This window comes from Trichosurus vulpecula, chromosome 3, assembly GCF_011100635.1.
Source record: "Trichosurus vulpecula isolate mTriVul1 chromosome 3, mTriVul1.pri, whole genome shotgun sequence".
Classification (NCBI taxonomy): Eukaryota; Metazoa; Chordata; class Mammalia; order Diprotodontia; family Phalangeridae; genus Trichosurus; species Trichosurus vulpecula.
In genome coordinates this window covers 100026011-100170189 of record NC_050575.1, presented here as the reverse complement: position 1 = coordinate 100170189, position 144179 = coordinate 100026011, and the positions used below count along the sequence as shown (strand labels likewise).

General features: G+C 43.3%; 2 protein-coding genes and 1 pseudogene across 2 annotated transcripts; 1 reads left to right on the top strand and 2 right to left on the bottom strand.

The window, feature by feature from the left end:
• Positions 1 to 9327: 9327 nt before the first annotated feature.
• LOC118844610 lies at positions 9328 to 9727 on the bottom strand (annotated as a pseudogene).
• A 64764-nt stretch (positions 9728 to 74491) lies between these two features.
• On the bottom strand, positions 74492 to 135605 carry CHMP4B (charged multivesicular body protein 4B). The gene is made up of 5 exons (XM_036751707.1): positions 135190 to 135605; positions 81735 to 81912; positions 80657 to 80771; positions 78463 to 78589; positions 74492 to 75342 (listed from the first exon to the last, which is right to left on the bottom strand). Exons 1-5 carry the CDS (start codon positions 135380 to 135382, stop codon positions 75278 to 75280), a joined length of 678 nt encoding a protein of 225 aa, XP_036607602.1. The 5' UTR covers positions 135383 to 135605; the 3' UTR covers positions 74492 to 75277.
• Positions 111350 to 114330, top strand: LOC118843918 (motile sperm domain-containing protein 1-like). The gene has a single exon (XM_036751708.1). It carries the CDS (start codon positions 111586 to 111588, stop codon positions 112231 to 112233), a length of 648 nt encoding a protein of 215 aa, XP_036607603.1. The 5' UTR covers positions 111350 to 111585; the 3' UTR covers positions 112234 to 114330.
• Positions 135606 to 144179: the final 8574 nt, after the last annotated feature.

Genomic DNA, 144179 nt, shown 5'->3' with positions numbered 1-144179 from the left:
GGTCCTTGGCACAAGAAGCTTGGGACAGTGCTCCCTCCACCATGGAGCAGAGCTCAACTTTAAAAGTAATAAAATAGGTTGGGAAAAGTGAACAAAAAACAAAAAAAGAAACTGACCACAGAAATCTATTATGGTAACAAGGAAGATCAAAACACAAACTCAGAAAGGGTCAGCAATGTTAAAACACCTACATTCAAAGAAAAATGAGAATTGGCCTGAGGCCCAAAAAGAACTCCTGGAAGAACTCAAAAAGGACTTTAAAAATCAAATAAGAGAGGTGGAAGAAAAACCATGGAAAGAAATGATAATGATGCAAGAATATCATGAAAAAAGAGTCAACAGCTTAATAAAGGAAGCACAAAGAAAGGAAAAAGATGTACAAAAATTTACTGGAAAAAACAACTCCTTAAAAAGAATTGGCCAGATGGAAAACCAAGTAAAAAAATCTAACTGAAGAAAATAACTCCCTAAAAATCAAAACTGGGCAAGTGGAAGTTAATGACTCCATGAGATGTCAAGAATCAATCAAATGAAGTCAAAAGAATGAAGAAATAGAAGAAAATGTAAAATATCTCATTGGAAAAACAACTGGCCTAGAAAACAGATCTAGGAGAGATAATTTAAGAATGATTAGACTACCTAAAAGCCATAATTTTTTTTTTACAAAAAGGGACCTGGACATCATATTTCAAGAAATTATCAAAGAAAACTGCCCTAATATCCTAGAATCAGAGGGTAAAATGGACATTGAAAGAATCCACTGATCACCTCCTAAAAGAGATCCCAAAATGAAAACCCTCAGGAGCATTGTAGCCAAATTCCAGAATTCCCAGATCAAGGGGAAAATATTGCAAGCAACCAGAAAGAAACAATTCAAATATCATGGAGCCGCAGTTAGGATTACACAGGATTTTGCAGTTTCCATGTAAAAGGAGTAGAGGGCTGGGAATATGATATTCCTGAAGGCAAAGGAGTTAGGACTATAACCAAGAATCACCTACCTAATGAAACTGAGCATAATCCCTGGGGGAGGGGGGGCGGGGGGGGGCAGGAAGAAGGGAGAGAATAGCCATTCAGTGAAATAGAGAACTTTTAAATGTTCTTGATGAAAGGACAGAGCTGAACAAAAAATCTGATCTTCAAATACAAGACTCAAGAGAAGCATAAAAAGTTAAAAAGAAAGAGAAAAAACATAGGGGACTCAATAAGGTTATACTGTTTGCATCACTATACAGGAAGATAACACTTGTAACTCTTAAGAACTATATCACTATTTGCACAGTTAGAAGGACTATACATAGAAGATATGGATATAAGGTGATGGGATGATATCCAAAAAAAAAAATTAAGGGGTGAGAAAGAGGATTACATTGGGAGCAGAAAAAAGGGAGAGGTAGAATGGGATAAATTATTTCATAAAAGACCTATTACAGTAGAGGGGAAGATGGGGAAGGGGGGAGTGAGCATCGCTTGAACCTTATTCTCATCAGAATTGGCTCAAAGAGAGGATAACATACACAATCAGTTGGATATAGAAATCTGTCTTACCCTATAGGGAAGTAGAAGGGGAGAGGGTTAAGAAGGGAAGGCGGATTGGGAGAGGCAGTGGTCAGAAGCAAAACACTGTCTATGAGGGAAAGGGTGAAAGGAGAGAGAGGACAAACAGGAAGAAAAGTAGGATGGAGGGAAATACACAGTAATCATAACTGTGAATGTAAATGGGATGAACTCTCCCATGAAACAGAAGTAGATAACAGAGTGGATCAAAAACCAGAATCCTACCATATGTTGTTTACAAGAAACTCACTTGAAGCAGAGAAACACACACAGAGCAAAGGTAAGGGGCTGGAGCAGAATCTATTATGCTTCAGCTGAAGTAAAAAAAAAAAAAGCAGGGGTAGCAATTATGATCTCAGACAAAGCAAAAGCAGAAACAGACCTAATTAAAAGAGATAAGCAGGGAAACAACATCTTGCTAAAAGGTACCCTAGACAATGAAATAATATTAATAGTAAACATATATGCACCAAGGGGTATAGCACCCAAATTCTCAAAGGAGAAGTTAAGTGAGCTTCAGGAGAAAATAGACAAAATGTCATTCCAACTACTTTACAGAAGGAGAAACTGGGGCCCAGAGAGAGGAATTGGCTTGCCTAAAATCATGGTGTTATTGACAGGACCAAGACTAAATCCAAGGTCTTCTGGCTCTCAATACAGGACTTTTTCTCCTGTGCCAATACCACTCTTGCCCTGGTCTCATTCTAGTACAACCTGTATCTGGCTCCTTACTGTTGTGAGTCTAAATAGAGGGATTTCTGACCTAAGCTTGAGTTGTTCCATCTCTGACCTCCTGGCAGTGGACAGAGAAGAAAGAGGCAAGATGGTATCAGGGGGAAGGATCATTAGATTGGGAGACGGGAACCCTGTATTGAATCCTTTAGTAGCTGTGTGACTGCAGGCAAGTCAATTCCCCTCTCTGGGTCTGTTTCATAGTATCGTAGATTTAGAGATGGAATGGACTCTAGAAGTCATCTAGTGTAATCCTGTCATTTGATATATGAGGCCCAGAGAGGTTAAAGTACTTGCCTGAGGTCACACGGGGAATAAATCACAGCTGTGATTCAGTCCCACAGCTGTGTGGGACTGAAATGAACCTTCCCTCTGTGCCATTCATTTAAAGGTGCTTTGTGTGCAAAGTCCCATGCCCAGTGATAAGCAAGATACAAAATTTAGACCATAACAACTCATATTTCTCTAGCCCAATAAGTTTTCCCAAGCACTTTTCCACAACAGCCCTAGGAGGGAGTCAGTAAAAATGTCCTCATTCTTATTTTGCAAATGAGAAAATGGAAGTTCAAAGACATCCAGTGACTCTCCTGGAGTCACCCAGTGAGTATGTGTTCTAACCAGGATATAAATCCAGCCTCGAGGACTTTGGAAAGAACCTAGCTCTTTTTCTACTATACCACAGTCCATGACCTCATGGAGCTAACAGTCTAGGAATAATAGCTAATTGCTAGCATTTGCAGCACGCTTTTAGGTTTGCAAAGCACTTTACAAATGTCCTCTCATTTTAGCCCCATGACACCCCTGGGTGGCAGGTGCTGTTGTTATCCCCCTCGTGCAGATGAGAAAACTGAAGCAGACAGAGATTAAATGATTTGCTCAGAGTCAGACTGAGGCAGTAGGTGGCTGAGGCGGGATTTGAAATCAGTTCTATCCTGCCTCTTGGGCCAATGCTTTACCCACCGCATCACCTAGGTGCCTAGAAAAGGAATATGGTATTAGCAAAGATATCACTTAAGTTTGTACATTATAGCTGTGCACTTCAGAAAGTTGCAAAACAAAGTTCGATGTGGGGTCTGAGCAGACGAATGTCATCAGCGATGGGATTGGGATGGAGGTGGGAGCTGTTCTCAGCATCATCCTCACCACCATCCCCCCATCATAGGATCACAGACCCTAGAGGCCATCTAGTTCCATTCTCTCATTTTACAGACAAAGAAACTGAGGCCCAGAGAGGTTAAGGTACTTGCCCAAGGCTATACAGGTTTCAGAATCTGAATCCAAGTCTTTTGTCTCTAGAGCCAGTGCTCTTTCTGCTGTGCATGCTGTCTCCTTCCCATCACTATATGCTTACGACCGTCATCATCATACGGAAAACCAGCTCCTTAGTAGTGACAAGGCTGGATCTGACCTCCTGAGAAGACTTAGACATACATCTGCAGCCTTCCTTCCTGCCATCCCTGCTCCTGCCCACTCTCATTAGGACACCTTGGATGCTGGGCTCTGAACTCCCAGCCTTGGCCTCTTACAGGCCTGAATAGGGAAACCGGTAACTTCAGAAATTGCTTCCATCTGCAAACAAACAAAACAAAAACTTTCTAAGAATCAGAGCTATCCATAAGGAAAATATGGTACTTTTGGGTGTGGTGAATTCCCTGTCAACAGCGGTGCTCAAGTAGAGATTAGGTAGGGGCTTATTAGGAGTGTAGATAAACCAGGTGTAGGTAGGGGTGAAGGAGGGGCAAGAGGACAAAGGATGGCTATTCCCTTCTCCATAGCAAAACACCCTCTCTCACACACATCAGTCACCCTGTAAGACCTTAGAAACTATTTGAAAGAGATAACCTTGAGTTGTGGGTGGATTCCTGATGACGCTTCAGAACTACAACTCAATTGATATATTCTCTAATGATCAGTACAATAAAGCAATAAAGCTGTCCTTGCAGAATAGGGGGGATTTATTTTTTTTTATCGCTGTGAGGGAATCAATACAACCAGAAACAACAACATACACAGCAAGGTTGTATGCAGGGGCCAGATAGGGTGGGTGGGACTTCTCTGAAGTTATCTAGTGTTGGACTAATTTGTGGAAAGAGGTGGGAGCTTCTCCCCAAGGGCCAACCTGACACCGAGAGCCCTGTATGGTCAAAGCACCCTTCCCAAGCCCAACCACTGAGCCAAAGCCAGGCCTAGATACAGCAACTTCACACCATAACCACAGAGGCAGCGTAGAGTACAGGGAGTGGAGTGAGGAAGACCCAGGTTCAAATCCCATCTCTAATATTGGGGTGATCCTGGATGAGTCACTTAATCTCTAAGTGCCTCAGTGGAGGGAGCTCCCACCACAGAATTTCCCCCTCCTGGTAAAATCATAGATCTTCTTTGTATATACAAAGTCAAAGTGTTAGAGCTGGAAAAGAAGGTAGTAGAAACACAGAATATGAGAGCTGGAAAGGTCCCTCAATACAAACTTTACTTGAATCAGTAATCACCTCTAGAGCCTTCCTGAGAAATGGTCATTCAATATCTACTTGAATACTTCCATTGATGGAGAGCTTACTACTTCTCAAAGCCTAGTGTACTTTTAGGTAGCCCTGACTGTTAGAAATGTTTCCTCATTTTGAGTCAAAGTCTGCCTCCCTCTAACTTCCCACTACTGGCTCCTCATTCACTTCATATAAACCCAGAACTATGCCTTAGCCCAATGGCACTAGTAGGAAGGTTTAAACCACCAAATGGCTTGGGGGAACTGAGTTTCCTGCAGCACCCCACTCTCAGACTGTTGAATTCAAGACCCTTTCAACCTATTGAGAGATGGGGACTAGAAACAGATCTGCCCACCCAGGAAGTCGGGGAAGGTGTTTCTCCTGGGTTCCCATAGCCCACCCCTTCTTGCCCGTGGAAGAACAGTTGCCAGAACACAGAAGCCCTGAGGAATAACAGCTGTAGAACCTGGACTCATAGGGCTTAGTTACCCTAAACCCTGAGGATGACCCCAAACACGGAGTCCCAACAGGAATTTTTGTCATTGAATCCAAGGGGACTAAGGGAGTCTGACCAGAGATCAGAAGGGGAATGAGTCAAGTCAGAATTAACAATATCTGGGTTCACAAAAAAATGTTGGAGCCCAGGCTTACTCTGATGCCTGGGTATGAGCACCACCTGTGCCTGTGGAAGTATATTTTTTCCAGATCCTGGCTTGCCATGTCAGCACCATGGCCAGCGGACTAACTCCTCCATTTGGCAGTTGGTTTGCAGTGACCCAGAAATGGCTTCTGCTCTAGGGTTAGGAGTCTGTAAATCAGGTTTTTCCTAGGACTTCCATTCCCACCTGCCCTCCTGAATAAAGTATTTTTTCATATTTAATGTTCCCTAATATCCCTTTCTGCTCTGATACTCTATGTTCTAAGATGCCTTCTTGCTCTAGTAGTCTATGTTCTGGTTTTGTTTAAATTTTTGAGAGGGGAAGGCAGGGCAATTGGGGTTAGGTGACTGACCCAAGGTCACACAGCTAGTAAGTGTGTCAAGTATCTGAGGCCGAATTTGAACTCAGGTCCTCCTGACTCCAGGGCCGGTGCTCTACTCACTGCGCCATCTAGCTGCCTCTATGTTCTGTGTTTTAAGGTTCCTTCCTGCACTAATATTTTATAGTCTGAGGTCCTTTAAGTTCTGACATTCCATGTTTTGTTTGAAGGTCCCCTCTCACTATGACATCCCATGTTCTGTGGTTTGGAGGCCCCAGCTCTGATATTGTACATTCTGTGTTCTAAGGTGCCTTCTCATTCTAACATTCTCTGTCCCAAGGTCCAGGGGCCTGAGAATGTCAGATATGGGAGGGACTTTAAAATACAGAATTTCTGGCTGTGCATTCTTTGTTCCAAATTCCCTTCCAGTCCTGAAATTCTGTATTTTAAAGTCCCTCCCATATCTGACATTCTCAGGCCCCTGGAAGCTCTGATAGTCTATATTTTAAGATCTTAGATTACTCCTAGCTCTGATATGCTAAATAAAAATGGCTGCTTCTCTGGGGCCACAGAGCACTATAGAATCCTACAGCTTATCTTCTAGGGTGTTTTCTCTCCATTTACTAACAGATAGGTCTAAAGGTGCAGGCTCCTAATTGCTAAGAGATAAAGTAATTGAGTGGTCTCTGGGGCTCGATTCAGTCCCACAAACTTCAATGTGGCTGACAAATGCCGATCCATAGCCCAGGATTAATCGGGCTGCGCATGGCTTCCCTCTTGGCTCTCCTAGCTCCTCAGGGCCAAAGAACACTCTGATTGCTTTGGGAAAACTGACAAAGCTTTGCAGTTAATGAGGCTGCCCAGTCATTTATCACATGGGGCTTGTGTGATTTAATAAGAGAAAACTACCAGCCCAGGGAGCCAGAATAGGAAAGGGAGGTGCCAGGGGGTTGGGATCAGGTCAAGGCAAAACTGGGATCCCTGTCAAGAGGCAAGGGAAGAAGGGATAGCTTTCCATGAGGTCAAAGGTCACACATATCAGTGCAAAGGATGACAAGAAATATAGCTATAGAGTCCTGTCCCGGTTCAGCTATTAACTTACTGTGTTAATGGACCTTAGAAAAGCCCCTTACCTTCTCTGGACCTTAGCTTCCACAATTATAAAATAAGGAGTTTCATCTCGGTAATGTCTCAGGCCCCTTTTGAGCCCTGACAACTCAAGTTTTTTTTTTTAAGTTTAAAAGGAGAGGGGGGAAAGGAGAAGGAGGAGGAAAGGAGAAAGTCAGAGAGAGACAGAGAGAGAGAGAGAGAAAGAGAGAGAGAGAGAGAGAGAGAGAAGAGGAGAGGAGAGGAGAGGAGAGGAGAGGAGAGGAGAGGAGAGGAGAGGAGAGGAGAGGAGAGGAGAGGAGAGGAGAGGAGAGGAGGGGGAAGGGAGGAAAGGAAGAAGACCATTCAGGGAAATGAGTAGGAAACAAGGAAGAATAAGCCCAAGGCTTCCATTCTTCTGGATATCTCTCCCTTTCACTCTGCGCCCCCTCCCCCACATAACCAGTTTCGTGAGCTTAAGTCTTGCTGGTAGAAGACAAATGGAGACCTTGATGCGATTGATCAGATCTCGAGTAGCAGGAAATGATAGTGTGATAACGGCCTAGGTTTTAGGAGGAACCAGGAAAGTATGAAAAAAGGAGGAGGGGAAGGCGCCCAACCTCCAGGCTGCTGCAGCCCAAAGGCCTAGGGTGATATGAAGCCCACCTTTCTGTGGGGCCAGTGAACAAGACTCCTTATGTTGCTAAGGGAGAAGCAGAATGACTTTTACTGGAACATCTGGGAAACTAAAACACAGAGAGGGAAGGACCAGAACAGGCCCCAGGCCAGGAGAAGAGGGTGAGGGTCTCTTATCCCAGCATTACTCGGGGATTCCTTTGTGCCACATCAAAGAATAAAAGCAACAATAATGCACACACACACCGCCCCCCCAGCTGAGCCACCACCCAAATCCCTTCCACATAAAACACCGGCTCCTTGGATCATATCTCCGAGGTGTCTGGTTCCTACCTCTGGAAGCCAGGAGGTGGGCCTGAGGAAAATAGAGGAACCCTATGGAGGGCATGGGATAGATCTGAGGAGATCCTAGGGAGGCCGTGACAGAAAGATCCTAAGGAGGCCGTGAGGCAGGCCCAGGGAGGCCCTGGAAAAGGTCCTTATCAATCCATGCATGCACAGCTGACTATTCCCACATGCCACATGCATTGTTATCTAGCCTCTCATAGGTCTCTGGACCTGTCTCCCAAATCACTAAACACTGCACCAGAAATCAGAATTTTTGTCTTATAGTTCAGGGGAAGCGGAGGTGAGAGGGGGGAGGAGAATGACGAGAATAAAGCTTTAGACGGTTTGCTTTAGACAAAGCTATAGACCAGGTTAGGAATGTCAGTGGGGTAAGGTGAGGCATTGCTCAGGCAATGTGAAGGGCTCTGGGGGAGTGGGGAGCACAAATAGACCCACACACACTCCTATTGGTCCCCAAGGCCCTTCCTCCTGTTCCTCACATGTTCCTTCCTCCCAGAAAAGTCACCCTATAAGGAAAGGAAAGGTCCTTTAGAGACCATGCAATCCAATCTTATCCTCCCATTGAGGGGAGAAAAAACTTGGTGTGGTCTCTTGGCTTTGAGACGTAAGAAAGACAGGCACTAAGAAAGGGTCTTTGTAAGGTATTACTAAGTGATCACCGTTGTTTCTCTTCCATGGGGAAGCTCCGGGAATAAGCTTCTCACTTTGGGGGTTTCTCTCTTGGGGTCGTTGGTGAGCCTGGGTTTGGGTTTGGTTTTTTTTTTTGGACTCCAAGCCAGAAAATGTGGGTTTGTGCACTGGCTCTGGTGCTTATGAGCAGCAGTAGACCCCTTCTCTGAGACTCAGTTTCTTTCTTCTTCATCTGTAAAATGAAGAAAGAAACATTCATGCTACCTGCCTCACAGGGCTGTTGTGAACAAAGAGACGCGTAACGGTGGTTACGGTTGTTGCTATCATTTCTACAGATGAATGCTTAGACATGGGAGGGGGGAGCGGAAGGCACGGAAAGAGCAGGCTCCCGGCCAATGATGGGAAGGTCAAATAGAGTTTCATTGCTGCCCCTCCCCCCAAATCTATTTTTTAATCTTGGAGTAGATGAGGCAGTGAGAGCAGAAGGGGCCTTCGTGGTATTGTGGCCCTGGGCATCACTCTACACTTGGGGACCAGGAATTAGGAGGACCCGGGTTCAATTCAACAAGCATTTATCATCACTTACCACATAAAAGGGAGCCCTTTCCTGCTCCCTAGATTCATACCACGGCATTCCCCTTTCCCCAGCTTTCCCCAAACTCTTCCTTATAACAATCAGTTTACCTCGTACATAGTGGGTGCTTAATATTTGTGGGATTCTTAAAGGCCTTGTATCACAAGATAAGCTTTCATCTTACCTTGCCAAGAGCCAGGCTTCTACTCCCTCCCTGCCCCCTTCCATTTCCTATCCATGCCCCCTCCATTTTTTTTCAGGTTGGGCACTCTGACTCTATTAGCCAAAGGCAGGCCTGGCACCTTAGGTGCTCTTGAGTGGGCGGGTTCTCTTCTTCTTCACCACCACTGGCTGCTGGCTTCAAAGGATGGCACTGGCCTGGCATACAGAGGTCTTTCCAGTATCTGTTCTTGCGGATGATGTGCCAGACCCTGTTAAGTGTGGCCCGGGCATTTTTGTTGATTGTGGTCCTCACGTAGGAAGCGTCAGGCTTCCTCTGACCTGCCCTCCCCTTCAGCACCACCACCATGCCCTTTCCCTCGGCCCGCTCCATGCCCACTGTCCTCTGGGAGATCAGCCCATTGTAGCAGAACAAGTTTTGGGCCTTGAGGTTGCTGGGCTCCGTGTGGTACATCTGCTTGTTGGGCCTGATGAGGATGCTGGAGCAGTTCTGAAGGACCATCCACTGCAGGTGGGCCGACATGGTGGGGGCTGCACTCACTGGACGGCTCCTGGAGGCTGAAAGGGCTGCCCCCTCCATTCTGACTGTCCTCCCTCCTCCCATCAGAACTGAGATGCTGGGCTTTTGTCTTATCTTATCTGGAACCAACCCTCCATGCCACTTCTGACTATTTCCAAACCGTATCACCTGCCAATCCCCATCCCCTGGTCCACTTTCCAGCTCTGGCTCCTCTATATAAGTTATGACAAGTCTGACTAGAACCCAGGTCCCCTGCATCCTTCCCGGTTGAGTGTTCCATCTACCATGTGGTGTTTAAGGTGTTAATAAACCCCAGGCTCCTCCCCTTAGACATCAAGAGGCCTGCCTGCTGGGTAAAAGGGAGGCCTTCCTGTGCTTACGCCTCATGGGACTCACCTATACTAGTTGATTCAGAGAATACTTGTTCATAGTCTGGCACTTCCCTTTCTCTGACAGCTGTCTGCCCTCAGTTGGGCCTGTGGGTCTCATGGAGGGCCCGCTGAAGGAGCCTAGGCAGTCTGTACTAAAGTCTGAGGGGGTATGTTTCCAAGGCCTATTGGCAGAAAAGAAGAAGATGATTCCTCTGGGGGACTTAACTGCCTGAAACTCACTCACCATTGCCAGAGCATATACAGTAATGTGCAAACCCTAGCCATTGTCTGCTCACGTGGATAGAGAGCCAGATGGTTGATTCCCACGGGGAGAACACCCGCAGGCTTCTGGAAAGGACTAAGCTGCAGAAGGAAAAATGCAAAAACTTCTCTGAAGGAGATCACATCAGGCTTCCCCCAAGTCCTCCCTCCTCTCTGAGCCTCAGGACCCTCTTCTCTAAAATAATCAAGCTTATGCTACATATCTCACAGGGACATTAGAGGAGGATTCATTCATTCAACATTCATTCATCTTCTTTTCAGAGACAATCAGGGTTAAGTGACTTGTCCAGGGTCACGCAGGTAGTGTCTGAGGTTGAGATTTGAACTCAGATCTTCCTGACTTCAGGGCTGGTGCTTTATCCACTGCACCACCTAGCTGCCCCCATTGGTTTACTTTCATCAAGGCTATTGACAACAACTGCTACTGTCCTGCCCCAACTTCAACCCCTCCTCCAAAAAAATGGCCCCAGGACTGAGTGTTCCAGGGACTATCCTGTCTTCCCTGGCCTGAGCAAAGATCTGTAGGGTTGGAGGAAATGTAAGGTCTCTTAAGAGGCCTGTGGCCCAGATAATATGGGCAGTAATGGTGCAGAAGAAAAGGAAGAGAAAGAAGAAAGGGAGGCAGGCAGGAAAGCAGGAAGGAAGGCAGGAAGGCAGGAAGGCAGGAAGGAAGGGAGGGAGGGAGGAAGGAAGGGAGGGAGGAAGGAAGGAAAGCAGAAAGGAAGGAAAGAAGGAAGGAGGGAGTGAGGGAAGGAAGAAAGGAAGGTAAGAAGGAAGGAAGAAAAGAAGGGAGGGAGGAAGGAAGGAAGGGAGGGAGGAAGGAAGGAAGGGAGGGAGGAAGAAAAAAAGGAAGGAAGGTGGGAAGGAAGGCAGGAAGGAAGGAAGGATGGAGAGAGGGAGGAAGGAAGGCATGAGGGAAGGAAGGAAGCCAGGAAGGAAGGAAGAAAGGAAGGTAGGAAAGAAGGGAGGGAGGGAGGAAGGAAGGGAGGAAGGGAGGAAGGGAAAAAGGGAGGAAGGAAGGCAGGAAGGAAGGATGGAGAGAAGGAAGGGAGGGAGGATAGGAGGGAGGAAGGGAGGAAGTAAGGAAAGGAGGAAGGAAGGAAGGCAGAAAGGAAAGAAGGAAGGAAAGAAGGAAGGAAGGGAGGAAGGCAGGAAGGAAAGAAGGAAGGAAGGAAGGAGGGAGGGAGTGAGGGAAGGAAGAAAGGAAGGCAGGAAGGAAGGAAAGGAGGAAGGAAGGAAGGAAAGAAAGGAGGAAGGAAAGGAGGGAGGAAGGGAGAAAGGGAGGAAGGGAGGAAAGAAGGAAGGATGGAGAGAAGGAGGGAGGGAGGAGGGAAGGAAGGCAGGAAGGAAGGAAGGCAGGAAGGAAGGAAGGAAGGATGGAGAGAAGGAGGGAGGGAGGAGAGAAGGAAGAAAGAAAGGCAGGAAGAAGAAAGAAAGAAAAAAAAAGAAACAAAGAGAAAGGGAGGTAGGGAACAAGGAAGGAAACATTTGTTAAGTGCCTACTATACCAGGCAGTGTGATAAACACATTACAAATATTATCCCATTTGAGACTCACAATAACTCCAACAGGAAGGTGATATTATTATCCACATTTTATAATCAAGGAAACTGAGGCAGACAGAGGTTAAATGACTTGACCGGGGTCACATAGCTAGTAAGTATCTTAGGCTAGATTTGAACTCAGGTCTTCCTGACCCCAGGCCCGGCACCCTTATCAGTGCACTGCCTAGCTGTCTCTGAGGGTGGGTGACAGGTCCTGGCACATCTCTAGCCTATTCTAAAGGAAATGAAAATTCCAGAAGGGAGAGATTTGCAGTGGCCTCTTCCCATGCTTGTGGTAGTTAGGTATGAATGTGGAGACTGTGGCTTTACTATGCAATTCTCCCTGCTTGGCTGCTCATGCTGGCACCAAAGGCTGCATTTGTCTGTCTGCCTCCCTAGACCATATCCCCTATCCTGACACAGCAGGATGAAAAAAAATTAGAGTCAGCGCTTATATGGTAGATACCTCATTTGAGTCTCATAGCAACCCTCTGAGGTAGGCACTGTATGTATTATTATCCCCATTTTATAGTCAGTCAATAATCACTTATTAAGCACCTATTTGGTGCCAGGCTTTGGGATACAAAGAAAGCCAAAAAATAGTCTCTGCTCTCAAATAGAAATGCGGGAGACAAGATGCAAACTATGTATGAACAAGCAGAAGAGACCGGAAATATTCAAAGAGAGAAGGCACTAGAATTAAGCAGGATTAGTAAAGGCTCCCTGTAGACACTGGGGTTTTAGCCAGGACTTAAAGGAAGCCAGGAGGCAGAGATGAAGAGAGAGAGCATTCAAGGCATGGGGGACAGCCAGAGAAAATGCCCAGAGACAAGAGATAGAGCATGTTGTTTGAAGAACTGTCAGGAGGCCAGTGTCACCATACTGAAGAGTACATGGTGAGGTGTAAGATGTAAGAAGACCGAAAAGGTAGGAGAGGGCCCAGTTGTGAGAAACTTTGAACACAAAATAGAATTTTCTATTTGATCCTAGAGGTGATAGGGAGCCACTGGAAGTTTGTTGAATAGGAAAGGGTGTGACATGGTCAGAGCTAAGCTTTAGAAAGATCACTTTGACAGCTGAGTGAAGGATGGACTGGAGGGTCAGAGCTGTCTTGGGCAGGCTCACTAAGTTCCAGAAATTTGGTTTGAGCCCAGATCTCTCTTGATTCCAAGTCAAGCGTACTTTCCACTATCTTTCATTGCTTCTCCAGGATCACTCATATATATGGCAGTCATCCCCAAGATGCACAATTGTATTAGTTCCAGACAGTCGTGGCCTTCGCCTTTTGTCACTTAGTCTGTAAGATCATCATTGTCATTATCATCATCATTCCAACCCCTCAGGACTGTCAGGTGAGGGAGTAGAAGCAGGGACTATTACCACCATTATACAATAAGGAATTGAGGTCCAGAGTACAAGTGGATTCCCAAAGCTTGTACTTAAAGTAAATAGCAGAGGTGGGATTAGAAGCCTTTACTGATCCCCCTTAATTCTAGTCTAGGTCTACTGACTCAAAGTCTTACCACTACTCCAAAATTTCTCCTATTCCAGAGCCTCCAAATTGGAAAAGACCCCATCGATCTCTGGTCCAATCTTCTATCTCATCCAGAATTTCTTCTACAGCATCCCGAATGAGTCATCATCCATTGTCTGCTTGAAGACTCCTCCCCGTCAGTGACAAAGGATCCCTTTCTTCTATAATAGCTCAGAATCTTTGGGAAATTCTTAATTATAGATCCCAAAGCCTGGTAGATAGGTGCTATTATCCCCATTTTATAAATGAAAAAATTGAGGCAAACAGAGGTTAAGTGACTTGCCCAGGCTCATGCAACTATTGTGTGAGGCTAGTTGTGAACTCAGGTCTTCCTGCTTACAGGTCCAACCCTCCATCCATTGGGCCAAAAAACCACTGTCTTATGGGTATAGGAATTTAGGAACAGGGAGACCAGTATCCCCTTCTCTTGCCACCTCTCTCTGCACTTTGATGCCCCAACCAGCTCACTCCTACATATCCCTCGTATCCTTGTATCCTACATATTTCTTCTCAGTTCTCTCTTTCTATTATGCCTTCTGGGACCCCCCTTCCTGCTCAATCATTAACATATTTCCCTTCATCCTTGATTTTTTTAACACCATCCATCTTTTGCCCTGGTTCTTTCCAGAAGTCACTCCATCTATGGCCATCCTCTCCAGCATTGGTTGATCCTTCTCTCCTATCTCCCAACAAACCAGATCAGAAGGAAGAGTTGACATTTTCCTTGACATACACTGCCCCTTCCTGACCCTTTACCTGCCACTGTTATCCACCGACCTCTCCTCTGAGGTTTTCTCCATTCACCTCTACTAACTAGTCCAGATTTTTGTGGCTGTGAGCCACCATCCTCCCAGTCATTCTCCCTCTTTTCTCAATGGTTTCACTATCAGGATGGCAGTCTTTCTCTGCCGCCCAACTCCTGCCCTTATATGTGAGGCCCCTCTAACATCTGGGCTCCCCATCCCTGAACCTCATCAACTCTCATGACTTACAGCTTCGCTCTACCTCAGCCACCCACAGGGCTAACCAAACCTTACATCTTACCTTTCCTAATGGGGCCATCTCCATGATTTTGAGCTCAAGATTCCCCTCTGTGACACAGCCTTCTGTCCTTCCATCTGTTTACCTCTTCCAATCACTTAGCACAGTGCCATACATACTCTGCACCTAATAAAGTGAGTGAGAGAATGAATTTGGGGTACCAATTTTGGGGAGATATTATGAGAAAGCCAAATCAGATTCTATATATCTGAATGGCACATCTCTGAGCCCTCCTGCTACCCTTAGTCCCTGTACTGGAAAAGAGAGCCCCCTTCTCCTTTCCTCTTCCCCCTCCCTCCCTCCCCCTCCCTGTTCTTCCCCCCTCCCTTGAGACAAGAAAAGGAAGGGCCCACAAGTGGACTCAGAGCTCAGGGTATGAGTGAGTTAGGTGAGTTATGGTGTGACCTAGCAATGAATGTGTGCATCTGAGTTTGTGACATCAGGGAAGGCTTCCTGGAAGAGGTAAGTGCAGAGCCGGCTATGGAACAGAAGTAAACTGTCAGGTGAATTGATGAGAGAGGAGTGGGACCTTCCATTAACCAAGGAAAAGCCCTGGGGGGCTGCCAAATCAGCTTCTCCAATACCTTGAGGTCAGAAGATGAGATTGCTGGCCCCCAGTCTATAGGTACATAGAGTCTTAGAAATGGAAAAGACTTTGGAGTTCAGTGTGATACAATGGGAAAAAATACTGGATTTGGAGTCAGAGGGAGTGGGGTTTAAATTCTGACTCTACTGCTTACTACCTGTGTCATCTTGAGCAAGACACTAACCCCTCTGGATCTTAGTTTCCTAACCTGTACAATGAGAAAGTTAGACTAGATGGTCTCTAAGTTTCCTTCTATTTCTAAGTCTATGATTCTATGACTGACCATCTAGTGAAGTTAAATGGTTTGCCCAAGGCAGCCAGGTGGCTCAGTGGTCAGAATTTTGAGCCTAGAGCAGGAAGACCTGAATTCAAATATAGCCTTATATACTTAGTAGCTGTGTGACCCTGGGCAAGTCACTTAACCTCTGTTTGCCTTAATCCCCTGGGGAAGAAAATGGCAAACCACTCCAGTATCTTTGTCAAGAAAACCCCATGGATGGTATTGGTATGCTATGGTCTATGGGGTCACAAAGAGTAGGATGTAACTAAACGAAAATGGTATTTGAACCCATGTCTTCTGACTTAAAATCCAGCTCTTTTCCAATTATACCACTCATATACTTCCTTGGCCTATGGCCCTCAAGGAATGTGAGCACAGGAAAGGAAAGGAGAGAGCTCACCTCAGTCCTTCAGCTTCTTTCTCAACCTTTACCCCTCAGCAGAGCCCAGAATGTGGCTCCATCCCCCTCCTCCCTGACTCTAGCCTGAATCAGGGCCCTGCTTATTCCCTCCTGATACATACATTAAAGCTGATACATGAATCCCTGTAGCCAGAATGGCCTTTGTTTTCTTTGAATGACTCAGCTTACCTCATTGAGCCTCTGGACACTGTGGCTTGCTCTTCCGGGGCAGGAAGCCCAAAGAGCATTCCAGGAAGCAGACAACTTCCTGTGTGATGAGTCATGGGGCTGGCTGAGGGGAGGTGTTAATGTCTATGCTAGGGGGAGGGGCCAACTCAAGAACCAATCAGCCCTGGTCATTCGGGCGGTGCTTGATGATGTCAAAAACTCTATAAGAGGGGAGAGGACAGCTTGAAGATTCTCTCTTTTTTCCTTTTCCAGTTGGAGCCAGAGACAGTTACAGCGACAGTTACAGCGACAGTTACAGTTACAGTTACAGCCACAGCCACAGCTGAAGCAGGAGCTGCCAGTAGCGGAGCTGACCTACGGGAGGAAGCTGAACAAAGACTTCAGGCCATTACAGCGACAGTTACAGCGACAGTTACAGCTACTGTTACAGCGACAGTTACAGTTACAGCCACAGCTGAAGCAGGAGCTGCCAGTAGCAGAGCTGACCTACGGGAGGAAGCCGAACAAAGACTTCAGGCCAGTGGGTAATCTTATTACCATCGAGGGGGAAGCATGATTTTGCTTTACGCAATCATGCTTCTCTGTAGCCTCCTGGTTACTCTTGCAAGGCGTACTTATTGGGCCTGGAAGCTTTTGATCAACATATCAAAATGGGGTTGCTGGTTCATGGGTTGGTTACTGTGGAGCCTAAATAAATGTTTTGATTCTTCTGCCTTCTACTTTGAGAGTTTCTTATATCCGGCGATTCCGAACGTTTCAGACATGTTTATGATCCTCTTTGAGATTATAAACTCTGCCCTCCTGTTACATTTGGCGACGAGGATGGGATCGCTAGGTATAAGATCTCTATTTAGAAGCAGAACAATTCCAGAGGAAGAGATGAATATCCCAGGATGGGAGGATCCATTTTATTCCTCCCTAGCAAAAGAATTGGCTAAAAAAGCTGGACCCTGTGAAAACTGGGAACCAAGGCTACGGAGAGGAGATCCTAGGGATTTGGAAAAGTGTTTACGAGAAGTTGGGATTCAGTCAGGGGCATCACTATCTAGGCAAAGCTGGATAGTGTTATCAGCCTACCGGCTAGTATACGAAAGATTGAGATTAAGTGAAAGACATGGGGGCACTCCTACCCCACAGGAAGAAGGGGAATCTCAGATAGCAGGAGACCAAACTGACTCAGATGAGAACTTTTCTATTAATGTGGCTAAGAGCAACAGGAGACCAAAAAAGCCCAGAGTGCATTTCAACCCAGCCCAGAAAGAGCCTGACTGCCTGCTTCGTCCTAGCCATGGTGGCAGAGGAAGTGAGTGGGGAGAGAATGAGACAATGTTAGGGGCTGAGGCACAAAACACTACTGGGGTTCAGGATGTGCCTCACACAGAGAATAGGAGATGGTTAAATGATCAGACAAGGGCTCGACCCATACAAAGGAGGAAGACAGAAACCCGAGGTGAAGATTCAGTTACAAGGGAAATTCAGGAAGATTTCTCACCGCAAGAGGTCACAGATATTTTGAGTAGATTCAGCCAAAGAATAGGAGAACCATTGATATCTTGGATGGTAAGACTCAGTGATCAAGGGGCCAGTGGAATATCAGTAGATAGGACAGACTGCATGAGATTCATAGGTATCAGCCATGATCCTCTAGTTCAACAAGCTTTTAGGGAACATCATCAGCAAGGAGATGGTGATAGCAGGACTACTCTGTTGGCATTAGCCGCTGTGGGATGCAATAAGAGATATGCTACTGATTCTATGTGGCCCACTGAGCACAGACCCTGGTATTCACTTAGAGATTGTATCATGAGACTAAAGGAGGAGGTAATGAAGACTGCCATTATGACAGGAACTGCAGACAAATATTACAATGATCCAATGGAACTGCCTCATAGGAATTTAATAATTAGGACAGCTCCCCCTGCTTATAAACAACTAATTTTGAATTTATTACTTGGAGAAGTAGGGAGCCGTCTTACAACAGTGATAAATAAGATTTTACAGTTACATGACTTAGGTGACTGGGGAAGGGATAGATCTCCTCGAGAGAGAAGGGATAGATCTCCTCGAGAGAGAAGGGTGAATAACCAGCAAACTTGGCGCCAAAGGAGAGTAACAAGGAAAGAAATGTTTACTGCTTTATTGAGAGCAGGGGTAGGTTTTGAAATGATAGATGGAATTCCAACCAATGAATTATATAGAATGTACAGAGATAAAGGCCTTGATAACAGGAGAGATAGGGAAATAAGAACTGCTCCTGCAAGCCTACAAGCCACTCAGACTGAAGGTGACCTTGTGTGATTAACGGATGAAAACTTGTACATTTGGGGAAAGGCGGGGAGACCCCAATGGATTTCCAGTCTCCATTTGGCTCTGATGTTGGATCTTTGCATAACTGAAATCTCAACCAAACTTGAGATGATTTTATTTGAAGAATTATAGTCCATACTTGTCTATTCTTTTTGTCCTTTGTTTTGGCTAACCTTGTTGCTAGTTTTGTTTCCTTCAGGCTTAAGCACCCTGCACTTTCCGGTGACTGCCTAAGCATGTAGCATTCTTGGAATTCCTGCCAGCTCGTTAAAGAAATGACCTCTGGAATGGGACTTTTGGGGGCAGGGCCATCTCTACATCCAATTTCAGCATGAAGAAGCTATGGAAAATGAGACCTTCACCCCTCACCCCAAGATTTTGAGCCCCAATCGTTCAAGGGGGGTGGAAATGATGATAGTGTTCTGTTTACTTATTTTGTGTTATCCTTGCTGTGTTGTTTTATTGTTATGATATTATTGATCCTATGTAATGGATACAAGGATTTAGGGGTGGACATTTGAATTATTAATAATTATTTTGGGGATGATTGATTGAAGAGATTATCTTGCTGGGACCTAGGGGTGGATCACATTTGAATCATAAACCAATATTTAGGAATGTCACCAAATGATATGTTTTGCTTTATAATGAATGATATGTTTTAGTTTCCTTTGTAATTGGATCACAATGTATGTTCTAGGATACATGGCTGATTAGATTATGTATCCTATAACAAGGGGTGGAGTGTAGCCAGAATGGCCTTTGTTTTCTTTGAATGACTCAGCTTACCTCATTGAGCCTCTGGACACTGTGGCTTGCTCTTCCGGGGCAGGAAGCCCAAAGAGCATTCCAGGAAGCAGACAACTTCCTGTGTGATGAGTCATGGGGCTGGCTGAGGGGAGGTGTTAATGTCTATGCTAGGGGGAGGGGCCAACTCAAGAACCAATCAGCCCTGGTCATTCGGGCGGTGCTTGATGATGTCAAAAACTCTATAAGAGGGGAGAGGACAGCTTGAAGATTCTCTCTTTTTTCCTTTTCCAGTTGGAGCCAGAGACAGTTACAGCGACAGTTACAGCGACAGTTACAGCGACAGTTACAGTTACAGTTACAGCCACAGCCACAGCTGAAGCAGGAGCTGCCAGTAGCGGAGCTGACCTACGGGAGGAAGCTGAACAAAGACTTCAGGCCATTACAGCGACAGTTACAGCGACAGTTACAGCTACTGTTACAGCGACAGTTACAGTTACAGCCACAGCTGAAGCAGGAGCTGCCAGTAGCAGAGCTGACCTACGGGAGGAAGCCGAACAAAGACTTCAGGCCAGTGGGTAATCTTATTACCATCGAGGGGGAAGCATGATTTTGCTTTACGCAATCATGCTTCTCTGTAGCCTCCTGGTTACTCTTGCAAGGCGTACTTATTGGGCCTGGAAGCTTTTGATCAACATATCAAAATGGGGTTGCTGGTTCATGGGTTGGTTACTGTGGAGCCTAAATAAATGTTTTGATTCTTCTGCCTTCTACTTTGAGAGTTTCTTATATCCGGCGATTCCGAACGTTTCAGACATGTTTATGATCCTCTTTGAGATTATAAACTCTGCCCTCCTGTTACAATCCCTGGCCTTTTTTGTTAGACCTCTGCATCCCTCCTGTTCCCTCCTGGCTACTTGATAGTGAGACACTTCTCCCTTATGATTGGCCTTCTGACCATTACTGTTAGTCTGTATGTTACTTTGGGATCTGCTGGAGCCACGCACCTCACTTCCTCTCGCCTCTGCCTCTCTTGCAGCCACCCACGATCTGGCTCTAACCTGGGCAGCCCCGTGGGAGCTCAGCCTGGCCTGCTCTGGGTAGGATGGCTGAGTATGCGTAGTGGAGGTTGGAGCCTATCAACCTCGGGGAGATGCAGAAGAAACTCCAGGGAAGGCAGAGTGACAGCAGACTTGGTTTTCATGGGGCTCTCTGAGGAAGGGCTGTCATGTAAAAGAAAAATTAGCTCTGTTCTGCTTGGCCTCAGAGGGCAGAGCAGGGAACAGTGGGTTGTGATTGCAGAGGCATGTTTGGGCTCGATGTTGGGAAAAACTTCCCAAGCAACTGTTCTGTACTACAGGGGGATGGGGTGAGCTGCTTGGGAAGTAGTGAGCTCCCTAACCTTTCTGGAAGTGGCCTTTAAGTACAGGTTAGATGCCCATTTGGCAAGGATGCTGTAGAGATTCCTGCTCACATAAGGGTTAATTAGACACCCTCTAAGGTCCTGCCAGCACTGGGCTTCTGGGATTCTGTGAATCCTAATGAGCAGCCAGGGTTTATGGGGAAGGCCACCTCCCATCTAGGCCACAACATCAGGGTAACAGAAAGAGCAGGCCTGGACGAACGCCTTGGAAAGAGCTCCTGCTTGTGTGTTAAAGGACGAGGATAGCAAAGCCTCGAAGAATCGAATCCAAGGCTAGAGTATCCACATTCTTTAGGCCTTCTAGTCTGGTCTCCTGCCTAGTGAACCACAGAGAGGTCAGAGAGCCCTCTCTCCTTGGATGGCTAATCGGGAAGGCCCAAAGATTCCTATTCCTGTACCAGCAATTCAGAGAAGGTTTTGCAGAGTGGGAAGAGTCCCATGGACTTTAAACATATGGACCTACAGTCAGGAAGACCTGAGTTCAAGTTCTGCCTCAGGTACTTATTAGCTATGTGAGCCTGGGCAAATCCCTTAGCCTATCTGGGCCTCGGTTTCCTCATCTATAAAATTAGTGGGTTGGACTTGAATGAAATAACTCTAAATCTGTGATCCTGTTACTCTCCTTACATGACTTTGGGCAAGTTGATTAACCTCTAATGGGCCTCAGTTTCCCCATCTGTAAAATGGGAGAGCGGGGAGTAGACTGGATGGTCTCTAAGATTTCTTCTAGTTCTATATCACTCGGTGTTTTCTGAGTATGAAGAGGCCAGCTCTCCTCCGACTTCTGAAGAAAACTGTATGTTATTGGTGCTTGCATTTTTCTGCAGTAAACCTGCGGGAAAAGGTCCCTTGCCTTTCACTGGTATCACTGAAATCTACGGGAAGCACCCTTCCTCCTCAGCAGAAAACAGTTCCCTCCTGGAAGGCCAGTGGCCTCCGCCCTGCCCATCTTCCTGCTGACGCTGTTGTCCTTTCTGAGCTCTCAGAGAGAGGGGCCCTTCCTATCTGGGCCCCGGCTGCTACTTCTTGGATTTCTAGTTGAAACCTCCCTGATGTTTCAGCCACCTCCCTCACCTTGAGCCTGGGTCTCCCTGGCAGGAAGTATCACCTCCCTGCCATCTCTGTCTCTTCTCCCCAGCTGGAGGCAGAGGCCCTGTACTCTCCTGAAAAATGCCCTGTGTCCCACCCTCCTGCCTACCCTTTGATTGTCCACTCTTGTGGTTCTGTCCTACTTCCCAGCCCCTCCCAGACCACCACCTCATCCAGCTTCCTGTCATCCTCTACTTCTCCTTTCCCGAGGCTTGTGGCCTCACTGTCTCCTGATTCCTCATTCTACCTCTCTCTCTCTCCATCACGTTCCCAATGGCCATCTCCCCCTTCACCTACAAGCTCTCCCCTCCCCCCAGCTGATCCCCTTGCTGCTTTATAATTCCACCCTTACAACTGTGCAAAGAACATCTTGGCTCTGAGGAGCAGTTCGAGGACTGTTGAGCTTAAATCAGGAGAACTGAATTCAGGTTCAGACTCCCACAATTACTGGTTGTGTGACCCTAGGTAAATCATTTCTCCTCTCTTAGCTTCCTCATCTATAGAATGGAGATAATAACCCCTGAGCTACCAGTCTCACTAGATTGTTTAGGAGATGTATTATTTAAGACCTTAAATCCTATAGACATATGAAGTGTCAGGGCAAGGATCCAGGTTGGACAGGACTGAAGAAGTCATCGAGGCTTAAGCTTTTTCTACTTGTGACTCCATATGGGGTCACGACCCACAGTTTGAGAAGCGCTGATCTAGACTAGAAGTGTCCAACTCATGGCCTACAAAACTCTCCATTTCAGCCAGAACCAGATGAAAATGTAATTGAAAGATGTTTAACAAAATAAACAAAAATAGAGTACAGCCTAGATGATGTTAATTTGTGGTTTTCTAAGTCAATAGTGACCTGTAGGGATCCTTATGCAAGGTTTAGTGGCTCCAGTTTCTATTTGACTTTGACACCACCTAAGACCAAAATGCTCATTTTAAAAGTTGACTGGAGCCCAGAGAATGACCTGGAAGCATATAGGTAGAAAGTAGGAGAGTTGAGGCTTCTGAATCCAAATCCAGCCCTTTTGCCTCTGTACCATAGTGTCTACCACGTTTTTTAAAAAGGCCCAATCAATGATTCTCTGGTAGGGGGTGGAGGAAGAAATATATTTGGAAATGAAAAGCGCTATAAAAACAAATAATGTCACTAAACCACTTAAGGCACTGCATTTATAGGTAAACACTCATGCCTCCAGACCCTGTCAGGTATATCTCTGACCAAATATCCAGTCACATTTTGGAGAAAGACAGATTTTTGTCAGGAAAGGCTTAATCAAGACTTCTTTTGAATTGAGCTGACTGTGGCTGAGGAGAAAAACTAGAAATCCCCTCCTCCAGCCTGACCCACTGATGAAGCTGCTTTTTTCCCTGGGGGCTACTCAGGCCCCACTGAGGTGCTGGGAGGGACAAAGTAGAAGAACTCATTAGGAAAGCCTCACTGGTGCCCTAATTCATACCTCTAGAAGCAGTGTGGAAAGCAGGACTACATAGGGACATGCCTCACCAAGGAACCCACCTCACCCCATAGTGACTGGGGCCTTCAGCTTTCATATCCACATGGCCCTTACGGCAGGCAGCTGCTCCTGGCCCGAGAAGCCCAGGCTACTTGGCTCTCAGGCTGGTGGAGTCTTATTAGTCTATATGGTTGTGAGAAATGGAGCCGTGCCTCAGACTAGACAAGGCCAGGATTGTGTCCAGAGATAATGACAGTAACAGCCTCTCTTCTCTACCTGAGTCATCCCCTCCATCCCTCCCAGAACAAAGAATCAGGCTCTACCTGGAACCATGCTGGGCTTTGATAGACCAGCTCTGGCCTTATCTTGCCCCAGTCTAGGCCTAGCCCTTCTGGTTCATCAGTGCTCCATATACTCCCTCAAATACTGCTGCCGCTCCCCCACCCCAGCTTTTCACAGTTAGGATGTAGTCTCCCCGAGGAGAAAGACTGTCTTGCTTGCTTGTGTTTGTATCCCCACCACATAGCCCAGTCCCTAAAACATGGTAAATGTTTAATAAATGCTTCCTTTCCCTGTCTATCTAGCTAGCTGATTTTTAAAAAATGTTTTATCCAAAACAGCCCTAAAAGATATAGATGAGGAAACTGAGGTATACAGCCAAAATGACTTCCCCAAGTCCACACCACTAGGCAGTACTGAATGCTGGAGTGGAAAACGCATCCCCTGACTTTGTCTGTCTCTCTTTTCACGTCAGCACACTCCCAGGCTTGTCAGCCTCTAGATTCCTGTCAAAGACAAAATGTTCTGAGGCTTCCTCCTTACCTGATATGAGAACATCATATGTAGGCAGTTAGGTGATGCAGTGGGCCTGGATTTAAGAAGACCTGAGTTCGAATTTGACCTAAGACACTTACTAGCTATGTGACCCTCGGCAAGTCACTAAACCTCAGTTTCCTCATCTGTTAAAAGATATATACCCTTTGACCCAGCAACACCACTTCTAGGGCTGTATCCCAAAGAGATCATAAAAATGGGAAAAGGACCCACACGTACAAAAATATTTATAGCAGTTCTTTTTGTGGTGGCCAAGAACTGAAAACTGAAAGGATGCCCCTCAGTTGGGGAATGGCTAAACAAATTGTGGTTTATGAATGTAATGGAATACGATTGTGCTATAAGAAATGATGAACAGGCAGACTTCAGAAAAACCTGGAAAGACTTATATGAACTGATGCTGAGTGAAGTGAGCAGAACCAGGAGAACATTGTACACAGTAACAACCACAGTGTGCGATGACTGACTTTGATAGACTTAGCCCTTCTCAGTAATGCAAGGACCCAAAGCAATTCCAAAGGACTCATGATGGAAAATGCCATCCACATCCAGAGAAAGAATTCTGTAGTCTGAATGCAGATGGAAGCAGACTATTTTCTTTTTTATTTTGTTTTTTTCTTTCTCATGGTTCCTCTCACCCATTCTAATTCTTCTATACAACATGACTAATGTGAAAATATGTTTAATAGGAATGTATATGTAGAGCCTATATCAGATGGCACGCCGTCTTGGGGAGGAGAGTGGAAGGAAAAGAGGGGAAGAAAATTTAAAACTTATAGACGTGAATGTTGAAAACTAAAAATAAATAAATTAATTTATTTAAAAAAAATATAATAACAGGGTTATTATATCCCTCCCAGGGTTGTTGTGAAAATCAAAAGAGATAATTAGAAAGTGCTTAGCACAGTGCCTGGCACATAGTAGGGACTATATAAATGTTAGCTAGATACATACATAGTAAATTCTATATAAAAGTTAACTATTGCATGTAACTCGACAGGAAGAGGGAGAAAGCAACGGTGGTCACAAATCTGGCCAGCCTGGGCCTTGCTCTGCTATGTCCAGGAGGTGGAGAGAGTGAGGGGAGCATCGAGGGGAGGGAGGCAGTCTTGATGACCTAACCAGCTCATTCTCTACAAGGGTGAAATGACCTATGTGGAGCCGGTGTCTTTGTGCTGAGATCAGAAGCACAGCAGCACGTTCACAGTCATGCCCTTCCTCACATCCACACTGCTTTTACTCTGCTCTTTCAAGAATGTAAAATTTCCCATTAATTCTCAGGAATACAACATAATGGCCATTAAATCCTAAAAGCTGGGAAGAGATCAGATGAATACTTGAAACTTCTTTCTGCCAGCAGGAAAGTAATAAAAGGTCTTTATGTTTAAATTAGGATGGTTCAAAGTAGAGAATTTCTTCTTTCTTTGCAGTTTGGGAGACGCATTGAGATGCAGTGGATAGAGAGCTAGGCCTTGGAGTCAATCACGTCAGACAATGAGCATATCTTAAGCACCTGCTGCATGCCAGCCTGTGTTACCGGGGGATTTAAAAAACAAAGACAAAAAAGGAACCCAGCCCCCGCACTCAAGGAACTTGTGTATTACTGAAGGAAGCAATGTAAACTCATAAATAGATTGTTTAAAAAGTAAACGCAAGGTAATCAAGGTGTGAGGGAGAAAGCTCTAGGCAAGGGGAGGGGAAAGGCGGGCAGGGTGGACCCTGAATAGCCTCATGTAGGACATAGCACTTGAGCTGAGCCTGGAAGAAGCTAAGGAGCCTAAGCGGCCAAGATGAGGAGGGCATTCTGAACCAGGAGGACCAACCAACTGTGCAAAGGCAAGCAGGGAAGAGGGCACAAGGTAGGCTGTTTGGGCTGGATTACTGAGCGTGCAAAGGGAAATAGTGAGTAATGCCTTGTTGCAGGATGGAGCTAGAGCGTGAGCGATCCACCAGGAGGCCTTGGGCCTCTTTGTCCATGTAGCTGAGCTTGATAGAACCTGGCTGTTCTATCAAGAACCTATTGGATAGAACCTGATGTTGGGATTATTAAGAATGACCACTTCCATTTTCCATGGTACTTTTTTTTTTGGAGGCAGTTGGGGGTGACTTGCCGAGGGTGTGAACTCAGGTCCTCCTGACTCTAGGGCCGGTGCTATATCCACTACATCTCCTATCTGTCCCTCATTTCTATAGCATTTTAAGAATTCTCACAACCCTGTGAGGCTGGTAATGAAAGGATCAATATCGTCATTAGTAATCTATAATAATAATAATACCAGGCATTTATATAGTGCATTAAGATTGCAAAGGGCTTTATATGTATCATCTCATTGTATTTATCTATGCATGTATCCATCCATGTATGTATGAATCTATCCATCTGTCCATGTATCTACCTACCTACATCTCTGTCCATCTGTTTGTCTTCTGTCTATCCATCTATGTACCTACCCTTCTCTCTGTGTGTGTATGTATATATGTATATATATGTATATGTATATACATATATATATACATACATAAACACACACACTATATACATGTGTGTATTTTATATATATATATATATATATATATATATATATATATATATATATATGTTGTGTTATTATTATTGTTTGGTCCCTTCAGTCATGTCTGACTCCTTGTGACCCCATTTTGGGGATTTCTTGGCAAAGATATTGGAGCCATTACCTTCTCAGGCTCATTTTACAGATGAGGAAACTAAGGCAAACAGGGTTAAGTGACTTGCCCAGGGTCACACAGCTAGTATCTGAGGCTGGATTTGAACTCAGGGAGATGAGTCTTCCTGACTCCACTGACTCCAGGCCCAGAGCGCTATCCACGGTGTCTCCTAGCTGTATGTGTGTATGTGTGTGACTGTGTATGTATATACACACATTTACACACACACACAGATATATATATACATATACACACAGATGGATATAGATACACAGATAGCCATCTACATATGTGTATGTGTATATGGATATATGTACGTATTCATCTATATATCGAACTATCCATGTACATCCATCTATGTATGCATGTGTATGTGTATGTATGTGTTTGTCTATCAATCTAGCCCAATCTTGCTATTTCCATGGTGTAAGGAGCTCCCTATCTTGATTTAGATCGACCAGCCCATCTGTAACTTAGGGAGCTGCCCGGGGGCACTGAGCGGTTGAGCAATTTGCCAGTTGTCACATCCCGTTTTATAGAGGGAAAAATAGGACTGCGGCCAGACTCCTCGACTGTGAGAGCTGGGAGGGAGTTTAGAGATTATCGTCCAACTGGGTGATTTACGAGACGAAGAAACTTGAGGCCAAAAGAAGGGCTTGGCCAAAGCTCCACGGGGAGTATGTCAAACCTCGACCTCCTGACTTCGATCCCCTTCTAGTTATTCCCTGTTACCCCACTCAGGTCTGTCTTCGTGCATTTAAATCTCCAAGGCCACTATCTGGACAAACCAGAATTGCAAAATGTTTTTTTTTAAAAGAAATTCAGCTTTAGATAAAGGTTAGAGACATCTAGATAAAACGTTGGACTTGGAGTCAGAAAGACCTGAGTTAAAATCGTGCCTCAGACCCCTGGGCAAGTTACCCTTAACCTCTCTCAACCTCAGTTTCCTTGTCTGCAAAGTGGGGATAATAACTGCATCTATTTCACAAGATAGTTATGGGGACCAAATGACATGATAGATGTAAAGTGCTTTGAAAACCTTAAAATGCAATATGATGTAAGTTATTGTTATTATGAGGAAATAGGAAAAGGTGTTTATGAAATGATGCAAAGTGAAATAGGAAGAATCAGAAGAACAGACACAGTGGTGACAAAAATAGAAAAGAAGAAAAGAAGAACAAGTCCAAAATAGGTGAGTCTCTTGGATTGGGATGGAGGACCAGAGCAAGTGTGTTTTTTGTTTTGTTTCTCTGTTTTTCATTTGTTAGTTTGATTATCTTTGTTCAACTATGCGACACAATGTTGGTGTTTCACTCTATATCTGATTAAGAGGCAAAGGATTCACATCTGGGTGTTGTGGTTAGAGGTTTATTCCTATGGCCCCTTCCCACCTCTCCAGTCTTCAGACGCCTTTCTCTCCTCCCACTCTCTGATCCAGGGACACTGGGTCCTAGCACAAGGCCCTCCAACTCCTGAGTGAGCATTTTCTCGGACTGTCCCTCTGGCCTGGAATTCTCTCCTTCCTCATCTGTGCCTCTTGGCCTCCATGACTTCCTTCATGACCCGACTAAAATTTCCTTTATTGTAAGAAGCTTTTGCTAGATAGACCTCCCTAATCTTGGTGCCTTCCCCGCACCCCACTCTGAGATGATCTCCAAATCGCCCTGTCTATATCTTGTTTGTACATAGTTGTTGGCAAGTAATCTCCCCATTAGACTAGGAACTTCTCAAGAGCAAGGTCTGTCTTTTGTCTTTCTTTGTACCCACAATGCTTGGCACATCATAAGTACTTCATAAATGCTTGTTGACTGACTATTTATTGTTCTAGTCTATTCTAGCCACCCTGGGACTTAAGGAGACTTTCACAGAAAGTCAGATAAGTCAGTAATTACTTAAAGCTTTTTGAAGGCTTTTATTAGAGCATGTTTAACTCACACAAGTGAAAAGTGAAGGCCTAATATGGGACACCCATGAGCAGGGACATGGAGGAAAAGGGGCAAAGGCAGACAAGGTAAAAAATGCCACCAGAAATCAGGTGCTGGAGAGTAAAGGAAAAAACCAGGACTTAGGCTGCAGAGCAAGAGTTGCCAGGCCTCAGGTGAAATGATTGTCAGGCCACATCGAGAGAAAGAAAGTTTCAGTTACGGTCCTTTAAGGGGCTGCCCTTAGATGTGACCCACCCAGGTTCTTCTGAGCTCTCCTCCCTTCTTCTTGTCGATGGCTTAGGATACCTGGGTCCTTTGTCATCTCTTCACCAGGGCTGATCAGTGACGCAGAAGAGGGCTGTAAATTTTACAAGGAGCGTCTCTCTCAGGTATATCTGATTCATTTTACGTTTGTGACATCCCAGGAAGGGAGATGCCAAGCACTGACCGGAGAAAGCTCTGCTTTATAAGTATGGGGCATAAAGGCAAGAGGAGGGAGGGCAGGTCTAGAGCAGAGACAGCCTGCTCAGGAGAAACTCAAGAGGTGTTTTTGTTTGTTTGTTTGTTTACAATCACCGTTGCAAATGTTGTTTGGTGGTGATGATCATTTTTTAATTTCAAAAAAGCTTAGCGTCAATCTGTTGTAGAAGGCACAACTGTTTTCAAGTTTTCTAGACCTTCCTAAAATGGAGAGATAAAAATCAAAATGATATAATGGGAAGAGCCTTAGGGGAGAGGAAGTGAAGTTAGGAATGGGGGACCTATCCCAAAGATGGAAGAAAAGAAAGATCAGCAGCCTGTTTGTTCTAAGACCTCAGCTCTGGTCCTGGCCATGGCACTGACTCGCTAAATAACTTTGGGCAAGTGCCTTCCCCCTTGGTTTCCTCTTCTGTCAAATAAGTTGTGTGTGTTGTTGTTTTTGTGTTGTGGTTTGTCCTTCGTTCTCAAAGAGATCTGTGACATCAGGGAGATGATAACATGACTTGCAGTTGACTTTGATTTGAGTGAGGGAGGGCTGTGCAAGCTCACCAGCCTCACTTTCTCCTCCAGAGCCACCTGAGTCCAGTGACCAGATATTCATCAGGATGACTGGAAATGGCCCAGGATGCAATGGGAGACCTTGGCCCTTTTAGGCTAAGGTCTTTTCGAGTTCTCACTTTGAGTGAGGCAATACCCACTTAGTGAATAGGCCTCTTTAAAAAGTGAGTCAAAGGGTGGCCTCCTTAATAAAAAAAAAAAAATCAAACTCGGAGGGGAAGACCCTCCAGGGTGGCTGGCCAAAAGAGAAACAGTGGGGAAAGTGTGGACTCTGGAGTTAGAGGATCCGGGTTCAAATCTTAATTCTAACACTTACAGCTTATACGATCTTGAGCAAGTTTTGGTTTGGTTTTTGGGACTGGGTCTCCCTGTTTCTCTCAGGATGGAAGTGCAGTCTCCACTCACAAGGCCCGTCCCAATACTGATTGGCCTGGAAGCTCGGACCTGCTGTTTTTCTGACCTGGGTCTGTCTGTCCTTTCTTAGGCAGCCTGGTGGCCCTCTCCTCCCCAAACTTACCATATTTATAACAGATAGTGCATGTATCCCATCGCTTTTAGCCCTTCTGCATCTCAGGTCTCCAGAACTCAAGGGCTCCACCAGCCTCAGCTTCCCCAAGTAGCTGGGATTCCAGGTGGCATCACCTCCCATGGCCTGCCTTGGGCAAATAACCTCCCTGCAACTCAGTCTCCTTAAATGTAAAACAAGGGGGTTGGTCCAGACAACCCCTGAGCTCTCTTCCAGCTCCTAATCTACCATCACTTTCCCTCAGTTTCCTTATTTGCCAGATAAGTAGGGTCAGGGTAGGTGAAGGCTAGAATCAGACGAGGTGCACTCAAACCTTGCCTCTGATTCGTACTATCTGTGCAATTTTAGGCAAATCGCTTAACCTCTCTAGGCCTAGAATTTTCCTGGTCTGTAAAATGGGAGGGGGGAGGGTAGGCCCAGCAAGGTGGTGGGCCTGGAGTCAGGAGGACCTGAGTTCAAATTGGGCTTCAGACACTTACTAGTTATGTAACCCTGGGCAAGTCACATAACCTTATTTGCCTCAGTTTCCTCAACTATAAAATGAGCTAGAGAAGGAAACAGCAAACTGCTCTAGTATCTCTGCCAAGAAAACTCCTAAAAGGGTCACAAAAAGTGGGACACGACCGAACAAAATAAAAAAAAAATGAGCGAGTTGGATGAGACAACCTCTGAGGCCCTTGTAGCTTTAGCTCCAGAATCCTATCTTTAAGGTCCCTTCTAGCTCTGACAGTATAAGATTCAGGCCAAAGCTCCAGCATCTGGGACTGTGCCTTTGGACAGCATCCGCATCTTCCACACACTTCTCAAAGGCAGCATAGCTTAAGAAGATGTGCTTTTTCTTCTTTTTTAGAGCTTTCAGGCTCCCATTAAAAGGCTACAAAATTCAATTTTAAACTGATTTTTTTTCATTTTCATTATTTGCTGTCTCTTTAATGGTATTTGTTGCCCTCCCTCTTCTGCACTGCTGAATGAGCTATGACTCTAGGGACATGTGAGAGTCTCTCTAAATGTTTATGGTTCTAATCATTCCTTCTCCTCCCGGCCCACAGTTTTTGTGGGTTGTCAAATTATCTTCACCAAGAACAGATTAGAAACTTAGAGCCTAGAAGTCCATACTTTAAAGCAGGAGTTGTAAACAGCCATAATTTATAGTGGCTATTATCTCTCAATGAGGTATAAAGGATAGACAGCTAGGCCTTGGAGCCAGGAAGATCAGGGTTCAAATCCTGCCTCTGACACGTACTCATCGTGTGACCCTTCGTGAGTCATGTAAGTGTCCCAGGTGACTCTCTCAAACTCTTGAGTTGCAGAACGAGGGCTGACCTGCATTGGTAGGAGTTTCTTTATTGAGAGTACCCTATACTAATGAAATCATAGATCTAGCATATATGAATATGTCTATACATTCACACGTATCCACAGATGTATACGTATAAAGATTAGTATATATAGTAGAGAAATGAGGGAAGATTTGTCTCCCACATGTAAGGGAAGTTAAGGAAAGGGAAGTTAAGGAAAGGTTCCCACTTGTAGCTTGAATGAGGAGGATGTCCCCCCTTTATATTAGGAAGTACAATGTGGGAGGTGAGAGGAAGGAAATTCAAGCGTACTCCCCAATAAAGGTTCCCATGGAGAGCTCTTCTTTCCTAAAAGCATATGCACACATTGCCAGAGCTAGCTCAGTGTTTGGGAGGCTCCCAAGGAAAGTGTGTGAGAGAAGAGGTATTAGACTGACTACCAAACCGGAAGTCTACGAAGCCATTGTGCTGACCTCATTGTGGCATGCCTGTGAAACCTGGACAGTCTACCAGCGCCATGCCGGGAAACTGAATCACTTCCATTTGAATTGTCTTAGGAAGATTCTGAAGATCATCTGGCAAGATAAGGAACCAAACACTAAGGTCCTTTCTTAACTTAAACTGCCAAGCATTCAAACTACTGCACAGCTTTGATGGGCTGGCCATGTCGCCCGAATGCCAAACATACATTTGTCTAAAAGACTATTTTATGGAGCGCTCACACAAGGCAAACACTCTCATGGAGATCAGAGATACAAGGACACCTTCAAATTCTCTCTGAATAACTCTGGAACTGATCTGGAGACGTGGGAGACACTGGCATAAGACCACCCAGCATGGCGTGCCCACATCAATGAAAGCGCTGTGCTTGATGAGCAAAGCAGAATTGAGACAGCTCAAAGGAAACATGTGATGCACAAATTTGGAGACATCTCCACTCCAAGTGTTCATATGGACTATTGGCGCCTGACCTGTGGTGGAGCCTTCCGAATTCACATTGGCCTGACCAGCCACAGTTGGACACACTGTACCTTGACCCCAATATAGTGATGTCATTTTGGTCTCCTTCAAGAACAAAGCACAACAACCAACCATCTACTAGTCTAGGGGAAATCACTTTGATTTTCATCAGGCTTCTAATCTCTCACCACCAATCACTTCTCTTGCTTATCACTTTGAACCAGCTAAAGAAACTTCATAACAGGGCACAGCTATGATTCCTACCCTATGGACGAGGCACTCATCACTTGGCAGTTTCTCCATTCTATGCACCATGTTCAGTGAGGGATGTAAAATATTATCACCACTTTACAGATGAGGAAACCAAGGCTTTGAGACATTAGATGACTTGCCTAGGGCCACACAGTTAATAAGCATCTGGGCCATTATTCAATTTGGGTCTTCTGGACCCCAAGTCCAATATCATATCCCTTGTGCCAGGATGCCACTGAGGACTTGCTTTCAGACCCTGAAGTCATGATTTTGAAAAAAGTCATCACGAAGGAATAAACAAGAACAACATTTCATATTTCTGTTGTTCTTTAAGGTTTACAAAGCACTTTCCTCACAACAACCTTGAAAGAGAGGCAGAACGAAGATTTGTTTGTTTGGTCGTTTCAGTATTGCCACCTCATTTCGGGGTCTTCTTGGCAAAGATACTGGAGCGGTTCGCCATTTCCTTCTCTCTAGCTCATTTTACAGGCAAGCAGGGTTAAGTGACTTGCCCAGGGTCACACAGCTAGTGTCTGAGGCCAGATTTGAACTCATGAAGATGAGTCTTCCTGGTTCCAAGCTTGGTACTCTATCCACTGCACTATCTGGCTGCCCTGATTTCCCTTTTACCAATGAGAAATGTTGGGTCCAGAGAAGGGAAATAACTTGCCCAAAATGACACGGTATGATCAGTGGCAATATGACAAAACTTGAATGCAGGTTTTCATGGTCGAACTCCAGTCCTACTCACCCCCAGGTAGGGCATTGACATCTCACTTATCCTGTTGTGCTGGTCAGTTTGCCTAATTTTTTTTAACCAGCCAATTGGTCAATTCTGCCCCCTTGTGAGTTCTGGCTCCTTTACTGTGGCCCTAGACTGGCACTGGGGAAGTGTCCCCTCTAGCCCTCACATGGCCATGATTGTAGGTCTCCATGGATCCAGTTCCTCATCTGGAGTGACATATACCATGGAGATATAATATATATGATACAGAAGCATGTATTAAATGCCCTCTATGTGCCAGGCACTGTGCTAAGCACCGGGGATACACATAAGAAAAAGAAAGACAATCCCTGTTCTCAGTCTAAGGGGGAAGACAATATTGAAAGGGAAGATGAGAGTGAGGAAGGGGCACTCAGCAGGGGAGCATGATGAGGGGGGTGGAGTTGAAATGAAGCAGAGCTGCTTTGCCAGTGGCAAATGAAGAAATGGCTAAGATTTTGAGCTCTCGATAAAGGGAGATCATGGGAGGCGTTTTTTTGCTCCACAGTGAAAAGAACGTAATAGTGATAAGACCCGTACAAGTCCCATCTCTATACCAGGGCTCAAGGTTCTCATCTGTAAAATGGGAATAACACCTGCCTCCAAGGAGTGCTAGGAGGAAAATGCTTTGTAAACCTTAAAGCAGCAGAGAAATGTGAGCTGCTATTATCATTAATAATATTAACTGTTTTGGAACTACGCTGCGTATAAGAAATGGAGGATATTTCTTAGCATGCTAATTAATATTCCTATCCACACTTTACTTGTCCATGAATTTGTCACAGGAGAACCACCCAATGAGAGACTTGGGTTGAAGGAGAGCCTTTCAGACAATATTTGGGGGCAGCTAGGTGGCACAATGAATAGCGCACTGGTCCTGGAGTCAGAAGGAACTGAGTTAAAATCCGGCCTCAGACATTTGACTCTTACTAGCTGTGTGACCTCAGGCTCACTTAACCTCAATTGCCTTGCCTTCCCCCCTCCAAAAAAAAAGACAATATTTGAATCAAATGCTTTTTTATGGTCAATTAATAAACACAGTGATTCTCTGCATTTTTTAGTCAGTTGTAGGATGATAAAGATGTGGCTTGCTGTATAATATCACTTGTGACAGCGTGTCTATTCATTTCCAATCTTCTCTTCAAAGGTGCCCATAATCACACGTGTGGATCACTCTCATAAAAATTTTGTATGAATGGGCAAGTTGGCATGTGGATCAAGTGTTGGTCCTGGAGGAGGCAGGAAGCTTTGAGTTCAAATCTTGTTTAAGATACTTACTAGCTGAATCATCCTAGGCAAGTCACTTAATATTTGTTTGCCTCAGTATCCCCAATTGTAAAATAGGGATGATAATAGCACCCACCTCACAGTGCTGCCATCTGGATCAAATCAGATAATATTTGTAAACAGTGCTTAGCACAGAGTGCGGCACATAGTAGGTACTATATAAATACTTATACCCCACCCCCACCCCTCACCTTCTTTAACTTTAGGAAGGTAATAATAAAGTCCAAGACATTTTCCTTGCCTCTTCTATCTTCCCCCGCCCCCTTCAGGCACTTTGAAAACTGATCCCTCAAATACCTTCAAAACTCCAGCACAGACCTCCCTGTGCACATTTGGTCCAGTCCAGCACCTTTTCCCATCTTTTGCTCAGAAGCAACATGTTCTTATGCACCTGCGTTGGCACAACACAGAGTTCTGGGCCTGGAGTCAGGAAGACACAGGTTGAAATCTCGCCTTAGACATATATTAGCTGTGTGTCCCTGGACGGGTCATTTAACCTCTGTTTGCCTCAGTTTTGTCAACTGTTAAAAGGGAAGAGTAATAGTACCTGCCTCCCAGGGGTGTTGGGAGGATCAAATCAGAAAAAAAAAATTGCAAGAAAAAAATAGTTGAGTGCCTAGCTCATAGTAGGCACTTTGTAGATGCTTATTGCCTTTCTTTCTACTCTCTTCCCTTCTCCTTGGTTTTCTTCTGTGCTGTTTCCATTTCCTCTGTAAGCAGATGTAGGACTGTGATATAGGAGTCTAAATGAGGGGTCTTCACTCTCCATGGTGGTAAAGAGTTTTGTCTTTGCTGGTCTTTTCAGTCTCTGCTTTGTTTGTTGTTCTTCCAGTTCCTCCTTAAGTGCCTTCGGGATAACTTTGCTTGTGTCTCTTACCAATCTTTTGTTAAACCGGTTTTTCCCTCTAGTGCTTCTTGTGCTTTCATGGGGTGATAACTGCTCATGATCATCCACCATCCTTCTCCATAAGATTTCACAAACGAGTTTCAGTTTTAAAGTGGCACTGCCTTGGCTGTCAGACCTCTTCGTTTGGCAAGTAAGTCAAGTATTTGCTAACTAAGGTGGTTTTTAGCTCTTCTGGTCTCCTCATTGTGGCACTTAATTTACATGGCTTAACCATGAAAGGATTATAATCTGTGTTGGTATCTTTCCTCCCATCCATCTCTAGGCATCAACGTTGCTGTTGTTTATTAATTTTCAATCATTGCTGAGTCTTCACGACCCCATCTGGAGTTTTCTTGGCAAAGATACTGGAGTGGTTTGCCATTTCCTTCACTAGCTCATTTTACAGATGAGGAAACTGAGGCAAACAGGGATAAGTGACTTGCCTGGGGTCACACAGCTAGTAAGTGTCTGGTTTGAACTGGGGAGGAGAGGCCTTCTTTGCTCCAGGCCAGGTACTCTATCCACTGAGCCACCTAGCTGTCCAATCAGTAACTTTCTTGAATAGGTCATGTTGGAGTAGTTTTAACTGCACCCTAAATATTATTCTCATTATCATTATCTCTTCCGGCTTTGTATTAATGTTGATCTTTACTTCAAGAGGAAAGTAGTACAAGGGAGCTCCAGCCTGGTTAAGCACACAGAGCCTCAGGACCCATAGGAGGATGCTTGGTGATGAATCCTCTGGCTGTAGCAACTGGCTAAACAGAGCAAAATACAAAATGACCCTCAATCTTGTATGGCCTTGTTCTCTTCCTGCAGTGACAGTGGCAGAATATCACCAAAGGGGACATAGAGGGCTAAGGATCATAGTTCTTAGGCCATCTTTAAACATTAACTTGGCTGTTGGTACTCTATACTCTATCTCACTATGTAAGATCCTTGTCAATGAATGGGTGTGCTGATGGAGAAACTAAATTGTATTATCTTCACATTCTCACTATAATTAAAATCAGAAGACAAGGAGGTTGAACCCAATGGAAGCACACTTGCAGGTACCTTGGAGAAACAAAGGGAAAAGTCAGCAGCGAAGGTTTTACTGCATGCCCAAAGGCCAAAAGAAACACAATTTCATGGAACATTTGGTTAACTTGTGTTGTAATGCTCGTGGTAAGTATTTACAAAAAAAAAAAAAAAAACATAATGCAAATGACTGCAGGATGATATCTGTCCTTGAGGATGAAGAGGGAGAGAAATTCTATGAAGAATTTGATAGGACCATCCAGATGAAATCAACATACGTGTTGATATACAGTGACTTTAATGCAAAAGTGGGAATAGATGAGGAAGGTTAAAAAAATACAAAGAAAGAGGATTTTTTTAAGTTTAAGGAGTAAAAATAAGCGGCCAGAGACTTGTAGGCCAGAGAAACTCCATACATGTAGCATCACTATCTTTGAGAAAAGAAGACAAGATTCTAGACATAGCAAACCCTGAGCAACACCACAGAAACTGAAATTAATTATATTTTGACAGACACTTACGTGGGAGTCAATCCTGAATCAGTCGTCTGTGTACAGGCAACCAACGTATTAGCACGAATAATAATAGTTTATATTTACATAACGCTTTAAGATTTGCAAAGAGCTTGATATTCATTAACATATTTGATCCTCACAACAACCCATTATTAAATTATTCTATTAATATATATTATTCTATTTTTATATATTTTATATATAATATATGTGTGAATAGATGATATATTATTAATTTATAATATATGTTCTTTATTATATATAATATTATATATTGTTACATATTATATATTATTATATACAAGGTAGTATATGTTATTATATATAAGATAAATTATTATCTTCATCTTACAGATAAGGAAACTGAGGCATGTACTATTCCACACAAACTGACCTACTTGATGTTCCCTAAACAGGACATTGCACTGTCTGTCCCCCAATTCCTGGCCTATAGGAAGGCTCAGCTCAAATGCTGTCTTCCACAACGAGGCTTTTCCTAATTCCTCTAGCAGTTAGCACTCTGCCCTTGCCAACCAACCCCTCAAATGACCGTGGCTTTTTTGGGGGGGGGGCAGGGCAATTGGTGTTGAGTGACTTCCCCAAGGTCACACAGCTAGTACATGTGTCAAGTGTCTGACTCCAGGGCTGGTGCTCTCTACTCACCGCGCCACCTGGCTGCCCCATGACCATGTTTTCTTGCTCAGTGTGTCTGTTTCGATTTACATGTGTGTGTGTGTTGTTTTTCTCCAGTAGAATATAAGCTCCTTGAGGACAGGGATTGTCTGGTTTTTGACTTTGTATGCCTCGATTTTAGCTTAGTACCTACCACCCAGCAGGTGCTTAACGCGTGCTTGTTGAAATGCCTTGAATTAGGGGTTACAGGATCACAGACCTCGAGCTTGAAAGGACCTGAGAGCCCAACTCCATCCATCCCCTCATTTCATAAACGAGGGTACTGAGGCCCAGGGACAATAAGTAATTTGCCCACAGTTATACAGGTATTAAGTATGTGAGAGGTAGAATTTGAACCCAGGCCTAGAACCTGACTCTAAACTCAGTGTTCTTTCCACTCTACTGTTCCGAACTGAATTGAATTAAGTGGTTTGTCTAAGGTCAGACATCCAATAACATCCTCCGTACAGCTAGCAAAGGGATTTTTCTGAAGCATAGATCTAATTATGTCACTTTCTTTCCATTCACTGAATTCCAGTGGCTCCCTATAAACTCTACTGTCTGTCTTTCTCACACGTGGCACCCATCTCCCTCCTCCATCCCTTTGTCCTGGCTGTGCCTCATGCCTGGGATGTCCTCGTTCCTCACCTCCACCTTATAGAATCCCTCATTTCCTTCAAAATGCCACTTCCCACCAAAGCCTGTCCTCCTTCCCCAGAACTGCTAGTGACCTACCTACTAACTACCATGTATTCAACTACTTTCCATTTACGCTTTTGCTTATCTGTGTATAACTGCTCTGACCAATCTGTATACATTGTTCTCGTATGTATATGTACTGGTCCTTTAGATTATAAGCTTGTTGAGGGCAGAAACTGGCTTTCTATCTATTGCATCCCCGGGGCTTAGCACAGGACCTGGCATGATGTAGGCACTTAATAAATGTTTATTGGATTGCATGTTGTCTCCTTTGATGCAGTGTAAGCTACTGAGAGCAAGGATTGTTTAATTTTTTTTTCTTTGTATTCCCAGGGCCTAGAAAAGTGTCTAATACATGAAAATGGCTTAATAAATATTTTCTAATTGATTGATTGCAAGAATTAGAGGTGGGGCAAACACACAAATACCTACATTCACTCATTCATTCCATAAGCATCTGTATAATACTTATCCTGCTCAAGGCCTTGTGCTGGGGGAGAGATATAACCCTCTACTTGCCTACTTTCTGCTCACAGCCTAAGAAGAGGTAAGACAAGGGACCCAGAACTACAGTCCAGAGCAAGGTATGAATAGGGTCATAAAGGGGAGACAGATATAGGACTGGGAGGGTTCTAAAGAGGGGTGGAGGGAAGGAGGGAGGGAGCACATCCAGCTAGGGGCCTCCGTAGACACAAACCCATTCACAAGCAGGCACTGTGAACACAGAGGCACACACGCATCTGCACTCCCCAAGTCCCGATTCAGGCACACCCCATTCCCCCAGGCACAAGCATCCACACACAGCCACCCACTCGAGCCTGCACAGCCACACAGGGCGTCTCTGTCCTCGTCGCTAATGAGCCAGGCACCAATTCCAAACCACCAACTTGTAACTGAATAAACATGATAAACGGCTCCTTTCCAGATGGCTTTTTATGCAGAACTGTTTATGCAGTGTTGATAGATAGCAAATTTTATGCCAATAAATCCTCATGTTTTAAAACATTTGCCTTCTTAATTGGCCAGTTTACATGTAAAATATGTTTATGTGCATTACTGAGCTTAGGTTAGGCCTCTGGTTGGAGGGAGGCCCTCAGTTCACCCACTCACTGCCCAGCAGTCAGTACAGAGATGGAGGGTGCATTTGCACTGCCAACTCCCCCAGCTCCTGTCCCTTGGGACAACCAATAATGTAACTGAAAGAGGTTTCATGGTGGAAGGAACCAGGAGATTGAAAGTTCAAGTCCTAGCTATTGGGAACGTTTTGTGTGCCTCCACCCTCTCTGGGCCTTGGTTTAACCAACCATACAATGAAGGGTCAGTCAGACCTGATGCTCAATAAGGAAGCTGGAAGCTGTGGCTTTAGGAATCTAGATTACCCACCCCTGGCTCCAGCAAATTTCCCTGGAAGAAAATCTAACAACCTCCTTCTCGGGCTTCCTCTCAATCCTCCCTCCTCCCATGCTAGAGAATGGAGCAAGCTCACGAGTGTGCGAGAGAAGGTATGGTAAGAAGGGTAACCCCTCACCTGAAGTTCATTCAAATGAGACTCTTCTTACTGGTGAAGATGAAGGCCCAGCCCAGACAGAGGGGCTGGGGAGCCTACCAGAGTGGGAGAGCACCAGCCTTCTTCAATCTTCGGGTCTCTTCAAGAGCTTGGTCTCTTCCAGTGCTTCTGTCTTCCACCTTAAAGGAGAGAAGATGCTGAAAGAAAAGGCTCTGGGAAGACTGAGGAAAGCCAGAAGTCTCCAAAATGTCCTCATCCCTTGCTACAATAGAGCCTTCGGGGAGTTTCCCCTTAGCTGAGATCTAGGACTCTGTCTTGGTTGAGCTACCTTATCTCACTCCCGATGGGAGAGCTCTTTCACTCTGTTTTGTCTGGTATATATTCTCCTATGTATACCTTCTCTGATTTCTGTTTTCTATTTGGATAAATGGGTTTCTTTTTTATTATTTATGTGAGCTCGTTGTGGAACTGGTATTTGGTGGGAAAGGGGTCAAGTCTTGGATTTAGAATTTGAGGTCCTCCTTCCCCTCAATAATGATGACAAAGGGATCAGAAGCCAGATCAAACTGATCATATCCCCTAGAAGAACAATATTTGAAGGAGCAGATAGATATAATCCTAATCTGGTACACCTTCTCTCTGAAGAGAACAGAGCTGTAGCCTCTGGCTCCAACTTCCTTCTTCCCCTCCTGGAAGGAATTAAAATCTTCCTTGGAGAAGAATGGGGAGAGAAGAGGCTAGAGATATCTATTCTCCCTCCCTTCAAGTCATACAAGGACAGCCCTCACTACACATTTGGGGCCCACTCTTATTACAGAAGCCACCGTGGTCTTAGGGGCAGAAGGATTACAAGGGGAAGGATTGCAAGGCCATAGGTCCAGAGCTAGAAGCAACCTCAGAGGTCATTTGGTCCAATCCCTTCATTTTACAGGTGAAAAAACTCAGTTTCGGTGGCTTTCTCAAGGTCACACAGGTAATGTCAGTGAAGGGGTCTGAATCCTGGTTTACTGACTCAGGATCAAGGTTCAAGGGGAGTTGGAAAAAGAGCAAGCAGCAGACCAGCATCAAGACTCCCAACAGAGGCAGGTGGCTGTTTAGCAGACTCGGGGGTGGGGAACCTGTGGTCTTGAGGCTGCTGCGGCCTTCTAAGTCCTTGAGTGTGGCCTTTTAACTGAGTTCAAGTTTTACAGGACAAAACCTTTTATTGAGGGGATTTGTTCTGTGAAGTTAGGATTCAATCAAAGGACTGCACTTGAGGACCTAGGGGGCCATCCATGGCCTTGAGGCCCCAGGTTCTCTACCCCTGGTAGCTTGAGGAAAAGAAGATTAAAGAGAACGTCATTGTCATCAAATATCTGAAAGGCTGCCGTGTGAAAAAACAGGATTAAATTCAGGCCAGTTGGTCCCAAGAAGCAGGATTGGAATTTAGGGGGAAATCAGAAATTTCAGACTTCGATTAGAGATTCAGAAAGATATAAGCTCCATGTAAAGAAAAGCATAACAGTCAGAATTGTTCCAAGGGTTGTGTTAATGGGAATTTTCCCATCACTAGTGGTGTTCAAGAAGAGGTTGAATGACCTCTCATCAGGGATGGTAAGAAAGGGATGGCTACATGTGGAAGGGAACTGAACTTGAGGCCAGCTCCTGGAGTCTATGAGAAGGCAATCAGCATTGCAGGTTCAGAGGCATCTCTGATTCCTCCCTCTTCCTTGCCTCCCCTTCCCTTTAGTCTTCTCCTCTTGTTGAATCTTCTCTGCAATGTTTCTCCTCAATCCATCCTTGCTCACACTGTCAGTCATCTTGAACACCACTCATCTCACCTTTTTGAGGCTCCCTATCACCTTATAGACTCAAATCCAGGCTCCTTTTCCCACATTGGGAGGCCCTCCACAGTCTCTAGGGGGTGGAGAACCTGCAGCCTTGAGGCCACACACGGCCCTCTAGGTCCTCAAGTGCAGTCCTTTGACTGAATCCAAAGCCACATACTAGAGGGCCACGTGAGACCTCGAGGCCACAGGTTCCTCACACCTCTAACCCTTAACTCTTTGTCCGGCTTTATTCCATACTGGCCCTTCCCTAGTCCTCCCAACTGCTCCCCAAAACTGGTAGTGCCTTCCCTCTGAAATTACCCTGTATATATATGTATAGACATATATAAATATATGTAGTTATTTATATATTGTCTCCCTCCATTAGACTAAGCACACCTTGAGACCAGGGGCTGTCTTTTGTCTCTCTTTGTATTCTCAGTGTTTAGCACAGTGCCTGGTACGTAGTAGGTGCTTAATAAATGATTATTGCTGCTGGTGATGAAGATGATGATGATGACGATGACCACAAAACATCCCACTTCAGCCAGGCCACTTTTTCCCCTGCTTGCCTCCCTCTCTATGACCAATCCAAGCATGCCGGCTGGGAAGGCCCATGCGTGTTCTTGAAAAAAATGAAAAACACCAGTTTATTTTTTTAAGGTTTTCATCTAAACTGTGCTTAACAACCTGCTATAAAGCCAGGTGGGTATAATCTCTTCCCCACTTTCCTCTTTCCCATTTCACAGCCAAAAGACTAAGTTCTATTTATAAGGCTTTCTACATGGTCAATGAATTTTTGTGGTATCGCTATGGCTTGGTCTGGGCTTGTCTGATGGAGGCAGAAGGAGCCCAGCCTTCTTAGAAAGATTAGGGCTGCCTGGCAGCTCTGGGCTATTACTCTCCTAAAAGTGAGATACAAGACCACTTAACTCCGGGCAGCTTTCATAAAAGGGAATTTATTGCCAAACGAGACTTTCTCCTTTTGCAGTCAGAGGAGAGGAAGTGGCAGTCATTGGGGGCTGGACTCCAGAAGAGCAAGGTTCAAGTCCCGCCCAGCTCTGCCCCTGATTGGCTGTGCAAGCTGGGCCAGGTCGCTTCACTATCTCTACACTTCAATTTCCTCTTGTAAAATGAATGAGTTGGTTTGATCTCTAAGGTCCCAACTCTAATATTCTGTTTTATGATTCATGAATACAATTTTTCAAGGGAAAATTAAAAAACATCCCCATCTCAGATCCACATCCTGGGGCCAAAAGAGAGAAAGGATTTGTTAATAAGTCATGGACAATTCTATTTAAACTTGTTATCTTAGTTATTAGTCAGGAGCAATATTTCTTACTAATAGCCAATTTCAGATGATAAAACCAACACTTTGGGATAATGAAAGCTCTAAGTATTAGTCTCTCACAAGGAACTCGAAGCTGCAACAGCCTTTGTATCACGTCCCAAATACAGTTAGAAATATCCATTGTCTCTATACATTCCACTGAATTTACCCTTTTGGCAAATAAAACATTCTCAATTCACTGACCCTCTTGTATTTAAAACGTTGTTGCTGCTGTTCAGTCATTTCTGACTCTTCATGACCCCATTTAGGGTTTTCTTGTCAAAGATACTGGAGTGGTTTGCCATTTCCTCTACAATGAGGAAACTGAGATAAACAGGGTTAAGTGACTTGCCCAGGGTCTCACAGCTAGTAAGTGTCTGGAGGCCTGATTCGAACTCAGTTTTTTTTGACTCCAGGCCTGGTACTCTATCTTAAGTAACATCTAAAATGTTACTTAAGACTTAATGAATTGTTGGTAATGGAGCGATTAATTGATTCAACTATTCTGGCAAGCAATTTGGAATTGTTCAAGAAAAATCTCTAACTTGTTAATACCCTTTAACTCAGAAAACTCTATTGCCATGTGGTGTGTGACTATAAGGGCATACCTTTGCAATATAAGAAATAATGAGCATAAGGAATTCAGAAAACCAACGGAAGTCTTAGATGAACTAATGCTAAATAAAGCAAAACTCAGAAAAAATATGCATGATGACTACAATGTGAGTGAAACCAGCAACATAAAGACAAATGCTCTATGATTACCATCATGACTCTCAACTCCAAAAAGAGGTGAGAAAATGAACCTCTTTCCTTTAAAAAAATTCTCGATTACATGTAAGAACAATTTTAACATTATTTTTAATACTTTAAGTTTCAAATTCTCTCCCTCTCCTCCCCGCCCCTTTCATCGAGAAGGCAAACAGTTTGATATAGGTTATACGTGTGCAGTCATGCAAAACATATTTCCATACTATCTTATGAAAGAAAACATGAACCAAAAAAACCCAACCTGAAACCCTAAGAAAAATAAAGCAAGTGAAAAATGATATGCTTTGATCTGTATTCAGATTCCATCAGTTCTTTCTCTGGAGATGGATAGCATTTTTCATCAGGAGTCCTTCAGAATTATTTTGGATCATTGTATTGAGAATAGCTAAGTCATTCAAAGTTGACCATCACACACTGTTGCTGCTACTGTGTACACTGTTCTCCTGGTTCTGCTCACTTCACTTTGCATCGGTTCATTTAAGTCTTTCCAGGTTTTTCTGAAAGCATCCTGCTCATCATTTCTTATAGCACAGTGGTATTCCACATCACAGCTTGTTCGGCCATTCCCCGATTGATGGCCATCCCCTTGATTTCCAATGCTTTGCCACCATGGAAAGAGCTGCTACAAATATTTTTGTACATATATGTCCTTTTCCTTTTGTAAAAAAAAAAATCTCTTTGGGACATGTGTTTCCCACACATAAAAATCTATCCCCCAACTCTGCACCTTTGCTCAGGCTTCCAGGTATGCTCTCCCCCTTCCTCTCCCCCTTTTGGAATAGCCCCTTTCAAGATTCAAGAGCCACCTCCTACAAGATGTCTTTCACAGTGGTTCATGATTCCTTCAGCAAACTGCATTGTATTTGCTTTGCATATATTCTGTATTTATATATTTCTGTACATATTTCCCTCTAAAAGAATGTAAACTCTTGGAGAGCAGAGACTATCTTGCTTGTGTATTATTTGCCTCTCTATCAGCTAGCATGGGACAGCTGGGTGGCACAGTAGATAGAGCACCAGGCCTGGATCCAGGAAGACCAGAGTTCAAATCTGGTCTCAGGCACTTACTAGCTATGTGACCCTGGGCGAGTCACTTAACCTTGTTTGCCCCAGTTTCTTCATCTGTAAAATGAGCTGGAGAAGGAAATGTCAAACTGCTCCAGTATCTGTGCCAAGAAAACCCCAAATGGAGTCACGAGGAGTCAGCAGCAAATCAATTAGCACAGTACCTGCCACATAGTAGGCATCTAATAAATGCTCATTAAATTCAATTGTCCTCCAAGATTGTCACCAACATTCCCAAAATTCTATAGCATGACATCTTCTGGATTCAAAAAAGGTACAAGGGATGGCTATCAGTTTGTTTTCTTATCTTAAAGTCAGATTTCTTATCACAACCTGCCAGCTTGTACATTTCCCATTTTATTCCATCTTCTAGCTTCTTTGGCCTGGAACTCATTAACAAGTTTGCACTCTCATCAGGCTCTCCCGTGGGCTGGTTAGGGTAAGAAGCTAGAGATTTGTGTTGGGATGGGGCAGAGCCATTGATCCACCACTCCCCTTGAGCACTAAGTGTCCCCCTCTGAGCAGGATGAAGAGGGCACCTCTCAGATACAGACAGAAGTGGGGAAGGAAAATGGGTAGCAATGGCCAGTGCACATTGCCCCAGGTTTAAGCAACAAAGAGAGTGGTATAGCAAAAAGAATATTGGATTTGGAGTCAAAGAGCCCGGATTTGAATCTTAGATTTTTCCCTTCCTGTCTGTGTGACATGGGTCAAATCCCTTCTCTTCTTTATAAAATGGAGAGTTTGAACAAAACATTCTAAGGACTCTAGTGGTTCTATGACTCTAAATCCTGGTTCTGCTATTAATAACCTCTGCGACTTTACCTACAAGTTAGTGGGTACCTTCTCCCCCTCCAGTCCCCGCCTCCCCCCCACTTTTCAGCTCCCCTTTATGGCCTGTCTTCTCCTATTAGAATGTAAGCTCTTCAAAAGCAGGAACTCTTTCTTCTTGCTTGTATTGTATTTCCAGCGCTTAGCACAGTGCCTGGCACATAGTTAATACCTTAGTTTTCTCCCCTTCAAAGCTAAATTCAAGGTCTGGCCCTCATTGGGCATGCCCATATACACACACTCCTGTAGGAAGCTTCAAATTTAAAGGACTTTTTTAGTCAAAAGGATAGGTTCCCAAAGTGGGCGATACTGCCCCCTGGGGGCTGTTAGAATGATGGGGTCGGGGCATGGTAGTAGGGTGTGCAGTTGAGGGGCGTTGAATAAAAATAAGAAGACAGTGAAAGCATAAGGAAAGAAGAGAAGAAATTTTGAAAAACTGTTTGTACATGTTTTGTCTGTTGTCTAACAAACTTAAAGTCATAGCGATTACATTATTTTCCAAAAAAACACACAAAATTCAAGTTATAACCGATCTGTGGTCAAACGACAGTTCTTAACAAGCAAGTGTTGGTAGGCAAGGCTATCGTGCATTTTCAGAAAGTCCAGCATGCATTTGTAGGAATATGTACATGTAATGACTTGTGTACAATATTATACCATATGGTTACATGACACAATATTGCGTTATCAAAATTTCAATGCGGGAAAAAACCCACAAATTTGCAATAAATTATTAAATTTAAGATGAGTCATTTTAAAAAAATTATATTTTTTGAAATGACACAATTTTTTAAAAAAACCATTTAAGTTTAAAGAAAATAGATTTCCATGGGGCCACTGAGTAATTTTTTTTTTAAAAGGGGGTAGTAGGCCAAATAAGTTTGGGAACTCCTGGCCAAGAGGAAGAGAGGAAGGATGGAAGGGTAGGAAAAGAAAGAGGGAATTGATAAGGTTCAGAGACAGGAAAGGGAAGTGACTAGAAAGATCAAGAGATGAGAGGGAGTTGGAAGGAACTGGGCACACTGGAGGGGTATGGCCTTCACCAAGATGGGCATTATCTGGTCCAGGGCCAGGGCAGCGTGGTTGTAGAGCCTGAATAAATGCTGCCCACTCCGTGAAGATGTTAGAAAGTCCAGGTCAAATTAAGCAGGTCTTGCAGCCACAGTATTCAGTGGTACAGCTCCCAGGGCTGTTCCTGCCATATTTGGGGAAGACTAAGGATAGCCACCACCAGGGCCAGACATGAGCCTGTTGGGACTGGCTAGGTGAGGGGAAGAGGGAAACCCAAACTCTCTGTCTCTAAGTATTTGAAGGCTGTCAGGTGGAAAAGTTAGCATATCTACAGGGTAACAGATTTAAAGCTTGCAAGGATTATAGAGGCAACCTGATCCAAACCATTCATCTTACAAATGAGGAAACTGAGGCCCAGAGAGGTAAAAGTGATTTGTCCAAAGTCACAATTAGTAAGTAATACAGACAAGATTTAGGACTTGAGATCCTCTGATCTCAATGATCTTTCTATACCATTTTGGCTCCTTTATAAAGATGGAATACCAGATTCAGGGAACATCTGTTAGGGCAGTTTGGGAGGAAAACAGGGTGGGGGAAGGAAAATGATATGAAATAAGGCTGGAAAGGTATGCTGGAGCCAGACTGTGGAAGGCTTTAAACACCAGGCTTGGGAGTTTTCTATATCATCTTATCAGAGAAAAGACACCACCAGACCCTGTGATTTAGGGAGGTTATTTTTGCAGCTGTGTGGGGAACCAATAGTAGAGGGAAGAGACAGGAAGCTGGGCAACCAATTAGCAGGCTATCATAGCAGTTGAGATGAAATGTGATGAGAGCCCACACACAGTTGATAGCTATGTGAGTAGATGGAAGGGAGTTGGCGAGAGACGTTGTCAAGATGGAATCTGCTAGAGGAGGAGTTTGTCAGTGAAAGGGAGAAGAGATATAGGATGAGGACTGTCAGGGATGGCAGGATCAAGTGAAGGTTTTATAAAGATAGAGGAGACCTAAACATGCTAGTAGGCGTCCTAGGAGAAAAACAGATTAATCTCTTTGGAATAGATGCCTAGCAGTAGGATCTCTGGGGGCAGCTAGGTGCTACGGTGGATAGAGCTCTCGGCCTGGATTCAGGAAGACTCATCTTCTTGAGTTCAAATGTGGCCCAAGGCAATTCCCAGCTGTGTGACCCTGGCCAAGCCACTTAACCCTATTTGCCTCAGTTTCCTCATCTGTAAAATGAGCTGGAGAAGGAAATGGCAAACCACTCCAATCTTTGCCAAGCAAACCCCAAATAGGGTCATGAAGGGTCATACATGACTGAAATGACTGAACAACAAGTGGAATTTCTGAATCAAAAGGAAAGCAGATGAGACATTCTCCTGATCTCATGGAGTTCACAGTCTAGTAGGGGAATAAGACAAAGGGCATAATTATAATACACGATGTTATATAATAAGTGCACTAGAGAGAAACAAAATACCTGCCGTCCACGTCTGTACCATTTCTCATTCCCTTCCTAAAAATTTTGTATATACCTGATGCTCCTATTTCCTCACTGCCCACAATCTGTCTCCTCAATCCCTTGAAATAAGGCATCCTCTAGATTCTACTGAAACTGCTCTAACATCCCCAGTGACATCCTAATCAAGAAAGCCTTCTCTACCCTTCCCATCACCCCATACCTGCCTCCCCTCTTTGAAGAGGTGAAGAATTGGGGGTATAGAATATTGCAGCCTGTCAGGCATGGTTCATATATTTACTGGTTTTACTGAATGAATTTTGTTTTTCTTTCTTCTTCAATCATGTAAAATTAAAAAAGTTTTCGCACGAACAAAACCAACATAGTTGAAATTAGAAGGGGAAACAAGTAATTGTGAAAAAAAAATTTGCAGCAAGTTTCTCTGATAAAGGTCTCGTATCCAAGATACATAAAGAAATGACTCAAATTTATAAGAATAAGAGTTATTACCTAATAGAAAAATGATAAAAGGATATGAACAGATAGTTTTCAAGGGAGAAATCCAACCTATCATCAACCATATGAAAGAAATGATCCATATCACTGAAAAACAGAGAAATGCAAATTGAATCAAATTAACTCTGAGGTTATCAATTACATCTATCAGATCAGCAAAGATGTAAAAAAAATGACAGTTGTTGGAGTACCAAGGGAAATTGTTTGTGGAGCTGTCAATTAGCCCAGTCATTCTAGAAAACAATTTGGAACCATGCCCCCAAAGTCACTAAACAGTACATGCCCTTTGACTCAATCAAAGGCCTATACAAGGCCTATACCCTAACAGGATCAGAGAAAGAGGGGAAAGACTCCCGTGTACAAAACCATTTGTGGCAGCTCCGTTTGTAGAAGCAAAAAAAAAAAACCCAAAAAACCCAAACTGGAAACTAAGGAGGTGCAATCAAATGGAGAATGGCTGAATAAATCATGGTATATAAATGTAATAGAATAGTATTACAACAAAAGAAATAATGAAAAAGACAGTTTCAGAGGAAAATGGGAAGACCTTTGAGAACTGGTGAAGAAAGAAGTGAGCAAAGCCAGGAGAATAATTGTGGGGTCTACAAATGTCCATTCTATAATAAAAGAAGCTGAGGCAGAACTCTGAGCCAATGGCTGGTTGTTGTCTTTGACATCACGATGTTAGAGTCAAGTTACAGTGTGGCTGACTGTGACTACTCAGACCAATAGGAACTTGGAAGGCTCTACCATAGGTCAGGCACAAAAGGCCTATGTGAACATTTGGGGTGGAATCTCTAAATTTGCTCATCTCGCATTTCTTTTGAGCTACTTCAATTTCTTGTTAATTTAAAAAATAAATGAAAGTTATGCAATACAAAAGACATCAATACCTACAAGATTTAAACAAAAACATTTTAAAAAGTCTTCTTTTCCCAGGCTTTATTTTCCTTTATCTCTGTTGCATTGGAAACAGTTGACTCTGCAAAGTCAACTGCCTTCGTTTTTTGGGATATGTTGTCCTTCCTTGGCTTAAGAGGAATGATTGATTCTCTTCTTTTCCTTCACTGTCTTCTCATCCTCCTCCTTACTCCTTGATGTGGAGATTCCTTCCCCAGGGGTCTGCCCCCGACACTTTTCTATCTACACACTCCCTTGACAAGCTCTTGTGGCTTCAACTATAATCCCTACTCAAGTGATAATAGATGTGTGTGTGTGTGTGTGTGCGCGCGCGTGCACGCATGTGTGTGTGTGTGTCCTGATCTCTCTTCTGAATTCCAAACCTGCATCTCCAGCTGCCTAACAGGAAATCACCTAGATTTCACCCTTATGCTTCATACTCAGAACATCCAAGGTTTATTTTCCCCCCAAACCTGCTCCTCTCTCTGACTTCATTATTTTTGTGACATCATCTTTCTAGTTTTATCTCCTGTTAGTCAGCAGCTTGGTGTCATGGTTGCTAGAGTGCTGGACTGAGAGATAGGAAGCCCTGAATTATCATTCTGCCTCAGACACTTATTGCCTGTGACCATGGGCAAATCACTTAACTTCCCTGTGCCTCGGTTTCCCAATCTGTAAAATGAGGGGTTTGAACTCTATGGCCTCTAAAGACCCTTCTAGCTCTGAATCTATGATGCTTGAGGGCAGGGATTACTTTTTTGTTTTTCTTTGTATCCCCAGCACTGAGTATATTGCCTGGCACATAGAGTAAGTGATTAATAAATGCTTGTTGACTGATTGACACTCTATCACACACTCCAGCCTGGGCCATTCAGCCTCTACCATGACTCAGAAATATGATCTGAGACTAGTATGCCAAGGGACAGGGTATGAAAAGAGAGATCCTTAAGAAACCCAAAGCTGCAAGGCCATCTGACCTCCCGTTCCATCTCCTGGTGAAATAGGGCCAAACCTGCTAGAGACGCCTTTCTATAGAGGTTCCACCAACATTTACTAAGTACTTACTATCGTGTTCAGGACCGTGCACCTCATTCTGTGGTATAAAGTTAAAGAAGATACTGTCCCTGCCCCATGGAGGCTCAGGTTATCAAACAGGGGTGTTACATGAATGCTCCAACAAGGTCTGACCAGGATGATTTTCTCTTTCTCTTTCAAAGCCCTTCGGCTCTCCCTTCTGAGCCTTTCCCCTGGCTATGACCCACCTCCACTCCCTACATCTGGAATGTACTTCCTCCCCCTGCTTCTTAGAATCTCTAGTTTCCTTCACAGCTCAGTTCAGATACCACCTTCAATGTGAGGCTTTTCTGGATTCCTCTAGAGTCTAGTGCCTTCCTCAGCCCACCCTCAAAAATTATTTGTATTTTTTATATATCTGATATGTATTTTTATATGTGCATATCTTCTCTGGCAAACTGTAAACTCTTCAAAGGAAAGATAGTTCCTTTTCAATCTTTGTGTCTGCAGGACTGAGCATAGTGCCTGGCCCATTGTAGTCAATTAATAAATGCTTGTCATTGATTGATTGACTAGTGGCCTCACTGATCAACTAAAAGTAGAGATAATAATCCACCCATGCCTGCCAATTCTATGTGACCCTCCTCCATGTGCCCCTATAAATTCACTGCAGAGGGCCCACCCCAAAGCGCTGGGAGAGGGGATTGTCTTGCTCTAGTTCAAACTACCTTGGAGGGGCAGATCCAACATGGCAGATTAGAGGCAACTCAACTGAAGTCTCCAAATGACTTTAAGATAATGCTTCAAATCAAATTTTGGAGTGGCAGAGCCAACAGAAGGTCAGAAGAAGACATTTCTCTAATCTAAGAAAACTTAGGAGGTTGGCAATAGTTGTACTGGCGTGGAGGCCTTTCTGGAAGCCACACATGTAGCAACAGCAGCAGCCGGGGGAGCTCTCAGCCCAGAGACAGAAAGGGGGTCAGACAACTGGCCGAAAAGAGATTACGGGGGACCCTTTGCTGGCACTGGGTACAGCTGGCATTGACTATCAATTCTATTGCCTATACACAGTTCTTGCCACAGTTCCAGGGTGGAGAGGAGTGCTGGGGAGCAGAGGCCCTGGTTGCTGTTCCAAGGCAAAGAGAGCACTAGTGCTTTATGGCTGCTGGGGACCAGGGGACCTTTCTGGGTAAAGACCAGACCCACCAAGAAGACAAGCAATATTATATCGATTATACATGTGAAATCATGCAAAATATGTTTCCATATTAGCCATATTTTTTATAAAGCAAGAAAAATTTAAAAGTGAGAAAGTTATACTTCAATTTGCACTCAGAGTTTGTCAGTTCTTTCTCTCTCTGGAGATGGAGGACAGTTTTCCATCATGAGTCCTTTGGAATGTTCTTGGATCATTGTATTGATCAGAGTAGCCAACTCTTTCATCATTATTACAACATTGTTACTGTGCATAATGATCTCCTGGTTCTTCTCACTTCACTTTGCATCAGTTAATATAGGTCTTGCCATGTTTTTCTAAAACCACCCCCTTGCTGTTTCCCACAGCACAATAGTACTCCATCGCAATCATAGCTATAACTTGTTCAGCCATTCCCCAATTGATGGGCATCCCTTTGACTTCTAATGCTTTACCACCACAAAAGAGTTGCTATAAATATTTTTGTACATATAGGTCTTTTTTCTTTTTCTTTGATCTCTTTGGGATACAGACCTAGTAGTGATATTGCTAGGTCAAAGGGTATGCACAGTTTAATAGCCCTTTGGGCATAGTTCCAAATTATTCTCCAGAATGGTTAGACCAGTTCACTATTCTACCAACAATTTGTTAGTATATCTATTTTCCTTCGTCTCCTCCAGCATTTGTCATTCCTAATAGGTTTGAGGTATTACCTCAGAATTGTTTTAATTTGCATTTCTCTAATCAATAGTGATTTAAGGCATTTTTTCACATGACTATAGATAGCTTTGATTTCTTCTGCTGAAAACTGCCTGTTTATATCCTTTGACCTTTTATCAACTGGTGAATCGTTCTTATTTTTATAAATTTGACTCAGTTCTATTCACTCAGTATATATTTGAGAAAGAAGGACTTTATCAGAGAAAACTGCTATACATTTTTTAATATTACTTCATTATCTATGACACTTTTTAGTATAATGTAATTTCCCTGATTATCTCTTTCAATTAAGTCTGTTTTTGCTTTTGCTTTTATTTGAGATCATGATTGTTACCCCTGCCTTTTATACTTCAGCTAAAGCATATTAAATTCTGCTCCAGCCTTTTATTTTAACTCTGTGTATGTCTTTCCATTTCAATTATGTCTCTTGTAAACAGCATATTGCTGGTTTCTGGTTTCTAATCCATTCTGCTATCTACTACTACTGTTTTGTGGGTGAGGTCATCCTGTTCAAATTTGCAGTTATGATTACTAACTTTGTAGTAATTCCCTCCATCCCATTTTCTTGTTTCTTCCTTTCTTTCTCTTTTTTATCCTATCCCTCCTCAATCTGCCCTCCCTTTAATCACCCCCTCCTTTCTCTTATACCCTTTTCCTGCTATTTCCATATTGGGTAAGTTACATATCTATACATAATTGAGTGTGTGTGGATATACATATATGTGTGTATGTATGTGAATATGTGTGTATATATAGATATATGTGTGTATATGTGTGTGTGTGTGTGTATACACAGCATTGCCCATACCCTTCATTTTCCCCTCTAGTATAAAAACTCTTCCTTGCATACCTCTTTTATGTAAGAAAATTTTCCCCATTCTACCTCTCCCCCTTTCTCCCAGTGCACCCCTCCTTCTCACCCCTTCATGTTTTTGGAGATTGTTCCCACATAATTGACACACACCCATGCCCTCTGTCTATGTAAACTCCATTATCCTTAATAATCATTATTAAGTTCTTAGGAGTTACATGTATTTAGAAATATACAGGAACATAAACACTTTACTGAGACCCTTATGATTGCTCTTTCATGTTTACCTTTATATGCTTGAGTCTTGTGTTTGAATGTCAAATTCTCTGTTCAGCTCCGATCTTTTCATCAGTAATGCTTGAAAGTCCTCTATTTCATTATATTCAACCATTTTTCCCTTGAAGGATTATACTCAGTTTTGCTGTGTAGATTATTCTTGGTTGTAATCCCAGCTCTTTTGCCTTCGGGAATATCATATTCCAAGCCTTTTGCTCCTTCAGGTGGAAGCTGCTAAATCTTGTGTGATCCTGACTGTGACTCCACAATATTTGAATTTTTCTTTTTGGCTCCTGGAAGTTTTTTCTCTTTGACCTGGGAGCTTTGGAATTTGTCTACAATATTCCTTATTTTGGGATCTCTTTCAGGAGGTGATTGGTGGATTCTTTCAATTTCTATTTTACCCACTGGATTTAAACTATCAGGATGGTTTTACTTGATAATTTCTTGAAAGATGATGTCTGGGCTTTTTTGTGATCATGGTTTTCAGGAAGTTCAATAATTCTTAAATGACCTCTTCTTAATTGTTTTTTCAGGTCAGTTATTTTTCCAATGAGACATTTTACATTTTCTTCTATTTTTTTCATTCCTTTGACTTTTATTGTTTCTTGATATCTCACAGAGTCATTAGCTTCCACTTGCCCAATTCTAACTTTTAAGGAATTATTTTCTTCAGTGAGCTTTTGTACCTCCTTTTCCATTTAGCCTATTCTGCTTTTTAAGCTATTATTTTCTTTAGCATTTTTGTGTCTCTTTTACCATTAATTCTCTTGCATCTCTTTCATTTCTTTTCCCAATTTTTCTTCTATCACTTAGCTCTTTCTTTAACTTTTCCAGGAATTCTTGTGGGGCATGGGTCCAATTAGTATTTTTCTTTGAGGCTTTGATTGTGGCTTTTTTCACATCATTGTCTTCTTTTGAGTATATGTCTTAGAATTCCCTACCACTGTAGTAGCTTTTTATGATCAAGTTCTTGCTTGTTTGCTTGTTTGCTCATTTTTCTGGCCTATTTCTTGACTTTGAACTTTATGTTAAAGTTGGGCTCTGCTTAGCTGGGGGTGGGGAGGCACTGTCCCAAGCTTCAGACTTTTTCATACTGTTCTTTTCAGAGCTACTTCTGAAGGTCTGCAAGTTTTGGGTGCTTCTAAAGTGGTATGATACTGGGAGAGGTACAATCACTGCTCTCCTGTTCTGCACTCTGGTCTTTAACCAGGAAAGATCCCTCATCCCCTGCAGCCACACATATTCATGCTCTCTTTACCAGTATGGCCCCTTCTCCCATGTATCTGATCCCCAGGACTCCTCTTCACCCTGGAACCGTGATGCAGAACTGCATTATGGGCAATAGAATTGCTAGTCAGTGCCTGCTGTACCCACTGTGAACAAGGGATCCTCTGTAATCTCTTTCTGACCAGTTGTCTGATTCCCTTGGTATCTCTGGGCTGAGAGCTCTGGAACTTTCTGCTGCAGTGGCTCTTGTTGCCCTGTGTGTGGGGGCTCTGGACAGGCCTTCACCCCAATATCACAGTCTTCTCCTGCTGACCTCCTAAGTTTTCCTAGGCTGGGAAAATGTCTCACTCTAAGTGAGTGGCTCTGCCACTCCAAAATTTCATTGGAGGCATTATTTTAATGATGTTTAGAGGGAATGTTGAGAAGATTCAGCTGGGTGGCTGCCCCTAATCCATTGTCTGCCCCCTTAATTATATTTTAATTATATATTTAATATAATTTATATTATATATTATGTAACATAACATAATAATATAATATAATATATAATATAATATAATAATATAAATTATATACTTAAAAACACTTTCCTCACAGCAGTACTGAAGGTATTAGGTACTATTAGGTACTGCTATAGCTAGTATATTATTGCCCCCAACTTACCAATGAGGTGCCTGAGGTTCTGAAAGGAAGTAGCTTGACCAGGGCCAACAAAACTAATATCAGAACTGGGATTTTAACTCCTGACTCCAGGTTTAGTGCTCCACTAGACCACACTATAGTACCTATTACATACAGAGCACTGTGCTAGGCACTGGGAGAGAGATGAAATTTAAATAAGACACACTCTGTGCCCTCACAGAGCTTGTAGTCTATTAAGGGGAAATGACACAAAATGCAGACAAGTGCCTGGTACCTGAGGTATGAAGGGGATGGTCAAATATGACCAGGATCATAAAGATGGTACTTGAGGCAGGCTTCGAAGGCTGGGCAGGAATTTAACAGATGGAGGGAGGGCATTTTTGGCTTAGAGAATGGAGCAATTAAAGGCATCAAGCCAATAGGATGCAAATTCTGGAGATAAGGCCTTAGAATGGTTTGACTAGATTATGAGGAAAAGGAGAGTGGTGCCAAATTATGGAAAGCACTGAACGCCAGGAGAATTTTTGTTTTTAACTTTATTGGGTAGGGAATAAGCAGACATGGAAGTTTTTGAGCAGAGGAATGTCATGTCTAAATCTATACGTAGGAAAGATTAAACTGGCAGCCTTGGAGGAAGGGTGTGGAACCCAGAATACCTGACCATAATGGTTCAGGAGCTGGTAATGAGAGCCCAGGCTAGTATGGTGGCAGTGTGTCTACTTTCTCAATTCCATGATACAGTACCTATTATATGCAGAATTTATTCATTATAAAGGAAAGGGTAAAAATCCAGACAGAGAAAATGTTCGGAAGCCAGGTATCTGAGGCCACAAAGGTTGCCAAGGTTCTTCCCTTGATGGGTCAATTCAGTGAAAGCTTCTTGGGCCTGGCTAGGTGCTATCCAGCACCCTCACTCAACATAAGACTCTCTTCAGATTCCCAGCCCTTTGGGCTGAGCTTAATCTCTAGGAGACAGTGCCACCTGCAGGCCTCAAAGCAAATGATGTACACACTGGAATCTCAAGAGTCTTCATAGGCTCTTACTGTGGGGGAGATTCCTACCCCAGGCGAGAGGGATAAGAATGACTAGATGCCCTCTAGCTAGGAGATATCTATGGTTTTGTTCCAGAGGTTCTCAGTATCCTGAACTGGGACTGAACGCTCATGGTAACAAGCACAAATTCTAGACCTGCTATTGTTCTGTCCCTAACCCCAGACCTTCATCCAACCCAGACACCATCCAGGCCTAGTGTTAGTCAAAAAAGCATCATGAAATACTTATAATGTTTTGGGAGCTATGCTAAGCGCCGGGGATACAAAGAAAGGCGAGAGACAGTTCCTGTGCACATTCTGATGGGAGAGAAAACATGTAAATATTTGTTGTTTTCAGTCTTTTCAGTCATGTCTAGCTTTCCGTGACCCCATTTGGGATCTTCTTGGCAAAGATACTGAAGTGGTCTGCCATTTCCTTCTCCAGTTCATTTTACAGATAAGGAAACTGAGGAAAACGGGGTTAAGTAACTTGCCCAGCTAGTAAGTATCTAAGGCCAGATTCTGAACTCATGATGAGTCTTCATGACTCCAGATCTATCTCTATCCACTGAACCACCTAACCGCTCCACAGATAAATAGAGAGATAGATAGATAGAAATGTGTATGTGTCTATAAGTAAATATATACATATATAAGCACATATACTTATAAAAGCATATATTCTATATATAATGTGTATTTACACATATGTAGATATATTATGCCTGTATTTACATATATGTGTGTATATATATGTATATATATAATATATATGTGTATATATATAATATATATGTATATATATATATATAAAATATATATACACTCACACATTTATATGTATATTTGGTGGGGAGAGAGAGACACCGAAAGGCAGAAATAGACAGAGGGAGGGAAGGAGAAAGGAAGGGGGAAAAGAAACAGAAGGCAACCTGAAAAGGGAAACATTTGGTTGCTAGTGGTGGGGAGACCAGAAAAGACCTCCTGTGTAAAGTGCACTTTGAAATGAATCTTGAAAGAAGCCAGGGAAATTAAGAGGTGGAGATAAGGGGTCATCCTGAGCAGGAGGGACGGCCAGGGCCAGTGTGTGTGGTGGTGTTTCTGAGAAGCATCAAGGAGCCTAGCATGGCTGGATCATAAAGGTAATTGAGTGCAGCCAATTGTGAAATGACTAGAAAGGTAGGAAGGGGCTGGGTCATGAAGAGCTTTAAATGCCAAAGCAGTTTACATTTGATGTTGGAGGAACCTTGCTGAGCAGGGAGGTGACATAGTCGGACTGTGCCTTAGAAAAATCACCTCAGCTCTGTGGTGGATAGAATGGAGTGGACAGAGACTTGAGATCAGTTATAGGAGGCTCCGGGTTAGACAAGATGAGAGCCTCAGCTAGAGTTGGGGCTGTTTGAGTAGAGAGAAGGGGGCCAGTCCTTGAGGAAACGACAACATTTAGCTGTGAGTTGAATAGGGGGATGAAAGTGAGGAGTCTGAGGATGATACCAAGGTATCTGGGGATCTGATGGTGCCCTTGACTTTAACAAGGAAATGTATAAGGGGAGAGGGTTTTAGGAGATCATGAGTTGTTCTGGACATGTTGAGTTCAGGATGCCTGCAGGATATCCGGTTTGAGATGTCCAAGAAGCAATTGGGGATGAATGACTAGCTCAGGAGGGACTAAAGCAAGATACACTGCTCTAGGATCCATCTGAATAAAGGATTCATTAAACCCTCCGACAGGAACGAGAAAAGGTCTTTTTCTGTTTCCTACTGTCCGGAGCCCCCACTGCCCCTAAAACCCAGTCATTAGTTGGGGAAGAAATAGTTCTCAAGAGTTAGGAGGAACAACTCTCTCCTAATCATTCATGGACAGGGTCTTAGCCCCTTCCTCCATGGGGAGGTACTCATTTTCTGTGAAGGATTCAGCATTTAGCATTCAGCTAGCCTGCACTGAGGAGAGACATGGATAGTTAAGGCCCTGGCTCTCCAGGGCAGCCACATGGTACAGTGGATAGAGTATCAGTCCTGGAGTCAGGAGGACCTGAGTTCAAATCCAACTTCAGACACTTAGTACCTGTGTGACCCTGGGCAAGTCACTTAATCCCGATTGCCTCCTCCCAAAAAGAGTTGGCTCTCAGTCAGGGAGCCAGGATGACTAGCGCTGAGCACATCAAGGAGAGGAGATGTGGATTACAACATTTTGCCCCATCTCTAGCTACCATTGATCCCACCTGTAGCTCTAATGTTGGAGCCATGGACTGATCTGCCTGCCTCAGAAGGTAGGAGTGTGCTCCAGGGATTGGGAGAGTGAGCATCTCCTCCTTCTTCCAGAGATCATGTCTTCCCTCTTCTGATAAAGCAAGGCCTGGAGAAGTGACCTGCATTTGTCCAGTGTGCTGGCCTGGGTGGGAGGAAGCCTGGGTTTGAGTTCCTTTTGCCTTTGACTTTGGGGGAAGTCCTTTCCTTCTGTGGGCCCCAGTTTCCTCCTCGATGCACTGAGGATTTGAGGTTAGATGATCCCCTCCTAGCTCTGAAATTCTGATCTTGCTATCTAGTACTCAGCTTGACTGAAAACTCCTTGTCAGCAGGATCTTCTGTTTTGGAGACACAGAATAAGTGTCTATAAATTAGAACACCAGAGTTGGAAAGACCATCATAAACCTAGTCCAACCACATGGGATAGTGAATAGAGCACTGACCTGGAATCAGGAAGATCTGGGTTCAAATCTTGACTCAGATACTTACTAAGTATGTAGTCCTGGACAAGTCATATGACTTCTCGGTGCCTCAGTTTCCTCATCTGTAGTGAGTGGGTTGGACTCAGTGATCTTTAAGGTCCCTTCCAGCTCAAAATCTATTATCCTAACTTCATAAATGGGGACACTGAGGCAAGAGTTGTGATAAAGCCAAGATTTGAAGATCTTTCCCACCCACTAATAGGCCATGTGAGGAAATCCAGAGAGAGAGAGAGAGAGAGAGAGAGAGAGAAAGAGAGAGAGAGAGCTGTTATGGCTACTAATGGCTACTAACGGCTGCCCTGGTGATTGTTAGCACTGAACAGGCTGACTTAGCTGAACTGTGAGTTTGTTTTGGGGAAGACCCCAGCAGGGTGTCGGAGAGGTTTTGGGATGGCGAGTCTCCATGTTGTGATATTATGTATTGAATGTTTTGGGTTCCTTGCTGTTATGATGAAGTGGACTGACCGGATAAATAGCTTGTGGGACAGGGTTCTCTGGTGTCTGAATCAATGGTTTATTTCTTCTACCTTCTATGTGGAGAGTCTCGTATACTTTGCCTTGCTGCTACATCCATGCATCCTGACATTCTAGTATACCTAAGTGATAAAGATTTCCATCTAAATTCAGAGCCTTTAGGATGAGGAGAGTGGAGGCATAAAGTCCTTTCTACAACTAGCAACCTTCACCCCACCCTCCCTCAATCTTTACCAAGTCTTGAATACATTAGGGGATCCCAGAAGTCTCTACAGGCAAGTATGGTAGGCCTGTGGGATCCTTCAGCCAGTTCATATTGCAGCCAATGATGAGGTCCCACCAGGATGGAAGTGCTAAGGACTCCTCCGGGAGTTATGTAGAAGGCAGAATTAAATTCAGTTCCCTTTGTGCCTACCCTGCCCTCAAGGAGTTTACATTCTATTGAAGGATAAGTAAATAGCTACTAAAGGTGGTACTTGAGCTGTCTTGAATATAGTTAGGGCTTCCAAGAGGCAGGGTTAAAAAGGGAGAGCATTCCAAGTGCTAGGGTTGGCCCGTGTAGGGAACTGTAGAGGAAAAAGGAGGTGGGAAATGGAACGTCGTCTGACATCTGCCAAGTACTCCAGTTTGGCTGGACCCTAAATGCGTGAGGTGTGTGGTCGCTACCTCCCGGGGTTATCGTCAGGCTCACATGAGATAATGGTCAGAACTGGTTTGTAAACTTGAATGTGCCATAAGCATTACATTGGATGAGAAAGAGTTCTGGCTGAGGAGACAGCAGCCAGATTGTGCATGTGAATGCATGGCGGTAGAGCTTAAATTTTAATTGGTAAGGTATAGGAGGCCATGAAAGGGCTTTGAGCAAATGAATAACATAACCTATGTGTAAAGAAAATGAGCCTGGCAGTGGGATAAAATATAGGTTGGAAGGGGTATGTGTTTGATAGATCTATTAGAAGGCAATTGCAAAAACCCAGTAAGGATGGGGAGCACCTGTGTCAGGGTGATTGGGAATAGAGGGGATAGATGTAAGATACTGAGATCAAATCAGTGACTTGGTAGTTGACTAGATGAGGGTGGGGAAGAATCAAAGAGACCTCTGAAATTTCAAATATGCGAAACTGAATGCTGGTGTCACTATGAGAATGAGAAAAGCAAAAGCTGGTTTGTGGAGTGAAGTGAAATGACTTTTGGAGTTTGGGGGTGCTGGGGGGACATCCAAATGGGCTACATATATTTGGGAGGACTACAAAGCTGGGACATACATTTGGGAGGTACCCCCCTGTGCCTGGGGTAACACTCGGTGAGGGAATAGTGGTAAGGTAGGGGAGACAATGACTAAGAGTAACTCCCTCACAGGCTTGTTGTAAGGATCAAACAAAACAAGATGTATAAAGTGCTTCATTCAATGCCTGGCACATAGAAGATAAAATAAATGCTTGTTTCCTTCTCCATCCTTCCTTTCCCTGCAAGGCTTTTACGGTCTAGGTCAGCCCAGGAAGATATGGACACTAGACCCACTTGTCTTCCTTGGAGCAATAGGACCAAAGTGGAAAATTACCTCTCCCTGGACCGATTCATGGACCTCCTCACCACAAGGGTGTCTCTCTACCCACATTTAGCCTGCCATCTTGTCCCAACAGCCATGATGGAACTCATTCAATCATCTGCTCAGCCAGTCCAGGTAGGTACACTCAGGACCGCCCCAAATCCACTTTTCTGCTTGGGTGTTGAGGACAGGTACAATACGAGTCCCATTTCCTGCTGCCTGGGGACTTTTCATTCATCTTGAAGTGTTTTCCAAAAGGAAGCTTCATTCCAAATGTAGCAATCAGTTCAGTGGCTGAATTTAAAATCCTTTCCATAAAGCATGCCTGAAACTATCTAATTTAAATATTGCTGGGGTTTGTTGTGTGTAAAGTGTCTATTAGGCTAATACTGTGAACTCAAAGTCTGGCCTGTGGTCAATTCTTTACTTCAGGTAGCAGAACAATGGGGCAGAATGGTAGATAAAGCAGTCGATAGAGTGTCAGGTCAGAAAGACTCCTCTTCCTGAGTTCAAATCCAGCCTCGGACACTTACTAACTGTGTGACCCTGAGCAAGTCACTTAACTGTGTTTGCCTCAGTTTCCTCATCTGTAAAATGAGCTGGAGAAGGACCAGGACTGCTCCAGTAACTTGGCCAAGAAAACCCCAAATGGGGTCAGGAAGAGTCAGACATGACTGAAACAACTACAAATACTATGTACAGGTCAGATTGTAGAATCCTTCAAAGCAGCAGAAAGAATACTATCCATGCCGTGGGTAATTTAAACCTCTTTCCTAGTCAATTTCTCCATCGTGTAAATTGCGGCTAACATTGCTTACACCACTTACCTCCCGGTGTTGTTATGAAGAAAGCTCAATGTGGCGCACACACACACCGTCAGTGCAATTTTCCCTTTTAATCCGCTCCATGTGTAGATGGAATTCTCTAAAGCGTTTCTCCCACTTTACAAGGTGGTTTGGAGGAAAGCGACTGTAAAAGGGAATCTTTACTCAAAGTCGTTCCACACGCATTGCTCTTATCCCATTCTCACAATTTCCTAAGTGATCATTTTCCCTCTTTCATAGATGAGAAGTGATGTGACTTAAGAAGCCATCCATCGTAAGCCCCTCTCCCCACTCCCATACCTACAAGGCCCTCTTCTCCGGCCCCTCTTTTGATGAGATAGGCTTTCAGCTCATCAGGGCCAGCGCTTCTATCTGTGCCCTTGGTCCTGTCTCTTTACTCTCATCTTCATTCAGTCCTTGGCTACTGGCTCCTGTGTGTCTGTGAGCACGCCCAGGCATCCCCGCCAAGAGCAAAATCAAAACTTTGTCTGACCCTGGCCCACCCAGACAAGTCTTTCTCAGCCTGGAAGGGGAACTCTGGCCCAGTGCTTGGGAGGTTGGTGTTCCTATGCCGGCTTGGTTCTGGCATCCTACCTGGGGTCCAGAAAGGGGTGGGAGGAACAGATAGTAGGTCTATGTGCAGGTAAAGCATAGCGCAGCGTCTCCCCAGTCTGAGATGGTCACTCCTAGTATTCAAGAACACCTCTTTTATGTCTTTTGGCCATCACACCACCTCTTGCTGGCTTTATTTTCCCTGGTTGCTTAGGTTTAAAGTTCAAACTTCTTGCGTCTTTGTCAACAGTACATACTATTTGAGAGGAGAGATGTCAGCATGCTGCGGATGGCCAGCAGGTGGTGACAGCAGGAATCCAGCTGTGCAGGGAAAGTGTTGGGGATAAAGAGAAGAGGAAGTGAGTGGAACAAGTTGTTGGAAATGGTTGCCCATGTTTGTACGTGCGGTTTTTATCACAGGAGTTGGAGCAGCGGGAGATGAGGACACCTGGCCAGAGTTCAGCTTCTAGAACTGCGCTGGACAGAAAAAGAAACACCAAACAATTTACTGGCCTACATTTCCCTTTCTGTCCTTCCCCTTCTCCCTTGTACTAAGAGACTGGTACATACTAGTGGGTACACGTATGCACATACTAGGTACTGGGTGACTTTACCCCTCACAAACAGGTTCTGGTCCTAGGCCCGTGATCATTCCAAGAAGGCACGTTCATTAATGATTACAACAGCTCACCTGATTGTAGCACGTTTAGATTTTCAAAGCATTTGATATTCACTATATCTCAGGGCCAGACAAACTTGGCACAGCAGCTCCCTGGGGTCACTTTATCTTTGGTGAAAAGTCATTTGCCAAAGAGAATCCTGTCCTAATGCCAGACTCATTCTTCATCTCTGGTTCCTCAAAGTGTGACCGTCTTCCTATCCCCCAAAAAGGATTTACTGCACCTACATACTGTCACCTTGTAAGGAAGGTGAATTTTGGTTTCTTGGTCTCTGAAATAGCCAAGGTGCCTAAGAAAGCGTGTGTGCTTATGGATAAGAGTGAGTCAGAGGGGCCAGTCCTCCAGAGAATGTTTTATATCAGACTGGGTGGAGATTGGATGACTCTATAAACCCTACAGTTTCAAGGAAGTGACGGATGATTTCAAGTCTGGCGTTTCCCTTTATCTCCTCTTTTACGTGTGTGAGTGTGTCTATGTGATATATCTATATCTCCTTTCATGTATATAGGATGGAAGGGCCGCCTGGAATAAGGCTACCAAGCATCCAAGAGGACAAAGACAGTCTTTCACACCTCTGCCTTACCATCTGGACCCCAGGCTCCTGCTTCTATACCCTAGTCAGTGATAGATAGCTTCTGGGCACCGAAGGGCATGGAGTCCCTAGAAAGTAATGCTTCCATACTTTTAAGTAGGGACTTAATTCATTTAGAACCAAAGCCCAGGGAGAACACTCCAAGGCAACTATGCATTTTATTATTTCCAAGTGTACACAGTGGAATGAATTCAATCTTCCTCCACGTCAGCGTATAGAGATATACTTGTGGTGGTTGTTGTTGCTGTTCAATCCTGTCTGACTCTTCGTGACCTCGTTTGGGGTTTTCTTGGCAAAGATACTGGGGTGGTCTGCCATTTCCTCCTCCAGCTCATTTTACAGATAAGAAAACAGGCAGGGGCAGAGCCAAGATGGTGGCTGGAAAGCAGGGTCTTGCTTAAGCTCCCCCCCAGGTCCATCCAAACACCTATAAAAAATGTCTCTGAACAAATTCTAGAACTGCAGAACCCATGAAATAGCAAAGGGAAGCAGGGCTCCAGCCCAGGACAGCCTGGATGGTCGCTGGCAAGGGTCTATAGCACGGTGCTGGGAGCAGAGCGGAGCACAGCCCAGCGTGGGCCACGCCAGGACGAACCAGACCAGGAGCCGGGCGGAACAGGTGTAGAGTCCTGCACCATCAGTGAGCTGCGACAGTTACCAGACTACCAGACTTCTCAACCCACAAACGCCAAAGACAACAGAGAAAGTTAGTGGGAAAAGCTGCTGGGACCAAGTGAAAGGAGTTTGAGGTAGGCCACCGCCCCTGGGGCAGTGGAGGTGGTGCAGCTCTGAGGCTGCTTCCAGAGCCACAGCTGCAGTTGCTCCTGGCCCCAGGCCCACCTGGTGGGAGGAATTAAGCAGCAGATTAGAGGGGGAGTGCAAAGCTTGCTTTGCCCTGCCAGATCTGGGCTACAATCCTAGTTGGAGCTTCTTGGGTAAGAAGGAGTTCTGGTGTGGCAGAGCTGGCTGTATAGAAACAGCTCTGAAATCAACAGCCCATCCCCTCAAGCTTGGGACAAAGTACTCTTTGCTCTACAAGCCCACGTACCCTGATGAAAAGCTCAAGGGTCAAGTAAGTTGGCTGGGAACATGGCCAGGCAGCGAAAACGCACCCAGATTCAGTCTCAGACTTTGGAATCTTTCTTTGGTGACAAAGAAGACCAAAACATACAGCCAGAAGAAGTCAACAAAGTCAAAGAGCCTACATCGAAAGCCTTCAAGAAAAACATGAACTGGTCTCAGGCCATGCAAGAGCTCAAAGAGGATTTGGAAAAGCAAGTAAGAGAAGTAGAGGAAAAATTGGGATGAAAAATGAGAGTGATGCAAGAAAACCATGAAAAACAAGTCAATGACTTGCTAAAGGAGACCCAAGAAAATACTGAAGAAAATAACACCTTAAAAAATAGACTAACTCAAATGGCAAAAGAGCTCCAAAAAACCGATGAGGAGAAGAATGCCTTGAAAGGCAGAATTACCCAAATGGAAAAGGAGGTCCAAAAGACCACTGAAGAAAATACTACCTTAAAAATGAGATTGGAGCAAGTGGAAGCTAGTGACTTTATGAGAAAGCAAGATAATATAAAACAGAACCAAAGGAACGAAAAAGTGGAAGACAATGTGAAATATCTCATTGGAAAAACCACTGACCTGGAAAATAGATCCAGGAGAGATAATTTAAAAATTATTGAACTGCCTGAAAGCCATGATCAAAAAAAGAGCCTAGATATCGTCTTTCAAGGAATTATCAAGGAGAATTGCCCTGATATTCTGGAGCCAGAGGGTAAAATAGAAATTGAAAGAATCCACCAATCGCCTCCTCAAAAAGATCCCAAAAAGAAAACTCCTAGAAATATTGTTGCCAAATTCCAGAGCTCCCAGATCAAGGAGAAAATACTGCAAGCAGCCAGAAAGAAACAATTTGAGTGTTGTGGAAACGCAGTCAGAATAACACAAGATCTAGCAGCTCCTACATTAAGGGATCGAAGGGCTTGGAATATGATATTCTGGAGGTCAGTGGAGCTAGGATTAAAACCAAGAAAAACTGAGCCAGCAAAACTGAGGATTTTCAATAAAATAGAGGACTTTCAAGCTTTCTCAGTGAAAAGACCAGACCTGAATAGAAAATTTGACTTTCAAACACAAGAATCAAGAGAAGCATGAAAAGGTAAACAAAAAAGAGAAATCATAAGGGACTTACTAAAGTGGAACTGTTTTGTTTACATATGTGACCTATGTTGAATTGCTTGCCTTCTTAGGGAGGGTGGGTGGGGAGGGAAGAGGGGAGAGAATTTTGAACTCAAAGTTTTAAAAGCAGATGTTCAAAAAAAAAGTTGTTTTCACATGCAACTAGGCAATGGGGCATAGAAATCTATCTTGCCCTACAAGAAAGTAAGGAAAAAGGGAATGGGGGGGTGGAGTGGGGTGACAGAAGGGAGGGCTGACTGCGGAACAAGGCAATCAGAATATTTGCCATCTTGGAGTGGGAGGGGAGGGTAGAAATGAGGAGAAAATTTGTAATTCAAAATCTTCTGGAAATCAATGCTGAAAACTAAAAATATTAAATAAATAATAAAAAGCAAAAAAACAAAAACAACAACAAAAAAAAGGCAAACAGGGTTAAGTGATTTGCCCAGGATCACATAGCTACTAAGTGTCTGAGGCTGAATTTGAACTACAGATGAGTCTTCCTGACTCCAGGACTGGCACTTTACCCACAGTGCGACCCAGCTGCCCCACAGATACACTTAGCCCCTCCTTAAATTCTAATTTCTAGTTGGGGAATAGGGGAAAGGCAGCAGATAGACCTAGAGCCTTTTTAGTCATCATGAAGCATTTTCTAAAAGTGCCCTTTGTCTCAAGACCCAAGTTTGTTGATTGCTGCAGGTGTGGGGGCCCTTTTTATTTCAACACAAGGATTATGTAACAATTATAGGTAGTGACCTTCTCAGGGGGAACAATAATGTTAAATGTGCATGGAGATTTTATAATTATCTCACTTTACCTCCATTATTCTAGGAGAGCCTCACAAGAATCCTGGAGCTGGGCAACAGGGCAGGGCCATGAATACGGAGGCTATTTCCTTGTGCCCCTATGACACAAGAACTCGGCCTCCTGGGAGCTGCAGCCCACACATGCCCTGGAAAGGTAAACATGACCCCATGATGGACAGCTGGTGGCATCATGTGATGGTCTGACCTCTCTGGGAAATGATATCTAATTATCCTAGAAAAGTCACTAAACTGAACAGACTGATCCACCAATACAACTATGTACTAGGAACATAACCCAAGGTCAAAGACAAGGGGAGGGGGAGTTCCCATATATGCAAGAATATTTGTAACGGAACTGGAGGGAAAATGGGTGAATGGTGACTAGCTGTACAAATTGTGGCATATCCTATGAATGTGATGAACTATTATTGTACTGTAAGAAACAATGAATGTGAAGCATTTAGAGCCACTTAGCAAGACTTGGACCAGCTGTTGCCAATGTGGTAGGAAGGAAGAGGACAGCTACGAATGACCACGATAATGGGAAGGAAAACCACACTGAGACATATAGATCTCAGAATGATGCAGCAATTTCGGGAGGCACAGCATCTCTCACAGCTTGGCAGATGGGGAGTTGGGAAAGGAGGTATGCACTGTCAGACATAGGCAATGTGGTTTGGTTTTTTGCTTTGTGTTTTTGGGTGGTTTTTTTTGGCTTATCTAGGCATCTTTGTTTCAAGACAGGGCTCCTGGTGGTGGGAAAGTCACTGGGACATGATAGCAATGTTGAAAAAAAGAATACCAATAAAAAAACTTTTTTAAACAAGAAAGACCAGTCATAGCCTCACAAGCCCAGACCAAGGTTGATCTCTGCAGCCAGAGGGTTAGTGTGAATGACCATCAACCACAGCACAGTCTGACATTAACTAGTATCTCTAGGGTGCTTTAACGCACAAGTAATTTTTTGTTTTGATCCTAACCTATGATTTTATCAGCAACAGAAATCATACTTTACAATTTTCAAAGGACATTCGATTATACCTTTTCAATCTGATCCTCACAATAACCCGGTGAGGTGGGCAAGGCAGGTATCGTTCCAATTTTGTAGATGAGGAGGGGAAAAGAAGAGACTCAAAGATGTTAAGTAACTTCTAAAGGTCACACAACTATTAAGAGAGCTAGAAGCTACATCTTCTAACTCCTCGATATAGAGCTCTCCCTCACTGAGCAGGGTAAAGGAAGGAAAAAGACCAGAGTGACTGGCCCCACCCGGCTGGTAGCAGTTGGGAAAGAGGAAAAGGGCAGTGATGACTTTTTCTGTAGCCTATTAGTCTCTCCACCCAATCGTGGAAATGAATTCCTCAGTGCTCCCGAAGTTGCATAGGGCTGGCCTCCAAACATCTTTTCCCTGGTAGCTAGTCTTCATATCCCAGGATGGCTGGTGATGGGGTGCGGAGTTGGGGAATGATTTAGCACAGCTGACAACCCCAGAGCATGTGTTTCTTGGCCAACCACTGACTCAACCTTCCCCAGTGGGTTAAAGTCCAAGGGCCCTTGGAGAGGACTGATAAGAAATGACAAGGCTCACTCCTACAAAAAGGTACAGCTACTTCCTTAAACGGGATGCAGCTCTCCACGTCAATCCTCACTTGGGCCTGGAAGAAAAGACACGCAGAGATTTCCTTGTTCTATTTTAAGAGCCGGCCAAGGGCAACATCACAAAGAGCAGTTCTGTGGAGTGAAATGGAGCCACCATTTCTTCCTTTCCTTTATGGATCCAGGCAACCATCGACTAATAATAATTTTATATGTGAACTGTGTTGGGAAAGATAACAAAGATAAATTAAAACATGATCATTGCCCTTATGCAGGTTACAGTCTAATATTCTTGAAATGTGTTCTGCTAAGGGCTTTAAATATCTTTATCTGTTCTGCAGAGCTCCTCTAAGGCTGGAGACCAGCCTGACAATTTAGAGTGAAGTACTTTCACATTCATTAACTCACCTGAGTTGAAAACCTTTCAGAGTTAAGGTTTATAAGGTGTTTTCCCTTCTTACAAATACTATCTCTATTTAACAGACGATGAAATTGAGATACTATGAAGCAAAGTGATTTTTGTCCGAGGACAGCTAGTACATGGCAGCTAGGTGGTGCAGTGGAGAGAGCTCTGGGCTTGGGAGTCAGGAAGACTCATCTTCTTGAGTTCAAATGCAATCTCAGACACTTACTAGCTGTGTGACCCTGTTTACCTCAGTTTCCCCATCTGTAAAATGAGCTGGAGAAGGAAATGGCAAACCATTCCAGTATATTTGACAAAAAAAAACCAAAAACAAACAAAACAAAAAAACAAACGGGGTCACAAAGAGTCAGGCACAACCGAAACCACTGAAGAAAAACAAACAGGTGGAGCCTGGGATTCAAACTCAGATCTGACACAAAGAATAGGGCCTAGGATACCTTCTTCCCAGCAGCAGGGGTACCCATTGGGGTATAGCCAGGAATAGGACCTCACCCTAGCAACAACTTCCCTAACTTCAACAATGAGACAGCTTGGCAACTTTCCACAGACTCTTCCCTGAAAAGTAATCCTATTAGGAATAAAGGAGGAAGTCCATCTATGGCTAAACTCTATTTATAAAGTACTTTCAAATCTACTGTCTGTATCTTTGGATCCAAAGAAAAACTCTATTGGATATTTATCATTTATTGATATCATATCATGATATATTTATCATATAAATGAGGATTCTCATTTTAGGGACAGGTTAAGTGACTTGCCTAAGGCAGCATGGTGAGCAACAGGGCAGGGAAGTGAAGTCATGTTTTCTAACTTGAAATCTTACACACTGGGTACCTCTAGTGGCCTGGCATATACTCAATTAATAGTCTCTAACTTTTTGGTCCACAAACCATTTCAATAGGATAAAAGATTCCACTGGTTCCCATTCCTATCTGTATCTACTTACTATTCAAATTAATGTCTACAAACATTAGTACTAAACTCTCACCAGAACTGATAGTAAAATTGGCATACAGCCTCTAATGATGGAGAGCCTAAAAACTAACAGGTCTATGTGTTTTTCTAGATTGGGGTACTTGCACTGGGGTCTGTGAACTTGTACATATGGTTGCTGTCTTTTAATATTTTGATAACTGTATTTCAGCATAGACTGGTTTCCTTTATAATCCTGTATATTTTATGCATTTAAAAAATTCTTAAAGGGGGTCCCCTAGGCTTCACCACACTGCCAGAGGGTCTACGACACAAACAGGGTGAAGAGTCTTTGCTCTAGGTCTTGGTGAAGACCAGGGACTTGGGCAGCCCTTGTGATTCCCTCAGATTCAGGAAGGGCAGGAGAAGGCCGTATCTCTTCCTAAGTCATAACCCTGGTATCTGGGGCTAAGGACACATTCCTTAACTCTAAATGCCTCAAGAGCACCTTTTCTTGGCCCACTCATTTTGATCCTCAATGCCAGATACTGAGTCGTGACTAGAAAGTTACAATAACTTGATTCTATACTAGGTCCTCATTCAGTCTCAAAGGAAAGTTATGTATGATGTCCGGTAGATGGGGCTAGCCAAGACAAAGCATCATAGGATCCTGTATTTATACAGCTAGAAGGCACCTCAAGGGGCTCCTGATATAACTCCTTCATTTTACAAATCAGTAAACTGAGGCCCAGAGGTGTCAATGACCTAAGATCACACAAGTCATTCTGTGGCAACACCATCTGACTCCAGATCAATGGGTCTATTTACGAGAAAAACCCCTGCTCCTTTCCCTTCTTTGTGGAATGTATGCAGAGAGAACTTTCCATGTTAACTACACAGGATGGAGTCTTTTCTTTCCACTTCTAGGATTCTAAGACTCATAATGGTCACTCATGAGTTCAGGGACTTCCCTGAACCTTCTAAGCTTGAAGTGGTAGAGAAGAATCCAAGAGGGAAGAAACAATGATTCCTTTCAGTCTGGCCCTCTTTACTGTTTAACGGGCATCGACACTTCCTTACCACGAATGCCTCCCTTTCTAGAAGCAGCCTCCCTGGCATAATGACATTGGTCATTGATACCAAAGTAGTGGCAGTTCCACAGTCTACATGTTAGAAGATTCCAGTCCTGGGAGTCAGCCCCGTGTGGGAACTGGTGATGACTACACCAGCTAAAGCCACCAGCCTTATGCTTGGGATTATGGGGTGAGTTCTTTCTTTCCTCTTCATCCCTCACCTAAAGTCAGCATGGACCTGGGCCTTCCACCAAGAAATGAATCTATGCCATAGGACTTCATTGCAAACATGGTGCTATCAGCCAGCTGAATAAGGTGCAGGTGGGTATGAGCCCCTTATTCCTGGTAGTCACTGGGCCTCTCTGAGCCTCCTTATTTGTTTCCTTATCTGTAAAATGGGATAACAGCACCTTCATCAACTCATAGGGCTACTGTGAGAGTCGAATGAGATAACGTACGTCAAGTACTCTGTCACCATAATGCACTATACAGATGTGAGCTGTCGTTATCTAAGAAATGCATCGTTTTTTGTTAATTATTTTTTTGAGAGGGGAAGGCAGGGCAATTGGGGTTAAATGACTTGCCCAAGGTCACACAGCTATTAAGTGTGTCAAGTGTCTGAGGTCGCATTTGAACTCAAGTCCTGACTCCAGGGCTGGTGCTCTGCTCATTGCGCCACCTAGCTGCCCAGAAATGCATCGTTTTTTAAACACAAGGAACCTACTATGTGCGGTGAGTTGTGCTTAGAGAGATAGAAACATAAAATAAGATACGGTCACTGTTCCACGGATCTCAAAATCTTGTAGGGTTGATTAGATATACACAAATAAATATAACACAAATGATAAATGCATAAAGGGAGTATAAAGTGCTAAAAAATTAGATGGAGAGAGAACTTCCAGCTGGGAGAAGATCAGAGAAGGCTTCACAGAGGAGGTGACATTTGAGCTGGGCCTTGAAGGATGCATAGGATGTGGACAGGCAGAGACGGGAAGAAGGGCATTCCAGGCATAGGGAACAGTGTGAGCAAAGGCACGGAGATGGGAGAGCAAAGGATGTGTTCCGGGATTGGCAAACTCATCCTGCGCTATCCCATCTCCAAGCCACAGTTAGAGAACCCTGAGAAGTGTTCGAGAAGACAGGAGCAAGCCTGGGTCTGGAAGAAATGTGGTCAAGATCCTCCTGAGCCCACTACAGTGCATCACTTTACATAAAATGACCAAAAGACACCAGTACAGACCCAGAAGCCAAGACAGAGGGCGCCATTTTTATATGTGTCAAGCCATGCAAGTAGCCACCAATATGGGACCAAAGGGGCTGAAGGGACTCTTTTTGCCACCTGGAAAAGATTATAAAGGAAGCATAAAGCCATGCAGACAGTCACCAGTATACGCCTAGAGAGGCAGAAGGGGCTGACTTTACATTTGGAAAAGATAATAAAGGAAGCACAAGGTTGTGCACACAATCCCTAAATGCTTAGCTCCCAGGAGAATCAAAGCTAGCTTACCTGAGGGTTTAACTGCTGGCCCCCTCACTTACCTGGCACTTCCACACATCAATAACACACTGAGAAATAAGATTCAGAATAATGGTGCCAAGGCACATACCAACAACCAGAAGTGTCTTCTGAGTTATCAGAGAAAAATTAGATTATGCTTAATTTAGGTTTTGCATTAAGAAATATTCTTAATGAATTCAAATGCCTTGAAAGAGTGAATTTGTGATGTGTACTCATCAAAGTATCTGTGCCCTGTCTTTTCCCTAACTGCACTTGGTAAATGAGGCCCTGGGCCTGGTTCGGATACCATCCTCTCCATGAAGCCTTCTCTGACCATTGCTCCTTCATTGCTTCTCCCTGTCTGGAGGCCTTGATTCCGTTCTATTCTGTATTACATTTATCTGTGTCTAAGTCTTCTGTCTTTGCTGGATGGTCATCCATGAAGGGATAGACCACATCTCATTTATTTCAGTGCCCCCACACCGCACCCCCCATCCTGTGCCTAGAACAAGGCCTTCTACATAGTATGCCCATAATCAACGTAAGACCAATGCAAATCTCTATTGGGGTATTTAAATGATTTTTAGGATAGCACTTTTTGCGGATTGTTTCTGCCCTTAGGAGCGGCTCTCGCTTTGCAAGAGCTTACGCAGGCTAGAGCTAGAAGTCTCATTTTCCTCCCTTGGCCAAAGGCTGGAGGTGCTTTTGGCCAGCTGTTGCCTGAGTAACTTCTTTCTACCTAGAGACTTAAGTATGGTTGGGCTTGCACAGGAGGCAGGATGAACTAGTGAAACGGACACTGAAGACCTTGGGTTCTGGTTCCTCCACAGTTACAGAACTAGCTCTGACTGCAGGAAAGTGGCTTAACTCCTCTGAGCCACAGACTCCTTGGCTGCAACATGAGAACAATGAATGTCCCACCTGTCTCCCAGGGTCATCGTGAGGATTGAATGAGATTATACGGGTACGGCCTTCTCTGCAAGCCATCCAAATGCCACTTCATGTGTGTCAGCTACTTATTATTGGCATTAGAAGGGCTTATACATGTAATGGAACGTTAAGAGCTGGAAGGAGCCTAAGAGACCATCAGAAACCTATCGGTCCAGAGTCAAGGTTTCTAGAAACGAGCTAGCCTAGCACCTTGAGAGTTAAACGTCAGCAGAGCCAGCACGAGAACCAGCAGGAGACAGCGAAATACTGGATTAACGACTAATCACATCTGAGAGAATTCCTGCTCAGGACTGGCTTTCATCACCTATTTCATCACGTTACCCACTTTCCTCTGGCCTTTGTGCAGCCCCTTACCAAGTCTAGCCTTGCCTAAACCAATTCGCAGCCCTCACCCAGACCTCTCTCTCAGGTAAGACCCGGCCTGCGGGCCTTTTCAGCACTTGGCCTTTGGACTGGATTTCTGTGCATGCCCCAAGCTTGGGTGACAAAAACAGGGGGACTCGGGTTACGGCTGCTTCCAAACAACGGCGGGGCTCGGCAGAGATCACCATCAGGTGCCGAGTCCAAGAGGACCTTAGGAAAATGGCCATTTCTGCAACTCCTGCCCCAAGGCCCCCCTGGGGAGCCAGGGCCAGTAGCAAAGCAGGCGAGTGGCAACTGGAGGCTGAGACGGCTTCAGTTGCCCCAGCCGAGAGCAGTAAGATTGGGCTTTCAAAGAAGTCTCGTTTTCCAACCACCTGGGGGAGGTGGGGCCAGTTTAAGGCTAGGTCATAGGTCAGAGCCCAAGCAGAGGTTGCTGGGGGGATTGGATCTGTTTGTCACACACCATCAAGTAGACAGCCATTTTCTTTGACACACCTCAGATATCCGGCTCAGGGAGTTTCTGGAGGCGGGTCCTGCCATGCTTCCCCATTGGCTGAGGTGATGCTGAAAAGCAGAGAAGCCTCCTGGGTCCTGGAGTTTAAGAAGAGCTTATGTAGTGTTACAGACATGCCCAGAGGGGGCTCAGCAAGGGAAACACCTCGAGGTAAAGTACAGCTACAGGACTCTGGGCACCAGAAAACCTGCTCCAGGCTCACGTCTTCCATTTGTTGCCAGGAAACACCGTCAGACACGGCACTGTACTGAGTTTCAAAGGCTGAACGTGATTTTTATCAGGTCTAGTGGTAAATGATCAAATGAACGAGATGGCCACATATGAAAATTAATCGAGATATTTAATAGACAGTGCAAACCATAGTTTCATCTGAATATAAATGTATGCACATGTTCCAATGAGCTATATCAATCAGTTATCACAAACAGCAATGAACACTTCTGTAGAGCTATGTTAAAAAATGTACAGCTGGAATTTAACCCTAATAATCTCACCTGCTTCCAAGAGAACTTTGTCCATTTCAAATCAGTTTCACAAACTTAAAAAGGAAAATAATCTGGAGTGAAAGGGGAGGAGTGGAGCGATAAATACAAAGGCAGCCAGACAGTCCGTGGACATAGATACAGAGACCGAAAACCAAATGCATTATTACAGCTGAACATGAGAGAGAAACCTACGGCTTCTCTTTAAGTGCCAAGACTTACAAAGGCATGTGGGACATTTCAACCGACTTAAAAGGACAAAGACTACATTTGAAGAGCATTTCAATTCTGAACAATAAATTCCAATCGAGGATCCAGCAATGAGTTAGCATAGTCCAAAAGCTGAATGCTGGATTTGCAAATACATTTTTATTTTACAGAAATTCAACATTATAAACAGCAGGCAACTCCCTTCCCCCTCCCCCCAGCTGCGCCCCCTCCCGCTCGGTGCAGACCATGCTATCCAGTATGCAGCGATGCAGGCCCACTGCCTTGGGTTAAGATCCAAGAGATAAAGATGGTTTTCCTCCCCCACACCACACGCATACACCCATTGCAACAGGTGACCAGAGTCTGTTTTTATACAAGCCGGTAGAGTTGTACCGATTATATAGAGCTGTACCAATTACATAGTTTCAGCCCAGGACTCCAGCTCTTTCAAGTCATCCTCGTCCTCTTCCTTCTTCTTGGCTATAAAAGGGGGGAGAAGAGGAGGGAAAAAGGAAGGTAAATATTGAGAAAAGCTACTTGTTTTAAAAACTCCCTTTTCTCCCCATACACAGGCCAGTTCATCGCTGTACCAGATCTGGTTATATAAACAGCCCCTCCCCTCGTTCCCAGTTCCATGGGAAGTGCTCCGCTGCTCTGATAAGCTGGCCCTAAATGCCAGAGAGGCTGAGAAGCAGCTCAGCCCCTCCTCCTCCTCCCGCCCCCTTCCCTTCTCCCTGACTGCTTTCATCTGGCAGGAATGATCATGTGATGAGGACGTCAATGATGATTCATTTTGGGGCTTCACCCTCATTGGGAGGAATCCATTTCCTTCTTAAACGTGTGAGGCGAGGACACTGAGGATGGTTCACTGCTATAGTGCCTTCTTGCCAGCTTTTGCCTGTCACAAATCCTGAAGCCAAGGGCTCTCTGCCCCTTTCTAGCAGCTGTCTGCACCAGACACCCATACCCCACTGGAAATTATCTGGGGCACCTGGACACCCAGAAGCAGGATTTGGTGAAAGAAGAGATCTACAGAGAGGGGAAGTTCTCCACTCAGTGCCACACCATGAATATATTACACCAGGAATGAAAAGAGTAACTTTACATCACGCCTGAAAATTACAAAGCACTTTCCCAAAAACGTCTCATTTGAGTCTCATGGCAATTTATAAGGGTAGGCAAGGCAAAGGATTGTCTCATTTTAGAAACAGAAAAACTTGAGATTCAGGGGTGAAATGACTTGTTCAAAGTCACACAGACTGTAACTGAAGAACCAGGAACAGAACCAGGCCCCAGTCCACTGTACCACAATCTCTTAACAAATGTCTGCTAAATGAATAAAAAAGATGGACCCATTTGTTTGCTTCCTATGCCTTCTTTACAAATTCAACCCCCTTGCTAGAGGAAGAGATGCTGATCAAGCAACTCTGGCTCTTGCAATAGGATAATTCTGTCTCCGAGGCCTCCAAGGAAAAGCGAGAAGGGCACTCACTACTGGCGGAAACCCCTTCAGGGGCCCTGCTCCTGAGCCATTTTACTTGTTTCCAACTCTCAAATTCCCTTTGCAGAAGCCTTTGGGCACCCCTGGACTAAATGAGTTGCTGTCCCCACTATGTCTTAGTGACTAAATAGCACTAAGACCAATTTGTCCCCTGGTGAGTTGGGGGGCGGGGGGAGGGGGCTGTCTTAGCAGAGAGATTAAGGCACATTATTAAAAAAAAAACATTCTGTAACTCTTAGAGAGTTACATAAACGTCAGCTATTATCATCCCAAACAGTACTTCTCTGAGCTGAAAGCTGATCTATACAATGTCAAAGCTGAGGATCATTGTCCTTGTGCTGTTACTTCGGTCATGCTCAACTCTTTGGGACCCCGTCTGGAGTTCTGGCAAAGACTGAGAGCTTAAAGGGGACTTAAGAAATTACTAAACAACACTGTAAAGACAAATAACTTTGAAAGACTCCATCCATGATTCCAGATGATGATCTATGCTTCTTGCTGGAGGGGATGGACTCAAGATACAGAATGACACACATTTTTGGACATGGAGAACAGGAGAATTTGCTTTGCTTGACAATGTGTATTTGTTATGAGGGGTGTTTTTCCCCCTTTAAAACTGGAAGAGGGGTGGGAGAAAAAAAATGGAAATCACTGTCTAACCCAAGGGTGGGGAACCTGAGGCCTCAAGGCCACAATGGCCCTATAGGACCTCAAATGCAGCCCTTTGACTGAATCCAAACTTCACAGAACAAATCCCCTTAATAAAAGAATATGTTCTGTAAAACTTGGACTCAGTCAAAAGGCTGCACCCAAGGACCTAGAAAGCCACATGCGGCCTCAAAGCCACAGGTTCCCCACTCCTGCTCTAACCCCTTTCACTTTACACATGGAGAATCTGAGTCCTGGATAGGGAAAAGAACAATTAGTGAACTGGTAAGCTTCAGTCCCACAGCACCAGCTGGCTGCTGCTGTCTCCACCTGGATATCCTACATACATCTCAGATTCCACACGTGCAAAGCAGAATGAATTATACTTGCCCCCAACCCATTTCTCCTCCAAACTTCTCTGTCTTTGCTGCTAGCATCACTATCTCTCCAGCACCTCAGCTGGCAATCAGACATTCATCTTATTCTCCCAAATCCCCTATGTTCAACAAGCTGCCAATGGCACATCTTGCTGAGGAGGTAAAAATTCACATCTCTTGCTTCTATCCCCTCCTCTGTATTCACACAGCCACCGTATGAATTCAGGCCTTCATCATCTCTGACAGGGATTATTATCACAGACTTCGACCTGAGCCACCTGCTTCCTGTCTCTCCTGTCCCCAATTCAGTTTTCTCTCCCTTCTCAAATTCTCTTCTGTTTGTCTCTTAACACATTATATCCCACAATACATCTCTGAGGGTGAAGGCCGGTTCCATTTGTCCTTATAACCCTACTAACCGGTGTCTTGTACGTAGTAGGCACTTAAATGTTTGATGAGTGTGTGTGTGAATTTTTAACATTTTTTTTCCAGTTTGATTCCAAATTCCCTCCCTTCCTCTAGCCCCTCCCACACCCATTAAGAAGGCTAGCAATATGATACCCATTATACATGTGAAGTCATGTAAAACTATATTTTGCTGAATGCATAACGAGAGTCGGACAAGAACTTAGGTCCCCTAACTCCCAGTCCAGGGCTCCTCTCACATGATGACGATCAGCTAGCTTCCAAAGGCAGATGAGTACTTCATGAAGCAGGCCTTTGAAACGGCCTCAATTGCTCCAATCTCCCTTTTCCACCAGAGTTATTTCTGGAGCTTAAGCATTCGCAATTCATGAAAATGCCACCACTCCTGCAAAGGGCCATCCAGAACCTAATGTTCCACGGAAATTCCCCAATGTTCCACCTTTGGCCAAAAATTTCTCTTGCTCGGCACCATGTCCAAGAAGGAATTATGACTAAGATTACATATACAGAGCTAAATCTGCATAAGATCGTGTGAGAAAACCATGAGCAAAACAAAGATATACAGGTGCCTGCTTGTCAGAATGTCCAACTAGACACTAACCTGGTATTCACAGCCTGGATGAACTCAGGAGACAATGAAGTGCTTACCTGGCTTTGCCGGCAGCGCTATAGAGGGCACATTTGGTAGCGGGACTGTTTCTGGACCATTGATTTCCAGCAAATTTTTGTCTAGTTCTTCCTGTTCTAGTTCCTCTAGTTCTGCCATGAGCTCGTCCTGAAAGAGGGAAATACAAGAGTGAAATGTGTCAGCATGGGGAAATCCCAATCCCAGACTGCACCGCTTCAGACCCAATGACTGCCTGTTCAAATGCTGCTGTCTGAATTCTGATCAAGAGAGAGGCGAGTGGAAGACACGGGTTTATCTCGACTCAAAAACCTATAGTGGTTCCTTACTGCCTGTAGAATAAGTCGTAAAATCCTCAGCCTGGCATATAAAGTCATCCACAACCTGACTCCAACTGAACTTTCTGGCTGCCTTCGTTTCCCTGTACATACTCTACAATTCAGCCAGACTGGACGACTAAGTCGCTTCCCAAACTCAACGTGTCGTCTCTCTCTGTGCTTCTCTACACGCTGTCACCATGCCTAGAACAGACACCCTCCTCATCACTGACTACTGAAATACTTAGCTTCCCCCAAAGCTTGGCTCAGCTGGCACTCCCTACAAGCCTTACCTTATCTCCCTTGCCCCACCTCCAGCTAGTTCTCACCCTCCTTAAATTACCTTGTACTTACTGATCTCTGTACAGACTATATCCCCCACTAGAACATAAGCTCATTGACAGCAGAGATTATTTCCTTTTTTTCTTGGGTAAACCCAGTGCCTAAGACAGTGACCCGGCATACACTAAGCACTTAATAAATGTTTACTGAGTTACACGTAACTGTAGCCATCCATCGTGAAAACATCAGTATTGAGGGAAAAGTCTTACAGTCACACACTTTGGCTTTCTATGTCACAGAAAAGATGGACACTATGATGCCCTATGTTCATGAGGGATAAACTCTGACAGTTAGCATTGCTAAATCTGAGGAATGATGACATGCTTTACCATGCAGTTCTGCTTTACTGAAAAGGTCAAGAGATATGCAGTCCCAAATTACTCCAAAGTACCTGGGCAGCTCCTGAGAAGACCCTTGGACCTTAGATCAACAAGGTGTGAGATACAGTGCATGCTCAGCTAACCTGTGCTTCTATTCAGGGAGCAATAAGCATTCTGACAATTCTAGAACTGGAAGAAATTGGCCAGCTCTCACCTAAATGTTCTGGAGGGGGAAAAAAATATTTGTTCCCCAAATCCTAGTGTAATGTTAAGCAGAGTGGGACTTCTTTTTTTACTGTTTTCTCTTTTGGAATGCTAAGGCAATCAAATGCCTTCAATGAGTCTTGCCTTTGTTTGCATTGGGCAGGTAAAGTGGGGCCTTTTGCTGTCTTTTGTTTTGGAGTGCTTCTCAGCACTAAGGCAATCAAGTGCCTTTGCCTTTGTAAATGCAATGGCAGGTAAAGTAGGACCTTTTGCTGTCTTTTGTTTTGGAGTGCTTCTCAGCACTGAGGCAAGTGGTGTCTTTGAGTCTGACTTTGTTTGAATCAAGAGTCACTGATTGGAAACAATGTATATGATGTGGTGCTAGTGATTAAAGATCTTTACCATACCCTTTTGCTAAGTAGGCACTGAGCCCTCAGGGCCCTGAACAGGGTATATGTGCTCTGAGGTTGCCATTTTGCTTTGGGGGCACACTCACTGGAAGAATGTTGGTGATTTGGCCAGATAAGACTCTGGGTAGCCGTTGGAACACCCCCCCCCCCCCGCCCCGGCTTTGGAAACCCAGATGTTGGTGCTTCTTTCTCTGGTAACTATGTATATAATGTCTATGGTCAGACAGAAGCCTGTCTGTTGATTCATATTATTTCACTCTGTTTATAATTTCTGCTTGTAATTTCTGTTTGTATTTGCTCTGAAGTTCAGGGTGCTAACTTTTTCCCCTGAACTAAGTGAATGATGTATTTATGTTTAATTAAAGTGAGACTGTTAACCCCTTAAAGTTGCTTTCCTTAGAAAAGCAGATCAAAGAACCTGTGCTAGCAGCCCTTCTGTGCACTGCTGTTATGGGTCTTGCACAGCCACAGTAGCTGCAAAGTGGCACTGTTGTTACACCTAGTCTACAGAAAAGAAAGTAATCGTGTCTGAGGCAAGCTGGGAAGTCTGTAAAACTACTGGATAGCTACAGAAGGGTTTGAATTTGTTCAGTTTATATAACTGATCTGTGTCAAGTCACTTACCTCATCAAACTCTTCCCCAAATCCTACAGGTTTGGAAATAGCTGTGGATATCTCCTCTGCAAGTTCCTGCTGGTCAGCAATGTCCTGCATTAGCTCATCTACTTTATCGATATCCCTTTAAACAAGCGATAACATATGCCATGTCAGTCAAGGTGCACATACACAACAGGGTCTGAGTGGCTCTCGTAAGGGAGCCTTAATTACTGGAAAGTGAGAACGCAGTTTCTCTGGCATGGACCATGTCCCCACTTCACCTCCTCCCAACAAATTATAATTCCCTACTCTGAATAAACTCTTTGGCAATGTTAGTTTTCTTTCTTTTTATAGACCAAGGGTAATTCTGAATCCAGCGCAACAAGCAGAACCATCACCTAACTGTTTAAATATAGTCATGCCCAGGAAACCTAGATGGCCCCCAAATCCACTGAAAAGAAAAAAAAAAAACACTAAATATTTTCTATAGCTAACTAACACACAAATGTTAACACCTCATTCATCCAGCAGCCTCTCCGTTTTAAGACACAGGAAAGCCCCTTCATCAAGCCTTTACTTAAAGTCTATACCACAAAGTTCTAACAAGCAGGCATTTACCACAGCAGGAGGAAATAACTGCTGACAGCTTTGCTGTGAGGGAAGACATGGGAAAACTATGAAGAGAAGACACAAGAACTTAAGAAATTCGACAATCTGGGGCCATTTAGTGAAGGACAAATAATGTAAAGACATCCAGGACAACTGTGGATATGTACATTAATGGTAAACGAGACGCCAAGAAAAGGAGAAATTCTGTTTGCCATGATCTATTTCAACAACACATGTTGTATATTTTTCCATAAAAAAAGGTTAAAATAAAAAGCCTGGGAACTAAGTTAAGGGGTAAGCTTCAGAACTCTGCCCAACAATGCTAGATAAATGAGGCATTACTATGGAATTATAATTTAAGTATATGGGCATTAGAGCCAGGAGAGATCTTAGAGATCATCTAACCCAACTGCCTTCTTTTATAGATAAGGAAACTGCGACCCAGGGTGCAGAAGAGAATTTCTGAACACGCTCACTCCCCCCATGGATAACTTACATGTTGTCGTGGGCGGCCTTCATGGCTTTTGCAGCATAACCCATGTTCTTGAGTACTTCGGTGTTAGTATTGGCATTCTCAAGGGCTTCCCTCTGAAACTCGATTGTCGACAATGTACCATCAATCTGGGCCAGCTGTTTCTCGTATCTCTTCTTGCGCTTGAGTGCTTGAAGGGCAGCTGAACAAGAGAGAAGAAAATAGGGTTTCAAAAAAATCATCATCTAAAAGGGCTATAGCTTATTCCATCACACTTTGTAGGACAAAAACTGTAGAAAACATGTCCAAACCTAGATTATCTTTTGTTTCTTTATTCAAGTTACATTAAAATCAGCACTGATGGGAAGAGTATTGTTTAACCAGATGAAAACATCACCATTGTGATTAAGCCCTCAAAGTGAATTCCCTGTCCAATGACTTCTATGGGACAAAATCCTATCTGATAAATTTCCTGACATTATTTTAAGCGGTAGTGTAAGTAAGGTAGATTTTAGTGTGTGTAAAGTGGATTTTTGTTATTATTTCTAGAGTTCAGTTTCCCAGGATCCATAGCCATAACAATCTCTCATTCCCAGGTATTAGATAGGAGCTCTCGTGATCACGGTTCAAAACATCTCCACCACGTTTGCCAAGCATTATATAACAATAAATAATGTAAACATTTGTGCCTCAATTATAAACATCCACTGAGACTGCGCAGTGAGATACAGGGATGAGGTGATGCAAACTTGTGAGGCTATTGTTGGCAATACGGCTTCTTTGTCTGCGGGTAGGCACTGGTCAGTGAGTAGGGGAACCTTTAGGGTTGTACAATGCACAAGCTGGAACGCTTATGTGCCTTGACTGACCCCCATCAAGACTTGGGGGGAATCTGTGTTTGCCTCAACTGGCCCCCATCGAGGCTTAAGGAGATTTAGGGGAATACACAAGTTGTGCCTGTCTCAACTGACCCTATCGAGACATAGAGGTAGTTGCCCCCCCTTCTTGCTAACCCCTTCAAGAAGGGTGATCAGGGAATGCTGTAGGAATTGTGCTTCCATTATCAGCAACCCTTGTGAGAAGACTAGACTAGAATAAAGTAAGATTATTAACCCCTCTGAAGCTGTCTTTTCTTTCTGACCAGATCAAGAGCAAACCTGTGCTAGCAGCCATCCGGTGTGCTAGTGTTATCTGTCTTACAGGTATATAGTAATGCACATAAAGGTGAATTATTAGCTATAACCTACTTAGCCTCTTTTTAAAAGGCCTTTAAAAGAGCTGTATATCAACAGCTATTAAGGAAAAAAAAAAGTCATCATAGGACTGGTGAGAAAACTTTTATTATGGATAGAGAGCTGGTTTAGAGAAAGGAAACAAAAGGCAGGGATTAACAGGAAATTTTGTCTTAAAAAATTAAAAATCTACATAAGGACTGGTACTGAGAACTGATCTGGCATCTTTATGGAACAACCTGGGAAGTACAAACAGCAAAATCTCCAGTTCTGCAGATGAACCCCTTCTCTGCAATAAAAAAGGGAGCTGATGGGGACAGATGACAAGAGGAGCTCATGAATCTCTCCCTATGTTCTATATTATTATCAACTGTATGACAACATAAGCATTTGAAAGAGCAGTAAAACATAAGCCACAGTTTTTTAAAACAATTAGTTTCATTCAACAGGAAGACCACAATCTATAGGATACTCCGCTGACTTGTGGCAGGGTGCAGAGAGCCACTCTCAATGTCCATACAACCATATTGAAGCCACCCTCCACTCTCCCAACCCTAACCCTGCCATAAATAAACAAACAAATAAATAAGTAAACAAATAAATAAATAGAAAGCAAGGGACAGATTTCAATAAACATCAACTAAAAAAAAATAGAGAATCTCACACCCATTAAATTGGTCAAGATAACCCAAAAAAAGGTAATTATTGGAGTTGAGGGAAGACAGGCATACTAACACACTGTTAGAACTGTGTATTGGTACCCCTAAAAGTCACTAAAACTGTGCATACCCTTTGACCTAGGAATACCATCAAAGAGATCAAAGAAAGAGGAAAAGGAACCACATGTACAAAAAATTTGTTGTATCAGAGAACTGGAAATTAAGGTGTTCATGGGAAATGGCTGAACAAATTATTGCTTTGTAACAAATTACAAAAGTAAAAGATTCTGAGGAAACTGAGAAGACAAATGAACTGATGCAGACTGAAGTGAGCAAACCAGAACAATTTATGTAGTAACTACAACACTATAAAGAAAAACAACTCAGATCGATGCAGGAGAGAGGGCTGATGAAGCATGTCACCCAACCATCTGACAGAGGGATGGAGAACTCTTATCCTGGACATGGCCAAAGTATAAATTTGTTCAACCCAACAGTCTTTTCACCTACATGGGGGTGGCCAGCCCCCCTTCCAGCTGGTACCACTTGGCCCCAGAACAGGGAAACCCTGGGGGGTCACAAACAGTTGAGGTGGAGTGGTAGAAGGGCAGGAGCAGGAGCTTCTGAGCAGTTCAGAAGCACAGAAATGCAGCCATGGGCATCACTGTCCCCCAGAGCTGGAGGCAGAGACCATGGTGCTGGATGAGGGAGGTGGCCCTTGGGCCAGTGATAACTCTGGTTTTTCCTTCGATCACGAGTGGAAACTTAGCTTAGATGAGTCCCCAAGGAACCCAGGTACCCAAGCCTGTGGCTGTTAGGGCTTAGGATCCTGACATGTCATTGCAGCAGCACATCCAGCCAATCAGAGGTGGCCGACCAGTCCATGGGCTATGTTAGCGATCCTTCCTGCAACGCTCAGGTGATGTATCAGGGAGGGTTTTAGAGTTCTTGTCCTTTTTTTTAATTTGGAGAGGGGGCATTTGGGAGGGAAAGTGGGCCTAGTTAAGGGGATGCAAAAAAAAAAAAAAAAAAAAGAAAACTATAGTACCTTTAAAATGCACAGGAAAAAAAGGGAAGAAAAAGAAGAAGGGGGAAGAAAAGAAAACTGTAGTATGTTTAAAATGCACAGGAAGGAAGTCCAGAAGGAGATAGACAAGCAGAGCAGTTCTGGAACCAAAGTGTTGGATTTATTGAATTCTATAAAAAAAATACTAGCTGTACATAACACAGGTCATGGTTTTGTATACAATCCTCCTTCTGTGCTTTTGTGTATTTGGAAATGTTCACGTTGGATGACATTTGTCAATTATAGAACAAAATTCTTTTTCAAAGAAAAACCCTAATGGAACAGAGCAGAAAGCCCATAGAACAGAACCTGATGAATAAATGATGTTCTTCTAAATCCTATTCCAATTTTTCATCAAGGTGTAGATGTGACTCAAAGACTACAAGCTTTGTTAGGTTCTATCATCCTGGAAAGGTTTTGAGTACAGTCTGAGCAAAAGACTGTATGGTGTCCAAGGGATTGTTCAGCTAAGCATGAAGAGGCAGCATTCATCACCAGTAGGTTGGCCACTTGGGGATAAACTATTTGGCCATTGAAACCCACGAAATAAAGAAAAATACAAAAGGGCCACCAGTCTCATGCAGTGTGTCACTGAGTCTGCACTGACAGCCTCCTAAGGGGGGAGAAAAAACAGTGCTAGAGTGTGCTAAGAATCCAACAGTTTTGAGACCACCTACAAACATCCAAACGGTAGGCACTGTAAATGTTCGACGTCTGTCAAATAGCCAGTCAGTAGACATTGCTGCCAGAAGAAATGAAATTCATCCATCTTGGCATTCTCACTATAAATGAAACCAAAAGACAAAAGAAGTTGAAACTACATGGAGAGATGCCTCATAGATTCTCTCTGGAAAAGCAAAGAAAGAAGTAGGTAGTTTGTTTAACAGTGTACAAAGAGATAAGAAACATCATTGTACGGAACATTTGGTCATCTGTTACAGGTGTTCATGATAACGATTTGCAGAATGACCAGCACAAAATTAACTTCAGATTATGCCAACATCTGCTAGAGGATGAAGATGCACAGAAATTCTATGAAGAATTCAATAAAATCCTCCAAATTAAACTGATATATACTTTGATATTAGATGACTTCAACTGCCAGCTGAGAACAGTGAAAAAACACGTTTGAAAACATGGCTCAGAAAACCAAAGATTTGTAGACTACATAGAGGCTTCACATATATACCGTATTATCTATCATGAATACTTCCTTCAAGAAAATAATTGTAAGGCACAGGGCATGGTGAGCACTGAAGAGCATAAAAAATGAAACAGACAAGAAATTACTTGTTCCCAATGCAGGAATCATTTCTGAATCAGCTGCTTGGGTACAGTCAGACTCTTGATTTGTTAGAGCAAGGGTCAAAATTAATACAGAGCTAGAAGAAGAATGGGCAAAAAATATGGTGTGCAATTAAAACTCTAACTTGGCCTGTTTAAAGAAGTTATTGATTCCAAAAAATGAAAAATGGATGGAGGACAGGACATCAATACGGATTTTAACAATTTCATACATAAGCTGAACCAACATAAATCAACTGCCGTAAGGGGTAGACCAAATGAGTCTAAAAATATAACAACTGACACACTCAACAAGCAGAGGTACATAGCAGCTAATGGCAACACTGGTTCAGAAGGTAAATTCCATTTGCCCAATCTTAAGGACAGAAAAATAGAGGAAAATGATGATCAATACATCAACTCAAAGAACAACGAGAAGCAGTAGAAGGAAAAACCAGTTTAAAGAAAGCTTGGTGAGATACCCCATCTAAGACAATGCACAGGCGCATGTAGGGACAAACCTAAAAGTGGAGAAAAAGATCTGGAGAGATTTTATAATAAATGATTTTACTTCCTATAAACATTTTATCAAATGGGGAGAAAAATCACTAGAGACAAAAGTGATGGGTATGATTATAAAAAGATTAGGAGATTTGGCACAGCAAAAAGCAATATATTTAAAAGAAACAAATTGAGAAAAATATTTTCAATAAATATCAGGTAAAGGTCTTACCTAGCTACTGATCAATTCAATAGAACTACTGCCTACAACCATGGAGAAGAGAGAGGAAAGCGGGGTTAGGGGAATGAGAGGAAGGAAGAAAAGGAGAGGTAGGAGAGAGGGCTATCTGAATGGAGCCCCACCCCCACCCCCACGTTAGGGTCAGAGGAAAAAGCAGAAGGCCTTACAATCCACATTAAACTATGTTTCTGATTTTGCAGAAGGCAGAGAGAGAAGTGGACAAAAAAGAGTGTAGTCCTAAAAGGTGGCAGAACTTCACGCAGGCCTGGGAGGAGGTGTGGAACAAAAGCATTTTCTTTGCTTGTTAACCTGTCTGGTTATGCCTTGTTAAAGGCTAAAGGCTTGGGGCAGGATTTAATCCTTGTTGTGTATTTGTTTTTGACAGTTACTTGTATAATTTAAAAAAAATTTCATATGCATTTATTAAGCAACTCCCATGTGCTGGGCCCTCAAAGAGCTTACGTTCCACTGAGGGAAAGCATATACACATAGAAGTAAATATAAAATAAATGCAAAGTAACTTTTTTGGATATGGAAGAGAAAGCGCTAATGACTAGAGGAGGGGAAGGGAAAGGAAAGGCCTTGGGGAGGAGGTGACAGCCCTAAAGGGAGTCAGTCAGTCCAAGAGGCAGAGATGAGGAGAGAGCCCATTCTAGTTATGGGCACAGAGGCAGGAGATGGGGTGTCAGGTATGGGAAACAGAAAGCAGGTCATTTTGGCTACAAATATGCCTGGACAGCATGAGGGGAGGAGAAAGACGGGATGAACCCTTTACTCTACAGTAAATGACTGAGATGCCAAAGAGGAATTTGCCTTTGATTACTCCAGAAGCACAACTTTTTCTTAATAGAGCAATGACATGGTCAGACCTGTCTTCAGATGAACTGGACAGGGAGACTAATTAGGAAGCTATTCCAGTGTTCTAGATGAGAGGTGAAAAAGGCCTGAATGAGGGTGCTGACTGTAGGTGTGGAAAGGAGGGGATGGATGCTGTGGAGGTGGAATCAACATGACTTATCAATCTACAGGCTATGAAGAGAGTGAGAAAGAACTCCAGGTCGCCAGCTTCAGTGAATGGGCAGCTAAACAGCCTTCTCCATAAAAATAGGAAGTTAACATTGAGTAGGTAGGAAATCAGCTGACACAGAACCCACACAGAATGGAAACTCACAAAAATCAATCACTTACCTAAAGGACACTCCCTAGGACCATCACTTTAACAAAAAACCTAACGGCACTATTATAGTCTAGCTGGAGCCCTGACTCCCCTCTGCTCTCCTTCAAGGTTAGGCGGAGATGGGGAACTTGCAGCCTTGGAATCCATACATATCACCATGCCCTTGACAGTTCTACTAGGACACTGCTCTAGGCAGAGAAATAATGAGTGAGGTGACCATGGGTCGGTCCAGCCATTTGTTCCCGTGCCTCTCAGTCCTCTTCGTCCCTCGATCACAGATCCTTCCATCTGCAGTACAACCTCTCCCATTCGTTCCCCAAGGCCTAAGCCTAAGGGCCCAAGGGTCTCTCTCTGGCTGTGCAGTAGAGGACCAAACTGGAACAGCTGGAGAATGAAGCAGGTGCAAACACAACAGATCTCGAATCACTCATGGAATTCCTAGCTAGAGCTCCGGCAGGAAGCAAAACAACCTAATCACCTGCGCTGGCGGCGCTACTACAGGAACATTAACTCTAGCACCCCGGCATCAACATTAGGCTCCAGATGGTTACTTCACAACGTTACCAAGGCCGCTGTTATCTATAGAAAAAGAGCCATAAAAGGAATGTTGTACAAAGTACACGCGACACTTCTGTCCTGTATCAACGAGTCTTGTGAATAACAGTTACTTATATGTCATAGTTATTTCACAAAGGACCTTTATGTTCTACTTCTAAAGTTTTCTAAGTACTTTCCATATAATATCTCATTTCAACCTCATAAAAAAGCTGTGACATATTAGTATCTTCATTTTGCAGGTGGAGAAACTGAGGCCCCATTCAATGACTTGCCCAAGATCACATAGCCAGTGTCAGGAGGGATTTGAGCCCAGACCTTGATTCTGAATCACACACTCAGCACCCACCACCACCCTGTGCCAGCTCTATACCCAGTATGCACTGAGTAAATGCTTATGTTATTGTGATTTACTGCTTTATGTCTCTTCCAAATCTACAAGCTCTGGGAAGAGGGCAGAAATTGTGATTTGCACTGTCTTTATGGTGTGGGCCCATCACCTCACACCTGGACTATCGAAATAGCCTGCTGGTTAGTGTGTTGGCCTCAAGTCTCTCCCTGTTCCAGTTCATCTTCTACTCATCGACCAAAGTGATCTTCCTAAAGGGTACATTTGATCATATCACCCGCCCCCCTCAGTAAACTCCAGTGGCTTCCTAGCACCTCCAGAATCAAGTACAAAATCCTCTGTTTAGCATTCAAAGCCTTCCATACCCTGCCCCACCCCCATCCACTCTTCTCCATCCAGTGACCCTGGCCTCCTGGTCCCTCTCTCAGCTCCAGACATTTTCTCTTCCTATCCCCCATGCCTGGAATGCTCTCACTTCTCATCTTCACCTACTGGCTTCCTGGAGTCCCAGCTAATATCCCACCTACAAGATAGTCTTTCCCAACCCCTCTTAATTTGACTGTCTTGCCTCTGTCAATTGTTTCCTATTTATCCTGTATATAGATGGTTTGCAAGTACATAGTTGTCTGGACGGCGTTTCCCTCATTAGATTGTCAGCTCTTTGAGAGCAGAAACTGTCTTTTCACTTTCTTTGTATCCCCAGCACTTAGCACAGTGCTTGGCACATTTGGTGTTGTATGACTCGACCCGTGGACCACATTGTCCGGGAGTTTTTTTTTTTTTTGGCAGATACTGGAGTGCTTTGCCATTTCCTTCTTCAGGGGATTAAGGCAAACAGGTTAAGTGACTAAACCAGGGTCACACAATTAGTACATGGATGAGGCCACATTTGAATTCAGGTCTTCCTGACTCCAGGCTCTATCCCCTATGCTACCTAGCTGCCTCCACTTGGCATAGTAGGTGCTTCATAAATACTTATTGACTGGCAGGCTGACTAGTATACCCCCACATCCCCAGCACAGTTTTAAAAATTCTAAGGAGCTCAGGAAACATTTGTTTATAAATGTTACTAAAGCAAAAAAGAAAAAGGCAACTGGAGATGTTCATCCAGTGCCTCAATCTTAAGTCCTCTTCTATTAACTAGTCTGGGTTATGCAGAAAATTTTTTTTACAGAAATCAACAATCTTCTAGAACATGATACGGCAAAGACAGCCTCAAGTAAACACAGGGGAATGACTGAGGAGTGGGGGGTGGGAGAAGGTAATGAAGCTGAGTTTATCTAAGCACAGCCCACATCAGCAGCAGAGAGAGGAAGGAAAAGAGAGCATTGACACCATTTTTCCAGTAACAATGTGAAATAAAGCAAGGAGGCAAAGCCTACACACAAAAGAAGTTACACACAAGAACAGCAGTACGAATCCTGGAGCAAGGGACCCACTGAAGACACTGAATAAACCTTGGTGACTTGGTCAGAGAATAGCTAACTGATTCTCAGGACTGCCCATGAAATTTATCCAGCTCTTGCCTCTTCACAACTGCCCCCCAAATACCCACAGAAGAAGAAACAGACAGGCCCGGTCTTGGGAACGCTGAGGGCTAAGAGAGCCAGGAAGTCCTCACCCGAGAAGCTGGTTAGGGAGAAACCCGTCACAGGATCAGCTTACAAGCAGAAGGCAATGGGAAATTAAGATGGAGCCACAGGCAGGAAACAGCAATCCAGGCCTCCTCTCCAGGCAGTCACATGGTAAGACTAGGGGAAGATGAATGGGAATGTGTGGCTAGTGGTTAGCCCAGGATTTTGTGTTGGCCATATATGGCTAAATTAAGAATAGCTCAGGTTTAGATACCTATAATTTGTCTAGCCAGAGCCTGTTTTCTTTGCTTCTTTTCCTTAGTTACTAAGCAAAGTCCTCTTTGAAAAACCCAATCTTGCCTCAACTACATGAAATGGGGGTGGGGAAAGGGAAGGGAACAAGCATCTGTTAAGCACATGTGCCCCGCTGTGCTAAACACTTCACAAATATCACCTCATCTGATCTTCACAACAACCCTGGGAGGTAGGTGCTGTTACTGAACGCATTTTACAGTTGAGGAAACTAAGGCAGAGGTTAAGCACCTTGCCCAAGGCGACACAGCTAGACGTGTTTGAGGATGAATTTAAACTCAGGTCTTCCGCACTCCAGGCCCCCTGCTCTATCCACTGCCTCCAGGCTGAGCAAGGAGAGCTAGAAAGCAGAAAAGGGAGGGGCCAGGAAATTTTCCAGAAGCCAAGCAGGGACTGCTAATAGCAAAAGATGCCACCAATGAGCTGGGATTAGGGCTAGGAAGCACACTGATGGTAAAAACAAAAGAGCCCTTTAATATCACTTTTCAGAAATCTGCATTTTAATACAGAAAATTTCCCTTTCAGTGATATGCAAGTATTTTAATTCAAGTTGCATTATAATAGGGAAAGCTCCAAGTCTCCCATAGACAAAAATATTTAAGAACTGTAATTTTTCAACATGAGTTGACAGGATTTTAAATTTTCATGTGGAATCCACAAATGCCTGGCCCCAACAGTTACCACTCCATCAGTACTGGGATGCAGGCACAGTGAAGACTAAGAGAACACTGGCAGTGCACAAGCTCATCCCCTTTCTTCCAGATCAGTCACTGGATTGGCAGTCTGGCCTGCCAATCACCAGGCATTTTGTAGTGTTAGTGTGAGAACTGCGAGGGACTCAGTCTTCTGTTTGTGTAGGCAAAAAAACCTCCCCAGAGCCAACACGGAAATATGTTATCTTCCTATCAGGGTGGAAAAATCTTTCATGGAACCAGGACAGTTATTTTTAAGCTCGATTCCACAACACTGTGCCAGGACCAACAGGATAGAAGAGACACTTCCAAGAAATTACTGTTGTGGCTGAAAATCAGGTTTATTACAAATTGGGTTCTCCATGAGATACGGAAAATCTTTTGCCCTAAACCTATTTCAATCAATTATTTTTCCATACTGTTAATAAGCCATATTTAAGCTAATGCAAAAAATAATTGAAAAGTGATATTAATCTTTATTCTTTACGAATCTTCAGTGGTAGGAGAGGGAAGAAAACAAAAAGCAGAAATGTTTGCCATTCCTAGTTGAAGACTAATTAAATTCAAAGTTTGGGGCTGGATTAGGATAACTAAAGTCTCTTTCAGATCTAAAAGTCTTTGATCAGATATGCAAACATAGTGTTTTTTTGTCCCCTTCCACTATACATATGGATCAGGTTCTTAATAAATGTATATTGAATGCTGAATGAATTTTTTAGCATTCTAAGAGCATAAAGATTATATAAAAAGTACTGCTACAAAAATCATGGATTACAGAATTATGGAGCTGGAAGGGGTCTTTAGAAATCATTTAGTTCAAAATCCTCTCATTTTTCAGAGAACAGTTCTCATTTCTAAAGCACTACATAGTTTGGATAAACTTTCCATGCAACATACTTGTGAGACAAAAATGGCAGAGCTATTATTATCTCTGTCTTATAGATGATAAAACATACAAATAAGGGAAACTGACTTGCCCAGGGTGACATGTGTGTGTCAAGTGCAAAGGCAGGAACTAGAACGCAGTCTCCTGCCTCCAGTTCAGTGTTCCTGACATGCCTTGACTGCATCCTCAGTTTCCAATCTTTTGTACTGGAACAGAAATAGCTGTACTACACAGTGTAAAGAACACTGAATTTCAAATTGGAGGCTCTGGGTTCAACTCCCAGCTCTCCCACTTCTTACCTGTATGACTGTAAGTCAATGAACCTCTCTGTAAAAACCCTCTCCTGTAAGATGAAGAATGGGACCAGATGATCTCAAACGACTCTCACAGTTCTAAATCTCTAAAATCTATTTTCAATCCTATTTGCCACTTAAAAGGTCAGCGATGGATTTGTTTCTGAGTTCCAAAAAGGCAGCAGCAGAAAGCAGGTCCGAGGAATACCTAATGTCAGTGGAAACCAAGCCTGGCCCAGAGGCTGGGCTCTAGCCACCTGCTGGCTCTGAGTCCCCTCCCAACACAACACGTTTCAAAGGTTCACACGAGGGGAGGAAAACTTCATTCTTAATAAACACTAGAAAAAACGTTCAGAGACAAGGCTGTACTTGTTCCCACACAGCTGGAGAGGCCGGGCTGGACGTGAGCTGACTGGATTTTTCAGTGCAGCATCGCTCTCTACAATCTCTATTTCTCTGGTACCTTAACTCGATCTCTGTTGCCTGGAGAGGGTACTCTCAACTACGGCACTTTAGTGACAGGACCACAAATGTTTGTAAAGTGACAAGAAGAACTGAATCGGAGATACTGCCAACTTCATCATCAACTGCAGGAGTGTGGGGTACCACTGTTCAAGTGAGGCAGAAGGGGAAAAACATGTCCCAGTATCACAAAGATGACAAGAACAGGCTCGATAATCAGTACTCCCAAACATTACTCTACGTGACTTAAACAAGGCACATCACTTTAAAAATATTAGCAGATACGCACCATCATTTTTTAAAATTCTGTTTCCTCATCTATAAAATCAAAGGGCTAATGCTGTGATGAAAGAGCACCGGACTATCTGCTGAGCTGAAATGACCAAAAGCCAAGAGACTTAGGTTCTAGCTCTGCCTGTGACATTAATCTGATATGCGACGTTGGGCAAATCACCTCACATATGTAATCCTAAGTTTTCTAACCTGTGAAATGGAAATATTACTACTTCTACTACCTGTGAAACTCTCTGCAGCCACAAACAGCTATATAAATATGAAGTATTATCATCATCACTAGATGATCTCCGAGGTACCTTTCAGCTCTATGAGAGGACTCTTACTCCTTCAGACCTCATGGGGCAATGGAGAGGGCATTAGCCTAGGAGACAGAAGATAAATTTAACTCAGCCCTGTCACTCTGCTAGAATTGCAGCAGGTCATTCCCCATCTTCCAGACTTAATTGTCTCACTAGTAAAATGGCATTATACTTGTCCTGCTTACCACACAGGGTCATAAAGAAAATATAAAAATGTCTATCAGTACACTGTAAAAATTAAGTGCTGAACAGAGGCATAGGATTATCCCTTTCATTATTTAGTTGAGATGCCCTATACCACGCCCAAAATGGGCATTCTATCACTCCTGCTTGGCTGACCAACCATACTTGTCAAAAAACACTCTAGTTTTGCTAAGTCAATGAGATATAGAAACCAAAGTAACACACTTACACAAACTTTCAAATCAGAATTCAGTGCTCAACAAACTAGGCCAGCCATATCTTCTCAGTTTGCAATGAATGAAGAACATAAGTGAAAGTCTAAAAACATAGGGGAGGAGTTAAGTTGGCTGAAATAAAGGAGAACAGAAGACAGCACTCCGGGAACTCTTTTTCTTTTTATGGAGACAATCCACACTGCTCTACTTTCTACTTTCAAACTGCTTTCTTTGGATGCTCTCAGGTCTCCACATGCGCTTCTTCTGTCCTCCCTGACAGTGAAAAACCTTCTATTTCCTTTGCATCAGCCGAGCCCTAAGTGTTGGGAGAATTCTCTTTACATCTTCCAGCTTTGGGACTGTCACATCACCAGGACCCTTGGCTGCTTCTGTCCCCCTGAATGGAGGGCTAGAGGAGGGAGCAAGAAACTGCCAAAACCTCCATTTAAAGAAGTCCTAGAAGCCCAGCCAAGTCTTCAGTTACCATCAGCTGCACTGCTGGCTTCAACTTCACTATCATCATGATCTCCACTTAAGAGTACCCTCTGTCCCCTTCCCCTTTTAGCTTCCTTTTGTGTGTTTTCTTCTCCCATTTGATTACAAACTCCTAGAGGGTGGGGACTGTGTGTGTTTGTGTGTGTGTGGGGGGGGGGAGGCAGTTTCCTTGTTTGTGTCCCTAGCACTCAGCATAGTGTCTGGCACAGAATAGGGGCTTAAGAAATGTGTACTGTATTGCATTCTAAGTCCAATCATAAAATCTTAAAGAGTTGGAAAAGACCCAAGAGGCCATTCTAGGTGAACCACTACCAAACCCCCTACAATATTCCCAATGAGTGGTCATTCTGCCTCTGCCTGAGTTCACCTTGCAAGTCAACCCAGTCTATTTCTAGACAGTTCTAATTATGGAGAAATGCTTCCTTATGTTAAGCTGAGATCTGTCTTCCTTCATGTAACTTTAACATAGTCCTAGTTTTGTGCTCTGAAGTCAAAGAGAACAAATCTGCTTCTTCTAGCTAGCAGATACCTGAAAATAATGACCATGCTTCCTCCTCAGTCTTTTCTTTTGCCGCCTAAATACCCTCTCAAAGGTCTTTCAGGTGAGCTTTCCCTGGCTGATAAGATCAAGCTTGTGATACCTAGTACTAAGCCCCAGATCTGATGTGGAAAGGGCAGTGAATCAGGAAGTAGAGGAGCTGTGATTTGAACCCACGTCTGTGAGCCCAAGTGCTGCCTCATGACAACGCACTACTAGAAGTCACAGAATCATAGGATTATAGATGCAGTGCTGGAAGGACTCTCAGAGGCCATTGTCTAGCTCCCTCATTTTACAGAGGAGGAAACTGAGGCCCAGAGAGGTAGTAAAGCAACTTGACCAGGATCACGGAACTAGTGAGTATTAGAACTGGGGCTCTGACCCAGAGCTATGCTGGATTTACAGCAAGGAGACCTAAGCTCATGTGCTAGCTCAGCAGTCCATCAATGCAGATATGACAAAAGGTCAAAGACAGGCCTTGACTACAAGGAGCTCACAATCTAATTGGAGAGACAACAGGCAAAGGAGAAATAGGTGCAAATGAGATATGTAAATGAAAAACTAGAGATAATCAACAGAGGGAAGGCACTAGAATTAACGGGGTTTACGAAAAGCTTTCTGTAGAAAGCAGAATTTACCTGGGACTTGAAGGAAGCCACGAGGCAGAGATGAGGAAGGAGAGCCTTCCAGGCATGTGGATCAGCCAATGAAAATGCCTTGGGTTGGGAGACGGAAGTGTGTGGTTTGAGGAATAGCAAAGGGGCCAGTGTGACTGGATTGGAGAGAACATGGGGGGAGTGTAAGGTATAAGAAGACTGGAAAGGTGATTGGGGAGGGTGGGGGGAGATGAAAGGCTTTGAACATCAAAGAAAAGATTCTATATCTTAGAGGTGACAGGGAAGATGACATGGTCAGACCTGTGCTTTTAGAAGATGACTTTGACAGCTAAGCGAAGGATGGGCTGGAGCGGAGAAGGACTTATGGCAGACAGAACAACCAGTAGGCTACTGCCTGAGTATGAGGAGATGAGGGCCTGCATCGGGGTGGTGACAATGGTAGAGGAGAGAAGGGGGCATACACAAGAAATGTTACTAAAGCAGAACTGAAAAATCTTCGCAAAAGATTGAATATGGGGGAGTGAAAGAGAATGAGGAGTTGAGGATGACACCCAGGACGCAAGCCTGGGGGACTGGGAAGATGATGGTGCCTTTGGAAGAAATAGGGAAGTCTGGAAGGGGGGAGGGCTTGGGGAAGAAAGAGGAGTTCAGTTTTGGACATGTTAATGCTTATGATACCTAAAGGACATCCAGTTCAAGATGTCTAATAGGCAGGAGGTTGGAGATACAGACTGGACGTTAGCATAGAGGCTAGGGCTTGGATAGAAAGATTTGAGAATCATCAGCGTAGAGATGATCACTGAATCCATAAGAGCTGATGAGACCACCAAATTAAATGGTATAGAGGAAGAAGAGGACCCAGGACAGACCCCTGGTTAACTGACATGACCCAGATGAAAATCCAGCAAAGGAGACAGAGAAGGGGTCAGATAGGTAAAAGATAGGTAGGAGAGCCAGGAGACAGTAGTGTCCTGAACACCTGATGATCAGCAGTGTCAAAAGCTACAGAAAGGTCAGGAAAGATGAGTATTGGGAAAAGGCCGTTAGAGTTAGCAATCTGAGAGAGCATTATTAACTATGGTGAGAAAAGTTTGTGTTGGTTGGGTAGAGTTAAGAAAAGAGTGAGAACAGAGGATGTGGAGCCAGCTACTGAAGCCGGCCTTCTCAAGAAGTTTAGCCATCAAAAGCAGGAGAGATGTGAGATGACACTGGACATGGAAGAATCATGGGAGAGACATGGGCATTTACAAGCAATAGAGAAGAAGCTAGCAGACAGAAAGCCTGACAGGCAGTGAGAGCAAGGACTCTAGAGGGGACAATGTTCTAGAGAAGACCGGATGGAATGAGATCACTCATATATGCAAAGCAGTTCGCCTTGGCAAGAAGAACAACCTCTTCACATAAGAAAGAGATGAAGGAGATAGTGGCAGAAGGCAATTGGGTAATATGAGGTGAGAAGGAGGGGAGAAGGGAGCTCTCAGCAAATGGCCTCAATTTCTTCAGTTAACGACAGGACAAGATTCTCAGGTGAGAGAGAGAAAGGAGGGAGAATTATGGGAGGTTTGAGGTGGGATGAAAAGGTTTAGAAGAGCCACCGTGGTCAGCAGAATAGTAAGTTAATTGGGGAGGTGCACAAGGTTGCCTTCTAGCAGTGAAGGCCCAGTTGAGGTTATGTAACAGATTTGCAGTAGACCCAGTCAGCATGGTTTTGTGATTTTGTCCACTTTTTTCAGCAGCGTGTATATAAGAGCAAGTGGATAGTGGGGGTGACCCAAAGCTGAAGTTTTACAAGGCAAGGTTGGTGATATAAAGAGGTAAGGGACTCAAGAAAAGAGGGCAGTGTAGAGCTGAACTGGTTTACTTCTCTGGGACTCAGCTTCCTCATTTACATAAACAGAGGGCTGGGCTACTGATGATCTCTCAGATCTCGTTCAGCTCCGGATCCTATGACTCAGACTCTTTCCACGGAAAATATAGTAAGTGTCAAAAGAGAAGTACAAAGTCCTATGGTCGCTGCGGAGCAGGATAGAGGTTGTGTTGATCAGGGAAGGTCACATCATGAAGGACATGGACAAGGTGGGATTTCTACAGAAGGAGATCACACGGCTGAGAGAGAGCTATTTCAGGCAAAAGAAGCAGCATGAATAAAGGAGTTAGCAAAGCACAGATCAATTCCAGAAAATAACTAGTACAACTACAGAGTGGTTAAAATACAGAAGTATGAATACTTTTTTCAGATAAGTCTGAGAAGGTGGGCTGGGGCCATATCATTGAGGGCCTTGAATGGCAGGACAAGAACTTAGACTTTATTTGGTAAGCAATGAGAAAACATGAAGGATTTTTAACATAATGACGTGGTCAGGTCTAAACATTGGGAAGATTAATCTAGAAATGGCATAAAGGGTATACAGGAGGGGAAGAGACTGCGGGTATGAAGACCATTTAAGCAGTTATTGAAATGGAATGAATGAATGTCTAGTCTAGGGTCATGGCCCTCAGAACAGAGAGGAGACAATGTGAAAATCACCACAGAGGGACAAAGGATAGGAACTGGCCACTAACTAGATATGGAACATAAGGCAAAAGAACAGTCAAAGCTGACCCCTAGATACGTCATTAACAAAAATAAGGAAATCTGGAGGAAATAAGAAAAGCAGCAGTGAGAAGCAGTTCAGCACAGGAGATATGATACTGGCCCATTATAGATATTTCAGCTATTTCACTTGGCAAAGGGTTAGTCAGGCACAAATAGGCGGTTATTAACACAACTGTGTAGCAGCAGTAGGATAGTAGCAACTAATATGTATGCTGTACTTTAAATACAATTTTCTACTTGTTTACCATGATATTAATGGAAAGAACACTGGACCAAAAATCAGGAAGCCTGAATTCTAGTTCCTCCCCTGACACTAACTAGCTATGTGACCCGGTTTACTTATGTCCCCCCTCTAGGTATCTGCTTACAATTCTAAGAACTTTCTGGATGATGATAAGGGAGGCAAGTGCTGAACTGGAAAGAGTATGTTGTCAGAGCACATCCATTAAAGTCCTAGTTCTGCTACTTATATACCTTTTTTCTTACCTGCCTCTTGCCCCGTGCCTCAGTTTCCTCATCTGTAAAATGGAGGGGTTGGACCTCATGAGGCCTCTTTCCAGCTCTAGAACTAAACTGAAAAAATGTCATGGCATCATAGATTTTATAAAAAGACCCTCATACAATCCTCTGGTCAGCGCCCTGCCTCCAGGCAGGAAAAGCTTTATTATTCTCATTATACAGATGGGACAGGTAAGACCTAGACAGAGCTCCACTGATCACTTCTTTGAACTCCTATCTCTATACTACACAATTCAGAACTTAAATAAATGTTTGAATTGTCCTCTAGTAGCTCAAGAACTGGTAGTCACAGAATCACAGAATTGTACAACTGGAAGTTGTAATGGCCACCTGGTTCAACCCCAAAGGCAAGAACCCATACACGAAAGGAATTACTACTAGACAACAGCCTTGACAAGTGACCATCCAGCCTTTGCCTGAAGACCTCCAATGAAAAGGGAACCCAACCTTTCCCACAGCAACTCACTCATTCCATTGTCTTCTATTTTCTGCATATCAAGCCTGAATTAATCCTTTTGCAACCTCCACCTGAAAAGTGTCCAAAGGGCTATAAAACCAGGCATGCCCTTTGACCTAGCAATACCCTCCCTAGGTCTGTAATTCCCAAGATATTAAAAAAAAGAAAAAGGACCTACATGTACAAAAATATAGCAGCTCTTTCTGTGGTGGCAAAGAATTGGGGGGGAAAAAGGGATGCCCATCAACTGAGGAATGGCTGAACAAGCTGTGCTTTATGATTGCTACTGTGTTATAGGAAATGATAAGCAAGATGGCTTCAGAGAAACCTGAGATTTCTATGAACTAATGGAAAAGGAGGTGAGCAGAAAAGTGTACACACTATCAGCAATGTTATAACGATAATCAACTGTGAAGGACTTAGCTATTCTCAGCAATACAATTCCAAAGGACATTTCTTTTTTCCTCAATTTTAAACATTTTTATTTAAACTTTTGAGTTCCAAATTCTATCCCTTCCTCCCCAAGGTTATATAGGTTATACATGTGCACTTATGTAAAACATTTTCATTAGTCATTTTGTACAAGAAAACTCAAATAAGAGAAGAAGAAAAAAAAGAAAGCATGCTTCAGTCTATATTCAATCAATATCTGTTCTTTCTCTGAAGGCAGACAGCATGCTTCATCATCAGTCCTTTTTTATTTTATTGTATCTTGATGTCTCATAGAGTCATTAGTTGCCACTTGTCCAATTCTAATTTTTAAGGAATTATTTTCTTCAATGAGCTTTTGTATTTCCTTTTCCACTTGGCCAATTCTTTTTTTTAGGGAGTTATCTTCTTTGGTAATTTTTTTTATATTTTTCCCATGCTACTGACTCCTTTTTCTTGATTCTCTTGCATTTCTTTCATTTCTTTTCCCAATTTTTCTTCTACTTCTCTAATTTGCTTCTTGAAAATCTTTCTTAAGCTCTTCCAGGAATTTGTTTTGGGCCTGAGACCAAATTACAGTTTTCTTTTAGGCTTCACATGTAGCCATCTTGACACTATTATCTTCTGAGTTGATGCCTCAAGCCTCTCAATCATCATAGAAACTTTTTATAGTCAAACTTTTTTTGTTTTTTGTTCATTTTTTTCTGCCTTTTTTTTTTTTTTTTTTTTGGTGATTTGGTGTTTTTATGTGAGAGTTGGGCTCTGGTCCTGCACTGTCCCAAGCTCTCTGCACCAAGGCTCTAGATGTTACTGATGGCTTTCACTGGGCTCCAGGGCTTAGATGCTTGCTTTCTCTGGAGGGCAGGCTTCCCTTCTGGCTTGTACTTGGGGGTGGGGCCTCCCTGTTGGCCTGTTGCAGGAGTGGGGCCTTGCTACTGTGTTGTTATGGTGGCGGGTCCTGAAGAAAGATCCTATCGTAGGTCTGCTCCAAGGGTGAGGCCCCCGCTGCTGGGTCGCTATGGAAACAAGATTTCTCTGCTGGTAAGCCACAGAGGCAAGGTTTTGCTGTTTGGCCAGCTCTAGGGTAGGGCTTCACTGCTGGTCAGCAATGGGTTCAAGGCCTTACTAGTGGTTTGTACTGGGGGTAGAGTTGCTAGGGTGGGGGCCTGGGGACGGCCATATTGCAGGAAAGTGGGCCTCACTGGTGGTTAGGCCAAGGCTTGAAGCCTTGCTGTAGGCCCTCTACTGTGAGGCTAGTGGCTGCTGCTGCTGCTCTTGGACCTCGATCTCCTTCCATCCCTGAGACAGACCTTTCCTCCTGTGCTGATAAGCTGCTTGCCTGCTCCTAGATCAATTCTGAGGAGGTTTTCTAGTTATTTAGAGGTGAATTTAAGAAGGCTTCAGAGGTTCCTTCCTTACTCTGCCATCCTAGCACCAGAAGGTGTGAGGGTCTCCAAAGGATTTATTTCTGCTATCTACCTCCAGGGAAAGAATTGATGGGGACTGAAGCATACTTTTTTTTTAACTTTATTCTTCTTGCTCTTGAGAGGGACTCTTTGTTTTCTTTTACAACATGACCTATATGGAGATATGTTTTGTACGACTGTACAAGTATAATTTATATCAAATTGCCTGCCTTCTCAAGGAAGACGTAGGGGAAGGAGACAGGGAAAGAATTTGGGAATCAAAATTTTAAAAAATGAGTGTTAAAAATTGTTTTTACTTACAATTGGGGAAAAAAGTTGTTGTTGTTTTAAAATACAGAATTAGAAGGGAAGCAGTAAGCTAGTTAGCAGATTATAAACAAAGGCTAGGGAAGAAAGGAGAAACCACAAAGGACTTTGCTATGGTCTTAGTTTTAGTAACGCTGTAAAGCCCAGAATCGGCCTAGATAGGCCCCTCGAGGAAGTCCACTCTTCCAGTCTTGAGTTTCTTTGATCCTTTATTTTTTTCTTGACACAGAAAGTCACATATGAAAGCCTCTATTCTGAGACTTCTCAGGTACTGCCCGTCAACCCCTGACTTCTCCTTAGGGCCTGGACATGGCTGATGCCATATGGAACAGCTAATTTGAAAATATATTGTGCAAAACAACCATGAAGGACTTCAGAATTCTGATTAATGCAATGATGATGATGACACCAACAACAATAATAATAGGTAACTTTATATTATATTATACACACACACACACACACTCTTACTATGCACCAGGAACTTCGTAAGTTCCTGTCCAAGTAAAACCATGTAAGTAAGTAAAGCCAAGCGTTTTACATTTATCTCATTTCATATTTACAACCACTGAGGGAGGTAAAGTGAGATTATTTCCATTCTATAAAGGAGAAAAACTGAGGGAGAGGTTAAGTGACTTGCCCAGGGTGACGCAACTAGCAAGTGTCTGAGGCTGGATTTGATCGCAGGTCTTTCTGACCCGGGCCTGGCATTCTCTCCATTGCACCCCACCACCCGCCTGCCTCTAATCCAAAGAACATCACCCATCTCCTGTCAGAGGTAACTGGCTTAAAATCCGGAATGAGACATGAATTTTTGGACACGGCCAAAGTGGGAATTTGCTTTACTGGTCTATGGGAATATTTAAAATGTGTACAGGTGGTTGTTGTTTCATCCTTTGTTCTTGAAGAGGACCATGACATCAGGAAGATGATGTCATGACTTGCAAGTGAACTGGATTTCAAAATGTGAGGGAGGGCTATGCAAGGTCACCAACCTCACTTTCTCCTCTAGAGCCATTTGGGTCCAATGGCAAGATATAGATCAGGATGACTGAAGACAGCCCTCTGTGTACGTACAGAAAGGATAGGTGAGATTTTTAAAACCTCTAAAACAAAACTCAAATTTAATTTAGAAGGGTTACACTGCAAGCATGAGTGCACACACACACACACACTCTCATATATATTTTTCAATGCACCTCCATCAGGAAGAAGGTTTAAAAAGAATTAATGGAAAAAAAAGTGGGAAGGGATAATTTTTTTTCCATTAATTCTTTTTAAACCTACTCTACATCAATGCTAGACACAGTCAGAGCTGCAATTTTGGGGGTGGTTTTTAATTACACCTTGAAATCACCTTCAGCTCATAAACAATGAAAGAAAATGTTTCTACTGAGTGATGCTTGCTAGCTCCTAGGAAACCATAACCTCCAGCCAGAGACAAACTCTCTACAGAGGGATATCCAAGCAAGGCTGTCAATGCCTCAGTGTCAGTTGAGGGCCCCTGACCCATAAGAAAGAGATGACAGAAGGCCATGTTGCAAGTAAAATAGCTTGCATTTTTAAAAAGTTCTATCTACCTACTTTTAAAAGAGAAAACAACCATCAATTTTGTCCAAAAAATACCACCACTACTAAAAATATGCCTTAGCTCAGTGGTATGTAAGAGAGATAAGAAGTGGAAGAAAAGAACTGAAGGCAGAGGGGACAAGACAGGAGGGGATGGGTGAGTGGGTAGTTGGGCAGGAGACAGGCAGAGGAAGAATGGAGATATAGGAGGTATAAGGTGAGGGGGATGTGAGAGGAATATCAGGCAAGTGTTGAGCAGGGAAGTAGGAGCTTTGTAAAGTAGAAGTAAAAGTAATATTTGTTACATTTACTTGGCTAATATGGAAATGTGTTTTGTATGACTTCACAGATATAATCAACATATTGTTTGCCTTCTAAAAAGGTGAAGGAGAGGAATGAAGGTAGGGAGAGAATCTGAAACTCAAAATCTTAAAAAAATGAATGGTAAAAAAAATTTAATGTAATTGGGGAATATTTAATGTAAAAATAAAAATACACTTTTAAAAATAGCTGCATTTACACATAGTTTTTAGGTTTACAAAGTGATTTACATATATTATCTCACTTAAGCCTCATTTAACAATCTTGCAAGCTAATACAAGCGGTACTCTGTTTTAACTAAGGCCCAAAGAGTTTAAGTGAGACCACTTAAACTGGCCTACTTCAAGGCTACTGCCCTAATTCAGCTCCTCATTACCTCTCTCCTGGATGTTTCAGTAGCCCCCTAATTGGTCTTCCTGACAAATCTATGCCCTCTACAATCAATCCTCCCTACAGCAGCTAAAGAGTATTTCTAAAACACAGGTCTTCTCATGTCACTCCCCTATTCAGGCTCTACCAGCTCAGTATTACCTCTAGGATCAAATACAAACTCCCAGGTCATTTAAAGCCCTTGATGAACTGGCTTCGTTATACTTTTCCAGGCTTCCACATCCATTACTCTCCTTCAACTCAGCCAGACCAGCACTGCAGTTCCTTCCAGGAGACATTCCATGTCCTTTTTTGCACAGGCTTGTTTCCATGCCCAGAATGCACTGCCTCCTAAACTCTACATCTTAGAATCTCCAGTTTCCTTTAAAATGCACTGCTTCCAGGAAATCTTCTCTGAATCTGTTTCTAGTGCCTCTCTCCGGATAATAACTTGTATTGATTGTACCGTCTTATAGTACATGGTGTCTCCCTTGGCAAGATTATAGCCTCCTTGAGGACAGGTATTTGTTTTTTTCTTTGCATCTCTAGCATTTAGGACAGTGCCATATGGGTGAAATACTTATTTGTTGAGGGATGGGACTAACAGTTAATAAGTAGCAAGGAGAGGACTTGAACTCAACTTCTAGACTCCAGATCCAGGACCCTATTCACTAAACAATAAAGCTTAAGATTCAGAAGAAACAGGAAGAACTGAAGGAAGGAGAAGAGAAAAGAGGAAAAGGTGAGACAGAGATGACAGGGGAAGAGTAAGAAGGCAGGGACATTATGGGAAGAGAGAATGGAGGTGGGGAGGACAGAGGAGGAGGCAACAGAAGAAGACTGAGACAGAAAGAGGTTAGAAGGAAGAGAAAGAGCACTGATTCTAGAGCCAGAGGCCTGGATACAAATCCTGCCTCTAATCCTTACTAAATATGTGTTCTTGGGCAAGTCACTCCTTGGGCCTCAGTTTTCTTATCTGTAAACTGAAGGAGTTGGACCAGATGTGATCTCTGAGGTTCATTCTACCTCTAAATCTATAAACCAAAGAGAATAGAGGCAGAGAAGGGGGAGAGAGGAGACAAGAAACTGACAGGGGCAAAAAGGGGAGTCAGGGAAAGGAGAGAGGGCAGAAAAGAGAGAAAAGAATCACATACAGAGAGACAGCCCCACACATAAAAGAGATCGTGAGAGAAGTATGTAAGGGGCAAGGAAAATGGTGAAATATTTGGGTAGAGAAATGTGGAGTTATGGGAAAGGAACAGGACCAAGAAGAGATATAGGGTGAGGAGGGAGTGCACCCAATCATAGCCTATTTAATTGGAGCTCAGATCTTCAGACTAAGTTTGATCATTGAGACTTTTTGAAATGCTGATTAACCACTGTGGCTGCCTCTTAACAGCAAAAAGCACTTCTGGGCAGCTGTGGCCCATGCACATTACCTAGTACCTGCTCTCAAATGTGTGAAATCAGAGGGGACAGATCAGAAAGGGCTTGGAGGGTGACCCCTGGATCTGGAACCAATATGAAAAATGAATAAGGCTGCTTGTTTTTTCTACAGGATTTTCTTATTTCCTGCAGAGTAATCATCTCATAATAGTGGTCCTGGCTTCTCCAAAAAGAGGAAAAAAGACAGCTGGGCCTGCTCATTTAGACTTTCTGCAAATCTTGGAACTGCTTTCTCCTCAGCATAGGACTTTGGTCTGGGCTTAGACAACAGAAAGAGCTGGACCAATAACTACGTCAGATTTGAAAGTCATATGCAGAAGGCTGTGGAGAATATTTAAAAGTAACTTTGCAAACACAACAATTTTTTTCCCTTGCCCTGGGAATCTGAAGGCAAGGAAGAGTTTTCCATTTGATTTCCGTTCCCAGGCTAGAACGCACTGTTTTTTTTCCAATTTGCTTTTCTTCTCACCATCTCCAGCTGAAATGATGCCAACAAGACCCCCTTTTGTTTAACGCAGCTTTTGTGTTTTGGCAGCAGAAATCCCAGAAAACCCAGCTCCTAGGCTGGGGTCCTAATTTTCAATGTATGTTGAGTGCAGAGCATCCCCTCTAGAGGACAAAAGCAGGGCATTCACACTGGTGGGAAGGGGAGGGGGAAAACAGCAGGGACTACCCATCCTGCCTTGCTGGGCAGCAGCCCAGGAAAGAGGGGAGAGAATGGCACAAAGCTTCTGGAAACTTTGGACTGGGAAAGGCAAAGAGAGTGATGGGGACAAGATCAGAAGGGATGGGGGGAGGGGAGGGGGCAGCTAGAGTTAGAACGGAACAAAGAAGGGAGGAGGAGAGCAGAGAGCAAAGGCAGAATAGTTAGGAATTTAAGGCAATGTCTTCAATTAGTAGTGGGTTTGAATTAAAGATCTCACTCAATGCCTTTACCTGATAGGACTTCAGAGCAACTAAGCCTAGGACACTCCTTTCTCCCTTCTCCCTCCCAAGATTCCCAATCGGAGTAAGGAAAGCCAAGAATACCTAGGCCCTTTGTCTCTGAGGCTTATTGATTTCACTGGTGTTCTCCAGTAGAATCTTAAAGCTTCAAGGAAGACAACTTTCACCCAAAAAAAGGTTGTGACTCCTCTATTAAAGTCTTCCCCTTCTAAAATAGCCAGCTGCTAATATTTTAACTCTGCCCTAGAAAGGTAAAAACATGCTTTACATTCAGAAATGCCTTTTGGTGGGAGTGGCTGCATCAGAAAGAAGAAAAACATGAAAAAACAAAAAGGAGAATTTTTATGACAAATGTGACAGAACCTGGCAACTAAATAATACAAAGAGAGAAGTAGCAGCATGTTAGGGATAAAAACCTAGCCTTGATGTGTGTAAAGCCTGAGTTCAAGTAACAGCTCTGACGGATACTGACTGTGTGACCCTGAGCAAGTCACTTATTTTAGTCAGTGGACTAAGTTGCTCTCTATTTAGTAGAAGAAGTGCCTTTTTGCATTCTTAGGGGAATTTCCTCCTTGGGAATTCCTTAAAACAATGAAATCATAGGTCAGATATAAGAAATAAATAAGATGCATAAGGAACTGTTAAAAAAAGACACAGTAGCAACCAACCCCTGTTCACAACAGAGAAATCACTAAAAAGCCATGAGTATACAATTTTAAGAGATAGCACTGTTAATAATCACTTGAAAAATGCTCAATCTCAATGATAAAGAGATGCAAATTAATATAACTTGGAGATACCACGTCATACCCATAAAACAAGCAAAAAAATAATTACGAGGTGGTAGGATCGTGTGAAAACATAAACACTCAAATGCTGGTGGAATCGTAAACACGTAATATCTTTATGGGGCATTATGGCATTACTCAATAAAATAATCATACCAAAGATTGGTAACGTACAGACAACAATACAGGTGAAGTCTCTCAATATATTCCCCTCTAAACAACTTTAAAATAATGCCTTAAATCCAATTTTGGAGCGGCAGAGCCAACAAAAGGTTGGGGTGAGACATTTTTCTAGTCTAAGACAACTTAGATAGTCAGCAGGAGAGGTCTGTGACACCAGCGTGGAGGCCTGTACAGAGGGGGTGTGTGCAGACACACACACACACACACTCGAGGGGTGGGGGGGCAGGCTTTGGAGGTGGCAGTAAAGGCTGTGTGTGTGTGTGTGTGTGTGTGTGTGTGTGTGTGTGTGTGTGTGTGTGTGTGTGTGTTGGGGGGTGGGGGTGTAGCAGCAGCAGCTTTAGGAGCTCTCAGCCCAGAGCCACCAAGGGGATCAGACAACTAGTCAGAAAGAGGCTACAGAGTCTCTTCTGCTAAAACTGGGTGCAGCTGGCACTGACTGGCAACTCTATTGTCCCTATGCAGTTCTGGGTCACAGTTCCAGGGCAGAGAGGAGCACTAGGGCTTGCAGCTGCAGGGGAACAAGCGCCCTTCGTGGGTAAAGACCAGAATGCAGACCAGGAGAGCAGTGACCACACCTTTCCCTGGATCACTCCACTTTGGAAGCACCAAAAACTTGCAGACTGCCAGAACTAGCTCTGGAAACATCAGCACAAATTTAAGAATTATTGGATTACTTGGAAGCCATGATCAAAATAAAGGCCTAGATCTCTTCTTTCAAGAAATTATCAAGGAAAAGTACCCTGACATTTTTAGATCCAGAGGGTAAAATAGAAATGGAAAGAATCCACCAATCACTTCCTGAAAGAGGTGCCAAAAACGAAAGCTCCTAGGAACATTATAGTCAAATTCCAGAGCTCCTAGGTCAAGGAGAAAATACTGCAAGCAGCCAGAAAAAAATAGTTCAAATACTGTGTACCCACAGTCAGGATAACACAAGATTTAGCAGCTTCCATGTTAAAGGAATGGAGGGCTTAGAATATGTTATTTCAAAGGACAAAGGCACTAAGATTACAACCAAGAATCATTTACCCTGATGAAAAGACCAGAGCTGAACAGAAAATCTGACAGACTCAAGAGAACCATATAAAGGTAAACCAGAAAGAGAAATCATGAAGGATTCATTCAACCACCTTAAACCATTTACATTCCTACATGAGAAGATGATACTTGTAACTCTTAAGAACTCTACATAGACAAAGGGCATGAGTGTGAGTCAATTATGTTGAGACGATCTCCTTAAAAAAAAGTAAAAGAGAAAGAGAGACGTACTGAGAGAAAGGGAAAACAGAACAGGGAAATTTTTCTCATATAAAAGAGGCATGCAAAGAAGAGTTTTTACACTGGAAGGAAAAGAGTGAGGGGTGAGTGATGCTTTAACCTCATTCTCACTAGAACTGGTTCAAAGAGAAAGCATACACATACACACACAGAGTTTGGTACAGAAATCTGATTCAATGGGGTAATAGAAGGCAAAAGGGATAAGAGATATTGGGAGGGGGAAAAGACAAAAGGGAGGGTATATTAAGGGAGGCAATGGTCAGAAGCAAAACAGACCTTTGAGAGGGGACAGGAGAAAAAGAGAAGGATCAAGAGAAGAAAACAGGATGGAGGGAAATACCCAGTAATCCTAACTGTGAATGCGAATGGGATGAGCTCACCCATAAAACAGAAGTTGACAGGGAATCCAACAATACGTTGTTTACAAGAGATACACTTGAAACAGAAAGACAATACAGAGTTCAAATAAAGGACTGGAGCAAAATCTATCAAAAGGCTGAGCTTGAGGACCTAAAGTAAAAAGGCAGGGGTAGTAATCATGACCTCAGACAAAGAAAAAGCAAAAATAGACCTAATTAAGAAATAATCAGGTAAACTACATTTTGCTAAAAGGTACCACATAGATGATTGTAATGGAATATGACTGTGCCATAAGAAATGATGAGCAGGACAATTTCAGAAAAACCTGGAAGGACTTACATGATCTGACAGAGAGTAAAGTGAACGAATCCAGAACACTGTACATAGTAACAGCAATACTGTACAATGAATAACTTGGCTATTCTCAGAAACAATGATCCAAGACAATCCCAAAGGACTTAAAATGCTATCCACCTCCAGAGAAAGAACTGATGGTATCTAAATACAAACCATCACTTCCTTTTTTTGTTTTGTTCAAGTTTTCCATGATTTCACCTATATAACCTATATCAGATTGCTTACCATCTCAGGGAGGGGTTAGGGGGAGGAAGTATAGAATTCGGAACTCAAACAATGTTAAAAATTATTTTTACAGGTAATTGGGGAAGAAATAAAATATCAAAAAACATAAAAAGTACCACAGTGAAGTACCAAATACCAAAATATTTTACAAGAAGTTCCTCTGATAAAGGCCTCATTTCTCAAATATTCTCAAATCTCCAATTTATAAAAATAAGAGCCACTTCCCAATTGATAAACTGTCAAAGGATATAAAGAGGCAGCTTTCACAAAAAGAAATCAAAAGCTATCAACAGTCATATGAAAAATGCTCTAAATCACTATTGATTAGAGAAATGCAAATTAAAACTGTGGGGTACCACCTCACACATTATCAGGAATGACAAATGCTTAAGGGGATGATGGAAAATAGGTACACTAACAAACTGCTGGTGGAATTATGAACAAGTCCAATCATTTTGGAGAATAATTTGGAACTGTGCTCAAAGGGTTATAAAGCTGTGCATGCCTTTTGACCCAGCAATACCACTACTAGACTTGTACCCCAAAGATGTCAAAGAAAAAAGAAAAGGACTTGTACAAAAATATTTACAGCAGTTCTTTTTGTGGTGGCAAAGAACTGGAAGTCAAGGGGATGCTCATTAATTGAGGAATCGTTGAACAAGTTGTGGCCTATGATAGTGATGGAGTACTATTGTGCTACAAGAAGTGAAGAAGGCAGTAGTTTCAGAAAAAAACACACCAACACCTATATGAACTGATGCTAAGTGAAGTGAGAACTGGGAGATCACTATGCACGGTAACAGCGATGTTGTAATAGTGATCAACTGTGAAAGACTTGGCTGCTCTAATACAATGATCCAAGACAATTCCTCATGATGAAAAAATGCTCTCCACTTCCAGAGAAGGAACTGATGAACTCTGAGTGCAACCTGAAGCACAATTTTCTCACTTTATTTTTATTGCTTTTCTTTTTGCAATATGGCTAAGTTGTAAATATGTTTTGTATGATTTCACATGCATAATTGATATCATTTTTGCTTGCCTTTTCAGTGGGTGGGGAAAGGGTGGGAGGGAGAATTTGGAAGTCAAAATTTAAAAAGAAAATAATGTTAGAAATAATATAATTATTAGAAAAGGTAATCGTATTCTTTGACCCCAAAAAACCCCCAAACTGTTCACAGAATTTGATATGCCCTCCCCTGCCCCTCCCCATCTATGATTTCAGTGGTGTACCAACTTCCCAGTGAAGAAACTTTCCGGCAATACAGATTGGCACTGCAACCTCAGTGTCATCTTCTATTCCTCACCTCCTCCATATCCCATCCCTTGCCAAGTGCTGTCCACATCTCTCGTATATGCCCCTCTTCTCTCCACTGACACTGCCAATACCCTGAAGAAGACCCTCATCACCTCATACCTGGACTACAACAAAAGCCTACTGGTGGGTGGGTCTGCCTGCCTCATGTTCCTCCCCACTCAGCTATCAGAATCAATCTTCCTAAGGTGAAGACCTCCCCCTACTCAATTAACTCCAGTGGCTCCCTTTCACCTCCAGGATCAAATACAGAACCCTCCTACCTTCTCCATCTCATTACTGCCCTCCCCAGCATTTCCTTAGCGCAGTGGCTGGCACCCTGCAGGAGCTCAATACACGCTCTCTGACTGCCTGTTCCTCCACCTTTAATCTTCAGAGTGCTGCCGGGCTGGCCCCAGCTCGGCCCCGCAGCCCAGGCGTCAGACGCGATATATAAACCCAATTTCTCAGATAACACAGCGGTACTGCGTTCCCACCGCCCCAATGTTGGTGAAGTTAAAGATGGATGTAACCTAAAATGTGTCCAGAGAGATGGTTAAACTGAAACACGTAAAGGGCCAGTCAAATACATTAACGAAATGAAATACTGAAAAGCATCTGAAAGGGACTCAGAGGAAGACCGGAGAACCTGCGAACAAAGCAGGGCAGGGCGAACAGCGGCGGGGGCGGAGCAGAGGAGGCCCGGACGGGTAAGCGCCGGAAAAGCAGGGGCGCGGCCGCCTCAGCTGCGCCGCAGAGGCCCCTCCCCCTCTCCGGCGGCCGAGGAGGCCCCCGCGGCGCTCCCCAGGACAGTAGCTCCGCCCAAAGAGCGGCTACGCAGCGCGGCGCTACCACCGCCGCCCGGCGTCCTCCCGTATCCCAGCAGCCAGCGCAGCCCCAGTCGGTGACAAAGGACTGGGGGGGAAGCGTCGTAGTCGCCGCGCTCGCAGGGGGAGGGACCGTGCCCGAGGAGCCGCGTTCGGTCCGTGCTTTGGGGTTTTTAACTGAATCGGAGAAGGGAATCGCGAGTGGCGGCGAGCCGCGGGAGGGCGGCGGCGGCGGCCCGGGGCTCCGCGCCAATGCAGCAGCCACCACGGCAGCCCGAGTTAGGGGAAGCCAACCTTCCCGTGTTCGTGTTTCCTACGGAGCTGATCTTTTATGCAGACGACCAGTCCACCCACAAGCAGGTGCTGACTCTGTACAATCCCTACGAGTTTGCCTTAAAGTTCAAAGTGCTGTGCACCACCCCCAACAAGTACGTGGTCGTGGACGCCGCGGGTGCGGTGAAGCCTCAGTGCTGCGTGGACATCGTCATTCGTCATAGAGATGTCCGGCCCTGTCACTATGATGTAATAGACAAATTCCGTCTTCAAGTTTCGGAGCAAAGCCACAGGAAGGCTTTAGGACGCAAAGAGATTATTGCGACCCTTCTGCCATCGGCCAAAGAACAACGAAAGGAAGAAGAGGAAAAAAGGATAAAGGAACACTTGGCAGAAAGTGCCTTCTTTGAGCAGATGCTATCCTGTCAAACGGAAAACAAGGCTGTCTCTTCGGGACCTAGTTTATTAACTGTCTTCCTGGGAATAGTGTGCATTGCAGCTCTGATGCTGCCCACGCTGGGAGAGGTGGAATCTCTAGTGCCTCACTACTTCCATTTAAGTGTGAATCAGAAATTAGTAGCTGCTTATGTTTTAGGTCTTATCACTATGGTTATACTTAGACTATGAGCAAGGACTGAAATTGACTGAAATCATTTCACCTTCACACCATGAATGTGGACTGCCCTTTATTCCCTCTTGACTCTATGCTACAGAAAAACTCGGGTGATTTAAAATACTTGCAAATGTGTAATATATGTATATATTTTAAACTGATGTATAACTTTATTTGAAGGACGCCAGCACCTTGTGCTCATGTTACAGATAGTTAGGATAGTTTGTCGAATGACTCTTGTAAAATTATCTGAGGAAATTTTTATAATTATACTTTTTTGGGGGAAAAAGGCTTATTAAAATAACATTTTCTATTTTTAAAAAAAGTGAATGAGAATGAGCTAGGAACCAGGAATGGGTGCTGCAAAGACGAAAATTTAGGCTTGATACTTCTTTAAAATTAGGGCTGTCCAAAAGTGGAATGGGCTGCCTCAGGGCTGGGTGACCACTTGCTGAATAATATTAAGTGAGGATTGGGTTTTTTTCGGTATAGGTAGGCCACTAAGGTCCTTGAAGCTTTTGAGATAATGTGATAGTTCTGATGGTAACTTAAAGGGAGGAACTGAAAAAAATGTGATACTTCAGGCACTGAAAGTTAATTTAAATGTATATTATTATGCAAGTATGGTTGGTTGTACTGGTGTTTAATGTTAAGTTTCTAACAGCAATTTTTAAGCAACACTGGGAATTGGGGAGAACCAAAAAGACTGTTTTTGATTTTCATTTCAGGTATGGAAAGAGTACTGGGGGAAAACAAAGTACTGAGCTAGTAGGCTTCAAGAGACCTGAGTTCCAAGTCCTGACTCAGTCACTACCTCAATATGTGACCATAGTAGGCAAGTGATTTCCCCTTTCTGAATCTCGATTTCTTTCCCCATAAAAGAGGAAATTGGACTAAATTTCTGAGACTGCTTCTAGTTCTAAAGTTCTATGATTTTAATGTTAAAAGGAATAAAATGTGAGTAAATAAGGTGCTCTGATGGATCTACTGTCTTGTTAATGTGGGTACTCCCTCCAGTGATGCAGATGGCAACCCGAGTATACCTTCTTATTCTCTGCAGCTCCTTCTATGTCCTCCTGTAAATCCTTCATTTGAGGGTCCATCTAATAAACTGGAAGTCCTCTTACACATCTTTTGTGGATACCAAAGGATTATCTAGATTGTCCATCAGTTAAATGACTTTTTACTTATCTGAAAATTTCCTCATTTTTCTCATCTGTAGATTGAAAGGAATGCACTAGATCTAGGCTTCTGAGATACCTTCCATTTCTAAATCTATGATCCTTCTATAAAGCCAACTTCTACATCAGTGGTGTCAAACGCAAATAGAAATGATCCCTACAGGCCACGTGCTGACTTAGAAAACCACATATTAACATACCTATCTTTTATTATATTTTTATTTATTTTATTAATCTTATTTCCCAATTACATTTTAATCTAGTTTGGGCTGCACTCAGGAGCTTTTGCAGGCTAGAGTTTGACACCTCTACACCACTTCTCTGGTGCAATTCTACATTGGTAATACATTGCAACCTAAGCATTTACACCAGGGCCCTCTCTGTTTCCTTTAAAATGTCTCAACTTTAATTCTTCAGAGTTAGGTCTTTCCTGACTTGTTACCATTGAGCCTCATTTAAAAATAAATGGAAAAAACATGCAGTTACATCATAAAATATGAAAAGTGAATTTCATTTATAAGTTCTTAAAATTATATCTGATATATGAGAGTTGGAGAGAATGATATATTAAAATGACAACCACTCTTGACTACCACAAACCTTATGGAAAATGTACATACACATCATTTTTTTTCAGGCTTATAAGAACAAAGACAAGTATTCTTAAGGATCCTTTAAAATCAAGAGTCAGTTATTATTTGTAATGGAGAAACACAAGTCTTTGCAATATATATATAATCAGCAGCAAGGATGTCCACTTTCACCAATATTTTATATAATTTACTAGAATAAGCATAAGACAAAGAGGATGAAAAATTACTGCTATTTGCAACAGATATTGCTTACTTAAGAGGATGTCTGAGATAACTAAAAAATTAATTGAAAACAATAACTTCAGTAAATCAGCAAGCTTAAAATAAACATATACACACCCCCTAAAGCATGTGTCTCTCTGATTTATTACAAACAAAACGCCGCAGGAAATAGGAATGAAAACATTCAAAATAACTAACAAACATAAAAGGTCTTAGAGTCCACTTATAAAGATAGATTCAGGACTTAGATGACTAACACCATAACTCTTTACAGAAATAAAGGAAAACAAGTCATTGGTAATATTAATAGTTCATGGCTGGGCCATGGTAATTTTTTTAAATGATGATGCTGCCTAAATAATTTAAAGATTTAGTACCATGTCAGTAAAACTATGAAAGAGTTTTATGATGAACCTGGACAATTTTGATGACATGAAATTGAAAAGCTTTTCAACAAACAAAATAAGTGAAGCTAGAATTAGAAAGGCAGCAGTTATGGGGGATGGGGAAAAGGGGAACCTATGTAACACTTATCTTGCGAAGATTTGATATCCAAGATGTTTTGGAGAGCAGGATTTCTTAACCCTGGGGTCACTTGTTTTAAAATATTTTGCTGTCTTTCAATATCACTGGTTTCCTTCCTGCTAATCCTCTGTATTTATGTTATGCATTTAAAAACATGATTCTGAGAAAGAAGTAGGCTTCACCAGACTGCCAAAGGGGACCAAGACACAAAACTCCTGCTATACGGCAAAAACATGTTATAAACTTTGTCCCACAAGGCAACACAATTTTCACAATGCAAGTTATTTTTAACTGAAACTACTTGGTAAGTAAGAACTTTAAAACAATCCCCAAGTCACCCTTACTGTCTCATAGAAATCAGTTAATTAAAAAGGACCATCACGACAGACACAGCCTAGAATTGGGTGTCCTCTGCTACTTATAGCCAAGTGCCAAATTTATGTAATCCTAGGTTTGGGTTTTTAAAAAGCACTATAATCTGTGCCAGACAGCCAGCTCTTACTCATCTGTTTACCCAATAAAAACAGTCCAGTAGGTTTGGAGAGATGGGAGAGAACTGAAAAATGAAGCAAATTGATGACAATATATATACAGCAGTGGCACGAAAACATTACTTTTTTCAATGAGATAGGCGTATTTTTCCATCTGAATTTATCCTAAATTAAAGCTTAGAATTACGAACTGAATGTTTGAGCTAAAAAGAGTCTCAGAAATTATTCTGGTCCAGCCCCACCTTCTTCATTTCGCAGATGTAAAGACTAGGACTCAGAAAGGTTAAAAGCTCAAGGGGAGCTGGGAGCAGGCCCCAAGGGCTGTGCTGCTAAGCTCACCATTCTCTGTACTCCACTGCACTGTTGGTCTTGTGTTTCAAATACAGGTACATTGCCTACTAGGCAATAAGAAAATCTGTTTAACTCCAAAACAGCTCAAAAGCAAGTATCTGAACAAACAAACAAGTAAAGAAATGTATGTCCTCTATTTCCTATTATTTTTAAGACATGTCTTTTTTATGGTAATTCATGCCTATGAGTCAATGACAATTTAGATTTGAGAAAAGTCACTAAACTGTTCATACCTTTGAACCAGCAATCCCACTTCTGGGCATTTATCCCAAGGAGGTAAACAACAACAAAAAGAAATGGCCTAGATATAGCAGCATTCTCTGTGGTGGCAAATAAATGGAAACAAAAAGTGTGCTCATCAACGGGTAACAGCTAAACAAACTGTGAGATATGAATGTGTAATGGAATATTACTGCACCAAAAAAAATAATAAATGAGGAATTGAGAGTAAATAAGCCTTGTGTGAAGAATCCAGAGTAAAAGAAATAGAAGGCGAGAATTCTCAGACAGTGTCTCTAACAATGTAAATAAGAACACTAAAAAGCAGGAGAACTCTGTGATCAACCATTTCAGTCCTGTAGAACTAACATAAAACACATCTCCCTCCTCTCAAGAGAAGAGAGGCCTCAGGATGTAGAATTTGGGATATGCCGTCATACAAGTGGGATATTTGGCTCTGTGTGACAAAAGAAGAAATCAACGACAAGCAGAGTACTGTGGTATAAAAACAAAAAGCAACAAGAACATTAAGTAAGTAAAAAGCTAATATAAGACCCCCCAAAAATGCCCTGGGTGGGGGGAAGGGTTCAGGAAAGGTTTCTCCAGGAAGTAATACTTGGTGATGCTTGAAGCTAGGCTAAGAGATGGGAACCAGAGGTGAGGGAGGAATACATGCCAAACCTCAGACTAGAAGAACTGGGAAGAAGATCTGGAGCCTTGAGATGAGACTCCAGGTTCAGGAAACAGTAGAAGTTGGCTAGTTTGGCCAGAATGTAGAGAGTATGAAGAAGAATAATATGAACTCAGGAAAAAGTATGTTGGACCCAGATTGTAAATGGTATTCAATGCTAAGCTCAGGAGTCTATATTTTAACTCAGAGAGCCACAGACGGTTTTTAAGCCAATGAGTAACATGGTCAGACACCTGTGTTTTGGGAGATTATTTTGACAGCTATATAGAGGATGGATTGGAGAGGTGAGAAGCTTACAGATGGAAGTCAAGTAATAGGATATTACAACAGGGAAAAGATGATGGAAGACCTCAACTGAAGTGGTAGATATATGACCAGAAAGGAGGGGAAGGATCCAAGTGTGTTGGGGAGGTAGAAAGATAATGAGAACAGCTAACACTTAAATGTACTTTTAAGATTTACAATGTGATTTCTACATACAAGGTCATTTGATCCTCACAATATACCTGTAGACGCGATTATTACCCCCATTTTACAGATGAAGAAACTAAAGCTCAGAGAGAGTGACTTACTCATGATCACAAGGTTACTGTCAGAGGCAAGAGTCAACCCCAAATCCTCCCTAAATCCAAGTCTAAAACTCCAGTATTCACCACCATCTCTCAAGAGGCACAATGAATCAATGTGGTAGAATCCCTAAAGCATTGACAAGATTTGTCAAGAATCAAGGTCTAATTCCCTGGCCTATATTCTCTTAACAGCTCTTCTCCATTATCTTTCAAAGATCACATATCATTAACAGCAACTTTGAATCAGTTGAGATAGTTAAGGTGCAGGGAGAAGAAATGTCTTACATGAGGTCACAAAGCTGGTGGGTTCAGCAGCGAAGGGATGATCTGGGAATGGAAATCCAGGCCTTCAGCTTTCCATCTGCAGCCTTCCCTTGCAAACTATGATGTATTAGTTACTTTGCAAGTATAGATTGTTTCAAGAGTAATTCAGTGTATTTTACTGAGTCTTACTAGGTGCTAAGGCCCAGGCCCAAACCCCTATCAGGTGTAAAACCTATGTGGGTGTGGATTGGTAACTAAGGTGGGGCCCAAGGTGGGGCTAACTAAGGGGAGGTGCTAACTCCAGAGCCATGCCTGTCTTGAGTCTTAGTAGGTGCTAAGCCCCAGGCCCAAACCCCTATTAGGTGCTAAGCCTATGTGGGTGTGAAGCTCCCAGGGTACCAAGGGGTGGTGCTAACTCAAGAGCCAATCATAGCAGCCTAAGTTCTGGTCATTCAGATGACATTTGATGACGTTTGAAACCCTATAAGAAGAGAAGACAGAGCCATTTTCGCAGGGCTCTCACTCTTGGTGGCGGTTGGAGACTCCCCGGAAGCTGTAGCTAAGAAGCCCTCCAGCTCGGAAACCCGGATATTGGGACTTTGTTCAACTCTGGTAACTATGTATTGGGATTTGAATCAGACAAGGTCTGTCTGTCGATGTTTGTACTTTGTTTGTATTTTATTCTTAAGTTCAGGGTGCTGGCTTTTTCCCCCTGAACTAAGAGAATGATATTTGTGTTCTGAATTAAAGTAAGCTTGTCAACCCCTTAATGTTGCTTTCCTTACTAAAGCAGATCAAAAGAACCTGTGCTTTTGCAGTGTGTTGGCAGCTTTCTGGGTGCTGGTTGTTGGTGGGTCTTACACCCCCACAGAAACTACTAGCTGGATTGTTGAAACACTGATCTCCTTCTTTTCACATACACACACACACACTCTTATATCAATAACGTCTTCTACACCACTTATGCACAAATCACTGTTAATAATGCACTTATGCCCACCATGTATCTTTCCCTTGCCCTTCATGTAACTAACAACATTGATGATTTTAAGATCCCAGCGTGCCACAATTTACAGATACACTGCATTACTAAAAGAAGTCTGTGTGTTGCTAGAGAGACAGACTTTAGCTGCAGTGGGCAGCTTAGGATCATTAAAAGCACTGCTAAATTTTCTAAATGCAATCCAGCCCAAATTCCAGATCACTGTCCATCTGCTATCCAAGCACTATGAAACTTCCACCAACTTTGTTTTTTTAGCGTGAATGATTTTAGAGCAATCTCTTTTTGTACGGCTGTGGAATTCACTGCAGAGGTTTTGTATTGTTCCAGGGTAATTAAATTAGTGAGTAAGATATTTGGAAAGCCTCATCATTAACAGGTTTTTCTTTTGTTTATACTGAGCATAACTTCCAAGATATAAAGCTAAGGGAGCATAATCTGAAAATTAACTAAAATGAATAGAACTGCTTTTAGGACTTCAGATTTTAACAGTCATCATTTAGAACCTGATAGCTTTAGGTTTTTTCCACATTCTTAACAGACTGAATTACTTATATGTGGAACCAAATGCTACACTGAGTACATGAGACTTTTACAGAAACTGGGCAATGCTCTCTCAGATAAATACGTGCAAGCCTGAAACACTGATGATATCAGTATTAAATCTCTGCAGTTGATATTCTAAAATGAAGGCTTTATTACAATTGTCAATGAGCCTACCAGTCTTCTGATATTGGTTTCCTCCACTGCCCTGGACACTGGGAAAAGTTTCCTGCATATTTTATCTCCAGCTGAAGTAGGACCCTCTTCCTCTCCAAACCTGTCTACTTCACAGAAGTAACCACTTTTACTTGCTTTTATTGTTTCCTGCTGGGCTTTTGTTCATCAGGACTGGATTCTACTCAGCTTCCAGAAGAAACTGGTCCCTCTCATTGACCAACACAACAACGATGAAGCCATAGTTAAGCAACTGATTCAAAACCAACCCTGCCAGGAAGGATGCCCTGCAGTATATCAAGGGGGCTTCACAGGACTGCCTCTCCCGTGGCCATTAATTCTGCCCTAGCTTTTCTGACCCGTATAACAGAAAGAAGAAAAGGTTGAGCACACTACACAACTACGGTGGCTGTCATCTTTTACAGTTAGCAGAGATGGTGGTATAATGAAGATGGCACTGGGCTGGGAGTCAAAAGACCCACATTCTGACACCATTCTGCTACTATCTAGCTGTGTGACTCTGGACAGATCACTTCTCTATAGGCCTCTGTCTTTTCATCTATAAAATGAAGGGGTAGGCCCAGCTGCTCTGATCTCCTAAGAATCCAACATGTTCTGACATTTTATGATTATGAGCTATATACCCTGGCTACTAATAGCTTTTTCTGAAGTGAGAGCATCTCAACAAATACCTGGCTAAAAAATTACCCTGGAGTACTGATTCCCAACCTTTTGGAAGATGCCACATCCTCTCAATGTTTAGCCACCATAAAGTATCAGTTATTATCTTTTAATTAAGGATTCTCCAATAATACATTTTTTAAAGAATTTCAGTGCAACCTTAGAGATAATTGGAGGTTTTCTGGGAAACTGAAAAAACCAGGATAGGAAAATTCTGCCCTAGAAATTCTTAATCAAAGTCAGTTACCTTATATTTATGAGCGCTACCCTCAACCAGTTCCTTTCCTTCAGGGCAACACAGCTAAGCCTTAGGAGGAGCCAGGGAAAGTACCTGCTATCATAGGCGTAAGATACAGTTTAAAATGCCAGGTGAAAAAACTAGCATCAATTGATTACAAAATGGATGATAAAGCATTCATTTAGAATTCAGAGTTGTGGTGTGTTTTTGTTGTTGTCTGAGTTGGAAAGGATCTTAGCAATCCAAGCCCTTCATTTTTACAAATGGGAAGACTAAGAGACAGTATGAGTAACTTTTGGCTATAAACTGAAGCAGATTTTAGAGTAACAGTGCAGTGACACTAAACAAATTGGGATAGTCACTTCTCTTTAAATATATACTGAGCTTTCCTACTTCTGCAACTGACCTCCCCCTACTCTAACTGCTGCCACGTCCTCCTAAGAGCCTTCCCTGCTGCCCGGCTGAATCTCCCTCTCCATTCTTCAGAATCTCAGGGTACTGTGTGCCTCTCTTAGACACTTCCACACTCTACTATGTAGAATGGCTATCTTATTTCCCCTATAATAAGAGCTAATAAAAGCCAGCATCTCTACAGTGCTTTAGGGTTTACAGAGAGCTTTCCACATATCATCTCATTTATCTTCAGAACAACCCTAGATGAGAAAATGGAGGCAGACAAAGGTTAAGTGCCTTGCCCCAGTCACACAGCTAGGGAGTGTGAAGCGAAATTGGATTCAGGTCTTCCTGACAGTGGATCTAGTGCCCTGCCCACTCTGCCACATAGCTGAGGTCAGGGTCTCAACCTTCTTTGCAACGTCCAAAGCACTAAGAACCTTCAGTTCTGTATTAAGCAATTCTACTGATTGAGCAATAACTCATTCGACCTGTGAAGGCCTGTCTGCTTCTGCCTGCCTTTCCTCCTAGGTCTCCCCATCTCACCCAGACTAGACATGCAGGAGCTACTCATGAGCCCAATCCTACTACTGACTGGCATAGGAGCTCTGAAATGCTCCATTTCCAACCTGGGCCTCTTTGTGCTCCTTAGGCAACATGGTGGCTCCCTGCTCCCGGGGCTCAGGTGAATACTAATGTTAAATTTAGTGCGGACACCAGATGGGTGTAGCCCACCCTAGCTCAGAACCTTTGAGTTCAAGAGATCCACCAGCCTGAGCCTAAACCTCCCTGTTATCTTGGATTACAGGCATGTGCTGCCACACCCAGCTAAGGCTGTAGCTTCTCCCTCTCCTCAAAATGAAACCTCATGTAGGACTAATATCCTTTGTCTCTTTTAATATACACCTTGAAAGATTCACATGAGGATGTGCCCACATTTGTCTTAGAATGTTACAGTAACATTAAGGGAAAAGGCAAAGCAGAGTTTCTGATGATCAGTTGCCACTGAGGACCACCATGACAGAAACAGAGCCCCATACAAACCTTCAGCAAGTGGTAAGTCACTGACACATACACTCTCACCCTCATGGAATTTTAGAGGTTTGGGGGACCTCAGCAGACCCCTAGTCCAACCTATACCTGAAAAAAGAATCCTCACTACAACATAGCCAAAGTGGAATCACTACCTCCCAAAGCAGCTCATTCCACTTACGGATACTTCCAATCATTATGAAGTTTTTTCCTAACATCAAGTCTAAATTTATAAATTTGCAACTCCTACCCACTGCTTCTGGAAGCTGCCATCAGGGTTCAAAAATAACCAACCTAATCCCTCTTCCACATGAGAATCCTTCAAATATCTGAAGGCAACAATTATGTGTTCCCCTGAGTCTTCTTCAGGCCAAACTTCCCCAGTTCTTTCCATCGATACTCAAGTGACATGAACTCAAGGCCTTTCACCGTCCTGGCTACCTACTGTTCTATGCTCTCCATCTTACCAACACCATCCCCAGAACTGAACACAAGGCTCCAGATGTTGTGTGGCAAAAACAGAGAACTATGAGATTACAGAACCTAAGCTCCTTGAGCTTAAGGATGGAATTAGGGCTTGTTTGTTTTTTGTATTTGTTTCCCCTAGAGTCTAGCATGGTGCCCAACAAATAACAGTCATTTAAAAATGCTTGTTTTTATCACCCTCCTTATCCTGTAAATCAGTGATGTCAAACTCAAACAGAAGCAGGGCCATTAAACTGCACATAAGGATTCCTGCAGCAGCACACTGATGGTAGAAAACCACATGTTTACACATTTCTTTTTTTATTAACACACCAACAATCAGACCGGACCTCCATTTTAAACTGGTTTGGCCATACCCAGCAACCCCTCAGCTGTAAGCTATGACTCTTTGCAATGAAGCCTAAACCTGCCTTGGTTTATTTGGCGTCCATTACACAGATGACTCATACTGAACTTGAAGTCCACTAAAGCTCTTAAGTTAAGTTTTTTCTATTTAATTGCATTAAATTTCCAAAATATTTTTATTTTTAAAATTATGTCCTGACAGACTGCTAACGGCTACGTATGATCTTATTTTGAACTGCCTCTGGAGTCAGAGGACTTGAGTTCAAATCCCACCTCTGACACTTACCATACCTGTATGATCCTAGGCAAGTCACAATCTCCATGGTCCTCAGTTTTCTCATCTGTAAAAATAAACTAGATGGCCTTTCAGGTCCCTTCCAGTCCCTTCCACATCTAAGATTCTTTTTAAACAAACAACTACCTAACCACACCTCAACATTTTGTACATATTAACTCAATTTTTTTATACTAAATTTGTAAGACTTTACATTTAGCCTTGGTACATTTAATCTTATTAGAATTAATAGAATGCCAAGACCTTCTTGGATCCTGCCTCTACCATCCAATGTGTAAACTATCACTTGACTTTGCGTCATCTAAAAATATGACAAACATGCCATCTATGCTTTTATCCAAGTCACTAATAAAAACTGTTAAACAGCACGAGGCCAAGCACAGGTCTCTGGAGCACTCCCCAGGAGCCTGTGTGGCAAGCTAACATGGAGCCACTGACAACTACTCTGAGTCAAGCCATTCCGCCAGCTCACACTCATTACACTGGCCAAGACAGTGCAAACAATCTGTGCTGGAAGGGTTATGGCAAATCAGGCATGAGACACTGTTGGTGGAGCTATGGTTAGGAATTAGGAGGAAAAAGTGACTAAAATGCCTGTACTCTGACTCACGGGGTCATATGCTAGTCATATAGGTCAAGGTACATAAAAAAAAAAAAGGTCTTGTCTATACCAAAATACCAATAGTAGCCCTTTTTTCAGTTGCAAAGACCTAGAAACAAAGTGGGTATCCATCAATAGGGGAATAGCTAAACAAATTATGTTACATAAACACAATATAAATGTGCTTAAAGGAACAACTATGAAGAATTCAGAGAAATTCATGACTTATGAGAAGTGATTAAGAATGAAGGAAGCAGAACTAGAAAATAAAATCCACAGTATCCACAATGACGGAAGTGGAGAGAACAAGAAAGTGAAACTAAATACTGTGTTATTATAATGGCCAAGATTGGGCCCTGAGAAGAGATAAGGAAATTCATCTCCTTTCACTGGAAGCTGTGTGTGTAATGCTTCATATGCTGTTAAGAGGTTGTCAATGTAGTAGTTGTTTTTGCTAAACTGTTTGGTGCTGGGTTTGCGTGTTTGTTAAATCTTTATTAGGAAAAGCTGGTTGAGTAAAGGGAAGGGTAGGCTGTATTTGGAAATCAATGTAAATAGAAAAAAGGGCATCAATAAAATAATTTGTTTTAAATGTTTGAAACACGTAAGGCAGGAACAAGAGGGAAGGAGTTTGTGATCAGAGGCTGGGCCCAGGAAATAAACAGGTGATTTAAGGGAAGTTTCTGTGAGTGGGATACAAGAGGAGCTCAATCACTCAGGATGCTGAAGAGCTGCCTAGGGTGGGCAGGCCTAAGGAAAGGATCCTGCTTCCTCAGTAACTATAGGAAATAAGAGGTTTACCTCAGACTGAAGGGAAAGAAGAGTGGCTTATTAAGAAAAGATGAAGGAAGCTCAATATCAGGCTACTGCACTGGTCAGCCTGAGAACAAAACACAACAGCAATCTGTTCAAAGTCTGATTAACTAAATGAGCTGAACAAGGGTTAAGTAATGAAGTCTGTACCATACTTTATCAACCTGTATTACAAATGATATCTCTTAATTCCTTCAAACTACTGCAAAGTATCTTTGCACTCTAAGTTGGGTATATTTTGCTAAAAAGGTATTTGAGGAAGTTCAATAGAAAAAAATAGTAATAGTCCTTGTGTTTTTATAAGGCTTTAAAATTTTACAAAGCACCTTCATCACAAGTCTGACGCAGATAATACCCGAGACTCAAATGGATGTGTGAGTTCCTAAATTTGGATGTTCTCTCCAATGATGCAGACCCTCATCCAGCCACTCTTGCCTATCCTGGATGATCTGCCCATGTCCTCTCATGAGATGCCAAAGAAGGCCCATGCCAGGTGCCAGAGGGCTTCCTCCATTTTTATTAACATTAAGAGGATACCAGTGGAGCTCTCTGTTGCCCCCTGCCCTTGGCACATCACCAGGCTATCTTCATTTCCATGACATTTTTTCTTCCTATTCTTCAAAGCTCCTCATTGGGTATATGTTCTGCCTACTCACATCAACCATTCTCCCTTCCTTTTCTTGGTTAAATTCATTTTCAATTCTTCAGAGATTTATTAGAGCATATGTGTCACAGCCAAACAGCAACACCAGTAAAAGGCTGGCATTTGTTCCCTAGCTGGGGATTCTTAAACTTGTTCCACTTGTGACTCCTTCAGCGCTTCTTAAACTAGGGGACCCTATATGGGGTTTAAGAAGTGCTGCCTAGAGAAACTTGGGTTCATTAAAAGAGCTTCACAATTTCCTAAAGCAGGTGGGAAGCAATTATTAATTGTCAGAGTGTGCCAAGCACTGTGCTATGTGCTGAACATAAAATGCAAGCAAAAAGACAGATTCTGGCCCTCCAAGAACTTACATTCTAATGGGGAAAGACAACAAAAAAAAGGGAGCTGAATAGATGGGGGTGTGAGAAGATGCCCATGCAGAGGGCCCAGTAGCAATCTGGATAGTCAGAAGTAGATTCAGGAGGATGATATGAAAGATAACTAGCTGGGGCCCCTTCCCAAAATGGAGGCCCCAGAGAGAAAAAAGGGCCAAAGAGGTGTTCAAGGGTGTGAAGAAACAAGGAACTGAGGGAAGTTCCAGCGTAAGAAGGCATCTGAGGCATTGTGGCAAAGTCTAGAGAGTCAGAAGCAAAGCTGGGAGGAAATGGAGGCCCCAGGAGGAACCTGCTAATGGAGAATGGGAGCTGGAGGAATAGAGGATTGCTCCAGGATGAGAAGTCCCAGGCTCAAGTCATCCATTTACAGCGTGTCCCAGATTTACATACTGATGGACCAGTTCTCCGAAACGTTCATCCAAATGCGTGTTAAAATGCATCTGAGCATATCTGGGCAAGAGACATTCTTCATCCACTTGGTTCTTTCCTGCGTCATGATCAGGGCAAACTACTGTTCATTTAGCTTAGGTGATTAAGCTCTGAACATGCTGCTGTTCTATTTCATTCCCCTGGGATCTCACAGAAATTCTGTAAAATCACCCATTCATTTCTGATTGTCCCTATCATATGACAGATACCATCATCTAATCCAGCTGCTTTTCCCACATTTGCTCTCTTTGGTTTCCATTCCTATCTTCTCTATTAGCACGCATATGTCAATAATGTAGAGAGTCCTTGCCCTTAGTGATGAAAATAGGTTAAACATCTTTGCAGATCTTTTCCACTTTTCTGCTGTTTGTTCTCTCCCTTCCATTTTCAACCTGAAATGACCTTTGGATAACTTTGATTAGTTTGTTCTCTTGCCAACCTTTAAGTCAGTTTAACCTTCCACTGTTTTTTTCCACTTTATGAGATAATACTGTTCATGATCATCAATATTCTTACTTCCTAAGACTTTACAGAAGAGTTCATATTCTAAACTGATGCTGCCTTTGGCTTCCCTCTCTCTCTGCTTGGCGAGTTAAGTGAAGTGTTAGCTGATTAAGACATTTTCTGGGTTCCTTTGGTCTTCCTGGGGCAATTCATCTAAATTTCTATATAAAATTATCATACTCAGTGTTGATGTTATTTCTGTTGCCCATTTCATTATCAATTCCTTTTTTACATAGCTCAGGTCAGAGTTGTTTTAATTGTATACCATAGCTTCCTTCCAGTTTTATTTTTTTCTCTACAGTCATCTCTTGACATTTGTAGGCTTTCACATTTGGGTTTTGGTTATTCCAGGTTGGTCATCAATAATTAAACAGAGATTTTTGAAGATCTGCAGCATAGTGCAGAAAACTGCAGATGATGCACATGTTTAAAAATTTTAATAGGTCATAAATGTAAAAATACTATATATTATAAACCTACTTTATCATTTACTACCGTGAGTATACTACCTAAGTTTGTTGTAAACAGTTACATTTGGGTACAAGTTTCAGTGCACTCAAGTATTGGCTACACAATCTCTTTGGGAATGCCTCCTCTTGGTCCCTCTACCATTCAGACCCATTCATACGATTTTCTCCCACAGTGACCTTTGTATCTTGTGTACTCTACGTAGAAGGAAATCTGTGAAGCAGTTGCTGCAGTGACACCAGCAGCTGGGCAGACCGTGAATAGTGTGCAAAATACTAACTCTCTCCCATAGAAACTGCAACTTTTTATGGGTGTTTTATTTGTTTTGTGTGTTAAATAAATATGATCAGAATTATTAAAAATAAAAGTTTGAGGTGGGGCCTTCCGTTACTTGAGGTTTTTCACAATCACAGGGGTTCTCTGCTCTCAACTCCTGCAAATATCCAGGAACTACTACAGTCATTTACTAATTACGAGTTGGGAGTCTAAATATATACAGACATCTGATTCAGGGGTGATTCTCACATCAATAAGTCTTTTCTTGACAGTTAATATGAAAGAATTACCCAAATCACTAGTAATAAGAAACATACAAATCAAAAAAGCTCTGAGATTCCACCTTAAACTCAGCAATTTGGCAAAAATGCTAAAAAATAGTTACAGTCAATACTGAAAGGGTTATGGGAAGCTAGGCACACTAATGTATTGTTGGTAGAGCTAGAAATCTGTATAACCATTTTGGAAAGCAATTTGGAATTATGCAAATAAAATTACTATAATGTTTATAGCTTTTGACCCAAAGATTCCATAACTAGTCTTATAGCCCCAAGAAGGCCACTGATAAGAATAAAGCACTCAAACATAATAAAATATTTGTAACAGCGTTTTTTGTAAGACTAAAGAATTGGAAACAAAGTAGATGTCCATTGATTGAGGGGATAACTAAACAAACTGTGGTACCGAATGTAATGGAATACTAGAGTGCTGTAAGAAATGATGAATATGATGAATACAAAGAATGGAAGGAAAGATCTACATGAAACAATGCAGAGTGAAATACGCAGAGCCAAGAAAACAATAAACACAATGACCAGAAGAATGTAAACAGAAAGAACCACCAAAAGAAAAAAAATCAAGAGTGAACGCTGTAAAACTATAAAGCAAGGCTTAAAAAAAAGAGACTTGGGAAGACGTTCCTAGCCCAAGTCACTGCAGAGGTGAGAGGACCAGAAGTGTTGCACTTTGCATACATTTTCAGACTTTTTCAAGGTATCAGTCAGTTATGACTTTCTGTACCTTTGTAAAAACAACTACCTGTTACACAGGATGGCTCTCTGGAAGGCGGAGGAACACTGGGGTAACTATAGTGATGTTAAAAAAAAAAGCAATAAAAACTTATTTTTAAACAAAGAGAGAATCGACTTCATTTTTTGTAGTCATTTAGTACTTTCCGCGTCTAGCACCTACCAATTTTTTTCTTGAAGGAAATGATCAAGATGTAAATGTTGTGAGGGACTGGTAAAAGTCAGGGAAAGTTAGGTTTCCACACAAGAGTTAATTGAGTTCCATAGAATAATTAATGGTTAGCTTGAACAAAGAAGGGAGTAAAAATTAACCAGGTTGAGGATCCCCAGACAATCAGAATGAAGTTTGTGGTTTTGCAGAAATCAGATTCAGAACGTTATTCAGGATGTTATGAAAAGTGGTTTACACTGGCCAGATAAGAGAAAACTGGGTCAAATGGCTACCTCGCATGCTTAATTGGCTAATTGAATATTACCTTACACACCCACAGGGAGGAGTTTTCCACCATTTTTGAACATGGAACGTATGTTGAGGTAGGGGGAACATTCCAAGGAATTGCGTGTTGGGGGCGTGTAGGGAAGATTGTAACCCAGAAGGGAGTGGACCAATCCGTTCTCTGCAGGGAGGTACTGAGCTGATGGTGCATCAACCTATGTCAGTCTAACAGAATAAAACTGACCTCACTCCTGTATTCCCCACTCCCCCTTCCTAAAGAAGGGCAGAGTCTGCTCCTGGCCAGGAACATAAGCCCAATTCTTTTGGATTCCTTAATAATAATAAGTTGTCCTTGATACCTGAATTTCAGTGTCAAGTGTATTTCTAACAATGTGTAAGGATTCTGTGTAATCTACAAGTCACTGGCTAGTCTCATTCCTTCTTCCTAAACCATACTTTCTTATATATTTAATTTTTAGCACCATCTTTAACTATCTATGCACTGAAGTCACTATTTAATTTAGAGGATCCTAACAAGTTTCTCAGAGAATTTCTCTAGCTCCTCTGCAATTAATATTAGTGAATAAGCTGCAGTTATTTTCATCATGATCTTTTTATAAATACTTATGAGTAGTACTTCAAATACAAGATGGCCAAGTACCCCACGAAACATTTCTTGTTGCCTTTAGGAACGCACTAAAACCAGTTCTGTCACTCTTTGCAGTCTCTAAAGAGAACCTATGAGCCAGCCTTTGCTTCAGCTACAACTTCCTTCTTTCTTTTGGTTTTTTTAATGGCAAGAATGTAAAGTTTGATATCATTCAGCTCCTCCAGAACTATGTCCATTCAGTCACCGGACAAAGATCTCCTCCACTAAGTCCTATGCTGCGATGTGGAACCTGTGGCCTTGAGGCCACCTGTGGCCCTCTAGGTCCTCAAGTGCGGCCCTTTGCCTGAATATAAACTTCACAGAACAAATCCCCTTCATAAAAGGATTTGTTCTATAAAACTTGGACTCATTCAAAGGGCCACACTTGAGGTGACCACTTGGCAAGGAATTTTTTAATCATGGTAATTTATAAAACAAAGAAAAATATAAAATGGCCCTCATTCCTTTCCACTTTTGTCGTGATGGCGACACAGCGGCAGAAAAGAGAGAAGGTATTAAGACTCCCTAGTTTTCAGTCTGTTGCCGTACATATTACTCAAGGGAGGTAATATTAAAGTAATTCAACAAATATTTAGTAAGCCTCTGCCAGGCAAGGCACCGTGCTGGGTGATATGCATACGAAGACCATAAAGAGTCCCTCTATCTGAATGCAGCATACTGTCTAGGATTATCATGACTTACTAAGGATCACACAGCTCAGGTCTGAGCTAGGATTCAGACCTAAACTTCCTGACTCCAAGTCCAGGCCACTCTCTACTATACCACCGGCCTTTCACAGGATCACAGTCCTGGAGGACCCTGTGTTTGCAAGATAATCTTACCCCTAACTCCTCAGAGAAACCCAGGGTATTATCAGATCTGGAGGTGGAGGGTAAGTGCCCAGGGTTAGTTTCATACTATTCCCCTTCCAAAGAATTTAAACAACCTTGTTCTTGGGTCCAGGTGTCTAACCTCTACCCTGTCTAGTTCACCCTATATCCACTTTCATGTCACCTGCAAAATGGGAAAAATTAAAATCATGACAATCTGAAAGTCTCAGATGAGGTCTACCAAGAGATTCTATATTCGAGGCCGTTATTTTAAATTCCTCTTAGACCTACACACCATTTACCATCCAATGCTGTTAACTTTAAATGATTCTAGCCAAATCTTCTCCTATAATAAATGCCTTAGCATGTGACTGTCACAGGATCTAAACGCAAGGGGACACTGTTTTACTTATATATTTTGATTTCCACATAATGCTCTGAGTTCTGTGTTTCATGGCTTCACAACTCCTGGAAAATCCTCTAAGCCTGCCGAGTTTCAGGCCTACTGTTCTCCTCCACCTCCATTCTGCTCTTCCCCCCATTTCGGCATGAGGCTCTGATCACCCTCCTCTACCATATATGGTCAAAAAGCACTGAACTACAGCCCCGCTGCTCTTCTTCTGGGAAAAAAAACACGTACAGAAAGACATTCCCTGCCCCCAAGGAGTTTACATTCTAACAGAGGAAGACAACTCATAAAGGGAAGCTGGAAGGAGAGCAAAGTGCAGAAATCAACCATAAAGGGACATGGTAGGGAAATTCCAGAGTCAGGAGTGAGGCCTGAAGGGGAATGAAGACACGCTGGCCTGGACATATTCCTTAAAATAGAAATTCTGGGAAGAACCAACCAAAAAGAGAAAGGGACTTGCAGGAGCATATTACATGTGAGAAGACCAGGGATAGGGTGAACTTCAGGGGTTAAGAGGCTTCTGTGACAAGACAGAGAAATCGAATTATTTTCTGAAGCCCCGGAGGCCAACAAAGGGACTGCCATCCTGGTGGCTTCACAGGCTCCTAACCTTTATAGAAACCAGTTTATTGCGTTGTAAATGGAAAAAAAACCCCAAAGTTAGTTGATACTAAAAGTCCATTTTACAACAGTCCCTGAATTAAAGAACTAATAATTCCCACACTTCTCCCCAAACTAGCACACTATTACTACTGTTCCTGATTTTGCCACAGAAAGGGTCAAAGAGGTGAACAATTCACTCTCCAACCTCTCTACCTCAAATTCCATTTTTATATAGCAAAATATACAACCACTTAGCACATACTTCATCCTTCTAAAGCCAGTCTTTGCCTAGAGCTGGTGCCCAGAAAAAAGCAATCTCAGATTTGGAAAATTGAGCATTTGTAGGAGAAAAAGCTATGGATGGGTCTCAAAATGATAGCTGGCACCCACACTTGGAGTAGCTGGAAATTAAGAAAATTAGTCTTTTAGGGAAGAAGTTTAGCATTCATTTACTGAGCACCCTATGTGCACAGACCCAGTACAACCTGCTGAGGGATACTGCTTTCCATAGAGCAGACTGGCTATCCAGAGAGCTAGGTGGCTTCTTCTTATAGAGCAGAAGGGCTCATTCATGACAGACTGACTCATACGGTGTTGAATTAATTTCTGGAGAAGACATTAAAAACAGGCCCTATTTTAAGATAATATGCCTGTTCATATTCATAATCTTTAACCAAAGGTATGCTTGTCTTTCTAAATTAAACCCTGACCCGTAGCATAATGACCAATATCAGGATTGTTAGTTAAAACAAAAAGCAATGACGCAGTTATGACAAAGCAATGACAAATTATTTCTGGGCAGGAGAACCAATCTTTCACAAACTTTTATGACCCTGAAGGAACTGATAAAATCTGTAGCAACTCCACTTTACTCTTCCCACACTACCTGCCCTTCCCCCAGCCTCTAAAATGTTAAACATGGAGAGAGATTTTGTCTAAGAAATACTAACCCTGCACTTATCTACTTAAGGAATGTTCTACAATTCCTTTCTTCCCACCCCTAAAAACAATCTCCCCTATAGCAAAGTAATTCAGCTTGGAATTTCTCACGCTTAGAACTTCTAGGACCATGGATTCAGAGTTGGAAGGGACCTAAGTAAAATCCATTTTGAGTTTAATCTGTGCATATACTTTTGTAATCACTACCCAAATATTTAATCTTCCTGCCAAACAGAGGATGCAAAAGAGACAGAGTTAATAAAACAAAAACATCCAATTAGGCATCTGTGGACCCAAACTCTCCCTGAAATACCAGTCTCTTTCACTCTTGTAGTCTTAAAAAACAAACGAGACTCCATACTGTGTACTGGGTGGTTCAAACAAGGAGTTTAAGCATGACCCAGACCGGAGTCTCCTTTCTGATGAACAATTTCCTTGACATTTTTCTAGTTTTCCACAAGTGTTCTTAGAGAGAAGAATCTGTGAGCACATAAACCAGTAAGATACAGTGTTTTTCAACTTGATGCTTCTATCAGAGAACAGGGAGTCCTCATCAGCAATAAATTTAACTCATTAAGATATCCTCCCACAATAAAACATTTAGAGTGACTTCAATAAATATGAGAAAAGTACCAGTTCTAACAATAATTATGATTTGATGGTGGCAGAGTTCCCACTATAGCCAAATTTCTACATACGCTATTAGGCATTGTTCATTTCATCTAAATTAACTCATAAAAGAACTCATGTTCTGTTTTGCAAACATTGATCTAAGGGAAATAACATAAGCACTGGGGCTTTGGTGCTAAAATGGGAATGGGGGAGGTAAGAGGGTTAAGAATTCAGTTCCTAGCCCTGAAGCTTAACTTTAAACACATACATCACCAGCAATGAAAATGTTCAGTTCCCAATTTCCAGTTTCTTACAAAGCAATACTTTTTCATGTTCAATCAAAATACAGCCTTTCTAGAAAACCTTGATCTCTTTTTTTTGGTGACAGACCTTAAAAATAAAAGAATCTTCACCAAATGATAATATCATGATCAAAGAATTTAGAGCTAGAAGGGACTGGTAGAGTCCATTTAGTCTAGTCCAAGCCCTTCATTTTACAGAGGACACTTTAGAGAGATGAAGTGACTTAAGATCGCACAGTTGATAGATGAGGCAGAGATGAGATTCAAACCCAGAACGTTTGAGTCTAATTCTACCACATGATTTAGCTCCCCTACTAGCTTTCATGCTGACTCTCACAAGGAGAAAATCAGTAAAGATGTCCACAGTCTGTAAATGTCAAAACTGCTTGAACACAAAAATAATTTCATTTTGTTCCATTTTTTGCCCAACTACAACGCATTTTTCTATTTGGGTCTCACTGAAGAAAGCTGCCTGCATGTACAATTTGTCCTCGGGAACTCACAAACGGTAGGTTTTATCAGAGGATTCTAAATAAGAGCCTCATCACCACCCCAATTTATTGAAGGAATTAATAGACTCTGAGGTCCCAGAAGATAAGGCCCCTATCTTTCTCATCTTTTTATCCTCCTAGAACTTAGCACAAGGCTTCATAGTTCTATGTCTGAATTAATAAATGAGACAAAAGTTTAGAAATGAAATGTTGGACTCAAACTTTTGCCCCACACCCCCAACTCAACATGCCATAATGAACACTTGGATAATGTAGTATTAACAGCTGATTTGGATTTCAATGATGTTTATCTGAGTGCATTCCCGCTCAACTCCACTACATACTGTACATGTTTATTTGTATAACCACACAGATACTCTTGACATCAGTCTGGAGATTTCCCGAGGGCAGGGACATGGTTTCTACTTTATTTATAACACACTCAGCACAATACTATGCCTAGGTAGGTGGTTAGTACTCTGATGATACCTAGAATAATGAAGCAACAGAGATCCAAGGATCATATGAAGGAGACTGTACATGTGGAAAACTAGAAAGTACATTTGTAGCCCTCTTCACCCTGCATAAAAAGGAGCAGGACATAGTCTCAAAAGAGGAAGAGAAATTAACGAAGCACAAATTCACTCCAATCAGGCTGCCTTTCCTTGCCAGAAAAAAAATGTTAACACTTTATTTATTGAGAATAGATAACTAAGAGTATCTATATTTTAAATGACATTGACAACTTCTCTTCAAGACTTCTGGATACTAATTTTTAAAATCACCTAACTGCCAAAAACTGCATGGGGTTCCACTGCCATTTTCTAGAACTACGGACCACAGAAAACCTCTGAGCATCTGCCGTATCATATAGGAGCTGAGGTAAACCGATCCCCCACAGCAAGGCAAAGCCTTGAAAAATGCCAACATCTGTTGAAAAAATAATCCTATAATTACAAGCAGAGTGCTGAGCATAATGGAACATACTGGTCTGGCAAAGGAAAACACAGAGGAAGGTTACAGACGGCAGAAGGTCATCAATCTGCAGAAGGGGGGGCAGCTTTGTTTGCCCAAGAGACCTTCTTTCCTTTCCAACAGAAGCTCCAGTTTGATCTGGGACAGGAGTCCAGAAAGCAACACTCACCTACCTTCTGACAGGCAGTAACATATATACATTATATTTTTTGTGGTTGAGAGTAAGGGGAGATGGGAAAAGTGGTACCACAGTTGTCATTTCCTCACCAGCAATAATCAACATCCACCCCCCAATGCCCCTAAAACAAGAAGAATGGGGGGCTGACCACTTCTTAGGGATCCCTGATGTTGGTGGAGGAGGCAAGGGAGTGAATGAGTGGGCTTAGGCAATGTTTTCAGTCACGTCAAGAAGTGGGAGGTGCATGGTGGATGATAAGAGAGTGAGTCACAAGAGAATTTCTCAAGACAACTCTGGGATAGGGAAGTTGTAGTTGTGGGACACAAATAAGGGTCCTGAGTTGGGGCTGGGGGATGAATGGGGGAGCTGGGGAAGAGAATGAAAAGGAAAAGGGATATTGGGGGCAAGCAGATAAAAGTATATTGGGAAGGGAGGAGAAGAAGGTAGGGTGTAAGAAGTGAAGAGTGGGGGGTCCAGCCTATGGGAGGCTAGAGGCATGGGATGGTATTGGCTGGGCTGAAAGAGGCCACTATAGACTGGGGTTTCTTTGGCAGTAGAATGGGGGCGAGGGGTGGGGGTAGGGGGGGAAGAGGGGATCTGGAGAGAGACGATCTGGAGAGAGACGGAGGATGGGAGCGTGTGTGAGAGAGACAGACAGAGAAAGACTGTGTGTGTGAGACAGTGTAAGTGTGACACGGAGCAAGAGTGTGTGTGAGACATAGAATAAGTGTGCTGGGGCGGGGGAAAAGGACGGGTATCCACGGGAAGCCTGAGACCCATAGCCCGGCCAGGCTGGGGAGTGCGTCCAGAGCCCCAGGGCGGTCTGTGCCTATTGGGCAGGAGGCTAGTCCAGGCCCGATATCTGGGGGGCGGGAGGAGGCTCCACAGGTGCGTGGTGGCCACGGGAGGGAAGGACAGGCTGTGAGTGAGGGGTCAGCGCGGAGTGGGGATGCGGGCCGTGTCCGGGGCAGGACTCAGACGCCGAGGCCAGGGGCAAAGGCCAGCGTCCACAGGCCGGGCGGGGCCGGGCGGGGCCGGGTCGGTGGCGCAGGAGGCCCCCCCCCCCCCCCCCCCGGGCTCGTGGGTCCGGGCTCACCTCGCTTGTTCTTGGTACCGTGCTTCTTGGCCGCCGCCAGCTCCTGCTCGATCTTCTTCTCCAAGAACTCCTGTTTCTTGCTCAGCATCTCCTCCGTGTCCCGCAGCCGCTGGATCGCCTCCTGCGGGGTCGGGCCGCCCTTGCCCCCGGACTTACCCCCGCCGGCCCCAAACAGCTTCCCGAACACCGACATGGTGCCGCCACCCCCCCGGTCCCCGGTCCCCTCCGCCGCCGCCCGGGAACCCCAGTCGAAGTCGCGGTCTTGGCTCCCCGGCTCAGGCCGCACTAAACGCCTCCTCCCTCAGCGGGGCCTGTACTCGCCACCTCCCACAGGCCCCCGCGGCATCTAGGCGACCCGACGCGGACTACAACTCCCGGGACCGCCCGCGCCATCTGCACCGCCCACTTGGCGACCCGCGGGCCCTCGTTGTACCGCGGGAGAATGTAGTCTATTACGCTCCTGGGCCGCATTGGCTGCCGGGAGCTGTAGTCCTTGACACTGCTTGGGTCAAAGAGGGCTAGCGTGTGCTGGGAATTGTAGTCCACCCCCGGGCCTCAATCCAGGAAAAAAGTGATTTGGCATCCTGATCCAGGTCAGGGTGACACCTGATTTGGTGCTGAGCTGTCCTTTGGTGCCGGAAGCAGAGAACAGCTCTAGGGCACTTTATAATCAATTCAACAGGCATTTGTTAAACACCTGTTTTGGTGATCCGCACTCACTTGGATATGGACAATTATCCCATGGATAATGGGTTTCTAGCTAGAAGGGACCCCTGGGTCATCTATTCCAACTTCGTTTTACAGATGAGGAAACTGAGGCCTAGAGAGCTTAAGTGACTTGCCTAGAATCACACAGATAGTAAACTTCAGAGGCAGGGACTGACTCAAGAGAGTGACTTTCCACTTGTATCTTGTCGTTTTGTTGTTCAGTCATTTTCAGTCTTGTCCTATTCTTCCCGACCCCATTTGGGTTTTTCTTGGCAAAGATATTGGAGCTGTTTGCCATTTCCTTTTCCAGCTCATTTTACAGATGAGGAAACTGAGGCAAACAGAGTTAAGTGACTTGCCCAGGGTCACACAGCCAGGGAGCGTTTGAAGCTGAATTTGAACTCAGGTCTTCCTGACTCCAGGCTTGATGCCCTAATTACTTCGACACCTAGCTGACCCTTATGATCTTTAAAAATACTATGCTCTGTGAGGGTCACACACAATGCTGAGACTCTGTAGACTGCGCCACCTAGACCCATATCTTGTCATACAAAAGCAAAAAGTCCTGTTCCTATGTCCCTAAAAAGACACTTGAATAACAATAGTTCACCTCTATATAGCAGTAATTCAAGAAAAGCAGCATGTGCTCAAATAACAAACTTCTACAAAGCTGGGAAGGGGAACCTGGGAGAATTGGAAAGACTGGCAATTGAGTTAAACCTTAAAGGTAGCCAGGGAATACCTTCAGGCAGAGGTGAGGAGAGAAAACATCCCAGTTATGGGGGAAAAAACCTGTGCAAAGAGTGGGAGAGGGAAGATGAAATACTGGGGAGGCAATTAGGCCAGCTAAGCTGGAAGGCAGAGAATGTATGAAGTAGGGTAATGTTGCCAGATTGTAAGGGGCTTTAAGAGAACCCTACTTCTGTTATCACAATGGAACAGCTTCTCTGAGATATGACCCATATTTACTCCATATCAACTGTACACAGTTCCTGGTTATACTGATCTACCAGCCCCCAGGTCATAATCCTCCTTTCTGAAGGACTTCAACTGGCTGGCAGTCTTCCACTCCACCCCAAAGCTTGGCCTCATTCTTGGGGGCTTAAATAACAATAATAGCTCACATTTCTATAGTATTTTAAAGTTTGTAAAACTTTTTATGGATCCTCTCCCATTTGAGTCTCAAAACACGATCAAAGAAGATGCTTTTACACTCCCCATTATATAGAAGAAGAAACAGAACCTCAGAGATGTTGAATGATTTGTGTAGGATCACAGTACCAGCAATCTCTGAGGCAGGATTAGAACCCGTCTCCCTCACTCCAAATCTAGTCTTCTCTGTCCACCGCAACACACCTAGGCACACTAATATCCCTTCCACTATGGGCTTACCATACCAAATCATCAATGTCCTCAACTCCCATGACCTTCACTCCATTTCAGCAACTCAAAGGGAGGGTCATACCTTCAAAGTCACCATTACCCATAACTCTTTTGCCTCTTTGATCAGGAAATCTGAAATTCCTTTGTTTGATGATAACCACCTCTCTCTCAATCACTCCCACTGCCTCACCCCTCCTAAACCTATTCTACAAGTTACACTACCCCTCCCGGTTCTCAGAATTTGTTGTCTCTGCTCTTATCTCAAGTTTCTCCCTTTTCCGGGCCTGACCAGTACACCGTCCTTAATTCCCTTGTTCTCTTGTCCTATAGCTGCCGGCCTGGGACAGCTAACTACAACCCTTGAACTTCATTCCTACTCCAATGGTGCGGAAGGTTATACAGCTACGCTGACTGGGTCTGCTATAGATTGAAATGATCAAATTTCAACTGGGCTTACTGCATGGCAAAGCCTTTCATTCTTTCCTGATGGCCTCTCCAAGCTGTTTCAAACATTTTCTTCTCAAGTCTCCTCCACCACCACCTCTTCCTTCCTCCCTCTCAGTAAAGTGCCTCATCTCCTACTTTACCAAGAAAATAGGGACCATCTCAAACCCCTTGACACCATCCCCTAATCTCTCCTCCTTTGCTCTAGTCTCTGACAAGAGGGAGGATCTTGACCCCATTCCTTTCTATCTCCTCCAACAACTTGCCCTCTAGATCATTTCCTCTTTCATCCTCAATATCTCCTAATCTTTGTTGTTCAACCCGTTCAGTTGTGTCTGCCTCTCCTTGACCCCATTTTGAGGTTTTCTTAGCAAAGATACTGGAGCGGTTCGCCATTTCCTTCTCCAGCTCATTTTACAGATGAGGAAACTGAGGCAAACAGGGTTAGGTGACTTGTCCAAGGTCACAAAGCTAGTAAGTATCTGAGGCCAGATTTGACCTCAGGTCTTCCTGACTCCAGGCCCAAGCTCTATCCACTGCACCACCATCTCCTAATCTATAAACCTGCTTCTCCCCCATTCTAAAAAAGCACCCTATGCTTGACCTTTACATCTCCTCAAACTATTAACTTACATATCTTTTGGCAGCCAAAGTCCTAGAAAGGGCTATTTACACGCATTCTCTCCATTGCCTCACCTCTCACTTCTCAACCTTTTACATTCTGGCTTCTGACCCTACAATTTGGTCACCAACAATTTCTGAACTACTTAGTTCAATGGACTTGAATTCAGTGCTCATAGTACTTGGGCTGTCTACACCTTTCGACACTATTCACACCCTTCCTCTAGGCCCTCTCTCGTCTTGGCTTCCATGGCACTCGCTGCTGTCTTCTGGTTCTTCCCCCTCTTCTTGCTTTCCTGTCCTGGGTCATCTCTCTTCTGCCACCCCAAAACAATGTGCTGGGTCCCCTTCTCTGCCCACATTCTCTCCCTTAGTGATCTCATTATCTCCCTTTAATTCATTTATTATCTCCATGATACCAAACCCTACATATCCAACCAGACCTAAGCTCCATCCTGAATTCTAGTCCCATAATACTACTAGTAAGTAATACTACCAGCTACTAGCATAATAAGAAGAACTAAAGAACTGCCAGGTAAGGAATGAAGGTCTTCTTTCCCAAGGAAGGTCAACACCTTCTCTGCAACTTTTAGACTTAGAGAGTAGCCTAGCATAGAAGTGACTGGGGTGGGGGGGTGAAGGGGGGAAGACACAGATTAAAATTCAATTGGGAAATATTTAACAAAATAAATAAAAATACAATAAAACATAGAAGAAATTACATTTTAAAACTAAGTCAATAGGTTGCCTGCAGAGATCCTTACATACGGATCTGAGTTTGGTACCACTAGCATAGAGCACTGAGAGGTTAAGTAACTTGCCAGTGTGTGTCGGTCACAGGACTTGAACTCAGGTCTCTCTGAGCTAAAAGGCTAGCTATCTACCCACTATGCCGGGCCGCCTCTCTCTAATGACATCTAACATTTATGTCGTATTGAGTTTTGCAAGCGCTTTATATCCATGATCTCATTTGGTCCTCACAAGCAGGTAGTGCCTATTCCTATTCTCATCTTATAGATGAGGAAACATCTGTTGAAAGAGATCAAGAGACTTGCCCAGAGTCACACAACTATTAAGTGTCTGAAACAGAATGGGGACTCTGGTTTCCACTCCAACGCCAGCACGCTATCCATCAAGCCATTCATATTACCAAGTGCCTGCTAGATATGGCCCCTTAGATGTCCTCTAGGCATATCAAACTCAACATATCCAAAATGGAACTCATCTGGTTCTCCTCAAAACCCACCTTCCTCTGAACTTCCTATTTCTGTTGAGGGCACCACCATCCTTCCAGCCACCTAGGTCTGCAACCTCAGAATCAACCCTGACTAGTCCTCTCCCTCAACCCCCATACACAATTGGTACCTTCATTCCTCTATCCCCTTTTAAATTCCCTTTCATGTACTGTCTTCCTCCATTAGAATGTAAGCTACTTGAGGACAAGGACTGTCTTTATTTCTAATTATATCTGTATTCCCAGCACTTAGTACAGTGCCAGGCATAGAGTAAGCCCTTAAAAAATTCTCATTGATTTAACTGTCCCCAATTTTCAATTCAAACAACCTCAACCTTTGTCCAAATCTACATTACCCCTAACCAACACAATTAAAATATCTTCCTCATTGTTCTCCATACATTTCCATCTTTTACCTAGATCTGATCACATCACTTCCCTACTTAAATATCTTCAGTGATGCTCTGTTGTCCCTAGAATTAAACACCAAATCTCAGTCTGGCAATCTAGCTTTTTCTTACCCTTGCCGTTTAATTCCTATTGCTCTCCTTTACGTACTTCCTGTGCCAGTCTACTTGCTGCTCCCTACCCACAATATTCCATCCCTCCCACCCCATGTCTGAAACATTCCCATCCCTCTTCTGTCTTTTAGAATCTTTTGCTTTCTTCAAGACTCAGCTCAGGTGTGACCTTCTTTCTACCCAAGACCTTTCTTCTCCCTGCTAGAAATTACATTATATAGACTTATGCTAGCTGAGTACGTGTTGTATCTCCTACCCCTTCCCACCACAACACCTTCAGTAGAATGTAAACTCCTTGAGGTCAAGGACCATTTTGTTTTTCTTTGTAACCCCTGTGACCAGCACAGTGTCTTGCACATAGTAGACTTAATAAATGTTCATTAAATTGAAAGAGGAAGGAATTTGTTTAAGGTCACGCATGGTCAGTAGCAGAGCCAGGACTAGAATTAGATCAATAATGTGCTGTAAAGCCATTTACTAATCAGAGCTTCAGCTTGACTGCTCTTCCATTATGATTAGAGAGAAGCAGACAGTGCAGCCAATGGAAAGAGCCCTGGGCTGAGGAGGAAGGGCAGGCTCTCTCTTGATTTTAGGTCCAAGGTTCTTTCTGCTACAACCTGCCAGAGATGGGTACTGCTTTTTCTTCATGTGCTTAACACCATTCCCCCCTCCCATTTTACACATGAGGAAACCGAGGCCCAAAGATGCAAGAGGATTATCCAGGGCTGTATAGGTAGTAAGTGGTAGTCATAATTTGAAGCTAGATTTTCTGTCTCCATGGGCCATCTCCAGTTGTCTTGATCTATATCTGGCCACTGGAACCAGATGGCTCTGGAAGAGAAGGTGAGGCAGGTGACCTTGCATGGCCCTCCCTCACTTAAATCCAATTTACTTGCAAGTCATAGCATCACCTTCTTGATGTCATGGTTCTCAAGAATGAAGGACAAACAACAACGAATGCCACAGATGGAGCTGGAGAGACATCAAACCAATATTTCCTGGGTCCTCAGTCCAAACTCCATACTACCCTAACCTTAAAAGCTCCTGCAATAGGTAACCATATCACCACATTCTGGCTAGTGCCCCCAGGGCACAAACTCAAAGGACCAGCAGCTAGGTGGTGAAGCGCACAGAGCACCAGACCTGGAGTCGGGAGGACTCATCTTTCTGAGTTCAAATCCTACCTCAGACACCTACCAGCTGAGTGATCTGGACAAGTCACTTCACCCTGTTTGCCTCAGTTTCCTCATCTGTGAAATGAGCTGGAGATAGAAATGGCAAACCGCTCCAGTATCTTTGCCAACAAAACCCCTAATGGGACCACAAAGAGTTAGACACAACTAAACAACAAGGGCTTTTCATTTTGCCTAAAAGCATTCCAAAAAAAAAAACAAAACAAAACCATGAAGAGAAATAGGAGAGCTCAGGGGCCTGGAGCTTATGAAACAGAAAACAAAGGAAGCCAGCTTCTACCTTCCCTGGGTGTGGGTATGGGTGAGGGGTAGGGAATGGAATGTCTGGGCATGAGAGGGGGGACTGGGCAGGGAGGTTCTGCCATCAACATTAGATCTGAAATCTGAAGGCAGAACTACCTGAACACCTGTGTCAACCTGGAGATCTTTATCTCAACAACAGACCATTTTTGTACCTGGCTCAGGGCCACATTAGAGGTCAGTGGTTCAGTTTCCAGGGGCCGCAGGAGGGTTGATTCTCATGCCCTTTACATCTTATGCCTCTCTGAGTAAGAGGGTGCTATGGGCCACCAGCTCTAGGTCTGAGACTGCAAAAGCCTCAAAGGCTTTTTTTTTCAGTTGTGTCCAACTCTTTGTGACCCCATCTGGAGGTCACAAAGATACTGGAGCAGTTTGCTATTTCCTTCTCCAGCTCATTTTGCAGATCAGGAAACTGAGGCAAAGAGGGTTAAGTGACTTGCCCAGAGTCACACAGCTAGTAGTGTCTAGATGAGTCTTTCTGACTCCAGGTCTGGCAGTCTATATACTGTACCCCCTACCTGCCCCCCAAAGCTCCTAAGGCCCATTAGGAAATAGCTATTAAAATGGCTTAATCTTAATTATTTAAATGAAACATTATCCTCTCATCTTTGCCCTGTTTTGCATCCCCAGTACTTGGCACAGTGTCAGGCACATAGCAAGTGCTCAATTATCAGTCAACTGACATACACGATTAGGGAGGCAAGGTGGGAAGAACATTGGCTCTGGATTAAGAGGGGGCCTAGGTTCTAATCCCACTTCTGATATGTCTTGTGTGAACATGGACATATTATTGAACCTCTCTGGACCCAGCTGTTTCATTTATAAAACAAGGGGACTAAACTAGCTGGTCTTTGAGGTTCCATCCAGCTCTGGATCTAGGAATTATGGATTATATTCTTACTGACAGATATACAAAAACATATTCTCTCCACAAAAAGGACTAGGGGTAGGGGGTGGAAGGGAGCAGGGATTAGCTAGGGTATGAAGGGAACTGGGATAAATTACGACATCATTGGATTTAGAGGTAGAAGGGACCAAGGTCATCAATTAGTTCAACTCTTTCATTTTACAGCTGAGGAAAACGAAGCCCGAAGAGTGGTCTGCTAGCCCAAAGTCACACAAGAACACCCAGGTCTAAAGCCTGTGTTCACTCCACTACACCACGCTGGACAATGGACTCATTCCCCAATAGCCCTTCATTCTTTATGGCTTGGAGCAGGTGGACAGAAAGGTAATGTGAAGAGATCATAGCTAAAGCTGGAAGTAAAAATGAATCGGGGGCACAAAAAGAACACAAGACTGGGCCAAGACTAGGATGAGAACTCAAGTGGAGATAATTGCAGAGGAGAAAAATGTGTGCAACCTGAGCCAGCAAGAGCAGGGTTTTGGCAGGGGACCAAATTGATCCTGTAGATTTACATCCTATTCCAAGGCCCCCAGGAACGCAATCCTGCTGACCACACGCAGAGCTGATATTGGCCGCATATCAAATCAATGACTTCCCTAAATACCCATATAAATTGTTATTCATACATACTAGGGCACCTCATTGATATTTTTATCCCCCTGCCTCCTGCTAGCCACAGAGTACAAGGAGGCTCTTATGATTATATAAGTTCTCCTGCACAAGTGAGGAAATTGAGGGAAGAGGAGGGAAAGTAACTTGCCTAAAATCACTTTCAACAAGTCAACAAAAAAAGGAGACTGGAACCCAGTTCTCTCAACAGAGAGCCCTGCAAGCTCAGTATCCTGCCTCAGTACCTGCATTTTGCTCAGGGTTGGCCACATAATGGCCTGTGTCAGTCAGAAGAACAGCTTCATGAAGTGTAATAGAAAGTATACTTGACTGGCAGGGACTGAGGACCTGACTCTTCTACTTGATAGCTGCACTACCTTGGGTAAGTCACTAAACTGTTCTTGGCCTATTTTCTTATCCATAACAGGATGACTTAGATGATGTCCTCAGTCTCTTCTAGCTCTTAAAAATCTGTGATTTTAATTGTTAATTATTCCTTCCTATAGCTGGTCACTAGACTCTAATGACTGAACAGGAATGGGGACCAGACCCTGGACCACTGGTGTCACAGCCACTCCCTAGAGTAGTCAGACTGCCCTTGGGGGTGCTATTGGCTCCATTCCTGCTGCTTCTTCCATGTGACTAGCTCAACCGGTTCTCCTTCCTCCTGAAAGTCAAAGTCATTTTATTTACTGAAACTCTCACAGAACCAACTTTCGCTCTTCATTGTCACTCTCTACTCTGTCAACAGAGATGAAAGGAAGCTCACCAAAATCCAAGGCTGGGAGGATTCTGCTCTCCAGAAGGCTTGGAAAATGTGCAGGACTGTCAGCTGTTTCTCACCAGAAGACACAGAGAATAGCAGCTGGGAGCCAAGGAGGACTCCTCAGGTTATTTTCCATCCTATCCCCAACTCTCCTTCAATTTGCAATAAAGGGCATGGAGGTGAAGAGAGCTTCTGGGAAGAATTTGCCTTCATCTGGATGATCACAAAATGGCAGTCTAACAGGTCTTCATGTCTATCATGAGAAGGCAGAATGGCATAGCAGGTGAGTCAGGCAAGAAAGTCT

Bases quoted from the DNA above. Each gene is read 5' to 3' on its own strand.
- CHMP4B (XM_036751707.1), bottom strand. From the start codon at position 135,382: ATGTCGGTGTTCGGGAAGCTGTTTGGGGCCGGCGGGGGTAAGTCCGGG. The intron at 80,772-81,734 runs GTAAGTTATCCA...GCTTGTTTAAAG, and splicing joins AAGGCCGCCCACGACAACAT to GGATATCGATAAAGTAGATG. The intron at 78,590-80,656 runs GTAAGTGACTTG...TCCCTCTTTCAG, and splicing joins TTGGGGAAGAGTTTGATGAG to GACGAGCTCATGGCAGAACT.
- LOC118843918 (XM_036751708.1), top strand. From the start codon at position 111,586: ATGCAGCAGCCACCACGGCAGCCCGAGTTAGGGGAAGCCAACCTTCCC.